Source organism: Triticum urartu, chromosome 4A, assembly GCF_056163025.1.
Source record: "Triticum urartu cultivar PI428250 chromosome 4A, HENAU_Tu73, whole genome shotgun sequence".
Taxonomy (NCBI): domain Eukaryota; kingdom Viridiplantae; phylum Streptophyta; class Magnoliopsida; order Poales; family Poaceae; genus Triticum; species Triticum urartu.
Genome location: NC_141876.1, coordinates 454743428 through 454887606, shown reverse-complemented (window position 1 = coordinate 454887606; position 144179 = coordinate 454743428). Strand labels below are relative to the sequence as shown.

General features: G+C 44.6%; 1 pseudogene across 1 annotated transcript in view; it reads left to right on the top strand.

Moving 5' to 3' along the window:
* The first annotated feature begins 143582 nt into the window (after positions 1 to 143582).
* LOC125552023 (uncharacterized) overlaps positions 143583 to 144179 on the top strand; it is a 6031-nt pseudogene continuing 5434 nt past the window's right edge. Inside the window, exon 1 of the transcript XR_015601337.1 lies at positions 143583 to 143865. The product of XR_015601337.1 is annotated as an uncharacterized LOC125552023 (transcript). The remainder of the gene's footprint in view (positions 143866 to 144179) is intronic.

Here is a 144179-nt window from a genome sequence, read left to right as displayed (position 1 = left end):
AGTCCATCTACCTTGTGTGTGTCACACACGATTCAAATGGAGGTGCCACACGTCCCACTTTACATAAGCCAGGAGGTGCCGTGCGAGTTAACAGGAGGCCTGTGAGCAGGCTGCTGTGCAGGCTCACCGGGAGGAGACCCCTTTGACCTCCCTCCGCCGCCCGACCGCCTTCCTCCTAATTTCCCCCTTAATCTTTCAGTTTCCTAAGGAAGACCCTGAGCCAGAGGAACGAGCTTTAAGACGTGGCAGCGCGAGCACCTCCACTACTGCCCCCCGGACACGTGCTACCACGAGCGCGTGCACTAGCGCCCACGCACGCGCATGTCCCCGCATCAGTGCCAGTGCACACCTTACCTACATGGGATGTCGTCATCGACCACTTCCTTGCATCGCCTGTGCCCGTGCACGCGCCTGTCCCCCCGCCGATGCGAGTGCCAATCCAACGGCATGGGACGTCGCCTTCGTTGCTTCCTTGCAGCACCGTCAGTCGCCACTCCTTTTCCTCACGACATAGGATTGGCTCCCGCATGTGGCATGGGACTGGCTCCCAGAGGCGAAAGTCCAGAACATTCTAGCCTTACTTGAAGCTTGGCCCGACATCCTAGACTACGCCAACACCGATGCAAGACGCCATCGCTGCCACAATTAGTTTGTTCGTTTAAGTATTGTGTAGTTCGATCATATGAATGTAAAATCAAAAACTGACTAAAACCTATTGTTTAATCAATGGAGTGTTGTGCTAGAGTGGAGAAGGGAGTAAACATGTTTTTTTCTTTATTTTTCCATTTACTAGAATGTACAGGTAGGGCCACTGAACATAGTACTCCCTCCGATCCAAAAAAGTGTCTTGGCTTTAGTTCAATTCAAATTTTAACTAAAGCAATGATGTTTCTTTTTGATCGTAGGGAGTACAAATAATTTAGCTGTAAAGTACTGTCACTAATTAAGCACTAGCTCACTGGTAAGGTTTTTAGTCTAACGCATATGGAAGCGAAAACTCATGGTTACAAATCTCACAGACTGAATTATTTTGTATTTATATTTCCTTCACTAATCCATCAAAAAATTCAATGACAATGAAATGTTCAAATGTTATTGTGACAACTCTAAATAATAGATACACCATGCCATGGTGTATCGAGGAGTTTGATGCAAATGACGAAGATAATCTCCCTGCTGTGCAGTGAAGGTTATCACCGAAGATGAAGCTAACAAGAGTGACCCCTAAAAATTGCTGAAGTTCAAGCAATTGGTTCGGTGTCTGTTCAAAGCATATGACTGCGTTCGAGGAAGAATGAAGACGGAGTGAAGACGTAGCATTTGTTTCATTCTTCTTTTCTTTCATTGAGTTATAGGACCGCCATACTATTAAGAGGGATGTAGCGTTCTAAGATTTGATTCTCCGATGCTAAACCCAAGTCCTATGGAAGTTGTGAGAGAAATATATTTGTGCTCCGAGTAAATACTTCCCAACAAGAGACTCTGATCTTCTTCGCTGCGAGAGATTTGCCTCGGACCGAGGAGTTAGCATTACTTATTCCTCAAGTAATGTTACCATTGCTCCAAAATCCGACCGTTGTGAATGTGTCGGTTGGCCATTGGCTGGACCTCGTGCCCAAAATGGTCATTTCTGAAAGTGCTAGTTATCGACTAGAGGGGGGGGAGGTGAATAGGCGTTTTTATGAAAGTCTTGAAAACACGAGGTCTTTGAAGACAAACAATCAAATTGAACCTATATGATATGCAGCGAAAGATAAACTACACTAGACAAGCCATAGTCAAGTAAGCAATATAGTGAAAGCACGAAGACTAATAGCACATAGGTAGAATAGATCGGAATGGAAGACAGAGTGAAGCCAAACAGGTAATAGTTTTCACACAATGAAGTCAAACAGATCAGGCGAGCAAGCAATGACTTCACGAAGACAAACTGAAATGTAAATGGGTTGGAAGATATAAACAGTAGCTTGGTGAAGACAAGGATTTGGTAGACCAGTTCCAGTTGCTGTGACAACTGTACGTCTGGTTAGGGAGGTTGAGATTGAACTCAGAAGACCAAGTCGTCACCTTATTCCCCTTGAGCTAAGGACACCCAGTCCTCGCCCAATCACTCTGGTAAGTCTTCAAGGTAGACTTCCAAACCTTCACAGACTCTGTTCACCGGCGATCCACAATGACTCTTGGATCCTCAGAACATGACGCCTAACCGGGTGGAGGATACACAGTCCTCAAGTGTAACAAGTCTTCATGTCACGCGGATAGAAAGACTTCAGTGATGCTGTCGGTGTCCTGGGAACGGGGGTACCCAGACTTGCCTGCCTGTGGCCCAGGGCGTGGCTCCATCAACGGCTTGATATGGCCCATCTTCATCAGCAACCACTCAAGATCCTCGCGAGGGGCCAAGCCTTGCGAGGCGGACGACACCAAGACCTCCTCTAGGGTGGCCTCGCTAGGCTGGCTCCCGAGGAGCGGAGATATCTATGCAAGGGGCACCTCGCGAGGTCCACGTGACATGACCCATGACGACCAAGGCCAGGCGGGCGCCAGCGGGTGCATGGTGCCAGTTTCCTCTTTGGTGCTAAAGGGGCAGGCATAGGTGAGGAGTCCCGAGTCTCCACGCAAAGGTTTCCATATCGGTGCAACAAGACCAAGACCAGTAGGACGGCATGACGGAGGTCACCTCGGAGCCCACGGCGGCGTCACCACCAGAGCCTTTGGCAGGTGAAGACCACCTTTTGTCAGGATAACACTTGTACTAGTTGTCTCCCTTCGAAATTGGTCGTTGTGGGATCCCTTCCCGCCTAAGCATTTGGGAAGAGGACCAGGGCCTCTATTAATAGGGCTAGCCACCACCATAGCAAGGGACGGATCATTCAGACCATCCTCAAACACACCAACTCATCGAGCTCAAGAACACCTCTCCTCAGAAGGATGTTCATCCACTATATAAGTTCACCCTTAGCCCATGAGGCAATCCACCACACCACACTGGAGTAGTGTATTACACCACAATGGTGGGTCGAACCAGTATAAACTCTCGTGCCACTTGTTCCTTGGGTTCGGCGAGCTAGGCCTTGAGATCGTTGCGTGAGCGAGCTAGGGAGAGGTCTTCGTGCGCACCGCAGTGTCCGAACCTCAAGGGTTTGCCGGAACCCACAATCCGACAGATGCCTAACACTCTTTGCCTCTGGGTGTTTTGGGCTTTGTCCTTGTAAGGATCTCTCTCTCAAAGGCTTCGGAGGTGGGTTGCTCTCAAACAACAAAAGTCGTTCACTAACTCTGAGCAGCCACCAATATATGGTGTAGGGGGTGGGCTATTTATAGCCAGGAGGCAACCCGACATGATATGTTCGAAATGACCCTGGGTCACTAAGGAACCGACATGTGCCCAATGGTCGGATTTCAAACACACGCGACAGCTTGGCTTGGGCTACAAGCAAAGCTGACTCATCCAACTCTCGATAAGATTTGCTCTCATTGTCTTCGCTCGAAGACATAGGATTTGGGTTGAGCATCATGCCAGTCTTCTGACTTTGTTCACTTGGACTCCACTTAACAGTTCAGTGGTTCCTATGACTCAATAAAGAAGAAAAGGAAACTACGAAAGAAACTATGTCTTCGCACTTCATAGTCTTCAAGTGAATGTCTTCACACATCATTATCTTCAACGTGAGTGTCTTCATGAACCACCATTGACTTCAATGTCTTCATACATTTTTAGGGGTCATCTCTGGTAGGAAAACCGAATCAATGAGGGACTTCTACCTGAGTTATCCTGCAATTATCACAAACACATCAGTACCTTAACCACGTTTGTCATCAATACTCCAAAACCAACTAGGGGTGGCACTAGATGCACTTACAATCTCCCCTTTTTGGTGATTGATGACAAACTGGTTGAAGTTTTCAACGGGGATAAAATTATGTGAAAGTTAAAGTATGTGGGCATTGGCTTCATGAGTTGAAAGAGGCTCCCCTTGAAGATGTGCATATAAAAGTTTTGCCTTTGAATGCAAATGCACATGGCATGTTTTGCTTTGTGGAGATCTTCTTCAACACATGAAAACAATTCATCATGCACACACAAAAGTAATGATGATAATGAAATGCACAATGAGAAATGGACGTTTGCAGAATGACTTCATGCAGAATTTATCATCACAGTAAATGGTAGCAACAAAAGTGGCAGACGACCATCAGGTTTTAAGTGTTACAACTCAAAAACCAATAGTTCAAGAACGAGAGTTGTAAAAACTTAGCAAAAATAAGCACCCGACCCATATGGACCCGCTTAAAGACTATGAACTCATATGATTCTCCCCCTTTTGTCACGAATGACCAAAAAGGTTTAAAGACATAGAGTGGCTATGCGTTCCCAGGCGGTGAAGATGTTTGGGGCAGCAGGGTCGACATTGGAGTTGGGCGGTGCAGAGGGGCCTGATGCAGAATCTTGGTGCAGTGAAGCCATCACAGGTGAAGTGGCGTCGTCCTCTTCATCAACGACTTGTGCAACAACAGTTGGAGCTGAAGATGAATACTTAGAATCTTCAATGGATGGAGTTGGACGCCAACCTGCTGACTGTGGAGGCCTGGAGTCAAACTTGAAGCGTTCAGTGAAGCCATCTACTTTAAGATCATATTCAGAGCAGAGCATTGTGAGGCTCTTCTAGGCACGCCGACATGCTTCATGAGCAACAAATGAGTTATTGGTTGCAACGTTGCGAATGTGATTGACATCAACGAGAAGACTTTGCTTTTGGCGCTTCATCCAGTCATGATGCCTATCATGTTTCTGATGAAGTGAAACAAGAAGCTCTCTGTCATTCAGGACACGAGTACGCTTCTTAGGCCTTTGGGCTACTGTGTTGGCTATTGCATCAGTGTTGGCACGTTGCGGCAGCATGAGCTGACCGACAAGAGGACCAGAAATAGTAGTTGTTGGATTCAACACATGAATCCCTTCAAGTGGTTGAGTGAAGCTTTGGAAGGCAACATTGTCTTTGCGAATAGGCTCCTTGGCAGGCTCAGGGTATATGGCTTCATGAGACATATCCACTTCAGGAAAAAATACAACATGGTTGCATGCTTAAGCTTGATAATTGATGGTGGAGGGAAGCTTAATTAGCCGCATGACCCATGGAGCATAGAACTTGAGGCCAAACAGATCAATTCCTGAGGCAGCTAACTGACAGATGAAGAAGTCTTGAGTATTGAATCTGATCCCATTGATGATGTAGAAGACCAATGTCTTCATGGTGCCCTCAATCTTGACGTGAGGAGAATGACCCTTAATTGGCCATAGAGTATGCCTCAAAATGTGATATATAGTGTGGGGCAGGTACTCGAGGTCTTGGACATAGAATTCCTTGGGGTATTCAACATCAACATGCAAAGGATTCATCATGTTGAGCATTTGACTCATGTTGGGCTCAGGATTCTGGAAGATGCTCTGCAATTCTTGCTCATAGCGTTGACAACCTGGCTCATACAGATCACCAGGAGTGGTCAGGGAAGTTAGCTCAATGATATCTTGAGCTTTGGCTTCATGATGAACATCACTCGACATCCACTCAAGGACCCATGTCTACGGATCCCTGTTGTAGCCTAAGATATAAAGTGTGGCATAGAATTGTAGCAGAAGTTCCTCATTCCAGTGCTCCTTGTCAACGACAAATGGGAGCAAACCAACTTCTCAAAAGCAGTCGAGAGCCTCTTCAAGGCATGGCAACCCAGCAGTGGCATCACAATCTAGATGTTTGTGGGGAAAGATCCTGTCCTGATTGTATAGAATGCAGGAGTAGTAGATGCGTTGCTGGTGGCTCCAGAACCTGTCAGAAGAGATCTTTGGCTTCTTGTATGGATTCCTGGCCTTGTCAAAGAATGTGTTGTGCTCTCTGAAGCTGAGCACACTAAATGAGCCTCTAGTGGTTACAGTACTAGGAAGCCTTGGCATCCTGGGCTTTGGCTTCTGCGTCTGAGGCCTTTGCTCCACATGATAGTCATATTGGGGACCTGGAGCAACTGGAGGCATCATGATGGGCCACTTGATGCTGATGAGCTCACCTTCATGATTGAAGGCCCTTTCCATTGTGTGTGGAACAGGTGGAGCAGCAACAACATCCAAGGAGGATGGCTGAAGATCTTCTGTGGCTCCAGGGGCTTAAGACTTAGGGGTGGCTTCAGTAGAAGCATTGACTTCATCCATGACAACGTCATTGGCTTCAGTAGCAGTGGTAGCAGCATCATCAGGTGCAGGGGCTTCAGTGGTTTCAACAATTGGTGGGTTAGGCACAATCACATCTTCATCCTCTCTTGTTTCAACGGTAGGAGGAATAACTTCAGACTCTTCTTCTTTGTCATCGGCTGATGCAGCCGGAATATCTCCAGCCGCTTTGGCTTCAGACTCTTGAGCAGTGACTGAAGGGATGGCTTCAGGGAACACTTGACATGCTAGTGAGCCTATGTTTTGCACATCCTCTTCAGGAATGCTCGACATGGAGACCATGGGCCTAGGGCCTCTACGAAGCCTTCGAAACGATGGTGACGCCTGTGGGGAAGGAGTGGTCTTTTCCATGTCATCAGGAGTGTCTTGCGGGGTCTCAATCACGGGTGTAGTGACTTGAGCTAGCGATGTGCGAGGTATAACTTCATGTAGCGGGGAGTTAGGGTGTTGCTCTTCCCAAAACTCATCATGTGCGATTGTTGTCGTGGGACTGCCAATGCTTATCCGTTCACTGCTTGACGGAGCAGGCGATGATACTACCTTGGGCATGAGTTGGGGGAACCGAGGAAGGACTTCATCATCTTCAACATTGTCTTCATGACCAATGTCTTCAGCTGCGGTGGTGTCAGCGGCTGGAATATCTTTAGATGCATGAGCCTTTGTGGTAGCAGGCTCATGTACAACCAGACGTCGCTCACGGTTTGAGGAGGTAGGAAGGGCAACCGAAATGGGTTCTGCTACCTCTTGAGCACTGTGTTGGTTTTCCCTTGAAGAGGAAAGGGTGATGCAGCAAAGTAGCGTAAGTATTTCCCCCAGTTTCTGAGAACCAAGGTATCAATCCAGTAGGAGGCCACGCACGAGTCCCTCGCACCTACACAAACAAATAAATCCTCGCAACCAACGCGATAAGGGGTTGTCAATCCCTACACGGTCACTTACGAGAGTGAGATCTGATAGATATGATAGGATAATATTTTGGTATTTTTATGATAAAGAGAAATAAAAGATGCAAGTAAAATAAATGGCAAATGAAATAACTAAGTATTGGAAGATTAGTATGATGGAAGATAGACACGGGGGCCATAGGTTTCACTAGTGGCTTCTCTCAAGAGCATAAGTATTTACGGTGGGTGAACAAATTACTGTTGAGCAATTGACAGAATTGAGCATAGTTATGAGAATATCTAGGTATGATCATGTATATAGGCATCACGTCTGAGACAAGTAGACCGACTCCTGCCTGCATCTACTACTATTACTCCACACATCGACCGCTATCCAGCATGCATCTAGAGTATTAAGTTCAAGAGAGCAGAGTAACGCTTTAAGTAAGATGACATGATGTAGAGGGATAAACTCATGCAATATGATATAAACCCCATCTTGTTATCCTCGATGGCAACAACACAATACGTGCCTTGCCGCCCCTACTGTCATTGGGAAAGAACACCACAAGATTGAACCCAAAGCTAAGCACTTCTCCCATTGCAAGAAAGATCAGTCTAGTAGGCCAAACCAAACTGATAATTCGAAGAGACTTGCAAAGATAACCAATCATACATAAAAGAATTCAGAGAAGATTCAAATATTGTTCATAGATAAACTTGATCATAAACCCACAATTCATCGGTCTCAACAAACACACCGCAAAAGAAGATTACATCGAATAGATCTCCACAAGAGAGGGGAGAACTTTGTATTGATATCCAAAAAGAGAGAATAAGCCATCTAGCTAATAACTATGGACCCGAAGGTCTGAAGTAAACTACTCACACTTCATCGGAGGGGCTATGGTGTTGATGTAGAAGCCCTCCGTGACCGATGCCCCCTCCGGTGGAGCTCTGAAAAAGGCCCCAAGATGGGATCTCGTGGATACAGAAAGTTACGGCGGTGGAATTAGGGTTTTGGCTTTGTATATGGTATTTTGGGGGTACGTAGGTATATATAGGAGGAAGGAGTACGTCGGTGGAGCAATAGGGGTCCCACGAGGGTGGAGGGTGTGCCGGGGGGGGGGGGGGGTAGGCGCGCCCCCCTACCTCGTGCCTTCCTTGTTGATTGCTTGACGTAGGGTCCAAGTCCTCTGGATCATGTTCGTTCCGAAAATCACGTTCCCGAAGGTTTCATTCCGTTTGGACTCCGTTTGATATTCTTTTTCTGCGAAACCCTAAAATAGGCAAAAAGCAACAATTCTGGGCTGGGCCTCCGGTTAATAGGTTAGTCCCAAAAATAATATAAAAGTGGATAATAAAGCCCAATAATGTCCAAAACAGTAGATAATATAGCATGGAGCAATCAAAAATTATAGATACGTTGGAGAAGTATCAAGCATCCCCAAGCTTAATTCCTGCTCGTCCTCGAGTGGGTAAATGATAAAAATAGAATTTTTGATGCGGAGTGCTACTTGGCATAATTTTAACATAATTCTTCTTAATTGTGGTATGAATATTCAGATCTGAAAGATTCAAGATAAAAGTTTAATATTGACATAAAAATAATACTTCAAGCATACTAACAAAGCAATCATGTCTTCTCAAAATAACATGGCCAAAGAAAGTTATCCCTACAAAATCATATAGTCTGGCTATGCACCATCTTCACCACACAAAATATTTAAATCATGCACAACCCCGATGACAAGCCAAGCAATTGTTTCATACTTTTGGTGTTCTCAAACCTTTTCAATCTTCACGCAATACATGAGCGTGAGCCATGGATATAGCACTATAAGTGGAATGGAATGGTGGTTGTGGAGAAGACAAAAGGGAGAAGATAGTCTCACATCAACTAGGCGTATCAATGGGCTATGTAGATGCCCATCAATAGATATCAATGTGAGTGAGTAGGGATTTCCATGCAACGGATGCACTAGAGCTATAAGTATATGAAAGCTCAACAAAAGAAACTAAGTGGGTGTGCATCCAACTTGCTTGCTCATGAAGACCTAGGGCATTTTGAGGAAGCCCATCATTGGAATATACAAGCCAAGTTCTATAATGAAAAATTCCCACTAGTATATGAAAGTTATAACATAGGAGACTCTCTATCATGAATATCATGGTGCTACTTTGAAGCACAAGTGTGGTAAAAGGATAGTAGCATTGTCCCTTCTCTCTTTTTCTCTCATTTTTTTATTTGGGCCTTTTCTCTTTTTTATGGCCTCTTTTTTTCGTCCGGAGTCTCATCCCGACTTGTGGGGGAATCATAGTCTCCATCATCCTTTCCTTACTTGGGACAATGCTCTAAAAATGATGATCATCACACTTTTATTTACTTACAACTCAACAATTACAACTCAATACTTAGAACAAAATATGACTCTATGTGAATGCCTCCGGCGGTGTACCGGGATATGCAATGAATCAAGAGTGACATGTATGAAAGAATTATGAACGGTGGCTTTGCCACAGATACAATGTCAACTACATGATCATGCAAAGCAAAATGACAATGATGGAGCGTGTCATAGTAAACGGAACGGTGAAAAGTTGCATGGCAATATATCTCAGAATGGCTATGGAAATTCCATGATAGGTAGGTATGGTGGCTGTTTTGAGGAAGGTATATGATGGGTGTATGATACCGGCGAAAGGTGCGCGGTATTAGAGAGGCTAGCAATGGTGGAAGGAAGAAAAGTGCGTATGATCCATGGACTCAACCTTAGTCATAAAGAACTCATATACTTATTGCAAAAATCTACAAGTTATCAAAGCAAAGTATTACGCGCATGCTCCTAGGGGGATGGATTGGTAGGAAAAGACCATCGCTCGTCCCCGACCGCCACTCATAAGGAAGACAATCAATAAATAAATCATGCTCCGACTTCATCACATAACGGTTCACCATGCGTGCATGCTACGGGAATCACAAACTTTAACACACGTATTTCTCAAATTCACAACTACTCGACTAGCATGACTCTAATATTACCATCTCCATATCTCAAAACAATTATCAAGTATCAAACTTCTCATAGTATTCAACACACTCATAAGATTTTTTTTATTAATCTTGAATGCCTAACATAATTAAAGAAAATTACCATGCTGTTTTGTAGGACTCTCAAAATAATCTAAGCGAAGTATGAGAGAACAATAGTTTCTATAAAACTAATCCACCGACGTGCTCTAAAAGATATAAGTGAAGCACTGGAGCAAAAACTATATAACTCAAAAGATATAAGTGAAGCACATAGAGTATTCTAACAATTTCCGAATCATGTGTGTATCTCTCAAAAGGTGTGTACAGCAAGGATGATTGTGGAAAACTAACAAATAAAGACTCAAATAATACAAGACTCCAAGCAAAAACATATCATGTGGTAAATAAAAATATATCTCCAAGTAAAGTTACCGATGGAAGTAGACGAAAGAGGGGATGCCTTCCGGGGCATCCCCAAGCTTTGGCTTTTAGGTGTCCTTAGATTATCTTGGGGTTCCATGGGCATCCCCAAGCTTAGGCTCTTTCCACTCCTTGTTCCATAATCCATCAAATCTTTTACCCAAAACTTGAAAACTTCACAACACAAAACTTAAAGTAGAAAATCTTGTGAGCTCTGTTACCGAAAGAAAACAAAATACCACTTCAAGGTACTATAATGAACTCATTCTTTATTTATATTGGTGTTAAACCTACTATATTCCAACTTATCTATGGTTTATAAACTTTTTTACTAGCCATAGATTCATCAAAATAAGCAAACAACACACGAAAAACAGAATCTGTCAAAAACAGAATAGTCTGTAGTAATCTGTAGCTAACGCAAGATATGGAACCCCAAAAATTCTAAAATAAATTGCTGGACACGAGTAATTTATCTATTAATCATCTGAAAAATGAATTAACTAAATATCACTTTCCAAATAAAAATGGAAGCAATTCTCGTGAGCGCTAAAGTTTCTGTTTTTCACAGCAAGATTAAAAAGACTTTCCCCAAGTCTTCCCAACGGTTCTACTTGGCACAAACACTAATTAAACACAAAAACACAACCAAAAAATAGGATATATAAATTATTTATTACTAAACAGGAGGAAAAAGCAAGGAATAAAAATAAAATTGGGTTGCCTCCCAACAAGCGCTATCGTTTAACGCCCCTAGCTAGGCATAAAAAGTAAGGATAGATCTAGGTATTGCCATCTTTGGTAGGCAATCCATAAGTGGCTCTCATAATAGATTCATAAGGTAATTTAATTTTCTTTCTAGGGAAGTGTTCCATGCCTTTCCTTAACGGAAATTGGAATCTAATATTTCCTTCCTTCATATCAATAATTGCACCAATCGTTCTAAGGAAAGGTCTACCAATAATAATAGGACATGAAGGATTGCAATCTATGTCAAGAACAATAAAATCTACGGGCACATCGTTCCTATTTGCAACAATAAGAACATCATTAATTCTTCCCATAGGTTTCTTAATGGTGGAATCTGCAAGGTGCAAGTTTAAAGAGCAATCATCAAAATCACGGAAACCTAGCAAATCACACAAAGTCTTTGGAATCGTGGAAACACTAGCACCCAAATCACACAAAGCATAGAATTAATGATATTTAATTTTAATTTTAATAGTAGGTTCCCACTCATCATAAAGTTTTCTAGGGATAGAAACTTCCAACTCAAGTTTTTCTTCATAAGATTGCATCAAAGCATCAACGATATGTTTGGTAAAAGCTTTATTTTGACTATAAGCATGAGGAGAATTTAGCACGGATTGCAACAATGAAATACAATCTATAAAAGAGCAATTATCATAATTAAATTACTTGAAATCCAAAATAGTGGGTTCATTAATATTTAAAGTTTTGACTTCTTCAATCCCACTTTTAACAATTTTAGCATCAAGATCTAAAGACTCCGAATTTTTGGAACACCGTCTAGGTAAAGGTGGATCATATTAAGTCCCATCATTATCAAGATTCATATTGCAAAACAAAAATTTAATAGGGGAAACATCAATAACATTTAGATATTCATCTTTATTATCATGGAAACTAGAAGAACACGCTTTTATAAAGCAATCTTTCTTAGCACGCATCCTAGCGGTTCTTTCTTTGCACTCATCAATGGAAATTCTCATGGCTTTGAGAGACTCGTTGATATCATGCTTAGGTGGAATAGATCTAAGTTTCAAAGAATCAATATCAAGAGAAATTCTATCAATGTTCCTAGCCAACTCATCAATCTTAAGCAAATTTTCTTCAATCAAAGCATTGAAATTCTTTTGCGAAGTAATAAATTCTTTAATATTAGATTCAAAATCAGAGGGCATCGTATTAGAATTTCCATAGGAATTGTTATAGGAATTACCATAATTATTAGAGGAATTACTAGGATACGGCCTAGGATTAAAGTTTCCTCTATACGCGTTGTTACCAAAATTATTCCTACCAACAAAATTCACATCCATAGATTCATTATTATTCTCAATCAAAGTAGACAAAGGCATATCATTAGGATCAGAAGAAACACTTCTATTAGCAAATAATTTCATAAGTTCATCCATGTTTCCACTCAAAACATTAATTTCTTCTATCGCATGCACTTTCTTATTAGTAGATCTTTCACTGTGCCATTGAGAATAATTAACCATAATATTATCTAGGAGTTTAGTAGCTTCTCCTAAAGTGATTTCCATAAAAGTGCCTCCCGCGGCTGAATCTAAAAGACTTCTAGAAGCAAAATTCAATCCGGCATAATTTTTTTGTATAATCATCCACAAATTCAAACCATGTGTAGGGAATTACGTATCATTAATTTAATCCTCTCCCAAGCTTGTGCAACATGTTCATGATCAAGTTGCTTAAAATTCATAATATCATTTCTAAGAGAGATGATCTTAGTAGCAGGAAAATACTTAGAGATAAAAGCATCTTTGCACTTATTCCATGAATCAATACTATTTTTGGGCAAAGACGAAAACCAAGCTTTAGCACAATCTCTAAGCAAAAAAGGAAATAACTTCAATTTAACAATATCATTATCCACATCTTTCTTCTTTTGCATATCACATAAATCAATGAAGCTATTCAGATGGGTAGCGGCATCTTCACTGGGAAGGCCGGCGAATTGATCTTTCATGACAAGATTCAACAAAGCAGCATTGATTTCACAAGATTCAGTATCGGTAAGAGGAGCAATCGAAGTGCTAAGGAAATCATTGTTGTTGGTATTGGTGAAGTCACACAATTTAGTATTATCTTGAGCCATCGTGACAAGCAAGTAACCCAACACACAAGCAAACAAGAAACGGGCAAAAAGAGGCAAATAGAGAAAGAGAGGGAGGACGGAGAGAGAGGGCGAATAAAATGGTAAGGGTGAAGTGGGGGAGAGGAAAACGAGAGGCAAATGACAAATAATGTAATGCGGGAGATAAGGGTTTGTGATGGGTACTTGGTATGTCTTGACTTGCAACGACGCCACAAGTGACTCGTTGTCGGGAGTCAAATCTTGACTTGTCTTGCGTGTACCTCCCCGGCAACGGCGCCAGAAATCCTTCTTGCTACCTCTTGAGCACTGCGTTGGTTTTCCCTTGAAGAGGAAAGGGTGATGCAGCAAAGTAGCGTAAGTATTTCCCTCAGTTTTTTAGAACCAAGGTATCAATCCAGTAGGAGGCCGCGCACGAGTCCCTCGCACCTACACAAACAAATAAATCCTCGCAACCAACGCGATAAGGAGTTGTCAATCCCTACACGGTCACTTACGAGAGTGAGATCTGATAGATATGATAGGATAATATTTTTGGTATTTTTATGATAAAGAGAAATAAAAGATGCAAGTAAAATAAATGGCAAAGGAAATAACTAAGTAGTGGAAGATTAATATGATGGAAGATAGACCCGTGGGCCATAGGTTTCACTAGTGGCTTCTCTCAAGAGCATAAGTATTTACGGTGGGTGAACAAATTACTGTTGCGCAATTGACAGAATTGAGCATAGTTATGAGAATATCTAAGTATGATCATGTATATAGGCATCACGTCCGAGACAAGTAGACCGACTCCTGCCTGCATCTACTACTATTACTCCACACATCGACCGCTATCCAGCATGCATCTAGAGTATTAAGTTCAAGAGAACAGAGTAACGCTTTAAGCAAGATGACATGATGTAGAGGGATAAACTCATGCAATATGATATAAACCCCATCTTGTTATCCTCGATGGCAACAATACAGTACGTGCCTTGCTGCCCCTACTGTCACTGGGAAAGGACACCGCAAGATTGAACCCAAAGCTAAGCACTTCTCCCATTGCAAGAAAGATCAATCTAGTAGGCCAAACCAAACTGATAATTCGAAGAGACTTGCAAAGATAACCAATCATACATAAAAGCATTCAAAGAAGATTCAAATATTGTTCATAGGTAAACTTGATCATAAACCCACAATTCATCGGTCTCAACAAACACACCGCAAAAGAAGATTACATCGAATAGATCTCCACAAGAGAGGGGGAGAACTTTGTATTGAGATCCAAAAATAGAGAAGAAGCCATCTAGCTAATAACTATGGACCCTAAGGTCTGAAGTAAACTACTCATACTTCATCGGATGGGCTATGGTGTTGATGTAGAAGCCCTCCGCGATCGATGCCCCCTCCGGCGGAGCTCCGAAAAAGGCCCCAAGATGGGATCTCATGGATACAAAAAGTTACGGCGATGGAATTAGGGTTTTGGCTCCGTATCTGGTAGTTTGGGGGTACGTACATATATATAGGAGGAAGGAGTACGTCGGTGGAGCAACAGGGGTCCCACGAGGGTGGAGGGTGCGCCTGGGAGGGGAGGGGGGTAGGCGCGCCCCCTACCTCGTGCCTTCCTCGTCGATTGCTTGACGTAGGGTCCAAGTCCTCTGGATCATGTTCGTTCCGAAAATCACGTTCCCAAAGGTTTCATTCCGTTTGGGCTCCGTTTGATATTCTTTTTCTGCGAAACTCTAAAATAGGCAAAAAAACAACAATTCCGGGCTGTGCCTCCGGTTAATAGGTTAGTCCCAAAAATAATATAAAAGTGTATAATAAAGCCCAATAATGTCGAAAACAGAATATAATATAGCATGGAATAATAAAAAATTATAGATATGTTGGAGACGTATCAGGTTCCACAAGCAATGGTTCTTGAGGTGCAGCAAGATCTTTGCGAGAAGCCTTTGAAGAATTTGTCTTCGGCTTCTTCTTGGATGGAGCAGCATCAGAAGCACCCTGATGTTTGCGCTTCTTGGCTTCAGCTTTAGCCCGCTTCGTCTTCTTCTCCTCAGAAGCTGTTGAGGGGACCTTTGGCTTCGAGCCAGTCATGCTGGCAGGGAAAACAATGCTTGGTCTTTCCTGCCTTGGTGCTTCAGTTTCTGCTGCATCATGCTTCTTTGGCTTCTTGGCGGCCATTTGGGGGTCAACGCGAGGACGCCCAAGGGCCTTTCTCTTCACAGCCTCATTGTGAGCATGTACACACTTCTCTGCATAGTATTTCAGGTGCTCACGAGAGCCTTTGGCGTCATCACGACGCTTTCGGAACTCTTCCTTGAGATCAGCCATCATGGTCTTGAAGTTCTGGACATATGTGGCACTGAGCTTGGCCATGTACTTCTTGAAGACAACCTTTTCATGGTAAATCATGTTCTTCTGCTCAATGACCTTTTGACCCACAACAAGCTCTTTGGCAATGCAACTCTGGAATGTGACACTGATGTCAATAGGCAGCTGCAGATCATCAATGGTGAGTGTTGTATCTTCAAACCACTTGTCAATGAAGTTGTTGAGTATGTCAGCATCAAAGAGATGCAAATCCTTGAAGATTTCAGCCTCCTGCTTGCTCTTGATTAGCATCTCCAGAGCATCATCAGCTAGATCTTCATCACTGGACAAATCTATGACATCCTCTTCATTGCGCAGGATGCTCGCTGGAGTGAGGTCTTGCCCTGAAATCTTCTTGGGCTTCTTGGAATTCTTGGAGATCCGAGACAAGTCCTCAAACTATACACTGGATTCAGGTGATGCATATTTCAGAGGCTTCACACGTGAAGCTTTTGGTGTGGCAGAGGATTTTGAAGCCTTTGCTTTCTTCTTTGGCTTTGGGGGTTTAGGAACTTCATCATGTTCCTCTTCATCAGCAGCTACTTCAACGGTGGCCCTTTGAGCGGTAATATGTGAGAGAAGCCCATCAAAGATGTTGAAAGGACCAATGAGATTCTGTTCAGCTTCACGACTGCCATCTTGCTGTGGAGCCACTGGACCAGGGTTGAAGTCAATCCCCAGGTCCTTGTTTTGAGTTGCAGAAGCCTTAGCAAACTGAAGATTGGCTTCAAACAGTTCGTCATCATGACACCATCGAAGACTAGATGGGTCAACATTGTCAGACATTGGGCCACGGACCATGCAAGGAAAGAAGCCTTTTTCAATGGCTTCAGCCTTATTCTTGGGGTGAAGTTTCCTGTATACGATATCCGCCCAGGGTGGCCTCACAACATTTTCTCAGCGTACTCGGGGGTCACAAAGTGATATAGGAACCATTGTTCTGCCCAGTATCTGCGAATCCACTGAACTCGAGACTTGCGCTCACCATAGGTCTCTTCTGGGCCAATCTTGTACAACTCATACAGATCTGGTGGCAAGTACATAGCAGTGTTACCGCCGCGTTGCCTGCCACCTTTCTTTGTAGATTTTCCTCCTGCCATTGGCTTCAAATAGAATGGCTTCACAACTGTGTTGGGCTTCAATCTACTTGCCAGACAAGATCTGGCTTCAGGTGATTCAGTATGATGTTGTAAAAACTCTGCAAATGAATGCAGACTATGAGAACCAAGGGACTCCCCCACAGACATGTACCCGTGACAGCATTTGAGATGCGGGGGAATGGGAAGAGGTCATATGCATTCTTAGAAGATTTTTAAGATAAATCAGTTTGAAGACATTAACCTCATAGCGAAGACATTCACCTATAGATGTGAGTTGGTTCCAGATTTGTACGATTCCATGAATAAGTACAAGTGAGGAATCAAACTAATGTGAAGCATACATAAGTGAAAGTACTTTCTGGATTATGAGATTCAGAGAAGATGAGATCTAGATTTTGAAGTGTAAGAACAACTTCTGTAAGAAGTGAAGATCTCAATGGATCTAATAAACGGTAAAAAGTGAGTTCTTATTTACTGCGTGATGATCTGCTAGACGAGAAGGATGGAGGTTGAGCAGTCCGATCTCCCGCGCCCTAACTTGGCGGCGGAAGACACCTATGGCGGGGGGGGGGGGGAGATGTCCACAGCCGGCGTGAAGACGACGTCGGAGAAGTCGCGACAGCGAAGCGCTTCGTCTCCGACGACGACGGAAGCTAGCAGTGGTGCTAGGGTTTGAGCAGGATGGTGAGGGGATAAGGGATAATGACCACATGGGGTGAAGTATTTATAAGAAGGATGGACGACACAATGTAATTACTCAGGTGCCCCTGGCTGTTCACATCTGAAGGACACGTGGCAAACATGCAACTTATTTAGAGTTGATCCGCGACCCCACGCACGCCTGGTTTGTCGGGTGGTCGTTCCGGCTTCTCCGAGATTCAGGCAAAAAGGATAGAGATAATAAAGGAAGTTTTAAATGCGTGTCTCTGTATCTTCAGATGACAAGGGCACAGTGAAGACAATCGACACGTGTTAATAGAATGCATATGAAGAGACAGAGAGAATTTGAGAGATAAGCACAGAAGGGGTTAGGGTCCGATCACATTCACTTAGTGCAGAAAATGGCAACTTGAAGACATAGCTATAAGTGAATGTTGTAGAGGACAGAACACATACGAATACATATATATCAATGAAGACCAAATCAACATTGCGAAGATAAATCTTGAAGATAAACCAATGTTGAAGACAAACCAACTATGAAGATAATGAAATCATAACGCCAAGTGAAAATCTTCAAGAAAGGTTGGTGGTGGCGTTACCCACCTATAGGAAATATTAGACCCAGACACGGCGCACAATTATCGTGGCGCTCTGAAGTCAAATTCCACATTAATGTATTCACACTCAGAGGGTAAGTCTTCATGAATTGAAGATATAAGTTACTTCGTGTGTTGTGCACCGAAGTCATCAATATGCATAAGCATTAGGATGTGTGTCCATTCACATGACATTCGAGGATTCTAAGATATTTATCTCACACCGCAGCTTGCAAAACCTTTTCTCATCCAAAGGCTTCGTGAAGATATATGCCAATTGCTCTTCAGTGTTGACATGAATGATATCAATGTCTTCCTTCAACACATGATCTCTGAGAAAGTGATGACGGATCTGAATATGCTTGTCTTTGAGTGTTGAACTGGACTGTGAGCAATATTGACGGCACTTTCATTGTCACAGTAGAGGGGCACATGCTTCATGTTGATGCCATAGTCCTTGAGGGTTTCCTTCATTAGAGAATCTAAGCGCAGCAAGATCTAGGAGCAATGTATTTAGATTCAGCACTGGAGAGTGATACACAGTTCTGCTTCTTTGAAGACCAACAGACAAGAGATCATCCAAGAAAGTGACATGTGCCTAATGTGGACTTGCAATCAACCTTGTCCCAGCATAATTAGCATCTGAGAATCCAACTAGATCAAACTCTGAGCCCTTTGGATACCATAATCCTAGCATTGGGGTGTGAGCCAAATATCAAAGTATTTGCTTCACCGCGAGGTGATGCGATTCCTTTGGTGCCGCTTGGAATCGGGCACACATGCAAATGCTAAGCATTATATCTGGCCTAGATGCACATAAGTACAATAAAGAACCAATCATGGAGTGTTATACCTTTTGATCGAACTCTTTACCATTGTTGTCGGGGCCCAATTGGCCTTTGGTTGGCATTGGCGTCGTGTACCCTTTGTAGTATTGCATTCCAAAGTTCTTCAGGCAATCTTTGAGGTATTTTTCTTGTGATATGAAGATGCCATTTCTCTGTTGACAGATTTGAATACCAAGAAAGAACTTCAGCTCTCCCATCATGGACATCTGATATTGTTCTTGCATCATATGCCCAAACTCATCACTGTATCTCTTATTAGTGCAGCCAAAGATAATGTAATCCACATAGATTTGGCATACAAATAGTTCTCCATCATATGTCTTCGTGAAGAGAGTGGGATCAAGAGAACCAGGTTTGAAGCCTTTGCTCTTTAGGAAGTCTTTGAGTGTGTCATACCAAGTGTGAGGTGCTTGTTTGAGGCCATACAGTGCCTTGTTGAGTTTGTAGACCATATCAGGACGCTTTTGATCTTCAAAGCCAAGTGGTTGAGCTACACACCCTTCTTCAATTTTGTTGTTCAAGAAGGCACTCTTCACATCCATTTGATGCAGAAGGATGTTGTTGTGGTTAGCATAGGCTAGAAGTATACGAATGGCTTCAAGCCTAGCTATGGGAGCAAAGGTTTCATCGAAGTCAATTCCTTCCACTTGTGTATAGCCTTGGGCAACGAGATGAGCTTTGTTTCTGACAACTTGACCATGTTCATCTTGCTTGCTGCGATAGATCCATTTGGTGCCAATAATATTGTGCTTACGAGGATTAGGACGTTTGACTAGCTCCCAGACATTGTTCAGCTCAAACTATTGAAGCTCTTCTTGCATAGCTTGAATCCATTCAGGTTCCATGAAGGCTTCATCAACTTTCTTGGGTTCAGATATAGAGACAAATGTGAAGTGTCCACAGAAGTTTGCTAGTTGTGTTGCTCTTGATCGACTGAGAGGACCAGGTGCCTTGATACTATCGATGATCTTCTCAATCTGAACTTCATTGGCAACCCAAGGATGAGTAGGGTGAAGACTTTTCTCTTGCTGATTACTGGCATCATCTTTAGCATTATCTTTAGACTGAGCATTGTCTTCACGTGTAGTGGGAGATGGAATGACAATTTCCTCTTTTGCCTGTTCCTCGGTAGGTATGATTTCTCCAGTACCCATCAGCTTGATAGATTCACTAGGGGAAGCTTCATCTAGCACATTTGGCAGGTGCTCTCTTTGCGAGCCGTTAGTCTCATCGAACCGCACATCTACAGTTTCAACCACTTTATAGTGAAAGAGGTTGAAGACTCTGTAGGTGTACGAATCCTTTAAGCAACCAAGCATAAAACCTTCATGTGCTTTCCGTGCAAATTTTTAAGTGTGATGCAGATCCTTGATCCAGCACCTGGCACCGAAGACTTTGAAATAACTAACGTTTGGATTCTTACCAGTGAGCAGTTCATAGGATGTCTTCTTGAAGAACTTATGAAGATAAACTCTGTTGATGATATGGCAAGCAGTATCGATGGCTTCAGGACAGAACTTTCTTAGGGTCTTGTACTCATCAAGCATCGTACGAGCCATCTCAATGAGGGTCCTGTTCTTGGCACTCCACAACGCCATTCTACTAAGGCGTGTATGGAGCAGAGAGCTCATGAGTGATGCCCAGTGTATCAAGATAAGTGTCGAGGCCAGTGTTCTTGAATTCCATGCCATTGTCATTCCTGATGTGCTTGATCTTGACGCCATAGTTGGTCATGGCGTGATTGGTGAATCGTCTGAAGACATCCTACACTACAGTCTTGTAAAGAATTATGTGCACCCAGGTGTATCTCGAATAATCATCAACAATAAAGAAGCCATAAAGATGTGCAGTGGTAAGGGTAGAGTAGTGAGTAGGGCCAAATAAGTCCATGTGTAGCAGCTCGAAGGGGCGTGATGTAGTCATGATTGTCTTTGAGGGATGCTTGGCCCTAGTCATCTTCCCGGCTTCAAAAGCACCACATAGATGATCTTTCTTTAACTTGACGCCCTCGATGCCAATGATATGCTTCTTCTTCACAAGAGTGTGCAAGTTCCTCATGCCCGCATGTCCTAGCCTTCGATGCCAAAGCCAACACTCTGAAGCTTTTGCTAGAAGACATACGACAAGCTGTGGTCCTGTGGAGAAATCTACCATATACAGATCACCTCTTCGATAAACTTCGAAGACTAGAGATTTGTTAGTTTCCATAAGCACAAGGCAATGATACTTTACAAATATCACAATCATGTTTAGATCACAAAGCATTGAGACTGGCATTAAGTTGTATCCAAGGGATTCAACAAGCATCACTTTATCCATGTGTTGATCCTTTTAGATAGCAACTCTACCTAAGCCCAATATATACCTTGCTTTTACCAGTGTGAGGGAACGTGATGTGGATTTTAGTAGATGGACGTAGGGTTGAATCCATGAGAAGACTTCGATCACCAGTCATGTGGTTAGTGCATCCACTATCCATTATCCATTCAGTAGCTTCGGAGTCGTACCCTACAGTGTAGTTAGCGGGATATACTTCACCAAGAGTATTGTGAAGCACAAACATATAACAAACAAGCATACTATTAAAGTTAAGATTCTTGGATGGTAAGGTAGGATGCTTGTCAAGAAACCCTAGGATGAAATACATGGTAAGACCATTCTGGCACTTTTATCTTGCATCCCACAAGATGTTTTAGGTCCCCAGCATTGTCTTTGGAAGTCCATGATTTCCGGCTGGAGACCTTTCCCCGGAAGAGAAGTTAATTCTTCTTAACCACCCACATCTTAAGGGGTGGCTTAGAAGCAATAAGTCTAAGTGCAGGATCTAAGAACTTTGGCTTTGAAGTCCTAGCAAATAGTTTTGCAGGAGGTGAATAGTACTCAAATGAATATGTAGATAAGTTCTTTGATTTGTGAACATAGCGGTTAGAAGAAATGCGCTCATATTCATGAGTCTGATGATAATTTCCCTGCAAAACATTGGTGTTAGGGTGACCTTGTGAGGTCGTCTACCTGTATGAAGCCTTTGGGCCATATGAAGCCTTTGGTCTGGGCTTTGTCTTCTTCCCTGGTAGTGTCATGATGACATTCACAGGAAGCTTCTCAAGACAACTCTTAGGAACCCAGATCTTCTTCAAATGTGGCCCATTCCTGCAGTTAGGACGAATAAACTTGGCAAACACTTCACCATTCTGATTCTTAAACAGCTTATAATTGGAGTCAAAGGACTCATCAATGATAAAGGGGTTAGCACAAGTGAAGCCAGATAAAGTGGATGGGTCTATTGAGGGACCCTTTGCAGCAACCCATGTAGTTTTGGGGTAATTCTCAGGCTTCCAGTAAGAACCATCAGCATTCATTTTCCTCTTGAAACCAACACCCTCTTTCCTAGGGTTTCGGTTCATAATCTGTTTGTTGAGGACATTACACAGTGTCTGATGCCCTTTGAGGCTTTTGTGCATGCCTGTTTCAACCAATGTCTTCAACCTAGCATCCTCATCAGCAATAGTAGTGGTATCCTCAGAAGAGGGGTTAGTTACCACATCAGTAGTTGAATATATTGCAACATTAGAGGTAGTAGAACATTCAGCAATAGAGACACCATTGTCACGCTCAAGGCGTTTTAAACATGGTGGCACAAAATCTTCCTGAGTGGAACTGATTTGTTGAGCGAGTAGTGAATCATTCTCTTTTTGAAGATCTTCATGAGATGCTCTCAGTTTCTCTAGATCTTGGTTCCTTTGAAGATAATCATAGGAAAGCTTCTCATGAGTGGCTGAGAGGGTTTCATGACGACTTTCAAGTTCTTAGTACTTAACACAAAGGTTTTTTATGTCTTTGATTAAGGACTGAGTTCGATTCATTACCTTGTCCAATAGGTCATCGCTTTTGTCTAGAAATTTTTGAATGTGTTCCATAGCAGTTTGTTGTTCAGTTACAATTTTAGAAAGAGTCTTATAGCTAGGTTTGGATTCAAATTCAGAGTCATCTTCACTGGAGGTTTGAAAGTAAGCATCACGTGAGTTTACCTTGGCACCTCGTGCCATGAAGCAGTAGGTCAAAGCAGAGTCGTCCTCATCATCAGCTTCAGCGTCGGTGGCGTGACCATTGTCTTCGGCGTTGAAGATGTACTTGGTGACGAATGCTGAAGCTAGAGCTAGGCTTGCCACGCCTGAATGAGACTCCTCCTCAGACTCCACCTCCGCCTCCTCAGAAGCAAACTCTTCCTCTAAATACATCTCCTTGCCAATGAACGCACGTGCCTTGCCAGATGAGCTCATCTTGTGAGACGAAGACTTTGATGAAGACTTTGAAGATTTCTTCTTCTTGTTGTTGTCAGAGTCATATTCCTTTCTCTTCTTCTTTTTCTTGGATTCCTTGTACCATTTAGGACATTCAAATATGTAGTGGTCTGGCTTCTTGCATTTTTGGCATGTTCTCTTGTAGTCACACGAGGAAGCCTCATCATTTCTTGAGCTAGATCTTGAAGATTTTCCGAAGCGATTCTTCTTGGAGAACTTTTGGAACTTTCTCACAAGCATTCCTAGCTCTTTGCCAATGTCTTCAAGATCACCAGAACTACAATCATATTATTCTTCTGATGAGGAAACAACTTTTGCCTTCAAAGCACGGGATCGGCCATAGTTGGGGCCACAGATATCTCTCTTCTCAGATAGCTGGAACTCATGTGTGTTGAGCCTCTCAAGTATGTCAGACGGATCGAGATCTCTGAAGTCAGGGTGTTCTTGAATCATCAGGGCCAAAGTGTCAAATGAGATGTCAAGTGACCTTAGTAGCTTATTCACTATTTCATGCTTGGTGATCTTAGTGGTGCCGAGTGCGCGAAGCTCATTTGTGATATCAGTGAGGCGATCGAATGTGAGCTGGACATTCTCATTGTCATTTCTCTTGAAGAGGTTGAAAAGATTGCGAAGTACATAAATCCTTGAGTCTCTCTAAGTTAAGACGCCTTCATTGACCTTGGATAGCCAGTCCCAGACAAGCTTCACAGTTTCCAAAGCACTCACACGACCATACTGTCCTTTGGTCAGATGACCACAAATGATGTTCTTGGTGGTTGAGTCCAGTTGCGCGAACCTCTTGACATCAGAAGTGGTGACACCTTCACCGACCTTGGGGACGCCTGTCTTGATGACATACCAGAGGTCGATGTCAATGGCTTCAAGATGCATGTGCATCTTATTCTTCCAGTAGGGGTAATCAGTGCCATCGAAGATGGGGCACGCAGTGGAGACCTTGATTATCCCTGCAGTCAACATACCTAAAACTCCAGGTGGTTAAACTGAATCACACAGAACAAGGGAGCACCTTTCTCTGATACCAATTGAAAGTGCTAGTTATTGACTAGAGGGGGGATGAATAGGCGATTTTTATGAAAGTCTTCAAAACACGAGGTCTTCGAAGACAAATAATAAAATTGAACCTATATGATATGCAGCGGAAGACAAACTACGCTAGACAAGCCATAGTCAAGTAAGCAATATAGTGAAAGCACGGAGACTAATAGCATCTAGGTAGAACAGATCGGAATGGAAGACATAGTGAAGCCAAACAGGTAATAGTCTTCACACAGTGAAGTCAAACAGATCAGGCGAGCAAGCAATGAATTCGCGAAGACAAACTGAAATGTAAATGGGTTGGAAGATAGAACCAGTAGCTTGGTTGTGACGCTCGGATATTTAAGCTACACTAATTCCATGTTAATGATGCCACGTCACCGCGGTTACTGTTGTTAATCTCGCGTTAGTTCAAAACGATTCAAATTCAAATTTGAGATAAAGGCAAACCACAAAAGTTTTCAAATATTAAAAATAAAATGTTCGAAGTGAGCCAAATAATGCATAGGTAATTATGGTGGAGAAAGCACACTGTTATAAAATGTTTAATTACTATAAGTTGTATAAAACAGTAACGAAAACTACTATTTATATACTTTAAAATAATAAATAATTAGAAAAACTATTTTAGTTTGGGTAGCAAATTAATGTGGCAGTGGCATAATTGGTAACGTCAATTTAGGTGCCACTTTGAGATATTGTTAACACTAGAATAAACAACAACTAAAAGAAATAGAAAAGAAATAAAGAGAAATAACAAAGGAAAAGTAAAACAAAATTAACAAATAGGAGAAAGACAAAAGTACAGTGTGCACTTGAGCCCACTGGCTATAGTACCGGCCCAACCCACCATCCCCATCTTCTTCTTGTTCTATTCATCAGGGGCTGGCTGGACGGGCCTGCGGCGTCCATGCCGCCGATCGCCACGCGTCGGCCATCTGTCCTCCTCCACGATGCCTACTTGACACCCCCGATCCCCCCTCGACGAACCCTAGCTTGCCATTCCCCTCCCCTTGCGCCGTTTTTCTTAGTCCCCGTGACAAGCCGAAGCTCCGTCGCCATGGTCGTCACAAACCTCGCGCCCACCGTCGTCTCCGCCACTTAGGACTGCACCGGGAGCTCCGCCATCGTCGTCCTCATCGAACCAAGGCCACAGATCGGGCTGATGAGCTTTGCCTCGTCTGGATCGACCACGTCAACACCACCGGTCCCCGAAGCTCCCCTTCTCCGATTTGCCTGCTCCCGACCTCCCCCGCGCGTCTGAGCACGCCCACAGCTCATTGGTGAGCTCATGCACCTCCTCCCTCTCCTATTTTTCTCGCGCCCATCCTCTACGTGGGTTCCCCGCATCACCGCCGTAGCCGCTCCGCTGTGTCTCACCGTCGTTACTCCTCCGGTGACCATATGGTCTGGCTGCGAGTGTCGCTAGTCTCGCGGTGGACTCCTGGTTCAAACACACCTCGCTGCTCCCCTCGTTCTCGAGCCATAGCACAAGCCCCGCCGGAGCCGAAGCACCGCCTCTGCCGCCCACGACCTCGCCTCCATGCGCGGCCGCCTGCTCATGGCCTCGCCCTTGTACATCTCTAGCTGCGACGCCCGTCCGCGCCCGCCGGCTGTAGCCCTGGCCGCGCGCTCGCGCCGCATCTGGCCGCGCTCGCCTGCGCGAGGCCGCTCCACGCGCGTGCCCTCCTGCTCGTGGCCGCGACCCCGCCGTCCCGGCGTTGAGGTCTGCCCACTGCTGACGCTCGTCGGTGCCCAGCTCGCCTTCTGCTCGCACGCACCAGCCCCTGTCCTGCGCTCGCCCCGCCACTCTCCTGCACCCCCGCGCGCCTGTACTGCTGCTGCCCTACAGTTGTTGCTGCTCGATCGCGTCGTGGCTGCCGCTGGTGCTCTGCTGCTCTTGCTTGCTGCCTGCTGCTGTTCCTGCCACTGCTTGCTTGCGCTGCTGCTTCTTGACCGCCTGTAGCGCCGCCGCTGCTGGCCGTTGACGCAGTGCTTTGCGTGCGTGCCCGGCCCAGCCAGGATGAGGCACGGCTTGTGCCTTGGCACTGGCCATTGTTTAATTAGAAGTATGTTTAGTTAGGATTATTTTAGTGCTAAATTAGCCTAATAGCAATTAACGCATGGGACAACCCCTATTAAATATTGTTTAATTAAACCACAGACAATGACACGTGGATCCCTTAGAAACTATATTGGTCAACCCAGTCAAAGTTGACTGTTGACTTGATGACTCAGCACACCCAGGCCCCACTTGTCATACACTAGAATAGAAATCCCCTAGCACACTTAGCAATTTTGTTCTATAATTCGAGTTAATAACAAAATCTAGAAAATGTTTAAAATTTTAGAAAATCATAGATAATAAACCGTAGCTTGGATGAAAATACTTTGTACATGGAAATTGTTCAGAACAACGAGACAAATCCGAATACGTAGTCTGTTCGTTCACCACATGGCCCTAGCATAGCGAATATATAACAATCCACCTCCGGTTCGTCTGCCCGAAAATGCGAAACACCAGGAATACTTTCCCGAATGTCCCCCCCCCTTCGCCGGTATCACCTACCGCCGCGTTAGGGCACAACTAGCACCGCTCAACTAGCACCGCTCATTGTCATGTCATACATCGTCATGCTTATATTTGCATTATTCTTATTGTTTCTCCTCCCTCTTCTCTCGTTAGACACCGAGACCGACGCCGCTGCTACCCAGTACGACTACGATATTGACGACCCTTCTTATTGTGCAACAGAGCTTCCAAGCAAGCCCCCCTTGATCACCAGATATCGCCTATTCTTTTTTCAACTGCTTGCATTAGAGTACTGTAGCATGTTACTACTTTTCGTTAATCTTATCCCGATGCATAGCCTGTCTTTGCTACTACTGTTGTTACCTTTACCTGCAATCCTAAATGTTTAGTATAGGATGCTAGTTTATCATCAGTGGCCCTACATTCTTGTCCGTCTGCCATGCTATACTATCGGTCCGTGATCTCTCGGGAGGTGATCACAGGTATATACTAAATAAATAATACATGATACATGTGGTGACTAAAGTCGGGTCAGCTCGTTGAGTACCCGCGGTTGATTCACGGGTTGGGGGCTGAAAGGACATACTTTCCCGACGACCCTCTGTGTGGATTTTTGTGGCGGAGCGACAGGGCAGGTTGAGACCACCTAGGAGAGAGGTGGGACTGGCCTTGGTTGGCGTCTGCGGTTACTTCAAAATAACATGCTTAACGAGATCTTGGTATTTGAAGATTGGACTGGAACGCCTGCTCTTGTATTAAGGAGGCTAAGTCTGTTTCCGCCCGCCCTCGTAACGTGCAGGTGTGCAATAGACGATGGGCCCAGACCCCTGCGCCATAAGATTTAGACTGGCGTGCTGACCTCTCTGTTGTGCCTAGGTAGGGCTATGATACGTCTCCAACGTATCTATAATTTTTGATTGCTCCATGATATATTATCTACTGTTTTGGACATTATTGGGATTTATTATCCACTTTTATATTATTTTTGGGACTAATCTATTAACCGGAGTCCCAGCCCAGAATTGCTGTTTATTGCCTATTTTAGGGTTTTGAAGAAAAGGAATATCAAACGGAGTCCAAAAGGAATGAAACCTTTGGAAACGTGATTTTCTCACCGAACATGATCTAGGAGACTTGGACCCTACGTCAAGACATAGAAGAGGAGGCCACGAGGTAGGGGGGCGCGCCTACCCCCCAGGCACGCCCTCCATCCTCATGGGCCCCCTGTTGCTCCACCGACGTACTCCTTCCTCCTATATATACCTACGTACTCCCAAACGATTAGATACGGAGCCAAAATCCTAATTTCACCGCCGTAACTTTCTGTATCCACGAGATCCCATCTTGGGGCCTGTTCCGGAGCTCCGCCGGAGGGGGCATCGATCACGAAGGGCTTCTACATCAACACCATAGCCCCTCTGATGAAGTGTGAGTAGTTCACCTCAGACCTACGGGTCCATAGTTAGTAGTTAGATGGCTGATGTCTACTACACAACCTTCTTCTTGTAGACGTTGTTGGGCCTCCAAGTGCAGAGGTTTGTAGGACAGTAGCAAATTTCCCTCAAGTGGATGACCTAAGGTTTATCAATCCGTAGGAGGCGTAGGATGAAGATGGTCTCTCTCAAGCAACCCTGCAACCAAATAACAAAGAGTCTCTTGTGTCCCCAACACACCCAATACAATGGTAAATTGTATAGGTGCACTAGTTCGGTGAAGAGATGGTGATACAAGTGCAATATGGATAGTAGATAATAGTTTTTGTAATCTGAAATAATAAAAACAACAAGGTAGCAAGTGATAAAAGTGAGCGTAAATGGTATTGCAATGATGGTAAACAAGGCCTAGGGTTCATACTTTCGCTAGTGTAAGTTCCCTCAACAATACTAACATAATTGGATCATAAAACTATCCCTCAACATGCAACAAAGAGTCACTCCAAAGTCACTAATAGCGGAGAACGAACGAAGAGATTATGGTAGGGTACGAAACCACCTTAAAGTTATTCTTTCCAATCAATCCGGCGGGCTATTCCTATAAGTGTCACAAACAGCCCTAGAGTTCGTACTAGAATAACACCTTAAGATACAAATCAATCAAAACCCTAATGTCACCTAGATACTCCAATGTCACCTCAAGTATCCGTGGGTATGATTATACGATATGCATCACACAATCTCAGATTCATCTATTCAACCAACACATAGAACCTCAAAGAGTGCCCCAAAGTTCTACCGGAGAATCACGACGAAAACGTGTGCCAACCCCTATGCATAGGTTCCCAATGTCATGAAACCCACAAGTTGGTCACCTTAACATACATCAAGTGGCACGTGGTATCCCATTGTCACCACAGATATCGACGGCAAGACATACATCAAGTGTTCTCAAGTCTTTAAAGACTCAATCCGATAAGATTACTTCAAAGGGGAAACTCGATTCATTACAAGAGAGAAGAGAGGGGAAGAAACATCATAGGATCCAAATATAATAGCAAAGCTCGCGATACATCAAGATCGTATCATCTCAAGAACACGAGAGAGAGAGAGAGAGAGATCAAACACATAGCTACTGGTACACACCCTCAGCCCCGAGGGAGAACTATTCCCTCCTCGTCATGGAGAGCACCGGGATGATGAAGATGGCCACCGGGGAAGGATTGCCCCCTCCGGCAGGGTGCCGGAACGGGTCTAGATTGGTTTTCGGTGGCTACGGAGGCTTCTGGCGGCGGAACTCCTGATCTATTTTGCGTTCTGGAAGTTTTAGGTCACATAGGTATATATGGGTGCAGGAGGTACGTCGGTGGAGCTACGGGGGCCCCACGAGGCAGGGGGGCGCGCCCTAGGGGGGTGGCCGCGCCCCCCACCCTCGTGAGCACCTCCCATATCTTCTGACGTGGGGTCCAAGTCCATCAGGTGGGTTTCCTTCCAAAAATAACTTCTCTAGTTGATTTCGTTCCGTTTCGACTCCGTCTGATATTCCTTTTTTTTCTCTCAAAACACTGAAATAGGCATAAAACAACAAATCTGGGCTGGGCCTCTGGTTAATAGGTTAGTCCCAAAAATAATATAAAAGTGGATAATAAAGCCCAATATTGCCTAAAACAGTAGATAATATAGCATGGAGTGTCGGCGTTCTGGGAACGGGGGTCCCCAGACTTGCCTGCCTGCGGCCTGCGGCGTGGCTCAAAGGGGGGCCCAGCACGGCCCATCTTCATCAACACAGACCCAAGACCCTCGCGAGGGGCCAAGCCTCGCGGGGCGGACGACACGGAGCTTCCTTAGGCACGGCCTTATCAGGCTGGCTCGCGAGGAGGCGGGGAGATCAAGGAGGGGTACCTCACGAGGTGCCCATGACGCAAGCCATGACGACCAAAGGCGCCAGGCGGGCGCCAGCCCGCGCAGTGTCCTCCTTTCCTCTTTGGTGCAAAGGGAGCAAGCGCAGCCATGGAGTACCGAGGCATCAGGCAAAGGTTGCCATTTTGGTGCAATAAGACCAAGACCAGGAGGACTGCAAGACGGAGGTCATTGTGGAGCCCAAGACGGCGTCACCACCAGAGCTTTGTGCAGGCGAAGACTACTTTTGTCAGGATAGCTGGTACTAGCTGTCCCCCTTCAAATTAGCCCGCCATTGTTGGCTCCCTTCCCGCTCGATATTTGGGAAGAGAACCAGGGCCTCTATAAATAGGACCAGCCACCCACAGGGTAGGCAGGTAGAGAGAGGAGAGAGAGAGGCTGAGGACGAAGAAGAGAAGATCGAGATCCGAGAGAGAGAAGGGTGACTGAACTCCTCCTAGCAGTTCGCCCCCCCAGCCAAGAACAGACCCTCGCGAGGCTGTTCTTCCTTGTATTGTTCATCATCATCAGCCCAAGAGGCAATCCACCACACCACACATTGGAGTAGGGTATTACACCACAATGATGGCCCGAACCAGTATAAACCCTGTGTCCCTTGTGTCGTTCTTCCCATAGCCTTGATCTTAGCGAGGCGGAGGGGAGCGGGTAGGTAGGAGGCAAAATCTCCGCGCGCACCCCAGTGTTCGAACCTCAAGGGTCAGCCGGAACCCGAAATCCGACATTTGGCGCGCCAGGTAGGGGTGCGCCGGAATTCGTCTTCCACCACCCCGTTCTCCTCCAACCATCGCGCCCATGTCTGACGCTCGTCGGGCCCGCGCTGAGCGCCGGGCCGCTCTCGCTTCCCGCGTCACCCAGATGGCTCCTGTCGGCGGGCATCCTCGCCGTTCCCCGTCACCTGCCGTCAACGCCGCCACCGGCCCGGCGGGGGACGAGCAGCAAGCATCGTCTCAGCATCCGTCCGTGCAGCAAGACGGCCGCACCACAACTCCCTCGCTCACCCCAGCTGGTTCTTCGTCCCGCGCGCTCCACGCACCCATGGAGGCTCGAGCTGCGCTCATCGTTGCAAACGAGCTCCTGCGCTACCGTCCCGTCGACGACGTCTACGAAGAATGGCTCGACCGCGGCGCCGAGCTCGTCGGCGCCGCAGGGGGCTCTCCTGCGCCATCCATTCCGCTGCACCGCACCCCGCCCCGCGTAGGCGACGAAGCTCCGGCGGCGCCCCGGCCGCCTCCTCCTCAAGAAGGCGCCATGGCTCCAAGGCGCGTGGCCCCTGGGCGGAACCCGCTCTGTCAGGTGCCAGCGCGGCAAGAGCAGAGCTGCCAGGAAGTCCCTCGCCCGCAAGAAGCTGCCCGGGCGCTCCCTGCTCTAGCATGTCGCGACCATGCTCCTGCTCCCGCACATCAAGACCCCGCGCTGCTCCCAACTGCAGCGCGTGGGGACATGCAAGACCAAGCTCTCCGTCACCCAAGGCCTCCCGTGGCCACAGCAGGCTGCCGTGCCTTCACCACCGAGCTATGCAGCGTCGCGTGGCCCGGCAAGTTCAAGCCAGACCTGCCTCCTCGTTACGACGGAACGGCTGACCCTGCGGAGTTCCTCCAGCTCTACGAGCTGGGCATCGAAGCTGCCAACGGAGACGAGAAGGTCATGGCGAACTGGTTTCCCATGGCACTCAAGGACGGGCCCCTCACCTGGCTCCTGAACCTGGCTCCAGGCACGATCTCCTCCTGGGACGAGATGCGCACCCGCTTCATCGCCAACTTTCAAGGTACTCGCGACCGGCCACCCGCCGTGAGCGACATGCGCCGCATCAAGCAACAACCCGGGGAGACCCTGCAGAAGTACATCCAGCGCTTCAACAACGCACGCCTCAAGATTCCCAGGGTGACTGAGGAGGCCATCATCTCAGCCTTCTCCGACGGCGTGCGCGATGTCAAGATGAAGGAGGAGCTGGCGATGCATCAAGACCTGTGCACTTCCTTGGAGCTATTCAACTTGGCAACCAAGTGCGCCAGGGCTGAGGAGGGGCGTCTCTCCCTCCTCGAGCTGCCTGCCGCAGACCCAGAAGAGAAGAAGCCAAAGGCCAAGGATGTGAAGCGCAAGGGGGCTGCCGTGCTCGCGGCAGAACCAGACACCAAGCGGGGCAGAGATCAGCCCGAACCTCCCAAGGGCAGTCGGTACTGTGTGTACCACGACCTCCACACCCACAACACCAACGAATGTCAGGAGCTCCGAGCCGTGCGAGAAGGAAGGATCGGCCATCGCCCCGACCGCGGTGACCGAGGCTACGGTCGAGGAGGAGGAAGGAACGCAGGACGCTGGGAAGACCGTGGCCCGCGCCAAGGGTGGCGCGATCAACCTCGTGAGGATCGCTGACAAGACCCGCCTCGTGAGGGAGACTGGAGGGATCAGCCTCACGAGGATCGCCCGCAAGGCAACGTAGGCCTCCCCCCGCTGCCGCCGCAGCCAAGGAGAAACAAGGACCGCCACCAGGACGAGGGGGCCGGGGGCTTCCAGGAGCCGCGCGCGATCGCCTGCATCCTCGGTGGGGCTCAAGCCCCAACCTCTCAACGCATCTTCAAGCAGTTCGCCCGTGAAGTGAATCCAGTCCTCCCCAGGCTCGAAGCCATGCGCCCTCTCAGGTGGTCGGCGTGCGCCATCACTTTCAGCTCAGCAGATCAGCTCAAGTGTGCGGCTACAGCCGGAGTCCTCCCGATGCTTTGCTCCCCAATCATCAGCAACGTGGTGGTCACCAGGACCCTCATCGATGACGGGGCAGGGCTCAACGTCCTGTCTGTGGAAACATTCAACAATCTCCAAGTGCCCTACAGCCAGCTTCAGCCAACCAAGCCTTTCTCCGGAATCACCGACGGCTCCACAGTCCCGATTGGGCAGGTCCGCCTCCCTGTCACCTTCGGGGCACGCGACAACTACCGCACCGAGCTCATCGACTTCGACGTCGCTCACATTCGCCTGCCGTACAATGCCATCCATGGGTACCCAGCGCTGGCCAAGTTCATGGTCGTAACTCACCACGGATACAACGTCCTCAAGATGCCAGGAAGTGGCGGAGTCATCACGGTGCCCTGTGAAGAGAAGGACGCGGTGTGTTCCCTGGAATGAGCCTTTCAGGCCGCGTCACTGGAAGACCCGGATCGCGGAAGCAGGAGGCTTCCCGAGACCGCCCCCAAGAAGAAGAAGACATCGTCCGGCCCGGCCCCTCAGGAGGCAGGCCCCTCTGGGCCCGTGCCTGCCCGGGGGGAACCTCCTTCCATCGCATAGGAAAGCGCGCTCGGCGCCCTCCTCAGGCAGGGCTCGGAGGCTCTCTCCTGGAGGGCCACCGACCTGGCTAGGGTCACGAGGGAGGCGCTTGGGCACCATGTGGAGGCGTGTTTCGAAGCACGTTTCCCTTAAGAAGGAGTAAGGCAAGGAGAGCCAGACCCTCAGGAGTTCGTCAGCAAGGCCATTCAGGAGCTACAGGAGTCAAGAGTCATGAAAGGCGGCGGTCGCCTACCAGCAGTGGCTCCCCATCCACGCGAGGATGGTGGGTTGCGCGTCTGCATCGACATACCAGGGCTCAACTGAGTCGCCTCTCTGGAGCGCCTCTGGCCCTCGCGACTGGGGCGCTGCGGAGGTCCACCCCACAGCTACGTTCGCATGCCTTACGGCTTGCCGAACGCGGCTGCCACGTACCAGCGCCTCATGAGGGGCATCATGGAGGCACAAGAGGCCAGGCGTTCCGTGGCCCTGGCGAAGATGGAGATGGTCCGCGAGGAGCCACCATCGCCTCTGGAGCGTCTCGAGGCCCCTGGGCCTGGGGGCTCGTGAGGATCGGCTTCCGCAGCCCCCCGAGTCTGCTACACCAACACCCCTTCATCCTCAACGTCATCAGGTGACATCTTTCAAGTTTCACTTCCAGCTGGGAGCGCCCCCCAGGGCTGCATTATTCCCAGGCCGCGTGGGTCCGTCCCTGCGGCATGTATCCCTTTTATTTCATGTTGTTAGCTTACCTTGTTGGGGGCGCCCCTCGGGCTGCATGATCCCCAAGTCGCTCGGGCCAGACCCAGCGGCATGTATACCATTTGCGTTTATTTCTGGTTATGTGTTCGAATCACCATGCTTGATTATTTGATGCCGGTCCACGGCACCTCTTCTTCTCCATGCCGACCACTTGCACGTTAAAGGGGGGGGGGTACCTGAGCATCGCGACTCAGGGCTCTTGCTGGCTCTCCAGCCCTCACCCTCTGGCCTTGTCCATGGCATCGCGACCTGGCATACCAGCAACGGCTGAGACCTGCTCGAGGGCCGGGACCCGAGGACGTAGAGTGCCGACATCTAACCGAATTTGCAGGGACACATCACAAGATAAGGCCCAGTGCCAGGCGCAACCCGCCTAGAGGTAGGGCCCCGTGAGTCCTGCGCTGGCTCACGGGTGCCCAGATACACCTCGCCAGGCCCTACCATGCCAGCCACGTGTCAGGGCGGGGCTGTACACGCCCCGGGGGCTCCTCCCGGAGGAGGGGCCCTCCCACGTACCAGTGGAAGCACCATGCTCCGCGCTGGCCGACGACACTGCCGAGGAGCGGCTATGCCCGTACACATACGGAAGCGCTATGCTCCGCGCTGGTGATAAACAACTGAGGGTGGCCCCCGGGCCGCATCAACCTCAGGGAGCCTAGAGCTCAGTGTCTAGCCTCATCGTAACGCCTCCCCTCGGGAGTGCCGCGCGAGGGGGCTGGGCACGGGGGCTGCGCCTGGGTCACGCCCAGACGCACGCCGCCCAGCCAGGCCCCCCCGGGCCTGGTTCATTGCGCGTCTCTCCCCGAGCGGAGCCAAGGTACGAAGGCCGTTTGAGCGTCAAGGGGGACTCCTGAGCATCGCGACTCAGGAGCCTAACTGGTCACGTAGCCCCTCGCTCCTTAGTTCCGAAAGGCTAACGGCGGTTGAGGTATGCGCGTGGCCAGGCTCTGCAGACGTAGAATGGTAGATCCACCCACATCACACCTCCCTACTTGCTGTTCGTGCGCCAAGGGGGACTCCTGAGCATCGCGACTCAGGAGCCTAACTTGTCATGTAGCCCCTCACTCCTTGTCCCCGTCCTGGTTTCTGGTCGGGACTAACGCTGGGTGAGGTATGCGCGGGGCTGGGCTCTGTCGGCGTAGAACATAAGCAAGTAGGAAGGAAAAGCGCAAATTTCAAGGAATTCAAAAGCAAATATTACAGTCCACACTGTTATCTCAATGCCAAACGCAAGTTTAAACGCCTCCCCGAGGCATGATACATGTGCAGGAATTAAAGGCAGGACATGAGCCACAACGGAGTCACTTGTCGGCGGTGGAGCAGCGCGGAGTGGGTTCGCCTTATGGAGCAGCGGGGTCGGCAGCGCCTTGCTTCGGCTTGATGTTGAAGGCCCGGAACTTCCCCAGCAGAGCCTCCGCGCGACCCTTCACGGCCTCGGCAGTGGCAGCGGCACGCTCGCCGCTTACTGGCTCCAGCAGGCTGTCGAGGTCGACGCCGGGATCGCGAAGGTAGATGTGGGTGAGGACCCGCGTCAGTGCTGCAGAAGACAGGACACGCGCCTCGGCCTCGGCCGTGGGGCCAAGGCCAAGGGCGACATCTTCAAGAGCACGAACCAGGAAGGGAAGCAGCTTGGCGGGGCCGTCCTCGGCGCCAGCCAGCGGGCTCTCCAGGCCGCTGTCGTAAAGCGTCCTCAGCGAGGAGCGAGCCTTCGCCTCCATCTCTGTGAAGGCCACGCGGTCCTCAGCAAGAACCAGGGCCTTGTCGTCCGGCTCGGCCTTCCTCGCCCCCAACTCCTGCTCCAGCGCGCCTAGGCGGTCGCGGCGCTTCCTGAGCTTGACCTCCCTCCTTGACGGCCACCTCGCGAGCCTTCACGCCTTCTTCCTGCTCTTGGCGAAGGCGGGCCTCTTTCGCGAGCTGGTCCCGCAGGCCTTGCAGCTCGTCCTCCAGCGCCTTGCAGCGACCACGGACGTCGACCACCTCCCCCAGGGCTGCGTCACGAGCAGCCTTCGCCTCAAGGACAGCCTGCTTCTCCTCATCACAAGCCGTCGAGGCCTGGACCAGCGCCGCCCGGATCGAAGCGTCGGAGCGAACCCATCCTGAAGCCAGCTCCAAGCGCCCGGCCACCAAGCGAGGGTCGGCGCCAAGAAGATCCTGCCGCAGTCGGTCCAGCTCAGCAGCAGCACGATCCAGAACGGCAGAAGGAGTCGGAGAGACAGCAGCCGGTGGAGTAGGAGGAGAAGGCGGCAGGGCAGCCACAACATCCTGAGGCGGAGCCTGCTGCGTCCCAACGGCTGTAGTGGCGGCGGCAGGCAAGGACACCTCGGGAGTCACTTGGGCCGTGGGGGCTGAGCTCGCCCCAGCCGGCTCAGCCAGGCCTCGCGAGGACAACCGGGCAGGAGAAGCCTGTGCGTCGCGGTCACCCTCCTTCGCGGGCAGAGGCGCTGCCACGGATGGAACCTCAGGAGCTCCCTTCGGCTTCTTTGCTGCGGGCGCCAGCCTATCCAAGAGATGCGGACGTCAAGCCTCAGAAGCAGAACAAGAAATAAAGACAAGAATCAAACGCTTATGGGTCGTCGCCAGTGAGCTCGAGCGGCCTCCGGCCAAATTTGAAGCCTGAAAGCCGGCTGGAAGGGTCAACCTCGGGAAGCTTGGAAGCGGAATGTGCGTCCGTGGTCCGCCTCGGGGCCGGGGCAGACCCGCGGGAGATCAGCCCGGTCCTGTCCTTCTTCGGGATTGGGGGCAAGCTCCCGCCGTCCTGCTCGTCATCATCCTCGTCGTCATCGCTCGGAGAGAGGCAGAGAACACAGGACCTGCGCCGGGGGAGGGGAGCCCTCGACTCTCCATCAGTCGCCTCAGAGTCAGGCCCTTTTTCCCGCTCCCCTCCTTCCTCCTCTTCGCTGGAGTCGTCGGAGGACACGTCCACCGATTCCCCGGGAGTTTCCATGGGCACGGGCCCGTCCCCGTTGAAGACGGGCATGGACTCCACTACCTGCTCCCAGTCGTCGTGGAGGAACAAGGGCATAGGAGCGCCCTCCAACCTCGCCACATCGCCCCCGACCAGAGATTGGAGGACCGCAGCCAGATCTCCGTCGGCCAAGGCCGCGGGGCTCGGATGGGGCCTCCACATCGTAAGTGAGTACTGCCGAAGCGGAGCCAGCTGGTGCTCCAGGAATTCCCTCAGCAGCGACGCACCGGTCAGCTTCGCCGCCGCCATGTTGGCCGGCCTCAGATCCGCGTCCATCTTCTCCAACACCAGCCTCGCACGGGGGTCCGCGAGCTCCGCTCGACCCCAATCGCTGGAGCTCGTAAGCTGCTCCATGGGCAAGATCAGCCGAGGGTGGATGCGCCCAACATTCGCCAAGACCCACTTGCTCCTGAAGCCCTCGATCCTTTTCCCGGGGTTCGAGATGGCAATGGCGCCACCGTACGCGATGAAGCTCGCGCACGCGGAAGCAGGACCGCGAGAGGTCCGGAGGTAGAAGTAGTGGCGCAGCAAGGCCACTGAGGGCTGCACCCCTACGTGAGCCTCGCAGTAATAGGCGAAGATTGCCAGGAGAAGGACGGAGTTGGGGTGGAGATGCAGAGCCTGTAGCTTATAATGGCGGAGGACAGAGAAGAAGAACTCAGAGAAGGGAGGCACCAGGCCAGCGGCAATGGCACTTACGAAGAGCGGATAGAAGGTGCTCCCTTGGCCCTCAAGGGTGGCGGAGCCGGCCTTGAACACCTTCGCCCCGTCGATGCCCCGCACCGCCGCCATCCGGCGCAACCGGGCGAGGCTCGCCTCCGACATGTTCGGCGAGTCCAGGGCAGACGAGTACCAAGCTACGGCCGGGGGCTGATGAGGCGCCATGGCTTCCTAGGTCACGCGGTCGGAGTAGATCTGGAAATTTTGGAGGAAGGAAGGAGAGGCGCAAGAAAGGGGATCTGAGCAGCAACCGGAGAAAGCGAAAAGCGAGGCCTGGGCGGATGCCGCTCCTTTATTGACTTGCGCGGTTGCTAAGACGCCCACGTCCAATCAACCGCCACGCGGCACCCAAGGCCACAGGCTGTTAGGCCCCGCGGTGCTTCGCTCTTGCCCTTCCGCCTCCCTGCACGGCCAAGTCCGGGCGCGCCTTGGGCCCGGGGGCTACTATCGGCGTTCTGGGAATGGGGGTCCCCAGACTTGCCTACCTGCAGCCTGCGGCGTGGCTCAAAGGGGGCCCAGCACGGCCCATCTTCATCAACACAGACCCAAGACCCTCACGAGGGGCCAAGCCTCGCGGGGCGGACGACACGGAGCTTCCTCAGGCACGGCCTCATCAGGATGGCTCGCGAGGAGGCGGGGAGATCAAGGCGGGGTACCTCACGAGGTGCCCGTGACGCAAGCCATGACGACCAAAGGCGCCAGGCGGGCGCCAGCCCGCGCAGTGTCCTCCTTTCCTCTTTGGTGCAAAGGGAGCAAGCGCAGCCGCGGAGTACCGAGGCATTAGGCAAAGGTTGCCATTTCGGTGCAACAAGACCAAGACCAGGAGGACTGCAAGACGGAGGTCATTGTGGAGCCCAAGACGGCGTCACCACCAGAGCTTTGTGCAGGCGAAGACTACTTTTGTCAGGATAGCTGGTACTAGCTGTCCCCCTTCAAATTAGCCCGCCATTGTTGGCTCCCTTCCCGCTTGATATTTGGGAAGAGGACCAGGGCCTCTATAAATAGGACCAGCCACCCACAGGGTAGGCAGGTAGAGAGAGGAGAGAGAGAGAGGCCGAGGACGAAGAAGAGAAGATCGAGATCCGAGAGAGAGAGAGAAGGGTGACTGAACTCCTCCTAGCAGTTCGTCCCCCCCCCCCCCCCCAGCCAAGAACAGACCCTCGCGAGGCTGTTCTTCCTTGTATTGTTCATCATCATCAGCCCAAGAGGCAATCCACCACACCACACACTGGAGTAGGGTATTACACCACAATGGTGGCCCGAACCAGTATAAACCATGTGTCCCTTGTGTCGTTCTTCCCATAGCCTAGATCTTAGCGAGGCAGAGGGGAGCAGGTAGGTAGGAGGCGAAATCTCCACGCGCACCCCAGTGTTCGAACCTCAAGGGTCAGCCGGAACCCAAAATCCGACATGGAGCAATCAAAAATTATAGATACGTTGGAGACACATCAAGCATCCCCAAGCTTAATTCCTGCTCGTCCTCGAGTAGGTAAATGATAAAAAAGATAATTTTTGATGTGGAATGCTAGTTGGTATAATTTCAATGTAATTCTTCTTAATTGTGGCATGAATATTCAGATCCATAAGATTCAAGACAAAAGTTCATATTGACATAAAAAAATAATACTTCAAGCATATTAACTAAGCAATCATGTCTTCTCAAAATAACATGGCCAAAGAGAGCTATCCCTAAAAAATCATATAGTCTGGCTATGCTCCTTCTTCACCACACAATGTATTCAAATCATGCACAACCCCGATGACAAGCCAAGCAATTGTTTCATACTTTTGATGTTCTCAAACTTTTTCAATCTTCACGCAATACATGAGCGTGAGCCATGGACATAGCACTATAGGTGGAATAGAATGGTGGTTGTGGAGAAGACAAAAAGGATAAGATAGTCTCACATCAACGGGCTATGGAGATGCCCATTAATAGATATCAATGTGAGTGAGTAGGGATTGCCATGCAACAGATGCACTAGAGCTATAAATGTATGAAAGCTCAACAAAAGAAACTAGTGGGTCTGCATCCAACTCGCTTGCTCATGAAGACCTAGGGCATTTTGAGGAAGCCCATCATTGGAATATACAAGGCAAGTTCTATAATGAAAAATTCCCACTAGTATATGAAAGTGAGAACATGAGAGACTCTCTACTATGAAGATCATGGTGCTACTTTGAAGCACAAGTGTGGTAAAAGGATAGTAGCATTGTCCCTTTTTATTATTTTTTATTTGGCCTTTCCCTTTTTTTATTTGGCCTTTCTTCTTTTTTTATTTGGCCTTTCCTTTTTTTGGCCTTTCTTTTTTTTTTGGGACAATGCTCTATTAAATGATGATCATCACACTTTTATTTATTTACAACTCAATGATTACAACTCGATACTAGAACAAAGTATGACTCTATATGAATGCCTCCGACGGTGTACCGGGATATGCAATGACTCGTGAGTGACATGTATGAAAGAATTATGAATGGTGGCTTTGCCACAAATACGATGTCAACTACATGATCATGCTAAGCAATATGACAATGATGGAGTGTGTCATAAACGGAACGGTGGAAAGTTGCATGGCAATATATCTCGGAATGGCTATGGAAATGCCATAATAGGTAGGTATGGTGTCTGTTTTGAGGAAGGTATATGGTGGGTTTATGGTACCGGCGAAAGTTGCGCGGTACTAGAGAGGCTAGCAATGGTGGAAGGGTGAGAGTGCGTATAATCCATGGACTCAACATTGGTCATAAAGAACTCACATACTTATTGCAAAAATCTATTAGTTATCGAAACAAAGTACTACGCGCATGCTCCTAGGGGGATAGATTGGTAGGAAAAGACCATCGCTCGTCCCCGACCGCCACTCATAAGGAAGACAATCAATAAATAAATCATGCTCCGACTTCGTCACATAACGGTTCACCATACGTGCATGCTACGGGAATCACAAACTTCAACACAAGTATTTCTTAAATTCACAACTACTCAACTAGCATGACTCTAATATTACCATCCTCATATCTCAAAACAATCATCAAGTATCAAACTTCTCTTAGTATTCAACACACTCATAAGAGAATTTTATTATTAATCTTGTATACCTAGCATATTAGGATTTTAAGCAAATTACCATGCTATTTAAGACTCTCAAAATAATCTAAGTGAAGCATGAGAGTTCATCTATTTATTCAAAATAAAACTACCACCATGCTCTAAAATATATAAGTGAAGCACTAGAGCAAATGACAAACTACTCCGAAGGATATAAGTGAAGATCAATGAGTAGTCGAATAATTATGCAACTGTGTGAAGACTCTCTAATAATTAATAATTTCGGTTCTTGGTACTCTATTCAAACAGCAAGCAAAACAAAATAAAATGACATCTAAGAATAGCAAACATCACGTGAAGAAGCAAAAACTTAGGATCAACCGAAACTAACCGATAATTGTTGAAGAAGAAAGGTGGGGTGCCAACCGGGGCATCCCCAAGCTTAGATGCTTGAGACTTCTTGAAATATTATCTTGGGGTGACTTGGGCATCCCCAAGCTTGAGCTTTTGTGTCTCCTTAATTCCTCTCATATCACGGTCTCCCTAAATCTCAAAAGCTTCATCCACACAAAACTCAACAAGGACTCGTGAGATTAGTTAGCATAAACCATTACAAAAACCTTATCATACTCTACTGTAGCATATCACTAAAATTATTATTCAACATTGCATACTAAATGCCTCTGCATATTTAATAGTCCCATCCTCAAATAGAATCATTAAAGAAGCAAACATATCCAAACAATGCAAACATAACAGCAATCTACCTAAACAGGATAATCTGTAAAGAATGCACCAACATCCATACTTCCCTAACTCCAAAATTATGAAATAAAATTCCCACTGTAGTAAATTTATCAGAGCTTAATATGCAAAAGGTTTCAACATTTTATCACATTCTGACTTTTCTAGGGAATTATTGCAATAGCGGTAAACTTTCTGTTTTCAAACAGCAACATGTGGACTTCTAAAATAGGCATAGTAAAGGCTATCAATGCCACTTTTATTGAAATAAAAGATGCAGAACATTGTTCCAAATAACAGCAAGCAAATCCTAACAAAATAAATTGACGCTCCAAGCAAAACACATATCATGTGGTGAATAAAAATATAGCTCCAAGTAAAGTTACCGATGAATGAAGACGAAAGAGGGGATGCCTTCCGGGGCATCCCCAAGCTTAGGCTCTTGGCTATCCTTTAATATTACCTTGGGGTGCCTTGGGCATCCCCAAGCTTAGGCTCTTGCCACTCCTTATTCCATAGTCCATCGAATCCTTACCCAAAACTTGAAAACTTCACAACACAAAACTTAACAGAAAACTCGTAAGCTCCGTTAGTATAAGAGAATAAATCACCACTTCAAGGTACTGTAATGAACTCATTCTTTATTTATATTTGTGTTAAACCTACTGTATTCCAACTTCTATATGGTTTATAAACTATTTTACTAGCCATAGATTCATCAAAATAAGCAAACAACACATCGAAAACAGAATCTGTCAAAAACAGAACAGTCTGTAGTAATCTGGATCAAACATATACTTCTGGAACTATTAAAATTCTCAAATAAATTTCTGGACCTGAGTAATGTATCTATTAATCATATTCAAAAAGAATTAACTAAATAGCATTCTCCAAATAAAAATGGCAGCAATTCCCATGAGCGCTAAAGTTTCTGTTTTTTTACAGCATGATCGCAAAGACTTTCCCCAAGTCTTCCCAACGGTTCTACTTGGCACAAACACTAATTAAACACATAAAACCACATCTAAACAGAGGATAGATGTATTATTTATTATTAAACATGAACAAAAAGCAAGGAGCTAAAATAAAATTGGGTTGCCTCCCAACAAGCGCTATCGTTTAACGCCCCTAGCTAGGCATGATGATTTCAATGATGCTCACATAAAGGATAAGAATTGGAACATAAAGAGAGAATCATGAAGAATATGACTAACACATTTAAGTCTAATCCACTTCCTATGCATAGGGATTTTGTGAGCAAACAATTTATGGGAACAACAATCAACTAGCATAGGAAAGCAAAACAAGCATAACTTTAAAACTTTAAGCGCATAGAGAGGAAACTTGATATTATTGCAATTCCTACAAGCATATGTTCCTCCCTCATAATAATTTTCAGTAGCATCATGAATGAATTCAACAATATAACTAGCACCTAAAGCATTCTTTTCATGATCTACAAGCATAGAAATTTTATTACTCTCCACATAAGCAAAATTCTTTTCATTCGGAATAGTGGGAGTATCATAAGAGACTTGAATACTATAAATTGTTTCCACATTAAAAGAGTAATGTTCAGAGAAAGGGTACTCATAATCATGACAAGTTTTGTAAATATAATCATCACTACTCTTTATAGCATAAGTTTCATCACAATAATCATCATAAGTAGCAACTTTCTTCTCATCATAACAACTTTGCATATCAAAACTTGGAAGACTAAAAATATCATCATTAATAAACATAGCATCCCCAAGCTTGGGACAAACATTAATTTCAGCAAATATATTCTCAAATATGTCATCCTCATCATTAATAGTATAGAGAGCACCAATAGTATAGAAATTATCATATTCTTCCAAGCAAGTGCCAAAAAGATTTTCAAGATCATAAGAAGTATCATTATCTTCCATAATTATATTTTTATGAGGCACAATAGTAGTAGGAGCAGCATTATTTGAGAGAGTATCTTTTTACCTCTCTTCCTTTTTCTTTTCTTCTTCTTCACCACATCATGTGTGGGTTCAATCCTCTTTTTGGAGCTCCTTATTAATGAGATTGGTTGAATAGGAGGCTCCTCCTCGTTACCCGATTCATCATAAGAAATAATAGGAGGATATTGGGAAGTCTCTTCCCTTTCATTAGTATTCTCTTCATCTTCTATTTGTTTTCTTTTCTTTATGTAATTGGCAATATAAGGATTTTCAATGCAATTCACCGCACAATACATATAAATTTCTTGTAGATCAATATCGAGGAATTTCTTAAGGTTATATTCTGGAATATGCCTAGTTTGACGTTTCATTTATTCATAACCCAAAAGCAAACTAAGTTCATTATAATGTGCAAGGGAAATCAAGTCATCACAATTTTTGGACACGATTCGATCATGAAACAATTTGCATTTGATATTTAAATGACCATGTTCATTGCAAAGTTCACAAGTACGGTAAAGATATTTTAAATTTTCAGCACTCACATTTAGACTTCCTTGTAACCATTTAGTTTCTAAGTACTTATGCCTCTTGCAATATCTATCTTCCCTATTTGGTGTGTACTTACAAACCCAATGCACTCCACAAAAATTGTTATGTTTATAGGAGGCATTTTCATCATAACTAGCGCAATCATCATTAGTACTATGGATATTCAAGGAGTTCATACTAACAACATTGCAATCATGCTCATCATTCAAAGATTTAGTGCCAAATTTTTTATAGATTTCTTCTTCTAGCACTTGAGCACAATTATCGGAATCCTTATTTTCATGATAGATATTAAAAAGATCAAGCATATGAGGTAACCTTAATTCCATTTTTTGTAATTTTCTTTTATAAACTAAATTAGTGATAAAACAAGAAACTAAAAGACTCGATTGCAAGATTTAAAGATATACCTTCAAGCGCTAACCTCCCCGGCAACGGTGCCAGAAAAGAGCTTGATGTCTACTACACAACCTTCTTCTTGTAGATGTTGTTCGACCTCCGAGTGCAGAGATTTGTAGGATAGTAGCAAATTTCCCTCAAGTGGATGACCTAAGGTTTATCAATCCGTAGGAGGCATAGGATGAAGATGGTCTCTCTCAAGCAACCCTGCAACCAAATAACAAAGAGTCTCTTGTGTCCCCAACACACCCAATACAATGGTAAATTGTATAGGTGCACTAGTTCGGCGAAGAGATGGTGATACAAGTGCAATATAGATAGTAGATAATAGTTTTTGTAATCTGAAATAATAAAAGCAGCATGGTAGCAAGTGATAAAAGTGAGCGTAAACGGTATTGCAATGATGGTAAACAAGGCCTAGGGTTCATACTTTCGCTCGTGTAAGTTCCCTCAACAATACTAACATAATTGGATCATAAAACTATCCCTCAACATGCAACAAAGAGTCTCTCCAAAGTCACTAATAGCGGAGAACGAATGAAGAGATTATGCTAGGGTACGAAACCACCTCAAAGTTATTCTTTCCAATCAATCCGGTGGGCTATTCCTATAAGTGTCACAAACAGCCCTAGAGTTCGTACTAGAATAACACCTTAAGATACAAATCAATCAAAACCCTAATGTCACCTAGATACTCCAATGTCACCTCAAGTATCCGTGGGTATGATTATACGATATGCATCACACAATCTCAGATTCATCTATTCAACCAACACATAGAACCTCAAAGAGTGCCCCAAAGTTCTACCGGAGAATCACGATGAAAACGTGTGCCAACCGCTATGCATAGGTTCCCAATGTCATGAAACCCGCAAGTTGGTCACCTTAACATACATCAAGTGGCACGTGGTATCCCATTGTCACCACAGATATCCACGGCAAGACATACATCAAGTGTTCTCAAGTCTTTAAAGACTCAATCCGATAAGATTACTTCAAAGGGGAAACTCGATTCATTACAAGAGAGAAGAGGGGGGAAGAAACATCATAGGATCCAAGTATAATAGCAAAGCTCGCGATACATCAAGATCGTATCATCTCAAGAACATGAGAGAGAGAGATCAAACACATAGCTACCGGTACATACCCTCAGCCCTGAGGGAGAACTACTCTGTCCTCGTCATGGAGAGCACCGGGATGATAAAGATGGCCACCGAGGAAGGATTGCCCCCTCCGGCAGGGTGCCGGAACAGGTCTAGATTGGTTTTCGGTGGCTACGGAGGCTTCTGGCGGCGGAACTCCTGATCTATTTTGCGTTCTGGAAGTTTTAGGTCACGTAGGTATATATGGGTGCAGGAGGTACGTCGGTGGAGCTACGGGGGCCCCACGAGGCAGGGGGGCGCGCCCTAGGGGGGTGGGCGCGCCCCCACCCTCGTGAGCACCTCCCGTATCTTTTGACGTGGGGTCCAAGTCCATCAGGTGGGTTTCCTTCCAAAAATAACTTCTCTAGTTGATTTCGTTCTGTTTCAACTTCGTCTGATATTCCTTTTCTTCAAAACACTGAAATAGGCATAAAACAGCAAATTTGGGCTGGGCCTCCGGTTAATAGGTTAGTCCCAAAAATAATATAAAAGTGGATAATAAAGCCCAATATTGCCTAAAACAGTAGATAATATAGCATGGAGAAATCAAAAATTATAGATACGTTGGAGACGTATCAATGGCTTCTTATCTCTTTTTGGATCTCAATACATTGTTCTCCCCCTCTCTTGTGGAGAACTATTCGATGTAATCTTCTTTTTGCGGTGTGTTTGTTGAGATCGATGAATTGTGGATTTATGATCAAGTCTATCTATGAACAATATTTGAATCTTCTCTTAATTCTTTTATGTATGATTGGTTATCTTTGCAAGTCTCTTCGAATTATCAGTTTGGTTTGGCCTATTAGATTGATCTTTCTTGCAATGAGAGAAGTGCTTAGCTTTGGGTTCAATCTTGCGGTGTCCTTTCCCAGTGAAAGTAGGGGCAGCAAGGCACGTATTGTATTGTTGCCATCAAGGATAACAAGATGGGGTTTTCATCATATTGCATGAGTTTATCCCTCTACATCATGTCATCTTGCTTAAGGCGTTACTCTGTTTTCATTAACTTAATACTCTAGATGCATGCTGGATAGCGGTCGATGAGTGGAGTAATAGTAGTAGATGTAGGCAGGAGTCGGTCTACTTGTCTCGGATGTGATTCCTATATACACGATCATACCTAGATATTCTCATAACTATGCTCAATTCTGTCAATTGCTCAATAGTAATTTGTTCACCCACCATAGAATACTTATGCTCTCGAGAGAAGCCACTAGTGAAACCTATGGCCCCTGGGTCTATCTTCATCATATTAATCTCCCAATACTTAGTTATTTCCTTTGCTTTTCCTTTGCTTTTATTTTACTTTGCATCTTTATCTTAAAAATACCAAAAATATTATCTTATCATATCTATCAGTTCTCACTCTCGTAAGTGGCCGTGTAGGGATTGACAACCCCTTATCGCGTTGTTTGCGAGGATTTATTTGTTTTGTGCAGATACGAGGGACTGGCGCATAGCCTCCTACTGGATTGATACCTTGGTTCTCAAAAACTGAGGGAAATACTTACGGTACTTTGCTGCATCATCCCTTCCTCTTTGGAGAAAACCAACGCAGTGCTCAAGAGGTAGCAAGAAGGATTTCTAGCGCCGTTGCCGGGGAGGTCTACGCAAAAGTCAATATACCAAGTACCCATCACATACCCTTATCTCCCGCATTATATTATTTGCCATTTGCCTCTCGTTTTCCTCTCCCCCACTTCACCCTTGCCGTTTTATTCGCCCTCTCTCTCTATCCTCCCTCTCTTTTCACTCGCCTTTCTTCCGCCATGTCCGAATCAAAAAAGGTTGGGGGTTATCTCTAGAGTTTTAGTACTTTGGACAACCCTTCTATTCTCGCTAAGCTCATAAATAAGGATATTATGGAAAAACCTACCGGAGTTATCAATGAGAGTATTAATAATTTTGATGAAGATGATTCTAGAATTTTTTGTTATTTACTTGATGAATCTTCGAAAGATGCTTGTATAGACTATTAAGGATCAGGGCTAGCTATGTTCCTCAATATCAAATTGAAGTTTACTTAAAAAGCTTTTATATTGCCCTTCCTTCTTCTTTCAAGCATGTCTTAGATTCTATATTTGAAGAAGATTTTCTTGAAGGGGATGTCGTAGACACTTATGAAAAAAATGAAAACTATATTTGGGCACCCCATGAATGAGAAAGTTGAATCTACATCTCTTTTGCTCTCTTACCAAAACGAATCTATTAAAGAGATAAAGGCTAGCCTAGATACAAATTTTCATAACATACTTAATCTTTCTTCTACCTTTAATAGCCATGTTCTTTATCAAAATAGAAGGATTAATTCTATACATACCAAGTTTGCTCTTTTCTTTCCTAATACCAAAGATGGCAATACCTAGATCTATCCTTGCTTGTTATGCCTAGCTAGGGGCGTTAAACGATAGCGCTTGTTGGGAGGCAACCCAATTTTATTTTTATTCCTTGCTTTTTGCACATGTTTAGTAATAAATAAATTATCTAGCCTATGTTTTGGTTGTGTTTTTTGTGTTTAATTAGTGTTTGTGCCAAGTAGAACCGTTGGGAAGACTTGGGGAAAGTCTTGTTACACTTGCTGTAAAAAAACAGAAACTTTAGCGCTCACGAGAACTGCTGCCATTTTTATTTGGAAAGTGATATTTAGTTAATTATTTTTTCAGATGATTAATCGATAAATTCCTCACGTACAACAATTTATTTTAGAATTTTTGGGGTTCCAGATCTTGCGCTAGCTACAGATTACTACAGACTATTCTGTTTTTGACAGATTCTGTTTTTCGTGTGTTGTTTGCTTATTTGATGAATCTATGGCTAGTAAAAATAGTTTATAAACCATAGAGAAGTTGGAATACAGTAGGTTTAACACCAATATAAATGAAGAATGAGTTCACTACAGTACCTTGAAGTGGTCTTTTGTTTTCTTTCGCTAACGGAGCTCACGAGATTTTCTACTTTGAGTTTTGTGTTGTGAAGTTTTCAAGTTTTGGGTAAAGATTTGATGGATTATGGAACAAGGAGTGGCAAGAGCCTAAGCTTGGGGATGCCCATGGCACCCCAAGATAATCTAAGGACACCTAAAAACCAAAGCTTGGGGATGCCCCGGAAGGCATCCCCTCTTTCGTCTACTTCTACTAGTCGCCAACCCGTGCATTCGCACGGCCTAGCATGTAATACAACTTTATATTGCGTGAGTACCTACATTAGTTCTTTGTGTCGTTATGGTATGCCTCCTAAAAATAAAAGACCAAAAACACATGAAAAAACTAAAAGTATAGCTATACACATATTTAGCGTTTGTAAAAATTAATGATATGAATAAGTCACATGCACATATGGAATAAATTGTATGACTTTTCAAATAATTATTAATAATAGAATATTATCTCTATCCATATATTTATTTCTCTTCATCTATGAAATTGTGATCATATTATTAATGGTTAATTTCCAAAATGTAAACGGTAAATTAAAATTTTATCATGTATTGAAATTTAATGAAGAAATATTTATGCTGCTTATTTTGCTGGACACAAATTTCTATTCTCATTGGAGAATTATCTTGTTCAATTTTTTGAGAGGTCCTGGTCTGTATTTCTGTTTTAATTTGAAATGCTGAAACTAATTAAGTTCAAATTTGTTCTTTTTAGAGTATTAGAATCGTGAAAGCTAAAATTTCATAGCTTTAAGTCGTATATGATATACTATCAATAAATAAGAATTGGAGTTTTGTATTTGAGAAAAGTCAACCTTAAAAGTGCATACATATGGAAAGACGTAGTGTTCAGTCTTACATAGTTCGAAACAACGGATGGGAGATGGTATCAAATATTTATTGAGGATACCACTGGAAATATATTAGCCATCGGGTACTCTCAGTTTGTAATCCTTCAAACCGGAAAACCCATGTTGAAACATAATATGAACCATTTAAGAACCGAAATTGTAAACAAATTAGTGAATGAAATATCTCTTAGAAGAATGAACCAATAATTCTGTACATGCTCTAAATAGGAGTTCCAAGTTATTATATACACGTAGCATGCATGTCCTATTCCCTACAGTGGTACTACTCTAGCCATGATCTAAATAATTAAGAGGCTGAAATAGATATTTGAATCATCTCAAGAATATGAGTAGGGCATTTTGGTGGCTGAGCTCCATGGAGCCCTTTATTTTTGAAAAATTCAAAATTCAAACTTTTTGACTTCAAATTTTTTTGAAAATAAATATGCAACTATACACGGATGAGATGTATGTGTGTGTAAAAATTCAAGATGAAATACTTCAAAATGCGACCTATAGAAAAAAAGACAAATTTCTGGACTTTGAGGATGAATAGTAACATGTGTTAAAAAGCCTCAGATTTGTCTTTTTTGCATAGCCTTCATTTCAACGTATTTTGTTCTAAAAATTTACACACATGTGTGTTATGCCTCCATATATATCTGTAATTTTTTTTAGATTTTTTTGAATTGTACAAATATGAATTTTCATGAATTTTATGTTTTTCAAAAACCGGCCTCTATGGAGGCCGAGCTCCAAAAGGCATTTTCGCAAGAATATCTCCTATATACTTTTTCATCAATATTCAAGAATTGGCGTCTGATAGGTACTACTATCAAGGGTCTTCACCATAATATCTATTTTCCCATAAGAAGCATCTATTAATATGACTCACTGTATGTACATATGTACCTTGAGGTCTCTTTCTCGCCAATCACCACGTCTGTTTCTCGTGCCCTCATGGTCTCTTCTCGCCCTTTTCTCTCTTTGTTTGCTCGCTCACAGTCTCACCCCGCATCCAAATTTCCTTTCATCACGACCTATCCCTTCTCACCTTTATTTCCTCCTTTGCTTTCACTCCCGGTCTTTCTTCCACCGGAATAATTCCTGATTGTCCTAGGTGTGGATCCTCCACCATCTTCCTCATGCTGCTTGAAACGATCTACACTGTTAGATCTCGATGTCGTCTCCCTTAGCTAGTTGTGCAGGTGTCAAATGAATGGTTGATGGGAAAACAGAAGCACGTCCATGTGCTGGCAAGGGGAGCCTTTACTTTGGTAAAGTTTGGTTAGATGGGAAGCCTCCTATAGCAACTCATTCGTCCAAATCGCATGTGTCTCAAATCAAGTAGAAAGCAGATTGGTTATGTCAAGAACCATACGTCAATAGCGAAAATCCATTCCCTGCAGTGCTTACATATTATTAATTTTGTCATATAAATGTAACTGCCAAAATATATGACCGAATATATGTTATCAAACAACAGCTAAGCGTTCTATAAAAAAAGACTGAAGCTCTTAAAAAATACCGAGCAGACAATGGAAGCAACATTTGAAGAATCATTTCGATTAATGAAGGAAGAAATACGTAATTGTGTTTCAGTACTTTACGGGGTCATCTCAAAGAAAAATAGGAAGCCTGAAGAGGAAATGAACCTATGGCTGGAAAATCACCAATCCTTCGACCCACCTAAACATAATTAGTAAAAAAATCTGACTATAAGCTGATGGCAAGGTTAATTATTAGTGGTCATATTTAGAATATCATATATGGTGTATCATTAGGTGATGGGTCACTTAACTCGCTATTTTCAAAAATTTATCTTCAGTCCGAATATATGCTCATTCACTGCCAGGTTTATGTAAATCTTTTCAAGACATTCTTAGGAAATATTCCAAACATAAATAAATTACCCAGATAGGAGTAACATATACACGTAACATTCATTTTTTTCTGGTTTACCTCAATCACGGGATGAAAGAAACCAATGGATGTGGGTCAAAATATTGAATTCTGGGAGGCAGGAATATAAGATACAAATCAACCTTCTTGTGGGTAAAAATGTTGAATAATGTAAGGATCTCTATCCTCACAACTGAATCACTAAACCTTGATTATTAAAAAGATACGGAGGTTAAAGGTGAAAGAAGCAACATATTTCTCTTGGCAATAAAACGTAGGCTACACTCCAGACTGACCATAAAATAAGCATATCGCACTGGCAAGTAATTTATATAGACTCATATTTAATTCTCTATCAGTACAATATGGTAGGGTTAAATATCAGTAGCCTCAAAAGATATGTATTTGTATTGGAGGCCTAAAATTGTGCAACCTCAAAGATGTTGACCTTGCTGATCATGAACCTCAACTGACACAACACCTTGTTTAATAGCAAAGAGGCTATAAATTGTACAATACCTATCGTCGTTCTCAGTACGAAAAAGGTAATAAGATCCATAATAGGTTCTATCTGTTAGGCGGAGAAATCTTCCTGTGTCATCATAGTTATTTCTTGCTGTATTTTAGAAACATACCATTCTTTAAAATATTAACTTGATTGTGAACTGTAGCAGTTCACCTTATAAAAAAACTTGACAGAGCATGAGGCATTGGTGGTATTATACATACACGATCTGCAAAGATCATTTAATATTTCAAATTATTTGATATCCATGTATTGCGAACAATTCATTTAATATTGCCTAGTGGAACCAATCTGTGACCAATTGCTATCCACCACCAAATGGGAAATTCCTGCTGGAACTGCAATATCCAATCACAATCGAAATCATAATGGGTAATTCAAGATTGGTTCCATCTTTTTCTAGATGGGTACTACAGAAGAAAAGGAGCATACCAGAATTTCTATATGAGAAGTAGGGAGGTGAGGAACTCTTTGGATGGCTCAGCGACTAAGGGGTACAAAGAGCTACCAAATACGTACCAGTTATGCAAAGAATCTCTGCGTGGATATGGATGTTATGTAGTCACACATATATACGTGCCTCTTGTACCTCTTTCGTTGTATGACCTTTCTAAAAATAATCACGCATCCGTCTTGTGTAGGCACATGCATCCACCAGCGTTCATGCTAATGTATCCTTCCATGTAGGTCTACACATGCATCCACCAAATTAACAAAATCAACTTATAATTACCTGCTGACTGCTGACATGCAAGTGGACTTACCTGCTTCTGATTTCTAAACCTGACATGCATGATGGTTTCTGTTCATCACTCGAACGATACTGGCAATACATGGTGTATATTATGAACCCTAGCGCACAAGATAGAGAGATTACACGGATAGATTCTCGATGAGAACATGATTGGTTTCTGTGGTCATGCGAAAACAAACCAAGACGGGAGATTGACACTCAGATTCAATCGTGGAGTGGTGGTGGAATTGGCCTTAGGGAAGCTGTAGTGTACCTTCCTGTTGCCTCTGGCATTCGTAGTTGCGCCGGGGTGCTTGCACCATGACAACGTGATGGGTGTGTCGTGCTGGAGGAGATGGTCGTAGGCCCCTTGTTGACCTAATCTTTAATCGATCTGATAAAAGGGTCATCTTCCAATCGATTCTCTAGCTAGTACTTTTCCGCTTATATCCATGCCATCCTGAACTTCAGATTTCCATCCAACCAAGTAATCAATCTGGGAAAGGGCCATAGAATGACGGTCCAGCCCAGCAACGACCAAATCTCTGTCTTCTCCTGTCTTTGAGCACCTTAGATTTCAGGTTCTAACTATGAAGCACCCCAATATAGTGAAGTACACTACAGCAACAGTGGATACCGGATCAAGAAGGGGCGATGGAGGGGACGCACATGGAAACGGGGTGAACGTGATGAAGGGGATAAAAGGTTTGATAGCTCAAGGAAAGAGATGGCAGCCAGGGTTTACCTTTTTTAGCCGGCCTGGGGTTAACTTGGGAAGATACGTATAGGAAAGGAATAGGTTGACCTTGGGAAGATACATATGTAGTTTTTTTTGAGGGGTACGTCTACATAATCTTGATGAATTTAAGCAGAGAATTACATGGGTCAATCTAGACCGTAATAATTCGGTCCCACCAAATGAACGGCTGGTAAATTCTAATTAACGTGGTAATTTCTCGGAAGTCTAGAATTAGTATAGGTATAGATAGATAGATAGATATAGATAGATAGATCGGTAACTTTACTTGGAGCTATATTTTTATTCGCCACATGATATGTGTTTTGCTTGGAGCGCCTTGTATGGTTTGAGTCTTTACTTTTTAGTTTACCACAATCATCCTTGCTGTACACACCTTTTGAGAGAGCCATACATGATTTGGAATTTGTTAGAATACTCTATGTGCTTCGCTTATATCTTTTGAGTTATATAGTTTTGCTCTAGTAATTCACTTATATCTTTTAGAGCACGGTGGTGGATTTGTTTTATAGAAACTATTGATCTCTCATGCTTCACTTAGATTAGTTTGAGAGTCTTAAATAGCATGGTAATTTGCTTAAATAATCCTAATATGCTTGGAATTCAAGAATAATAAAAGAACTTCCTTATGAGTGTGTTGAATTCTATGAGAAGTTTGATGCTTGATAATTGTTTTGAGATATGAAGATGGTGATATTAAAGTTATGCTAGTTGAGTAGTTGTGAATTTGAGAAATACTTGTGTGAAAGTTTGTGATTCCGATAGCATGCACGTATGCTGAACCGTTATGTGATGAAGTCGGAGCATGATTTATTTTTTGATTGTCTTCCTTATGAGTGGCGGTCGGGGACGAGCGATGGTCTTTTCCTACCAATCTATCCCCCTAGGAGCATGCGCGTAATACTTTGCTTTGATAACTTGTAGATTTTTGCAATATGTATATGAGTTCTTTATGACTAACGTTGCGTCCATGGATTATACACACTTTTCTCACCCTTCCACCTTTGCTAGCCTCTCGAATACCGCGCACCTTTCGCCGGTATCATACACCCATCATATACCTTCCTCAAAACATCCACCATACCTACCTATTATGGCATTTCCATAGCCATTCCGAGATATATTGCCATGCAACTTTCCACCGTTCCGTTTATTATGACACACTCCATCATTGTCATATTGCTTAGCATGATCATGTAGTTGACATCGTATTTGTGGCAAAGCCACCATTCATAATTCTTTCATACGTGTCACTCTTGATTCATTGCACATCCCGGTACACCGCCGGAGGCATTCATATAGAGTCATATTTTTTTCTAAGTATCGAGTTGTAATTGTTGAGTTGTAAGAAAAATAAAAGTGTGATGATCATCATTATTAGAGCATTGTCCTGGTGAGGAAAGGATGATGGAGACTATGATTCTCCCACAAGTTGGGATGAGACTCCGGACGAAAAATAATAAAAAAAGAGAAAGAAAAGAGGCTATAAAAAAGGAGAAAAGGCCCAAATAAAAAAATGATGAGAGAAAAAGGGAGAAGGGACAATGTTACTATCCTTTTACCACACTTGTGCTTTAAAGTAGCACCATGATATTCATGATAGAGAGTCTCCTATGTTATCACTTTCATATACTAGTGGGAATTTTTCATTATAGAACTTGGCTTGTATATTCCAATGATGGGCTTCCTCAAAATGCCCTAGGTCTTCATGAGCAAGCAAGTTGGATGCACACCCACTTAGTTTCTTTTGTTGAGCTTTCATGTACTTATAGCTCTAGTGCATCCGTTGCATGGAAATCCCTACTCACTCACATTGATATCTATTGATGGGCATCTCCATAGCCCATTGATACGCCTAGTTGATGTGAGACTATCTTCTCCCTTTTGTCTTCTCCACAACCACCATTCCATTCCACTTATAGTGCTATATCCATGGCTCACGCTCATGTATTGCGTGAAGATTGAAAAGGTTTGAGAACACCAAAAGTATGAAACAATTGCTTGGCTTGTCATCGGGGTTGTGCATGATTTAAATATTTTGTGTGGTGAAGATGGTGCATAGCCAGACTATATGATTTTGTAGGGATAACTTTCTTTGGCCATGTTATTTTGAGAAGACATGATTGCTTTGTTAGTATGCTTGAAGTATTATTTTTTATGTCAATATTAAACTTTTATCTTGAATCTTTCAGATCTGAATATTCATACCACAATTAAGAAGAATTACGTTAAAATTATGCCAAGTAGCACTCCGCATCAAAAATTCTGTTTTTATCATTTACCTACTCGAGGACGAGCAGGAATTAAGCTTGGGGATGCTTGATACGTCTCCAACGTATCTATAATTTTTGATTGCTCCATGCTATATTATCTACTATTTTGGACATTATTGGGCTTTATTATCCACTTTTATATTATTTTTGGGACTAACCTATTAACCGGAGGCCCATCCCAGAATTGCTGTTTTTTGCCTGTTTTAGGGTTTCGAAGAAAAGGAATATCAAACGGAGTCCAAACGGAATGAAACCTTTGGGAACGTGATTTTCTCACCGAACATGATCGAGGAGACTTGGACCCTACGTCAAGAAACAAAAGAGGAGGCCACGCGGTAGGGGGGCGCTGTAAGTGCATCTAGTACCACCCCTAGTTGGTTTTGGAGTGTTGATGACAAACCTAGTTGAGGGACTAATGTGTTTGTGAGAATTGCAGGATAACACAGGTAGAAGTCCCTCATTGATTCGGTTTTCCTACCAGAGATGATCCCTAAAAATGTATGAAGACATTGATGTCAAAGGTGGTATGTGAAGATATTCACATTGAAGACTATGACAAGAGAAGACATCGCATGAAGCCTATGGAGCTCGAAGACTTAGATCTTTTGTAGTTCTTTTTCTTCTTTGTTGAGTCATAGGAACCACCGTACTGTTAACTAGGGTCCAAGAGAACCAGTCAGAATGACTGAAGTGATGCTTCCAAAACCTATGTCTTCGAGTGAAGACTATGAGAGCGAATCTTGTCCAGAGTCGGACAAGTCTGCTTTGCTTGTAACCCAAGTAAAGTTGCCGTGTGTGTTTGAAATCTGACCGTTGGAACACGTGTCAGTTCCTTAGTGACCCAGGGTCATTTCGGACAAATCAGGTCATGTTGCCTAGTGGCTATAAATAGCCCACCCCCTACAACCATAAACGGTTGGCTGCTCAGAGTTAGAGTACGGCTTTTGTCGTTTGAGAGCAACCCACCTCGAAGCCTTTGAGAGAGAATTCCTTGCGAGGATAAATCCCTAACCACCCAGAGCCAAAGAGTTTTAGGCATCACTTAAGTCTTCCTGTCTGTGTGATCTGAAGACTTATTACACTTGAGGACTGTGAATCCTCCAGCCGGTTAGGCGTCGCGTTCTGAGCATCCAAGAGTCATTATGGATCGCCGGTGAACGAAGTCTGTGAAGGTTTGGGAGTCTACCTTGAAGACTTACCAGAGTAATTGGGCGAGGTCTGTGTGACCTTAGCTCAAGGGGAATACGGTGAGGACTGGGTGTCCTGAGCTGCGTGTTCAGGACTGGGTGTACGGGACTGTGTGTCCTCAGGTTTAAATACCTAGCCGCCCTAACCAGACGTACAGTTGTCACAGCAACTGGAACTGGTCTAACAAATCATTGTCTTCAACGAGTCACTGGTTTCATCCTTCCCTTCCCTTTACTTACTGTTGGTCCTTGTGAAGTCATTGTATGATTGCACTATCTTTTGTCTTCACTGAGTGACTGCGTGTTCTGTTTGGCTTCATAATATCTTCCTACCTGATCCTAACTACCTAGCTGCTATAGCTCATTGTGCTTTCACTTCATTGAATACTTGACTATGGTTTGCCTAGTGTAGTCTACCTTCCGTTGCATGGTAATAGGTCTATTTCTATCATTTGTCTTCGAAACTTCCACGTTTTGAAGACTTCCAGAAAAATCGCCTACTCACCCCCCTCTAGTCGATATAACGCACTTTCAATTGGTATCAGAGCAAGGTACTCCCTTGTTCTGTGTGATTCGGTTTAACCACCTAGAGTTTTAGCTATGTCGACTGCAGGGATAATTAAAGTCTCCGCTGCATGTCCCGTCTTCGATGGAACTGAATATCCCTACTGGAAGAATAAGATGCGCATGCATCTTGAAGCCATTGATGTCGATCTATGGTATGTCGTCAAGAATGGCGTTCCTAAGGCTGGTGAAGGTGTCACCGCTGCTGATGTCAAGAAGTTCGTTCAACTGGACTCCACTGCCAAGAACATCATCTGTGGTCATCTGACCAAAGGACAGTATGGCCGTGTAAGTGCTTTGGAAACATCTAAGCTAGTATGGGACTGGCTCTCCAAGGTCAATGAAGGCGTCTCAACCCAGAGAGATCAGAGAATCAGCGTCCTTCGCAACATCTTCAACTGCTTCAAGAGAAATGACAATGAGAATGTCCAGCTCACATTTTATTGACTCACTGACATCACAAATGAGCTTCAAGCTCTCGGCGCCACTAAGATCACCAAGCATGAAGTCGTCAAGACACTCCTGAGATCACTTGACAGCTCGTTTGACACCCTAGCCCTGATGATTCAAGAACTTCCTGACTTCAAGACACTCGATCCGTCTGACATACTTGAGAGGCTCAACACACACGAGTTTCAGCTTTCTGAGAAAAGAGACATCTACGGTCCCAACTATGGGCGAACTCGTGCCTTGAAGGCAAAAGCTGTCTCCACATCTAAAGAAGAATCTGACAGCAGTTCTGATGATCCTGAAGACATTGGAAAGGAGCTTACTATGCTTGTGAAGAAGTTCCAAAAATTCACCAAGAAGAAAGGCTTCAGAAAGTCTTCACAATCAAGCTCAAGGAATGATGAAGCTTCTGCTTATGACTACAAGAAAAGATCATGCCACAAGTGCAAGAAACCTGGCCACTACATCTCTGAGTGTTCGCAGTGGGACAATGAGAACAACAAGAAGAAGAAGAGCAAGGAGTATGACTCTGACGACAAGAAGAAGAAGAAATACTCAAAGTCTTCTTCCAAGTCTTCCTCCAACTCTTCATCACACAAGAAGAGCTCATCTGGCAAGGCACGTGCGTTTGTTGGCAAGGAAATGGATTCAGAGGAGGAGTCTGCTTCTGAGGAAGCAGAGGTGGAGTCTGAGGAGGAGTCCGATTCTGGCATTGCAAGTCTGGCTACAACATACGTTGCCAAGTCCATCTTCAACACTGAAGACAATGACTTCATCAACGACGCCGATGCAAATGACAAGGACTACTCCTCTCCCACCTACTTTACCATGGCACACGGTGCCAAGGTAAACACACGCACTACTCACTATCAAACATCCAGTGAAGATGACTCTGATTGTGGTTCCAAACCCAGCTACAAAACACTTGCTAAAATTGCAACTAAACAACAGAAAGCTATGGAACATATTCAAAAGCTGTTAGACAAAAGCGATGACCTGTTAGACGCTGAAATGACCCGATCTCAGTCCTTAATTGAAGACATAAAAAATCTTCATGTTAAGTATGAGGAACTTGAAAGTCGTCATGAAACGCTCTCAACAACTCATCAAAAGCTTTCCTATGATTATCTTCAAAGGAAGCAAGATCTTGAGAAATTGAGAGAGGCTCATGAAGATCTTCAAAAGGAAAACGAGTCAGTTCGCGCCAAACAGACCAGTTCCGCTCAGGAAGGATTTGAACCACCTTGTCTTAAACGCATTGAGCGTGACAACGCTACTTCTGTTGCTGGATGTTCTACTGCTGCTACTATTGCAATATCTTCAACTGTTGATGTGGTAACTAACCCCTCTGTTGAGGATACCACTGCTATTGCTGATGAAAATGCTAGGTTGAAGACATTGCTTGAAACAGGGATGTACAAAAGTCTCAAAGGGCATCAGACACTATGTGATGTCCTCAAAAGGCAGATCCTGAACCGAAACCCTAGGAAAGAGGGTCTTGGGTTCAAAAGGAAAATGAATGCTGATGGCTCTTACTGGAAACCTGAGCAGTACCCCAAAACCACATGGGTTGCTGCAAAGGAACCTTCAGTGGATCCATCCACCCTGTCTGGCTTCACTTGTGCTAATCCCATTGTTATTGATGAATCCTTTCATGCAAGCTATAAACTGTTTAAGAATCTGGCTATAGCATACGTTGCCAAGTCCATCTTCAACACTGAAGACAACGACTTCATCACCGACACCGATGCAAATGACAAGGACTACTCCGCTCCTACCTATTGCTTCATGGCACGCGGTGCCAAGGTAAACACACGCACTACTCACTATCAAACATCTAGTGAAGATGACTCTGATTGTGATTCCAAACCCAGCTACAAAACACTTGCTAAAATTGCAACTGAACAACAGAAAGCTATGGAACATATTCAAAAACTGTTAGACAAAAGCGATGATCTGCTAGACGCTGAAATGACTCGATCTCAGTCCTTAATTGAAGACATAAAAAATCTTCATGTTAAGTATGAGGAACTTGAAAGTCGTCATGAAACTCTCTCAATAACTCATGAAAGGCTTTCCTACGATTATCTTCAAAGGAAGCAAGATCTTGAGAAATTGAGAGCGGCTCATGAAGATCTTCAAAAGGAAAATGAGTCACTTCGCGCCAAACAGATCAGTTCCGCTTAGGAAGGATTTGAACCACCATGTCTTAAATGCATTGAGCGTGATAACGCTACCTCTGTTGCTGAATGTTCTACTGCTGCTACTATTGCAATATCTTCAACTGTTGATGTGGTAACTAACCCCTCCTCTGAGGATACCACTGCTATTGCTGATGAGAATGCTAGGTTGAAGACACTGCTTGAAACAGGGATGTACAAAAGTCTCAAAGGGCATCAGACACTATGTGATGTCCTCAAAAGGTAGATCCTGAACCGAAACCCTAGGAAAGAGGGTGTTGGGTTCGAAAGGAAAATGAATGTTGATGGCTCTTACTGGAAACCTGAGCAGTACCCCAAAACCACATGGGTTGCTGCAAAGGAACCCTCAGCGGATCCATCCACCCTATCTGGCTTCACTTGTGCTAATCCCATCGTTATTGATGAATCCTTTGATGCAAACTATAAACTGTTTAAGAATCAGAATGGTGAAGTGTTTGCCAGGTATATTGGTACTAACTGTAGGAATGGACCGCCTATGAAGAAGATCTGGGTGCCGAAAAGGTGTTTGGAGAATCTTCCTGTGAATGTCATCATGACACCACAGGTGAAGAAGACAAACCCCAGACCATAGGCTTCATACGGTCCAAAGGCTTAATACAGACAGAGGACTCACCCGAGTCGCACTAACGCAAATGTTTTGCAGGGAAGCCATACTCAGGCCTATGAATATAAGCGTGGTTCATCAAACCACCATGTTCATAAGACCAAGAACCATTCTGCTTATTCTTATGAGTACTATTGTCCTCCTGCAAGACTTTTTGCTAGGGCTCCAAAGCCAAAGTTCTCAGATGCTGCACTTAGACTTATTGCTTCTAAGCCACCCTTGAATATGTGGGTGGCTAAGAAAGCTTAACTCTCTTTTGCAGGGAAGGGTCTCCAGCAGAAAACCAAAATCGTCTGACGCTATTGCTGGGGACCTTAAACATCTTGTAGGGCGCAAGATCAAATGCCCGAATGGACTTTGTTCCTGAATCGCTTGCTACTCGCCCTATCAGTCCAAATCTCGATCTAAGCTTTCATAACCCACTGGTTCGTCAAATGTTTTTGCTTCACAATTCTCTTCGTGAAGCCTATCCCCCTAACTGCACTGTAGGGTACGACACCAGCAGCTTCAGAATGGATTATTGATAGTGGGTGTACCAATCACATGACTGGCAAGAGAAGCCTTCTTATGGACTCAACCTTACGTCCATCCGACAAGAGTCACATCACATTTGCTGACACTGGTAAAAGTAAGGTATTGGGTCTAGGTAGAGTTGCAATCTCAAAGGATCAACACATGGATAAAGTCATGCTTGTTGAATCCCTTGGTTTCAACTTAATGTCTGTCTCAATGCTTTGCGATTTAAACATGATCGTGATGTTTGGAAAATATCGTTGCCTTGTTCTAATGGAATCTGACAAGTCTCTAGTGTTTGAAGGGTATAGGAAAGATGATTTGTACGTGGTAGATTTCTTAGCAGGACCACAGCTTGCCGTATGTCTTCTGGCAAAAGCTTCAGAATGTTAGCTCTGGCATCGGAGGCTAGGGCATGCTGGGATGAGGAACCTCCACACCCTTGCAAAGAAGAAGCATGTCATAGGCATCGAGGGCATCATGTTCAAGAAAGATCACGTATGCGGTGCCTGTGAAGCAGGAAAGATGACGAGGGCCAAGCATCCCTCGAAGACAATCATGACAACAACTCGACCCTTCGAACTGCTCCACATGGATCTTTTCGGTCCCACTCATTACTCAACTCTTACTACTACTGCTTGTCTCTATGGCTTTGTCATTGTTGATGATTATTCTAGATATACTTGGGTGCACATAATCCTCTACAAGACTGAAGTGCAGGATGTCTTCAGACGCTTCGCCAATCGAGCAATGAACAACTATGGCGCCAAGATAAAGCACATCAGAAGTGACAATGGCACTGAATTCAAGAACACTGGCCTTGATACATATCTTGATACTTTGGGCATCACACATGAATTCTCAGCTCCGTACATGCCACAACAGAATGGCGTCGTCGAACGCAAGAACAGAACACTCATTGAGATGGCCCGAACGATGCTTGATGAATGCAAGACTCCAAGAAAATTCTGGCCTGAAGCCATTGATACTGCATGCCATAAAATCAACCGTGTTTATCTTCACAAGCTTCTGAACAAGACATCTTATGAGCTCCTTACTGGCAAGAAGCCAAATGTCAGTTACTTCAGAGTATTTGGCGCCAGGTGCTGGATCAAGGATCCACATCACACTTCAAAATTTGCACCAAAAGAACATGAGGGTTTTATGCTTGGATATGGAAAGGATTCGCACTCCTACAGAGTCTTCAATCTCTTTCATTATAAAGTGGTTGAAACAGTGGATGTGCGGTTCGATGAGACTAACGGTTCACAAAGAGAGCACCTGCCGAATGTGCTAGATGAAGTTCCATCCAGTGAATCAATCAAACTTATGGGAACTGGAGAATCATACCCTCTAAAGCTCAACCTGAAGAGGAACTTATCATCTCTGCACCTGATCAACCTGAAGACAATGCTCAGCCTGGAGACAATCCCTCTAACAATGACAATGATCAGCAAGAGCAAAATCTTCGCCCTGTACATCCTCGTGTTGCCAATGAAGTGCAGATTGAGAGAATAATTGATAGCATCAATGCACCTGGTCCGCTCACTCATTCAAGGGCAACACAGCTAGCAAATTTCTGTGGGCACTTCGCATTCGTCTCAATAACAGAACCCAAGAAAGTTGAAGAAGCCTTCATGGAACCTGAATGGATTCAAGCTATGCAAGAAGAGCTTCAACAGTTTGAGCTGAATAATGTATGGGAACTGGTTAAGCGTCCTGATCCTCGGAAGCACAATATAATAGGCACCAAATGGATATACCGCAACAAGCAAGATGAGCATGGTCAAGTTGTCAGAAACAAAGCTCGTCTCGTTGCTCAAGGATATACTCAAGTTGAAGGGATTGACTTCGATGAAACATTTGCTCCTGTGGCTTGACTTGAAGCCATACGCATACTGCTGGCCTATGCAAATCATCATAACATACTTCTATATCAAATGGATGTGAAGAGCGCATTTCTCAATGGTAAGATTGAAGAAGAAGTGTATGTTCCACAACCGCCTGGCTTTGAAGATCCAAAGCATCCTGACATGGTATACAAGCTCAACAAGGCACTGTATGGCCTCAAACAAGCCCCTCGAGCTTGGTATGACACACTCAAATACTCCCTGAAGAGCAAAGGCTTCACACCTGGTTCCCTCGACCCCACTCTCTTCACGAAGACATATGATGGTGAACTGTTTGTGTGCCAAATATATGTGGATGACATTATCTTCGGCTGCACCAATCAGAAATACATTGAAGAGTTTGGATATATGATGCAAGAGCAATACGAGATGTCCATGATGGGAGAGCTGAAGTTCTTCCTTGGTCTTCAAATACGACAGCAACGCAACGGCATCTTTATATCTCAAGAGAAGTATCTCAAAGATTGCCTGAAGAAGTTCGGTATGCAAGACTGCAAAGGCTTCACGATGCCAATGCCATCCAAACATCATCTGGGTCCCGCCGACAATGGTAAAGAGTTCGATCAAAAGGTATACCGCTCCATGATTGGTTCTTTACTTTATCTATGTGCATCTAGGCCAGATATTATGCTTAGTGTTTGCATGTGTGCTCGATTCCAAGCGGCACCAAAGGAATCGCATCACTTAGCTGTGAAGCGAATTCTTCGATATTTGGCTTACACCCCAACTCTAGGATTATGACATCCAAAGGGCTCAGAGTTTGATCTAGTTGGATTCTCAGATGCTGATTATGCTGGTGACAAGGTGGATCGCAAGTCTACATCAGGCACATGTCATTTTTTGGGACAATCACTTGTATGTTGGTCTTCAAAGAATAAGAACTGTGTATCTCTCTCCACTGCTGAATCTGAATACATTGCTGCTGGATCTTGCTGCGCTCAGCTTCTGTGGATGAAGCAAACACTCAAAGACTATGGCATTCATCTGAAGCAAGTGCCACTCTACTGCGACAACGAAAGCGCCATCAAGATTGCCAACAACCCAGTTCAGCACTCGAAGACAAAGCACATTGAGATTCGTCATCACTTTCTCAGAGATCATGTTGTGAAGGAAGATATTGATATCATACATGTCAACACTGAAGAGCAATTGGCAGATATCTTTACCAAGCCCTTGGATGAGAAGAGATTTTGCAAGTTACGGTGTGAGCTAAATATCTTGGAATCCTCAAATGTCCTGTGATCATGCACACATCCTAACACTTATGCATATTGATGACTTAGATGTGCAACACACGAAGCAAAGTATATCTTCAATCAATGAAGACATGCATTCTAAGTGTGAATACATTAATGAGGAATTTGACCTCGGAGCGCCACGATAATTGTGCACCGTGTCTAGGTCTAACACTTCCTATATGGTGGGTAACGCCACCGCCAAATGTTCTGTTTGAAGTGTTTCACTCATGGCGTTACATTTGCTATGTCTTCACATTTGGTTTGGCTTCAATCTCAACATGTCTTCATGATTATCTTCACTATGTTGATTATATATATATACTAGTGTTCTGTCCTCTACAGCATTCACTTATAGCTATGTCTTCTTGTTGAATCTTTTGAACTAAGTGAATGTGATCGGACCCTAACCTCTCTATGCTTTCTATCTCAAACTCTAACTCTCCAAATCATATGCATTCTCTTGAAACTGTCAAATGTCTTCTCTGCGTCCTTGTTAGCAGAAGATACAGAGACAAACATTAAGTCCACTTTCAATGCTAATTCCTTCACCTGAAACCCGGAGAAGTGGGAATGACCACCCGACAATCCAGGCATGCGTGGGACGTGGAACAACCTCCGATATGCTGCATGATGGCCACGTGTTCCTCAGATGTAAATCGCCAGGGGCACCTGTGTAATAACACTGAGCCGCCCCTGTCCCTATAAATACATGCCTCACCACAATCATTATCTCTTCTTCCACTCTCGCACGAACCCTAGCGCCACCGCTAGCCCTCGACGACGCCGGCGACGAAGCGCTTAGCTGCCGCAACCTCACTGACGCTGTCTTCACGCCGACCGCGGACATCGTCTTCTCCGCCGTCGCCGCAGGTGTCCTCCGTTGCCAAGTTAGGGCATGGACGATCGAACTGCTCGGCCTCCTCTTCCACTCCGTCTAGCAGTTCCTTGTGTGGTAAATAAAACTTCCTTTTTACGGCCCCTTTTGATTCTACAGATTCGTCACTTTCTACCACAAGTAGTTTCTGTTCACACATGTTGGATCCACTTCATACTGCATCTCATATTATGCCTAGTATGTTCACTTATGCTTCACAAAGTAGTTAGATTCCTCACTTGTACTGATCTCTGGATTCGTACAAATCTGGAACCAACTCCTTATCTATGAGTGAATGTCTTCGCACGATGAGGTCAATGTCTTCTAAACTGATTTATCTTCAAAATCTTCCAAGAATGCATATGACCTCTTCCCCTTCCCTCGCACCTTAATGCTGTCACAGGTACATGTCCGTGGGAGAATCCCTTGGTTCTCATAGTCTGCATTCATTTGCAGAATTCTTACAACATCATATAAATTCTCCCGAAGCCAGTTCCTGTTTGTCCAGCAAGCGAAAGCCTCTGAAGCCTTTGAACGTGTTGAAGCCATTCAGTTTAAAGTTCATGGCTACAGAGATATCTGCAAGGAAGGGAGGCAGACAGCATCGTGGGGGAACATCAAGAGATTTGCCTGATGACCTCTCAGAGCTTTACAAGACAGATCCTGAAGAGGATTACAATCAGCGCAAGACCCGAATCCAATGGATTCGAAGATATTGGGCAGAACAATGGTTCAAATACCGGTTTGTGACCCAGGAATATGCTGAGAAAAATGCCATCAAGCGACCTTGGGGAGACATCCTATACAAAAATCTTCAACCCAGGTCCAGAGCTGAAGCCATTGAACAAGGCTTCTATCCCTGCATGGTCCGTGGACCACAGCCTGCAGATGCACAACCATCGTCACTACTATGGTGTCGTGACGACAATCTGTTCAAGCGCAACTTCCAGTTTGCCAAGAACTCAGCGAAGCAGAACAAGAAGTCTTTGGGACTAGACTTCAACCCTGGTCCCTCTGCTCCCCGTACTGACGGCACACATGATGCAGAACCCAATGTCATCGGTCCGTTCTACAACCTGGATGGCCTCATTACTCACATTTCTGTTCTAGGTGCCAAAGTGGATCATTCTGATAATGATGCTGACACTGATGAAGCCCCAGCCCCTACTCCAAAGCTGCAGAAGCCAAAGAAGGCTAAGGCTTCAAGATCAGCTGCTCCACCGAAAATTTCACGAGCGAAGCCACTGGCTACTGCACCTCCTGAAGACAGTGTGCAGTCTGAAGATCTGTCACGCATCTCCAAGCCCCAGAGAGTCAAGATGCCTCTGCCACACACCAGCCAAGAACTGACTGCTGCTGCCATTTTGCGCAATGATGCCATTGATCTGTCCAGTGATGAAGATCTGGCAGATGATGCTCTTGAGCAACTGATCAAGAGCAAAGAAGAAGCAGAAATCTTCAATGGTCTGCCTCTCTTTGTCGTGGCAATCATCCACAACTTCATTGATGAGTGGTTTGACACGCCCAACCTCAGCTTCGAAGATCCGCAACTTCCAATTGGCCTCAGTATCGCCTTCCATGGCGCCATTGATTTAGAGCTAGCTCTAGCTCAGCGCATCGTCGAACTGAAGCAAAGGATTGACTTTGAGAAAGCTCAGTTCAAGAAGCATATGGCCAAGCTCAGCGTGCAAGAGGTGAAAAACTTCAAGATTATGCTGCACGAGCTCAAAGAAGCCTTTCTCAAGAAACATGCAGAAGCTCAAGGTTCTCGTGAGCGCATGAAGAGCCTGGCTGACAAGTGTGTGCAAGGCTACAACGAGGCTGAGAAGCGCAAGGCCCTTGGGCGTCCGAGCATCGACCCCAGGATGGCTGCAAAGCAGAAGAAGAAGAAGAAGCCCGCTATGGCCGAACCCGACGCACCAAGGCAGGAAGCACATCCCATTGTCTTCCCAACCAGCATGACTGGCTCGAAGCCAAAAGCCAGGTCTACCGCTTCAGAACTAAAGAAGACAAGGACTGCTGAGGCTGAAGCCAGAAAGAGGAAACATTCTGAAACCTCTGATGCTGCTTCCTCCAAGAAGAAGCGGAAGACCAAGAAGGAACGGGCTGCTCCCACAGAGCCCTTACTTGTTGAACCCATCTCCATGGTTCGCCCTGCCGCTGAACATCAAGAGCGCCAACTGACTGTCCATGATCCTGCTTTCACAGAGGCTCATGAAGCTGAAGACTTTCCAGCAGCTGATCCCACTGCTGCTGAAGACATTGGTCACCATGACCATGTTGAAGATGATGCAGTTCTTCCTCAGATCAAGCACCAACAGGTATCATCGCCTGTGCTTACGCACAGCGAACTCATCAGCATAGGTCGTCCTCTGACACCAATTGCTCAGGATGCAGCATGGGCTGATCACCCACAAGAACAAGAAGAAGATGACCTTGAGGCCCAGCCAACTCCTTCTCCAAAAGCGTCGCCAGCATTACGCAGGCTTCGCAAAGGACCAAGGCCTCCAGTCTCTGAATCTGAAGCTAAAGCTGCTGAAGACATTCCGGCTGCATCAGCCGATGACACCCAAGAAGAAGAATGTGTCCCCACTCCCCCAACTACCGACGAAGCTGTTCTCGCGGAGAACGTGTCTGTGCCCGACCCTCCAGCTCATCAAGTGGAGGTAGAAAATCTTAAGGCTGCCACCACCAACACCAATGAAGCCGCTGACGCTGTCATGGCTGAAGCAAATGTGGAGCCTACACCAACCCAAGAACCAGAAGTCAGCGAAGCCAATGATGCTACTGCTTCTGTTCCTGCGCCTGCTGCTGGTCCTCAGTTTGACTATCATATAGAGCACAGGCCTCAGGTACAGAAGCCAATTCTAAGGTTGCCTAGGTTTCCAGGTCCTGCATCAGCACCTGGATCCTTCAATGTCAACAGCTTCAAAGCAGACAACACTTTCTTCAACAGCTCCAAGAACCCCTACTCAAGGGAACAAATATCTTCTGATCGCTTCTGGAGCTATCCACAGCGAAGCTATTACTCCTGCATTCTGTACAATCAAGGTCACATCTTCCCACATAAGCGTCTTGACACTGAAGCAATAGCTGGTCTGCCTTGTTTGGAAGAAGCTCTGGATTGCTTCAAAGAGGTTGGACTGTTGCCTTTTGTCACCGACCAAGAGCACTGGAACGAAGAGTTGCTGCTCCAATTTTATGCCACAATTCACATACGTGGCTACAACAGAGATCCGAAGACTTGGGTCCGGGAGTGGATGACAGGAAATGTTCATCACGAAGCCAAAGCCTTTGATATCATTGAGCTCACTGGTCTGCCCACTCCTGGAGATCTCTATGAACCTGGCTGTCAGCTTCACAGTGAAGCTATGGAGAACATCTTTCAGAAGCCTGAACCGAACATGAGTCAGATGCTCAGTATGATGAAGCCCTTGCCACAAGATGCTGCATATCCTAAGGAGTTCTTTGTTGAAGACCTTGAGTATCTGCCAAGGACTATCTATCACATCATAAGGCGAACTCTCTGGCCCATCAAAGGGCATTCTCCACATGCCAAGATGGAAGGTGCAATGAAGACTTTGGTCTTCTATATTCTTCATGGAAAATGCTTCAATGCACAAGACTTATTCATCCGCCAACTTGCTGCATCAGGCTCTGATCTTTTTGGCTTGAAGTTCTACGCTCCATGGATAATGCGGCTGATTAAACTCCACTCCGCTATCTCATATCAGCCATCTGCTCGCAATCATCGGATCTTTCTGCCTGATGTGGATATGTCCGTTGAAGCCATTTATCCTAAGCCTGCCAAGGAGCCTCTTAGTCTTCAGAATGCGGAGCATCAAAGTTTCTCTCAGAACATTGAAGGAGTTGAAGCAGTCACTCGTGTTTATCCTCTGGCTGGAACTACACGTGCACCTCATCGTGCCCTTACTGAAGCCATGGAAAGCACTATTGCCCAACGACCCAAGAAGCGATCTCGTGTTCTCAATGACCGAGAGCTTCTGGTGGATCTTCATCAGAAACAGGATAGGCATCATGACTGGCTGAAGCGCCAAATGCAAAGCCTCTTGGTGGATGTCAACTGCATTCGCAATCTTGGCACCAAGAATGCCTTTGTTTCCCATGAAACCTCTCGACGCACATGGAAAGGGCTGACTCTTATGTGCTCTGAAGATGATCTTCAAGAGGATGGCTTCTCTGAACGCTTCAAGTTTGACTCCACACCTCCCCGAAGGGCAATGCTGCGACGAACTCCATCTCTTGAAGACTCTGAGTTCTCTTCCTCTGCGGCAACTGTGAATGCCCGAGTGATCGAGGACGAAGACGATGCTACTTCACCACCCCCTCCTTCTGCACGCTTCGACACTGCTCCAAGTTCTTCTGCACCGCCGAACACCACCGACGACCCTGCTGCTTCACCTACTCTTCATGGGAACGAGTAGATGCTCTATGTCTTCAAACCTTTTTGGTCCTTACTGACAAAAGGGGGAGAAGCATATGAGTTCGATAGTCTTCAAGCGGGTCCATATGGGCGGTTGCTTTATATTTTGCCTAGTGTTTACAACTCTCGTTTTGATACATTTGGTTCTTTGAGTTGTAACACTTAAACTCGATGGTCGTCTGCTACTTATTTGCTACTTTGTGATGCGATGATAAATTCCGCATGTGCAACGATAAATTCCGCACTTAGATCATTTTGCAGACGTCCATTTTCCATTATGCATGTCATTATCTTCACATACCTTCACATGCATAATGAATTGTCATCATAAGTTGAAGAGGATCTCCACAAGTACAACATGCCATGTGCATTTGCATTCCAAAAGCAAATTACTCATATGCACATCTTCAGGGGGAGCCCTTGCAACTTATGAAGACAATTTCTTATCCTTTACAATTTCACATTATATTCCCCGTTGAAAACTTCAACTAGTTTGTCATCAATCACCAAAAAGGGGGAGATTGTAAGTGCATCTAGTCCCACCCCTAGTTGGTTTTGGAGTATTGATGACAAACCTAGTTGAGGGACTAATGTGTTTGTGAGAATTGCAGGATAACACAGGTAGAAGTCCCTCATTGATTCGGTTTTCCTACCAGAGATGACCCCTAAAAATGTATGAAGACATTGATGTCAAAGGTGGTATGTGAAGATATTCACATTGAAGACTATGACAAGAGAAGACATCGCATGAAGCCTATGGAGCTCGAAGACTTAGATCTTTCGTAGTTCTTTTTCTTCTTTGTTGAGTCATAGGAACCACCGTACTGTTAAGTGGGGTCCAAGAGAACCAGTCAGAATGACTAAAGTGATGCTTAACCAAAACCTATGTCTTCGAGTGAAGACTATGAGAGAGAATCTTGTCCAGAGTCAGACAAGTCAGCTTTGCTTGTAGCCCAAGTAAAGTTGCCGTGTGTGTTTGAAATCTGACCATTGGAACACGTGTCAGTTCCTTAGTAACCTAGGGTCATTTCGGACAAATCAGGTCGGGTTGCCTAGTGGCTATAAATAGCCCACCCCCTACAACCATAAACGGCTGGCTGCTCAAAGTTAGAGTACGGATTTTGTCGTTTGAGAGCAACCCACCTCGAAGCCTTTGAGAGAGAATTCCTTGCGAGGATAAAGCCCTAACCACCCAGAGCCAAAGAGTGTTAGGCATCACTTAAGTCTTCCTGTCTGTGTGATTTGAAGACTTATTACACTTGAGGACTGTGAATCCTCCAGCCGGTTAGGCGTCGCGTTCTGAGCATCCAAGAGTCATTGTGGATCGCCGGTGAACGAAGTCTGTGAAGGTTTGGGAGTCTACCTTGAAGACTTACCAGAGTGATTGGGCGAGGTCTGTGTGACCTTAGTTCAAGGGGAATACGATGAGGACTGGGTGTCCTGAGCTGCGTGTTCAGGACTGGGTGTCCGGGACTGTGTGTCCTCAGGTTTAAATACCTAGCCGCCCTAACCAGACGTACAGTTGTCACAGCAACTAGAACTGGTCTAACAAATCATTGTCTTCAACGAGTCACTGGTTTCATCCTTCCGTTCCCTTTACTTACTGTTGGTCCTTGTGAAGTCATTGTATTATTGCACTATCTTTTGTCTTCACTGAGTGACTGCGTGTTCTGTTTGGCTTCATAATATCTTCCTACCTGATCCTAACTACCTAGCTGCTATAGGTCATTGTGCTTTCACTTCATTGAATACTTGACTATGGTTTGCCTAGTGTAGTCTACCTTCCGCTGCATGGTAATAGGTCTATTTCTACCGTTTGTCTTCGAAACTTCCACGTTTTGAAGACTTTCATAAAAATCGCCTATTCACCCCCCTCTAGTCGATATAACGCACTTTCAGGCGCGCCTACCCCCCAGGCACGCCCTCCACCCTCGTGGGCCCCCTGTTGCTCCACTGACGTACTCCTTCCTCCTATATATACCTACGTACCCCTAAACGATCAGGTACGGAGCCAAAACCCTAATTCCACCGCCGTAACTTTCTGTATCCATGAGATCCCATCTTGGGGCCTGTTCCGGAGCTCCGCCGGAGGGGGCATCGATCACGGAGGGCTTCTACTTCAACACCATAGCCCCTCCGATGAAGTGTGAGTAGTTCACCTCAGACCTACATGTCCATAGTTAGTAGCTAGATGGCTTCTTCTCTCTTTTTTGGATCTCAATACAATGTTTTCCCCCTCTCTTCTGGAGAACTATTCGATGTAATCTTCTTTTTCCGGTGTGTTTGTTGAGACCGATGAATTGTGGGTTTATGATCAAGTCTATCTATGAACAATATTTGAATCTTCTCTGAATTCTTTTATGTATGATTGGTTATATTTGCAAGTCTCTTCGAATTATCAGTTTGGTTTGGCCTACTAGATTGATCTTTCTTGCAATGGGAGAAGTGCTTAGCTTGGGTTCAATCTTCCGGTGTCCTTTCCCAGTGACAGTAGGGGCAGCAAGGCACGTATTGTATTGTTGCCATCGAGGATAACAAGATGGGGTTTTCATCATATTGCATGAGTTTATCCCTCTACACTACAAAAAAGACACATCCGTGACATTTTGGGCCGAACAAAATTTTTTTCTGTCATACATATGACACTTCTATGACGATAATTGTGACAATACCCGGTATCATCATAGATGTGGTGGGCTCCTACTTCTATGACAAAAAATCATGACAGAAAATGGGCTTTTCGTCCTGGGCGGGCCGGAGACGCAGCTGCATGACATTCTTTGGGCCGTCCATGACGGAAAAAACCATGGTAGAAGCGAGGGGGAGGAAAATTTCGGGGAGTTCCTGGTTACGATGGGAGGTCGGGGCCGAGCGATGCGCGTTTCTCTCGTACACGTATGCGCGTGTGTGCGAGGCGTTGTCTCTAACTGAACCCGAGCGAGGCGTTGGGCTCTAACTGAACCCGAGCGATTGCACTACAGGCTACGCGTTATTGAACCCGAGCGGTCGATCGATGGCTGTTAACTGAACCCGATCGAGCGATTCCTTCGCTACTACTGCTAACTGAAGCCGATCGATTGGATGAATAGTGACTGTTGCGGGGGGGGGGGGGGGTTGGATGAACAGTGAGCGGTGGCGTTGCCTCTGGATGAACAGGACCCCGTGGTGTGGAGGGCTGGATGAACAGTAGACGGTGGAGGGGTGCCCGTGGAGGGGTGGTTGAACAGGACCCCGTGGTGTGGAGGGCTGCTATATAGGTCTCGAGTGAGAACACCCTTCCATAGCTGTTGAAGTTCCTCCACAAGAGGCTCCATGAACAAATCAAAATCCTTTCCAGGACTTTTTGGACCTGGGATGAGCAAGACCATCATGTAGTTTGATTCTTTGGTGCAGACATTTGGAGGCATGTTGTAAGGGATAACAAGCACTGGCCACATGTTATATGTGGCGCTCTGGTGGCCAAATGGGTTAAATCCATCTGAAGCTAAGCCAAGTCTAATATTTCTTGGGTCAGCAGCAAACTCTTTATGTTTATCATTGAAGCTTTTCCACTCACTACCATGAGATGGATGGCTCATTACATTCTGATCTCTGTACTCCTGGTTCCTAGAATGCCACAGTACATCCTCTCTTGTTTCAGCATCATGAAACAACCTCTGCAATCTTGGTGTAATTGGAAAATGTCTCAGAACATTATGAGGAATCCTCTTCACAGCATCACCATATTTCCATCTTGATGATTTGCATTTCGGGCATTCACTTAAGTTGGCATAATCCTTCCAGAACAGAACACAATTATTCTTACAAACATGGATCATATCATATCCAATTCCAACTGCACGAAGGAAATTCTTCATTTTACTGTAGGTGTGTGGTAGCTCAGATGCATCTGGGAAAGATTTGCGGAAAGCAGCCAACATCGCATCGAATGATTTGTTGGTCATCCGCTCAGATGTCTTCACCTGAAGAAAGGTGACCATAGCTGAGAATACTGACAGCTTATTTCCTGGGGTGACAGCAACGTTGCATTGTTCCAACATGCGGGCCCATCATTTTTCTTCTGCAGGTGAAAGTTCACGGAATGCACGAGCATTTCGTAGCATTGTTTCAATGTTGGTCAAACTCACTGGCTCCGCCACCACCACCTCCTCATCCTCTTCCACCTGAGCATCAGGCAGATCAAGATGGTGATCTGCTGCTTCCACGTAGTCAATAACATTGACGTTCACAGCTTCGCCATGATGAACCCACCTAGTATATATGACCGACATCCCATACAAGTGTAGATGATTTTGCACAGTTGACTGGGGTCTTGTAACTGAATTCATACAACTGCTACATGGGCAGAGCACATCTGATTTCGGACCACCGTACTCAGCTCTGATAAAGTTCACGAAGTTTTCAGCCCCCTCGACATATGCAGCAGAGAATCTTCGAGCAGGAGTTATCCAAGTCCTGTCCATCTATTAGACATACAAATTAGTTCTTCTACTAGATATTACAGGAAAAACATATATGCTTTTTTATGAAGTCCAGAAAAAAAATACCTAGGTCGATGTCTAAAACTATGGCAAGATATTTGGACGAGCAGATCTAAGTAACGAAATATATGTAAAGCTAATTCAGCAAACAGATTTGAGTGCCAAATTATGGCAGGCTGTTTCAGCAGTCAATGAGACCGAGCACACAACCATCGAACTATCAAAGGACATCTTAGCAACAAAGATTGAGTATAAAATGGTGTAGATCTATTTCACCTAACAGATTGGCTACTAGACCATGGCAATCTACGTCACAATAAATATATGGCAGGATATTTGAGCAACTAAACGGCCTTGGCATGCCATCTCACCTAAGCAGATTGAGTGCAGAACAGGGCAAGGAAGCTTCTTAAGCAGAGCATATTGATAGTAAACTACTTCGGCAAACAGTGAGATTAACATCGTCTATCAGCTAATATTCAGAGCTACACCGACATGAATGGGGCCTCAATCTAGAATGCGCGTACCATGGGAGAAGTTGACCGCCGTGTGTCTCCACACGAACGTCGCCAGCGGTGGCGGCGCTGACCGCCGTGCACCTCCACAAGAACGTAGCTAGAGGTGGCGACGCGGCTAGAGGACGACAGTCTACGAGATCGTACTGTGGGAGCGAGAGGATCGCCGAACCGCGGCACCGACGTATCAGCGCGGCAGGGAGGGCGGCTTTGGCGGAGCGAATGGAGTGGAGGGGGACAGGGGGAGGGGGGTTTGGGGAATATTATTGGCTAGTTGGCCGAAGGGCAGTTGAATCGGATTTGGGGGGAATTTTTGGGTGTGGGAGGGGAGGATTTTCGCGGGGTGGGCGGGGGGAGTTTGGCGCATGGTCGGTTTCTCCAAGTGCAGTCCCACGTGTCAGTGAAGAGGCAAGCCGAAGCGCGTTCCGTTTGCGTGAGTCGTGTGCAGGACCGAACGTGTGTGGGGTGCAAGGCGACCGCGACAGGAGTGCTATGAGTGTACCGCCTTTTTTTCCTTTTAAACTAGGTGCTTCGCCCCCTCAAATTTTTGTTGTTGCTTCGCGCGATCCATCGATACTACTACTAGTAATCCGGTAATCCCGACTAAAACGGCGCGGCCGGGTCTTTTCCTGCGCGATATGCTGGGAGGTTGGCTTAGTTGGGTTTTTTAGGATGAGTAATTCTACACCTATGTAATCCCAGTTACGTAATTAACGTAATGTGAAATGTGCGAGCTGTTGATTGTAGATTGGGGGGAGGGAGGGGCCCACCACCATGAAAATCAGGGGAGGAGAAAGAGAGGCAATTTACGTTAACCCTTTCGTAGGTTCCCGTAGATGTAGAAAGATGTGAAATGCGTGAATGTGTAGTGGACGTACTATTGGAGTGCCTAAGATAATTTGTGTATGTATAGACCCTATGTGTTTATTTTACTTCGCATGTTAGATTTGTCTCGGTTCAATAAAAAGCAGAGTTGGTGATGATGGTGTGCCTGTCATCCTGTAATATAGGCCGCCCGATCTATATCTAACGGATAGGAAGGAAACTATGACAATTTACCCCCACTCCTCTCCAGATTTGTAGATAAGGCTTTCCCTAGTTCATCCTTTTCTCCCACAAGATCTTGATCTTCCGTGCAACGCACGGGCATCTTGCTAGTACTCCTACAATATGTATATTATTGTGAAAGTTCATATACACCGGCCGAGATTAATGCAAACACGACAGATTTTCATTACATTTTGAATTTTTATAGGACAGAAAAATAAAAGAAACCCGACCCTAAACCTATTCTATGGTGGCGACCGACGTCCTCCATCTGCGATCTCTATGTACGGGGGCGGGGTTCAAGACCCGTGAAGTGAAGGTGCGGTCTCCGGCGAGGAAGAGTAGAACACGGGATACGGACCGGCTAGTTGGCACACCATGCCCTGCCGCCTCCCATGCCCTACTCATCCTCGGAGGAGTCCGCGATCTCGGCGGTGCCAGACGTTGGACGGCAGCAAGTAGGACGCGTGGCTGACGGTGCTCCCGTCGTCGGCCGCCAGCGTGGCCACCGCTTGTGCAGTCGCGTCCGCGTCCGGCTACGCCGCTATTGCGTTGCGAGAGGCGACTTGAGCGAGGGCGGCGACCTCGAGCTTCATCCCCGAAGACAAGCTCCCCCTCAGAGTGTTCGCACTTGCGGTCATGGTGGATGTGGTGCCAGGTAGGAGGATGATGCTATATGGTGTGGAGGTTAGCTGGGCATTGCCGCTTTAAGTAGCGCATTCCGGTGAGGCCAAGCGTCTGGGTGCATCATTAAGTCGCCGGAGTTGGTTCCTCAGGCACTGAGCCTCTTAACGATGACATACGAACGGACGGCATGAATGCGGGCAGCTGGCACCGGTTGGGAACGCACCGTGTGACAGCGCGAGGGACGAGGGTTTTGGTGTGCCAGGGTAGTCAGCTGCTGTCGTGGCAACGTTGGAGATGCCCTTTGCTCACATGCGATCCCCGCATGTCATTGAAAAAGCAAGACGACCCGGCATGGTCTCAGGTCCAGAGGATGCAGTTGGCCGCGCTACACCACTCCGCGGATGCGTCGTGGCTCCCCGTGCATCCTCGACGAGCCGGGTGTTGGGGTGTGTTTGGATTGTGGCCAAAGTGCACCTTACCAAAATTTTGGTCATGACCCAAAGATTGGTCTTTGTTTGGATGGTTGTCATTTTTTTGGCATGCCAATGAACTCTAGCCAACTCTAATTCATTTTTCTTGCCAATGTCGGCCAAATCATGGGCAACCAATACCTCAACCAAAATTTTGGTCATGACCCAAAGATTTGTCTTTGTTTGGATGGTTGCCATTTCTTTGGCATGCCAATGAACTCTAGCCAACTCTAGTTCATTTTTCTTGACAATGTCGGCCAAATCATGGGCAACCAATACCTCAACCAAAATTTTGGCTACCCAATGCTTTGATGGGGCAACCTTGGGCACAAACCAAACATACCGTTGGTCGTGCCACAGCACTAACGCCACCCTCGGCACACTGAAACCGACCGTGTCTAGCGACGATATGAGCGTGTCGCTCACCGCGGTCGCCGTGTCCAGAGGCGGTGCTGGAGCTGCGCCCCATTGTTGGCCCCAACGACCCACATGAACGGTTGTCGGTGGCGAGGAGGCTGTGGGCCAGCTCCTCCATTGGACTAGTCTGCGCTCCGTCGTCCCGACGGGTGTGCCCCACATGTCGGTTTCCCTGTTTTCCCGGCCGTATTCGAGTGTCAGTGCTCCGCGTTGCGCATTAGGCCTTTCACTATGTAGGCCAAGCGAGACAACTTATTGTTTATTTGAGCCGTTCAAGTATAATCATGTGGCGTTTGCTTATTTCTCATTCCTCTCCAACCCTCTTCTCCATCGATCATGTCGCCCTCCAATCGAGTCCATCCTCCCGCATGCCTCATTTGAACATTCCGCCGAGTATCATTCGCATGTACCCACCCTAGTCCTCTTTCAATAGATCTCCGGACCCCGAGATGAAATCGAGAGGGAACGAGTGGGGGCACGTGATACCTAAGGCGGATTCAAAATTTTGAACCGGTGATCATAGCATCCGCAAATCACATATAAAGAGTATTTAATGTTCGTTTCATTTTTGAACGTACAATATACTCCCTCCTATCCTTTCTAGTTTACATATAAGTTTTATGTGTAGTCAAAGTATCTCTACTTTGATCAAAAAGGTATCAACATTCAACAACGCCCAATCAATATTGTTAGATTCGTACGTACTCCTAGATTTGTACTCGAGATGGTTTCCAATTTGACTATTGACAAGATTAATAGTACATGAGATGTATAATGTGAAAATTATATCATTGGAAACTCCTTTCACATATGAATTTGACCGTATGCTTTGTGTAAGTTGCATGTCATATATTATTACTCTAACATTTGTGTAAGTTGCATGTCATATATTATTACTCTAATATTTGGTCAAAGTAGTATAGTGGAAGTGGATCCTCTGACGTAGGTATCCCTGCCTTACCCTCCCTTTCAGTCACTTACTAGCGGACCCCATGCTTGCTAGGCCACGCATGTCAGTTACTCAATGGGTTCGGCCACGTCAGGGGATCCTCATCCATAGTATACTCCCTCTGTTTTTATTTACTCCGCATAAAACGGAGGGAGTGGTGGTATAATAAATGACGCGGGCGGGGGAGGGGAGGGACGTCGGTTTGCTCTCAACTGCGGTCCCACAAGCGAGCGAAAACGCAAGACAAAGCGCGTTCCATTCAGTGAGCGACGTGGAGGGTCCAGCGTGCCGGGCTGCAACACGAACGCGACAAGAGCGATGTACAGTCAAAACCGATTGACCGGTCGTCACCGGAACCACTATTCACACCAGAACCTTTGCTGCTCGGCCTACGCCAGCCACTGCCCTAAAACCACACCAAATCTCCAGCCCATTCCCCCACCTTTCGATCCCCTAGCCCGCATCTAGCGTCCCCTAGTTCGCCGGAAAGACATGGTGCGCCGCAAGATCACTTACTACAAGATGCTGACACCGGAGCGCCGCGCAGAAATCGCGGCGGTGCTCGGCGCCACAGACCTCCGTTCCCAAGCTCGCTTTGCGGTGGGCCAATCCCTGAGTTCTCTGGAGCCAAGCTACGAGGAGGAGGAAGCCGATCCAATGTTCATGGCGGAGGTCGCGGCGCAAAAGGCCCCCGATGGGTATGAGACGATGGACGTCAACTTCGTGCCAGCGTTCGAGTCCCCCATGATGCAGGCGGACCAGCGGTTCAACATGGCGATACTAAAGGAGGACCGGGAGGCAGAGGCTTAACTCGATGCGGAGCGCGCGCATGCCGCTGCCATCGAGGCTCTCCTGCAGGCGAAACCGGATGTCGTGGATGTGAACTGGGCGGCGGAGGCTCAACTTGAGGCGGAGCGCGCGGATGCCGCTGCCATCGAGGCCCTCCTGCAGGCGGAACCGGACGTCCTGGACTTGAACCGGGCGGCAGAGGCTTGACTCGATGCAGAGCGCGCGGATGCCGCTCTCATCGACGTTCTCCTGTAGGCGGAACCGGACGTCCTGGATTTGAACCGGACGGCGGAGGCTCGACTCGACGCGGAGTGCGCGAATGCCGCTGCCATCGAGGCCCTCCTGCACGCGGAACCGGACGTCCTCGACTTGAACTGGGCTGTGCTCTCGTCCGTGCAGAGCGCCCGCACGCTCCGCTTGAACGAGTAGCTGGAGGCCGAGGACAACCATGGTGCGGAGACATACGTCGGCAGCAACGGCTGGTTCGCGCCGGCAGCCAAAGACGATGAAGCCGTCTCTTTCCACGAGCAGTGATAGTTTTTCTTTATGTTGTTGTTTTTATGGATCTTTTGCTATGTAAAAACATATATTTGTTATGCAAGTCGCCTGACTTGGGTCAGTCTACCATTTCAGGCGGTTGAATGAATATCCTACGTCTCCTAACCCTTCTTTCCTTCTTCCTCACCTCTTCTTCTTCCCCAACAGACCACCGTACGGGTCATACGGATACTCCCCAACATGCGGTTGGATAAACATACTCTATGAACGAAAATTATGTGTCAGCGATAGGATGGCTGAGTTTGGTTTGTTCACATGTGACAGCACGTGTCAGTGAGGGCGCGTTCCCTTGGTTGGGTTTGCGGCGTGCAGGAGCGACTGTGTGAGGGTGCGGTGCGACCGCGGCGTGCAGGAGCGACCGTGTGAGGGTGCGGTGCCACCGCGACAGCCGTGCGCAAGTGTACATCCTTCTCATTTTGAAAACTTTAGGCAAGCTTGGCAAAAATGTGTGGCGAAGTTTGACAATGCAAGGCCTAGGCCCAAACAGGATAAGTACGTACGTACTAAGAGTACTAGTGTTAAAAAAGAAAGGCGGGGTTTTCCTTCGCAGGATTTAATCGATACAAATCCTCGATTCATGTGTCAATTAATGCGTATTTTTTTCTCCAAAGACCAAAGAGCTAACCATCTCACTCCTCATTGCTTGATTAATGCAGCGCCATGCAAACCAACCTTCTCACTTCCGCATGCATGCAAGGGATATTAATGTCCTTGGTTGCTAACCCCATCAATTTTGCCTCGATTAGTGTTAGTGTCCCTTTGCAAATTGTAACTTTGATATACTGGCCTTGTGTAAAAAAATGGAGGTAGTAACTATATTTGACTTCCTTCCCCATTGCGGTGACATCGACGATATCTTTTTTTGGTGGTTTGGCGAAGTGCGTTCGACGGAGAACACCATTGAGGGAGACCACGGTAAGTCGTTCGCAAGTGCCGCCTACAAGATGAGACAACCACCTTATTTGCATCCAGGAAGTCCTTTACTAGTACTACTAGGAGTACTAGTGCGGTGAGATGGTTTCTTGAAGAAGACGATGGAGAAGCGGAGTCAGCGAAGAGTGAAATGATGGTTGCTTCTCCGTGCTTTTGTGATTTGACGCCTCACTGCTTTGTGATTTGTGATAGAAGGGACAGGGGAGTAGACTCTGTGCTCTATATTGTACTACATACGTCCACGCATGGGAGAAAGAGGAGAGACGTTGCATTTTTCTATTCCTTCAATCAATCAATCAGGGAGCTTCGGTTCCATCTTTTTGGCTTTGGTAACACCATCCACAATGGTTCCCACGATGCCAAAAGCTATTTTCACATTTGGCTACATATTGCTCAACAGGAAAGGGCGGGATTTTTCCCGCGCGGTAGATGATACTGGCCATACATTTCAAAGGCAATTTTAATGTATGCAAACTGAATAATTATAAGTAACAATATGATATCTGGTAAAACTAAAAACACATATGATTTATTGTGTTAGAGTGTAGTAGTAGTGATGTATTGCATAGTTGTTAGATGTAACATGCGAGAACGTGTAGAAATGTAGTTTTGGAGGGCCTACAGAGAGAAAAGAGTAATACGGTCACCGAACTTCAGAATAAGCTGATTATGGTGATTATACGATCACTTGCTCACAGTTCAGCATCGGATTGCACTCTGTTGACCGGACAAATAGTCTGCGTGGCGCCACGTTGACTAGTTAAATTGACCACGTTCCTTGTGGGTCCCACCTGTCAGTTCGCATAGGCAAAAGGTCAGATAAATACAAATTTACGCAGGCGCGACAAGGCTCCAACCCGTGCACGGGAATCATCTGGTTGTGTATGTGTCTGTCAGGGCCTAATGTGTGCGCATGCACGTGTAGGTTGAGCACTTGAGCGTGAGAGTGTGTGTTGGTCGTGTGGTGTACTAGTGTGTGCATGCATGCATGCATGCATGTGTGTGTGCATGTGAGTGTTGCGTGCGTGCGTGTGAGTGTTGCGTGCATGCGTGGCTGCGTGTGTACAAGTGAGTGTTGCGTGCGTGTGTGGGTGCATGTATTTGTGTGAGTGTTGTGTGGATGGAGTTCGTGTGCATGCGTGCGTGTGTGTATAATCACCACACCAGCTCTTGTGTGTTAAAACAGACGGCTCAGCATACCAATACAAGGCCAACTTGTCCGTTGTGCCCGCGGTCATGACTTCGAACCACCGTCCAAATATTTTTTTCTCGTTTGTTTCCATTCTTACTAGCAAGATGCCCGTGCGTTGCACGTAACATCAAGTTGCATTTGTATGACTTGTTTATCTTGTGAGAGAAAAGGATGAACGAGGGAAGGCCTTATTTGCAAATGTGGAGAGGTGTGTGGGTACCTTTTTGGAAAATTGCCATAGTTTCTTTCCTATCTGTCAGATATAAATCGGACGACCTATATTGCAGGATGGCAGGCACACCATCATCACCAACTCTGTTTTTTATAAGAGTGTATTTTATAAGAGTGTAGATGTAGAGTAGATACAAGTCGACAGGTGGGCACGATGGTAGTGAGATAATGTGATGCAACACTAGATGTGCCACATGGACAGTTTAACTAGTCAACTAGTCATGTCATGAGCAAATACAGAGTTGTACGATGATCCCTTGACTGTATAATAACCACTAAACGTAAATGGTGACCGTAATGAGTGGATTCTGAAGTCCTATGTACGTATCGTGCTTTCTCTTCAAATACAATGATCATCATTGCATATATCGCGAGAGAAAGATGAAACATGCGTGAATTTTCTGGGGGCTTACTTTTAGAGGACCTGGAGATAGTTTTGTGTGCATACGTGAAAGGGGCGTACAAGGGGGGTATGCGATGGAGAGAGAGATGCTCTTTGTTTCTCTTTATTATGACTAACTTTGTATATAGTATAAAAATATACAAATTCACAGTGCGGAATAAATATCATTGTGGGCACGATGCAATGCAAATTAGCGTTCGTACTCCTCCATATAACTTTGTAATGTTGTATATATGTAGAAACTCTAAAATAATTTTTTGGCCACACTTTATTCAAAAGGAATGTTGTATGTGAAATAAATGTGAAGAGAGGGCTTTTTAGATCAATGGGGTATGTGATGTAACATGTGTGAATGTGTAGTTGATGCATTTGGCGGGGCCTAGAGAGGTATGTGTGTGTATTACGTATTTGAGAGAGGCATGGATAGAGGGGCTGACGGAGGGGCGTGGGAGAGATAGCACGAGAAATGAGAGTGGTCTAGAGAGAGAGAGACGAATATGACGTCACGGCAAGAGATTCCATTCCCTTGCGTGTGTATATGCAAGGGGGGAGGGAATAGAGGCACTACGAGAAATTTTCTGTGTGTGTGGTGTTTGTGTTGGTATGTGTGGGTGTGAGAAGATAATGAGACGTGGGGGCAGAGGGTGTGTCACCGCGTGAGGTCCGGTGGGTCGAGGTGAGGCCCTTCGTTCGGTTCCGTCCTGCGCCACATTGATCGGCCCGTGACGCATTTAGGAAGACCCATGGATGACTAGTCGTACAAGACAAAGATAGCAGAATTGTGAAGGTCTCTGTGTCCACTGACAAAGCCGGCTAGGATTTGTAACCCTAGGTTCTCGGACTAAGGTAACCCCTTTATCTCTGATATTACTATTCATCCAACTTAACTTTAAGGGGCATCCTACAGAATGCTCTGCTAGAATCATACTCGTCGATTAGGAAGAGTGGTGTGAGACAATGCGTGAGAGACAGGCGTAAAGTTAATGTGCGTACATGAGACACGTAGGCAGGTCCATGTATATAGAAAGGGTCGATGAGGATTGTGCATGTGTATGTTTGCTAGAGGAAGAGTGCTTGTGATAAAGGTTAGTGAAAACAGTTGTAAATGGTTACGAGAGGGAGGGAGGGTTATATCTAGAGCATGTGTGCGAGAAAGACACCTCGGGAGAGAGTGTGTGAGCATGTGTGAGAGACCACCGATGGAGAGTGAAACTACACGTAGAAGACTGCTCTACACATTGATTAAAGATACAAATTGTATCCAAATATTAGGATGGGATCATGATATTTGCAATTCGCGTAAGGAGCGGTCATTGATCCATCAGACATCTAGATTCTATCGAATTTGAGCATGTCTATGTTATTATTCGACACAATTGATCCACATAGTTAGTATTTTGAACTCCAGACAATGCATCACTTTTGCAATCGAATATAAACGTGAGTACAGTTCATGTTGTATGTGTAAAGCACATTATACATACGAAAGTTACACAATGGACATTATAAATAGCAACCTATGAACTAGCATACATTTGAATTCAACTTAAGGTGGTTTAAAAAAATCGAATTCAACATGAAGTCCATTCAATTATTTGAATTTGATATCATGGCATTTGTAAACCATACCTAAATTATGGGGGCACCAATCTTTGCTCTGATTTTGTACATAATAGCATATGTAGTCGTGTACAAAATAGATTCAAATTTATCTCCTCCATTCCAAAATAATCGTAGTTATAGGATTTTCAAGTGTCAAAATTTCAAAAAGAAGCGGATAATTTAATGAGATTTTCAAACATACAAGGTCAAATATAACGTTGTCTATTTAGGTCAATCCTCATAGTTCAAGAGTACTCTAAACGTGAATGCTTGTGTTTCAAAATTTCGAACGAAGCGCCAAAAGAGCCTCTACTCGCCCGAAACCGCGTGAGACCAATGTTTGATAGTACAAGGAAATTACTTTTCTAATAACTCCGACCCATGAAACCTACCGGCCCGACGTCCAAAGGTCTAAACCGGGGTAGGTTTGTAGCTTCATCTAGACGCACGCAACCGCATCCGAAAAACATTCATACACAATGGCCGCCTAAGCACACATGCGCGCGGCCGAAATCGCTCCCGCCCACTATTTGGGACACCTGGGATTACCATCCTACCCCCGACCCGCAGTAGGTCCGAAATTTAAGAGAGGGGGTAAAGTTTGTACTTTCCCCAAATTTCAAACAAGCGCGTCCCATCTTCTGTTCAAAAAAGCCAAAAACAAGCGCGTCCCAGACCGAAACATGGTTCCCCCCACCCGTCCGATTCCCCATTCGTACTCCATGGGCGCCAAAACTAACTCTCCACCAGTAGCAAAACCCTGGCGTCCTCCGTCCGCTACCCCATCCCACCCATCAACCGCTGCCCTCCTCCATCATGCCGGAGCCGATACCCCGACATCGTCGTCCACCGCAACCTCAACCGCAACGCCCTCCACGGCTAGTAGTTAAAGCCGAGGCCGAGCCATCCGTACCCGAGCCAGTTCAACCACGCCGTCCTGCGCCTCACTGCTGCCGCTCCAACTTCGCCACCCTCCACCGTACCGGAGCTGTTCCTGCTACGCCGTCCTTCGCCGCCTCGGATCTGCTTTCCCTCCGCCGACATACGGCCACGACAACACAGTCAACAATTTGGCCATGGGTTCGTCCAAGCCTGCACCCTCCAGAACATCGGTTTCCCCGGTAAAAAGAAGAAGATCTGCGCGACATGTGGAGGTGACCACACCGGCAACCGAAAAAGGTACTCCTCTTCCCTTATTCGTGCAAATCTTACGTCTCTGCTTGCACGGTATTCATCCCACAGAAGACACTAGTTGACCGCTTCTTCTTGATACTAGATGTTCCTAGTAACTCACGATGCACAAGGTTTCTCCTCATATACTATTTCACCTTAGCTAGATGTCCGTCGCCCCCCTGAATTTCAATTTCTGGCCAGTTGATTCCCAATTAACGGAATCATTCCCCGGCGTAACAGGCGCTAGTACGCCTATTACGCCGGGAAGCAGCGCCTTGGTGTTTATCTTAGGGGCATGTGCGGCCTAGAGCTACTGGCGCCCGATCTGGAGGTCGGCCGGGATTAAAGGGATGGCCTGGGGGCGCTGCCAAGCACGGCAGTGGTGTGAGGTCGATGGGAGGGCGGGGCGGCGGAGGCAGGGGTCTGGGCCGATTGTCGCTGGTGGTTCGAGAAAGATCGTCAATAGTGACTGGCGGGAGGTAGATGAAGGCCATCTGCCCATTCCTTACAGATCGGACGGTTCATTAAAAAATCGACTAACCTATTTATTTTCAGTCGACTGTTATCTTAGATATGACCACATGTGGTGGTGTGCTGGAGGAGTACCTGCATTTCCTGTGCTCATATATTACAAAATCATACGGAGTAGAATCTAATTTTGTTTGCCATGCAATGTTGTAGAGCTCGCATATATCTCCTGTCATTTATTTTTCAGCCACCTGCTATCTGCTACTTTTACAGTGCACTAATTCTGCACACACTTCACCCTTACTCTCACTATTGTGTTTTTATGCAAGGGTATTTCAGACTCTGCTGCCATGAGAGAAGCCAAAAAAGAAAAGAGAGAAGTCGCTCCAGCTTCGTATGCGGGTAGGCAAGACACGTTACAGCGCTATAAAGGGTGCAGTGTCAGCAGATGGAGACGGTAAACGTAGCTCTGGAGTTGATGACCTCGCTCGCAATGAACCACCATCCCAGGTGCTTGCTTTAACTTCGCGGTGTCATATGTGGTTGCATGTTCCATATGGTGTCTAGCTTGTATTAGAAAGGCCGAAATCCGTAAGATAAGGAAAGATATTTTTTTACATGAACCACCATCCCATGAGCACCAGAAGACAAATAGCAAGTCAGGGCACTAGCCGAGCCAGTGACAAGCCCAGCAAAGATAGGCATCACCTGGAAGCCAACTAAAAAGCTGCGATGGTGGCGAAGCAGCCCGCCTCCCACCAGGCTCTCAAGTCCTAGATGATCATGCTCACCACTCCAGCCGGATGTCTAGCTTGTATTGCTTCCAATTTGGTTAAATTGCATCTACTTAGCTTACACATTATACCTTTGAATATGACATGCCTTTCTGTTTTTGGTACATACTAGTACATCTCTGTATTAACCATGTTCTTACATCAAACTAATGTTCTTGTGTATCCCTCATCAATCACTTATGACGAGGCAGGCAGGCAAGGGGACTACTCCTCATTTAAAGAATGCAGCGTCAGCCTCCCGACATGATTATCAAGAAACAAAAATGCTAGATGAATGTAGTGAACGTAGCTGTGTAGTTGATTACAACATTTCCCCTACACTAGCATCGCAGGTGCTTGCTCTAACTTGGCAGCGTGATATGTGGTTGCATGTTGCATATGGTGTCTAGATTGTAATTCTTCCAATCTGGTTAAACTACATGTGCTAGTCTGCTTAGCTTATACATTATACCTGTTAATGTGACATGCCTTCCTGTATTTAGTACATAGTACATTTGTCTATTAAGCATGTCCTTACATAAAACTATTGTTTTTTTGTATCCCGCATCAATCAACATGACGAGACACCTTTAGTATATGCAGTGCGATATTAGTTGCATCTTTCATATGATTTATAGCATGCGCTGCTTCTTATTTGTTGAAATTCCATTTATGATGGGACGCTTTTAAATTGGCAGAGTCATATTGGTTGCATCTTTCATGTGGTGTCTAGCTTCCATTGCTTCTTATTTGCTGGAATGGTTTCTGCTTAGTTTACACAAACAGTTGTGAACATGCCATGCCGTCCTGTTTTTCGTACATATTCCATCCTGGTATCATGTGTTTGCCTTACATCAAAGTAGTGATTGTCAGTATCATGCATGAATGAGTTCTGAAGAGAGAATTTTATTGCTTTTTCTTGTCGGTTTTACTTGACAATTCAAAATCAATAAAGCGGAAGGAAGTTAGCAAGGAGCGGATAAAGGTGCTCCTTCTGAACGGAGGGCCTCTATAGTTTCTACTCCTCCACACCCCCAAGATGATTTCCAAGACAACACATGCATAGACACTCAACAAAGTTGTGTTTATGATGAGCACGTCTCCCCTAGTGCAGCATCACCGGTGCTCCCTCTAACTTGGCACTGTTATATGTGGTTGCATGTTATGTGTGATGTCTAGCTTGTATTGCTTCTAATTTTGTTGAATTCCATCTGCTTACTTTACACATTATACTTGAATAAGACACGTGTTCCTGTTTCTAGAACATAGAATATCTGTCTATCACACCATGTTCTTCCATCAGATTACTATTGTTGTGTAACCTGCAACAATCACTTATCATAAGACACGTTTGACTTTGGAGTGTGATATAGGTTACATCTCACATTCTTTTCTAGCTTGTACTACTAATTTGTTGAAATGACACTTATGACGAGACAGTTTTAACTTGGTAGAGTTATATTCATTGCATCTTTCATATGGTGTCTAGCTTTCATTGCTTCTAATTTGTTGAAATGCCTTCTCCTTAGTTTACACATCATAAGCTGTGAATATGAAATGTTGTGAATATGCAATGGCACTAATGACGAGAGACCTCTAACATGGTAGTGTGATGTTGTTTGCATCTTGCATATGATTTATTTCTTGTACTGCTTCACATTTGTTTAAATGCCATTTATGATGAGACACTGTTAACTTGGCAGAGCGATATTTGTAGCATCTTTCATATGATGTCTACCTTCCATTGCATTGCTTCTAATTTGGTGAAATGTCTTCTTCTTAGTTTACACATCATGGTTCTGGTTATCTCTTCCGTCCTGTTTTTCATACATATTACATCCTCCTATCATGTGGTTGTCTAACATCAAAGTTCAGTTCGTCTGCATCACGCATCAATTTGTTCTGAAGAACTAAATTGTTATTCGTTTTTCTTGTCGGCTTGACTTAACATGGCACAGAGAAAGATGAAGAAACACAGAATGGCAGGGAATGAGAAGCGGATAATCCTGCAGATTCTGCTAGTACTGATGGTGCAATAGAAGGTCAAAGTCCAGCAGAAAATTCTACAAACACGGCATCCCATGCTACACGAGTTGAAAAAAAGCCAAACAGAAACAAATAGCTACCACCAAACAAGCAGAGACAACCCTAGTTCTTGCAACACCTACCACAGTACTACCAGCTGCACGACTTACTCGTGCGTCAACTGAGCTAGCAGCACGTTCCCAAGCTCCCTTGCCACCTGACACTACTTCCCAAGCACTCTTAACACAAGACGAGTTGGCAATATCAGATGAACCTTGTGAGCTTCAACAGCAAGAAGGTAGTTGCTGGAGTCAAGTTACAGTTGCATGCTTCTTTATATGTAGTCTCACAGTTTGATATACACTAACACTTCCTATGTTCGTTGTTGGACTAGCACCTAGGTGCAAGAGGAAACAAACATCAGGGATAATGCTCAATAGGTTAACTAAATCTAGAGGAGGAAGAATGGAGATCCGTTTTGAGGCAGGTTTAAAAAGGCCACGTGATGCTACAGAGTCAGCCAAGTTAGTATCAGAGGCAGCGGTTGCCGTTAGGTGTCATGTACATATCCTCCCAACATGGATTCAGTACAGGAATGACAAAGACGAAACCCAGTTCAACACCTTCCTCAACCATTTATCTGTAAGTATGGTTATGTATGGAAACTAGTAATATCGTCTTGCTCTGTCCCATACTTTCTAGGTTGCTGATAATGAGACTCCCATAATTTTCAACAGATGAGGTTCAAGTTGGATAGCCAAGATGATGCAACCAGACAAGCTTGCACCCATGTTTTCAAGCCTGCTCTGCGACAGTATCGGTATAACTTGAGGAAAACTCACTTTGAAGGCAAGGCTAATAGTGAACTTTCCCAAACATCTCCAGTGGAAAATATATCGGATGAAGACTGGAGGGGCCTTGTTAAACACTGGTCTGATCCGAAGTATCAGGTACATTATATATATGTGATCAGATCACATGTTGAAGTCCTATTTACGCATGTGCCACACAAATCTATCTTCTTGTAGGTGAACTGTTCAAAGAACAAGGCCAACCGTACGAAAGTGAAATTCCAACAGATGATAGGATCTCGTAGCTATATTACACACTGTGAGGCTCTTGTAATTAGCTGCTATTTCACTCTTTTCGTTGTACCATATTATCAGATCTATATTGAGTTGTAGGAAAGCCCGCAAGGACCAAAAAGTACCTGAACCAAATGTTGTGGAAATATTCAAGGACTGTCACACCAGCAAGAAGAAGGGCATGACTACACCAGTCAAAGCCGCTATTGTAAGTCCTTAATCCTCATGCCTTTTAACTACTACTTACTCTGACTTGTGCCTTGAACTGCATGGTTTGCAGCCAATGTCTATTACTCTTTTCAATTTTATACACAATTGTCTTAGCGTATCATTGCACCTTACAAGGTTTAAAAGAGAGGAGTGATGTTCCTTTGATCTTGACCCGCAATCTAATTCCGTGCTGGACTTGCCCACACAACGTTATAATTGCTTGTTTGTCTGTTCTCAGTTGTTTTGTGATATGAATGATGTCATACTACGATTACGTATTATAAACTTCATCTCTTTATCCTTAGCCCTCAATACAATGTGAAGACATAGACAATACATTAGCGATGGTACATGGTCATATGTTTGGAACCTGGTTTTATTATGTACTTTGCAATAAAATACAACTAATATTTTACATGGGTTCACCAGAATAAGTTCTGTATATAAACCAAAGCTATTTTGTTTGGTTTTGCTGCCTCCTTAATATCTTCTGTTCTGGTACTACTAATGTAAAACCTCAACTTTTTAGCAAGCTATGGAAAAAATGGTGGAACCGCCACCTTCTGAAGGTGGCGAGGCAACTATAACCGCAATGTCAGCTCTTGCTGCAGTGGGTCAGTACCTGTCCACTAACAGCGCCAAAAGCATGTTCCTACGTAATACTGGGTTGGTTGTTAAGGCAATATCGTCCAAACCACCTCACAATCAAGATATGCAAGCTCAAAGCAATGTTGTATCTGCGCTCCAGACACAAGTCCATTCCCTAACAGAGACCCTTTCTGAAACAAGGAGAAACATTGCTCAATGTCATCAAGATATGCATGGTTTTGAAACCAGACTATCAGACATTTGCTATGTTGTTCAGGAGCCTAGGGGAAATGAAGGCGAGGGTTATGGTGCTCCATCAGACAATACAGCATGAAAACGTAACAGTCAGGTCAAATGAACTGAGCTTCTGAACTTCTGGTGGTGCATTTATCTGCTAGACTGTTAAGTTTTATGCCAACCTTCCTTTTGTTATATAGTTGTAATTTGTTTTGGTGCGATACAAAATTTATTCTTAACGTACAGCCACCGGCTGAAGAAAACAGCAAGCCATTTTTGTATAGTGTAGGGTGTTCCCTATATTTGCACTAGTGGCGATCTTTGATGTCGAGTGGATGTAATGTGTGCAATCGCCTTAATAGCCTAGCGTTAGTTTCGGTCTTATTTATTTCCTAGTCTGCTTTTTCCCTGGTTTGCTAGTGGCCGCAACTACCATGGGCCATATACGGGTCATAGGATCCATGGGTCTCCTACGGGCCGTCGATAAATAGGCCTATAATCGGTGGGCCTTGGGCCGTCGGATGAATGGGTCTACATGGGCCGTAATCGGGCGTAATTGGTATCGGCCCAGCACGGTAATAGGTCATTAACAGGCCGTAGGACAGCAAAGGCTTAATTCTATCACAGGCATAATGGGTCGTTAATGGGCCAGAATATAGGACGGACTGGAAACGGCGCAACGGGTTAACAGGTCAGAAACGGGCCGACTCTTGCCATGGGCCGAATTTGGCCCATTAGGGTAACAAACCAGTAACGGGCCGACTCTTGCCATGGGCCGAATTTGGCCCATTAGGGGAACAGGCCAGTAACGGGCCGACTCTTGCCATGGGCCGAATTTGGCCCATTAGGGGAACAGGCCAGTAACGGGTCGGAAGTAATCGAGGGCCGAAAAGGAGCCCAAGAACGTATGGGCCGTCAATAGGCCGAAAGCTAACACAGGCTGGAAACGGCCCATGTAAATCACGGGCCGTTAACGGGTATAAAGAAAATTACTGTTCATTATGGGCTAGAGTCACCATGGGCCTGTAAAGGGCCGAAAGATACGAAGGCCTCATATGGGCCGAAAGACGCCGTGGGCCATACATGGGACGAAAGTGAAATGGGCTGGTGTTATATTCGATGGCCCACATGACGTTGTTGGTCCGATTTCCTTTAGGGCCTAACGAGCCGTGAGTTAACGGGCCGTAAAATGGGCTATTTGTGAAGAGACTGTTAACAAGCTTTTCATGGGCCAGCCCGTTAACTTTTGACCAAGTCAAACGTGCCGGCTTCGTAAGCTAAATGGGCCAATGGTGGGCCGTGGCACGTGTCGACATATCATAGGCGCCTATCTGACCCACTGACGAGCTGACACGTGTTTCGTCTGGCCAATAAGAATTTTACACGTGGAAATTTCCCGTTGGTCGGGGCTGTTAATGGGTTATCGGATCCAAAACCCGACCCGATAGCTTAACGGCGTTCCGTTACGGTGGATGCCACGTGTCGGTCACCCTTGACGAAAGCACTTCTGTGACGCGCGATTTATCGTCATGGAAGTGGACACTTCTATGATGATAATTTTGGTAATGTCATGGAACACTTCTACGACAGCACAGGTATGACTATCTTGATTCTGTCGTAAAATTGTCATGGATGTACATGCATGACAAAAAATGCGACCTACTGTGACAAACACGTATCATCACGGAAGTGTATTTTTTTTGTTGTGCTACATCATGTCATCTTGCTTAAGGCGTTACTCTGTTTTCATTAACTTAATACTCTAGATGCATGCTGGATAGCGGTCGATGAATGGAGTAATAGTAGTAGATGCAGGCAGAAGTCGTTCTACTTGTCTCGGACGTGATGCCTATATACATGATCATACCTAGATATTCTCATAACTATGCTCAATTCTGTCAATTGCTCAACAGTAATTTGTTCACCCACCGTAGAATACTTATGCTCTCGAGAGAAGCCACTGTTGAAACCTATGGCCCCCGGGTCTATCTTCATCATATTAATCTCCCAATAGTTAGTTATTTCCTTTGCTTTTAATTTGCTTTTATTTTACTTTACATCTTTATCATAGAAATACCAAAAATATTATCTTATCATATCTATCAGATCTCACTCTCGTAAGTGGCCGTGTAGGGATTGACAACCCCTTATTGCGTTGGTTGCAAGGATTTATTTGTTTTGTGCAGGTACGTGGGACTGGCGCGTAGCCTCCTACTGGATTGATACCTTGGTTCTCAAAAACTGAGGGAAATACTTACGCTACTTTGCTGCATCATCCCTTCCTCTTTGGGGAAAACCAACGCATTGCTCAAGAGATAGCAGGCTACGACGTGTTGATCTTCCGAGGCCGAGCATGACCCAGGAAAGTGTGTCCGGCCAAAGGGGATCAAGCATGATGGGAAATGTGGTGCACCCCTATAGGGAAGTTGATCTATTCGAATAGCTGTGTCCCTCGGTAAAAGGACGACCCGGAGTTGTACCTTGACCTTATGACAACTAGAACCGGATACTTAATAAAACACACCCTTCAAAGTGCCAGATATACCTGGTGATTGCTCTCTAACAGGGCGACGAGGAGAGGATCGTCGGGTAGGATTATGCTATGCGATGATACTTGGTTAACTTACCATTTACTCTCTTCTACAGCTTCAAGATGGAGGCTGCCAGAAGCGTGGTCTTCGATAGGACTAGCTATCCCCCTCTTATTCTGGCATTCTGCAGTTCAGTCCACATATACTACCCATTTCATTGATACCAATGCATATGTAGTGTAGATCCTTGCTTGCGAGTACTTTGGATGAGTACTCATGGTTACTTTCCTACTTATTTTTCCCCTTTTCCTAGTTACTACGATCATATGATGGATTCCAGGAGACAGAGGATCCCGAGGATGATTCTACCTGGAGTTCGACTTCGAGGAGTAGTTAGGATGTCCTAGGCAGGAGGCCTTGCCTTTTTGATCGTTGCTACTTTTGTGCTAGCCTTCTTAAGGCAAACTTGTTTAACTTATGTCTGTACTTAGATATTATTGCTTCCGCTGACTCTTGTGTATTTGAGCTTATGTATTCGATCCCTCCAGGCCCCTGGCTTGTAATATAAAGCTTGTATTATTTTAATTTGTGTCTAGAGTTGTGTTGTGACATCTTCCTGTGAGTCCTTGATCTTGGTCGTACACATTTGCGTGCATGATTAGTGTACGGTCAAATCAGGGGCATCACAAGTTGGTATCAGAGTCGACTACCTGTAGGAATCCCCCTTCCACACTCCTTGGCCGAAGTTGAGTCTAGTCGATGAAATCTATTTTACTAACATGGTTGTGCGGCCCATGGGCCCATGTCACCATTGGGTGGTATTAGGATCTTTTATTCCTCATCTATACTCTGGGATTCTGATTTCTCTTCTATTCGGGTGAAATGATTTTTACTAACTCTAACATTAGGATCTCGTGATCACATCCACCCAGAGAGCACATTGTTACAGATGATCGCCTGCTATACCGAAGGATTCCGAAGATACTCTTCATTGTTCTCTCGAGACTTTGCGCCCATTGCTTTTGCCATCCCCTACCACCAAAATATCACTATTGGATAAACACCTACACATGTCATCCTTACTTTTATTCCCAGTTAATCTTGTTATTACAAGATACCCCGAAATTCTCTTTATTATTCCGAAAATACTTTGTGCCCACTGCCCTTGCAGTTCTTTGCAACCTGAATACCCCTACGAATAATTTCTCGCACTTATCAACTGTCCGCTCATCCCTAGTGGATAAATGTATTTCACAAAGTCTTCGAAATACCATTCGATCTCTGAAAATCCCCAACAGCCTATTGCTCTTGAAATTCTTGCTTGCTTCCATTGTGATTAACCTCATAAGTCCGGTAGTCTTATTGGCATCCTTAGTCATTATCAGTTTGAGTCTGTTGAATCAATATGTTGTGAATGCTCGCAATCCTTATTCAGGCCCTTCATTTCGTCCTTCTGGCTCAAACATCATTTTAAACATGAGCTGGATCTCGACCAATCAAATTGCCATCGATTGTACCCCTAAGGCTATACAACTTATCCATCCCTAATCAGAGCATTGCTTCTGATCCCTTGTCTTGGAATTCATAATTCCTTTGCATTTGAGCTTTGAGTTAGTCAGTTGTTTCTATAATCTGATATCCTTGCATTCTTTCTTCCTCTGGTTGAGTACCGATGCTCACATCAGCTTCGTTGTGGACCGTCAGATCCTTTGTTGAATTATCAATCTGACAGTGTCCTTTGTATACAAAAATCTCGAGAAGTTCTTTCCCTGATACATAATGCCATTGGTAAATCCTATTCTCTGATATGACCAACGATGCTCTGCTTTCGAGCTTGAGTTATTTACTTTTGAACTTTGTAATATATGTTCCTAAGAAACCCGATGGGTTGAACCTAGGCCTTCTCTAGACCGTGCAAACCTGAGAGTTTTCACGAGTCATATTCTCCTGGTGATTTACCAGATATAATTTCAACACTACAACTCCATCAAAAATGAGAAATAAATGAAAGGTTATGCATTGGAGAAGTGGGAGTCGACCTCGAACCTTTGTGTTCATGCCCATGGACACGATGTAGATCCTATCATGGAAGCTTCTTGTAATAATAACTATTTCCTTGGTATAATATCCTTTGGTATCGGTGAATTGATCATTTGCAATCATGGTTCTGACCATGATTGTTCTTCTTTGACCCCATTTCTAGGACAAGTTAAAGCACTTGTCTTTTGCAAGTCAATACACCAGCCCAACCTCTACTTTGATCTACTGTCGAGTATTACCCTATGGTATCTCGAGAATATCTAAGAATTGTGTTGCATCTTAAGAGTTCTTCATCAGCTATTATTTCTCACCGATTCCAATTTTTCATGGGTTCTAAGTTGTTAGTCGCTCAAGAACACCGATATGTGAACCGATTCCGCATTCTGGTACGATAACTTTTAAGTAATTTTCATTGCTTATGAGTTTAATCCTTCAAGTCATTCCTAGCCTGATTGGTCATATCATTATCATGCTAAATGTTAACTATGCTCCCTAGTCCTTCTTCCTGGAGCACAAATTTCAACGATGATTTAAGCTTACGTCGATCTTCCTTGTCTTGTCGTTTCACCTCGAACAACAAGCTTGATTCCGAGTTGGTGTCGTATTCATGGTTCCAATAATCTTTCTCTGCATTAGTCATGTTGCTTGATGTAGTTGTTGTCCAATTGCTTCTTCGTGGAGCCTCTTGACAAAATTTGTCATGATCATCATCAGCATTCTGAGCTCTTCCAGGATATCAATTGAATTCATGATGAGAAATACCATCCGTGCCCTCGATGATTTGTGTTATCATCGACCACTTTATTGCCTTCCGTTCAACACAAACTTGTTCGTGTTTCGTGTTATACCTTGAGATCCTTCTATCCAGCATTTGTTCTTTACCTTGGAGTATTACCATCTTTTATATTAAGGATGCCATGAGAATTTCACCATCTCTGAAGAATTCTTGACATAATAATACTTCTCTCCATCTTCGTTCATATCTTGGTCCCCGTGTTGTTTCTAACCGGGATACCAGCCATTTAACTATGATGTGTGAAGTCAAAACTTCTAGCAACCCTATTGCTTGTAAGTTAATGAACGATAGTGTAGGATCAAAAGTATGTCTAGAGGGGGGGTGATTAGACTACTTGACCAAATAAAAACTTAACCTTTTCCCAATTTTAGTTCTTGGCAGATTTTAGCTATTGTAGGACAAGTCAAGCAATCATCACATAATTCAAGCAAGCATGCAAAGAGTATATTGGCAGCGGAAAGTAAAGCATGCAACTTGCAAGAATGTAAAGGGAAGGGTTTGGAGAATTCAAACGCAATTGGAGACACGGATGTTTTTCCCGTGGTTCGGATAGGTGGTGCTATCCTACATCCACGTTGATGGAGACTTCAACCCACGAAGGGTAACGGTTGCGAGAGTCCACGGAGGGCTCCACCCACAAAGGGTAACGGTTGCGCGAGTCCACGAAGGGCTCCACCCACGAAGGGTCCACGAAGAAGCAACCACCCACAAAGGGTCCACGAAGAAGCAACCTTGTCTATCCCACCATGGCCATCGCCCACACAGGACTTGCCTCACTAGCGGTAGATCTTCACGAAGTAGGCGATCTCCTTGCCCTTACAAACTCCTTGGTTCAACTCCACAATCTTGTCGGAGGCTCCCAAGTGACACCTAGCCAATCTAGGAGACACCACTCTCCAAGAAGTAACAAATGGTGTGTAGGTAATGAACTCCTTGCTCTTGTGCTTCAAATGATAGTCTCCCCAACACTCAACTCTCTCTCATAGGATTTGGATTTGGTGGAAAGAAGATTTGAGTGGAAAGCAACTTGGGAAGGCTAGAGATCAAGATTCATATGGTAGGAATGGAATGTCTTGATCTCAACACATGAGTAGGTGGTTCTATCTCAGAACATATGAGTTGGAATTGTGTATGTGTTCTGATGGCTCTCTCCACGAATGAAGAGGAGGTGGAGGGGTATATATAGCCTCCACACAAAATCCAACCATTACACACAGTTTTCCAATCTCAGTGGGACCGAATCAACAAACTCGGTCGGACCGAAAATGTAAACCTAGTGACCGTTAGAGATTTTCGGTGGGACTGACATGCAACTCGGTAGGACCGATATGGTTAGGGTTTGGGCATAACGTAATCTCGGTGAGACCGATTACACAAACTCGGTGGGACCGAATTTGGTAATTAGCTAACCAGAGAGTTGGTCAGGCAAACTCGGTGGGACCGATTTGCTCTTTTGGTGAGACCGAAAAGTTACAAAAAGGAAACACTGAATTTACATTGCAATCTCGGTGGGACCGATTCGCTCTTTCGGTGAGACCAAAAAGTTACGAAAGGGAAACAGAGAGTTTGCAATCCCATCTCGGTGAGACCGAGATCCCTATCGGTAGAACCGATTTGCTAGGGTTTGGCAGTGGCTTATGACAAATGAAACTCGGTGGCGCCGGATAGAAAGAGTCGGTATGACCGAGTTTGGCTTAGGGTTTAGGTCATATGTGGATATGGGAAAGTAGTTGAGGGTTTTGGATCATATCACTAAGCACATGAAGCAAGAGGCTCATTAAGCAACACCTCATCCCTTCTTGATAGTATTGGCTTTTCCTATGGACTCAATGTGATCTTGGATCACTAAAATGTAAAATGAAGAGTCTTGAGCTTGAGAGCTTGAGCCAATCTTTTGTCCTTAGCATTTTGAGGGTTCCACTTTCACATCCATGCCATGCCAATCATTGAGCTTTCCTGAAATAATCATCTTGGAATAGCATTAGCTCAATGAGCTATATGTTGTTATGAATTACCAAAACCACCTAGGGATAGTTGCACTTTCAATCTCCCCCTTTTTGGTAATTGATGACAACATATAGATCAAAGCTTCGACAAATGATAATAAGCATGAAATATATCGTCGCTTTGAGAAGTATGTGACAAGTAAGAGCTCCCCCTAAATTTGTGCATATTTAAAATTTGCTTTGGACTGCAAATGCACAAAGAGTTAGAGTCATGGGTTACTCTTCCATGTCACATACATCTTGGTGGAGCGCTTAAAATGATAAGAATGAAATACATGCACTCATCACCAAGAATAGTGAATGATCACCTAAGATAGATAAGATAATAGCATTAAGCAAGCATTAAGTGTAGCTTATGATCAAACACATGATCATCAATGTCTCACAAGCAATGACATAGTATCTCAAGCACTCAAAAGCAAACAAAGTTCGAAAAACCACCAAATAAAGCAAGAGAGAAAAAAGCAACACTCTCTCTCTCTCGAAGCCTATGATCTATACATTTTTCTCCCCCTTTGGCAACAAGTTACCAAAAAGTTCCTAGAAAATGCATAGTGCTAGATCGACACTCAGGCTTGATCTTCTGGTGGTGGTGGAGTCCGGATCACTCCAAGGATGAAGGCTTCTGTAGACGCTGAAGTAGACGCTGGAGTTGGAGCTGAAGTAGATGCTGGAGCTGGTTGGGCTGGTGCTACGGCTGGAGCTGAGGCAGTTGCTCTTGTGTCAGGAACTGGTACTGCAGACGACCTCGGACCTCGTGGCACTCTGGCAAAGGCATCAGTGGTTGTCTTCCCTTTCCTCTCCTGCATATCATCTTGGAGCTGCTCCACTGCAGTCTGAATCTCTGTCACCTTGACATCCAAGTCATAGAACTTTTGTTCCATGATTCTCTCTAGGCTTGCCTGGTTCTGAGTTAGGGTGGCTAGTCCTTTCTCAATCCGCAGGGTGGATGCAATTAGGTAACCAAGCTGCTCTTTTTTGGTTTTCAAGAAATACTCAGATGCCTCCTCTTGAGTTGGCATCTTGGCAGCTTTCTCCTTCTTTGCCTTCTCCTTCTTTGCTTGTGCTTGGGCAGACGATGGTTCATTTTCAGTCATCACAACTTGATTGTCCTCAAAATCTGGACGGATGGGCATGTGTTCCTTGTCCAATAAGTATATGCCTGTGCCCATCTTGGAGGTGATGAGCTCCTGAATTTGTGGGGCATAACCACAGCTCCTCTTCTGATCAGCTGCTGTCCTCTTGATAGTCTCTACTATGAGGCTCATCACCTTGAACTTCTGTGGCACATCAAATACATGAAGCAAATTGATTGCATGGCCTCTGATCATCTTGTGATCACCTGACTTGGGCAAGAGAGCGTGCCTCAAAATCCAATTGATGGTTGGCAGCCCTGACAGAAGGTAATGTACTGAGCCAAACTTGAAAGTTTCAAGAGCTTCATTTGGAATTTCCTTGTACATGTTTGACATTGAGTTATGATCCATCTTCTTCTTGGCATATATGTCCAAGTCATCATCATGCTCCTCTGGGGCATTAATGAGCTGTGCCCACTCAGCAACTGTAGATTGGTACCTTGTACCCTCAGACATCCATGTGATCCTCCCATCCGAGTAGAAGTGTGTTGTGGAGTAGAATTGCATGATAAGCTCCTCGTTCCACTTTGTGAGCTTCTGCCCAACAAAGTCTGCAACTCCACAAGCACTAAAGCTGTCATACACTCCAGGGTAGTGTTCCTCATTTTCCTTCATGTAGGTCCAGTCGACCCATCTCATGTCACAAACAATTGGCTTCTTATCAAGCAGCACTGTCTCATAGAAATCTTGCTGTTCCTTGGTATGAAATCTGTAGTCCACAGCAGTCCTTCTCCTTGAAGAATACGAATCTGCTTCTCTCCACTTCCTGAGCCCTGAGTCTCTCCTGAGCTTCATATCCTCAGCCACAGGATGAGCATCATTGTGGTCTAGGATCTTGGGCTTGAGTTTTCTGAGAACTTGCTCTACATCCTCTTTGTCAGAAGCTTCAGGCACTGGGGCCTTGTTCTTCTCAGCAGCAGGTATGCTCCTTGTATTTCTCTTTGGTGCTGTCTTGACCTTTGATGCAGCCTTGGGCTTAGATGCAGTAGCCCCTGATTTGATAGCATCACCCATTAGCTTGGGTGCCTTAGGTGCTGGTGCAGCAACCTCTTCTTCCTCTTCCTCTTCCATAATGGAAGCCTTTCCAAGCACTTTGGCTACGGTCTTCTTGACCCTTTCCTTCCTCTTCTTGCCTTCAGCAGCAACTGGCTCTTTGGGTGCAGGCTTTTCAGTTGAAGCTCTAGCCTTTGACATAGGCTGCCTGCCTGCTGGCCTTTTGATCTTTAAGCCTGGCTTTGTGCCCTGTGCTGGCTCAACTCTCTTTGATGTGGCCTCTTCCTCTGCCACATAATCTTCATCTTCAGAATTTGAAGTTCTCTTCTTCCTCTGTCTGGTGGCAGCTTTTGGCAGATTGCTTGGGGTACTCCTGCTGCCATCATCTGAAGAACTTGAGGGACTAGTTCCCTCACTCATCTGCACTTGCTCTTCTGACATGTTTTGGCTATCACTTTGGTCTGACATGATGAACAAGCTGACTGCTGACCCTGTGAATAGTTTATTGATGAGGTGGAATAGATGAGCATCACAAAATGCAGAGATTTTTGCAAAAGAATGATCCAAAAACTTAGTTTTAGTTTCCCACTGAAATCATCTCGGATCTACCGATTTTTAAACTCGGTGATACCGAAGCAGTTTTGGAACCTAAACTAGTGAACTCGGTCAGACCGAGTCACAGTTCGGTGGCACCGAGACTGCTAGGGTTTCACAGAGTTCCAAAATCGGTCACACTGATAAGTAGTTCTCGGTCAGACCGAGTCTCACTTGTGCAATGGCATAAGCCAAATTGGTGGGACCGAGTTTTTCAACTCGGTGGGTCCGAGATGGTTTCGCCGGAAACCTAAACCTAGAATTTTCGAATCAAACCTAATCTACGAGTTCATTGACTGGATAGAAGTTTATCAAACGTGGCTAGAATCAATATGATCACAATGTGCTAGGAAGCGGATTGGGGAATAGCACAAAGATCGAGTCCATACCCTAGTTCGGCGGAGATTCGCTACAGCGGCAATGGCGGGGTAGAATTCCTGTTGACGGCGACGGAGACCAGCGACTGGAGGCGGCTGGCGGCGAGGAGACGATCCGGAGACCACGTTGGCAGAGCAGGCTATCGCGCGGGCGAAGGGGTTCGGAGAAATTTCCAAATTTTGCCCGTGACTATATATATAGCCCGACCCTGTCGGTGTGACCGAGTGGAACAACTCGGTGGCACCGAGATTCATAACTGCAAGCAGTTACTGAAACTCGGTGTGACCAAAATGTTCAAATCGGTTGCACCGAGATCGAAAACCTAGATCAACTTAGTGATCTCGGTAGGACCAAAAGTGGGGTATCGGTCAGACCGAGAATCATAAAGAGGTTTTGGAAGTTTAAGTCTATGACGAATCGGGGACTCCGAGCGCTCCTCACACAGAGTGGTTCGAATCTGACTTGATCAAATTTTGTAATGCAGCATGAATAGAGTTTGAGACGAGAAAAGCATAGATAGCTAGAGGAGGTTCTTAGGCACTCTTGTCCATCCACTTGGCAAAAGGAAACAAAACCAAACAATCAAAGCAACAAGTGGATGTCCTCGAATGAGTAAAATATGCAACCAGCATGCTCACACAATAAGATGGCAAATGAAACATGTGACAAGGCATGCACAACCAATTCTAGCATCTATCAAGCAATTTGCGATGACAAGGTCATCTATATATGAGCATATTGACTTAGGAGTCAAGTGAGAACACTTGATCATAGGTCATACTCATCGTTTAAGCTCAAGTGGGGTTACCACTTTTACATAAAGCATTGTTGTGTTCACATCTTTAGAGTTGCTTTAGCTCAAGTCTTAGAGTAAAGCTCCCCCTAGATGTGATATCCCCCCTTAGAGGGATGAACTAACCTCGGGTTTTGTCGATGATGACTTCATGTAGATGTTGAAGATGTGGATGCTCAATGTTGATGTAGATCACTTGGAGCTGTCCATTTGAGTGAATTGCACTTTCAATACCTACATGGGTTAGTCCCACAAGGAACAAACAAGGATATCCATAGACATAGAGTGATGCACACACAAGATGATGTCCATGAAAACTTTTAGGTTACCTTGTCCCTTGTCTTACCAACAAGAGGGTTTGTGACTCCTTGAACTAGTGCAAGATGTGGAAGTTGATTGCACTTGTTCTTGCCAAAATAATAAGAGTGAAGTATGTTGGCGGAGTCACCCTCAAGAACTCTCTAGTTCTTCTTATTTTGGATCCACACCATCTTGATGGGAATCCTTGGAGTTGTAGTCGTACTTGATGAAGTGGAACTTGAAGTAGTCTTGGGAATCCACTTGACTAAGGTCTTAGGAGCTTCTTCAAATCCATCAATTTCCTCTTGAAGCTTGTCCTTGCCTTTTTGCTTGTAGTCTTGTGGTGGAAGATCATCTTGAGCTTGTGTCCCCTTGAAATAAGTATCATACTTCTCTTGTTGAGGAACAAACTTTGTCTTGGGGTATTGATCTTCTTCCCACTCAACTCCATTGGCATTGAACTTTCGTTCAAAACCAACACCTTGATTCTTCTGGTGCATTCCTTGCTTGCGCACAATTTCCTCGAATTGCTTACTCCCGGCAAGGCTTTTGTACACTCCTTTCTCTATAATACCCTTCAATAAGCTATTTTCTTGCTCAAGTGTAACTTGGCTAAGAGAATCATTAGTGGAATCAAGAGAACTACTAGAAGCAACAATATTGGATTTAGCATGATCATTGTTACTGCTAGAGGAAGAATCTTTCTTGTTCTTGTTACTAGACTTGACTTGAGGCATGTAAGTGGATAAGAGTAAACGCTTGGCAATGTAAGAAGAACTTTTCTTGCGAAGATCATCATTGATTGCTTTTAAGAACTCATGCTCTTGCTCAAGATTGAGCTTTTCAAAGCGTAATTTCTCATGAGCTCTTAAAAGTTCTCGATGATCTTCGAAGATAGTTTCATGAGCTAACTTAAGAGTGTTTAGTTCTTTAGTTAGAGCCTCAATATTATCCTTATCATTGTCATTCGTTTTATCTTGATTAGCATGATTAATTGACGTTTCATCATAGTATTCATCGCTAGAGTTGTCAACAAGAAAATCATCACCTAACAAGTCATCTTCATCACTATTGAAATCAACATACTCGGGGTGTGTTACCTTAGAACCTTGGGCCATGAAGCATCTTCCAATTCCTTCATTTGGTGAGTCAAATATGTCGTAGGAGTTGGTTTACACAAGTGCTAGACCGGCAACACCTTCATCTTGAGTATCTTCGGAGTCGGAGTGATAACTTCTCTCGGAGTGGCTGTCGAAGTCGGAGCCGGATACCCATTCACCAACATGAGCTTGATGTCTTCGTTTTGTGTAGCTCCTTGATGATTTTTCCTTCCTTTCCGAATCCTTGCTTCTCTGTGAGTATCTTCGTTCATAACGATCATCTCTACTCCTTCTCTCTCTTGGTGGTGATTCTTTGCTTCTTCTTTTTGGAGAATCTTCTCTTCTCTTGTAGGGAGCCGTACACTCATTGGAATAGTGTCCGGGTCTTCCACAACTGTAGCAGTTTCGCTCTCGACTAGAAGATCTTTTGTCATTGTAGGACCTTGACTTGAAGCTTCTATCTTTGCTTCTACTCTTGTAGAACTTGTTGAAGTTCTTCACCATTAAGCTCAATTCTTCATTGAAGTCTTGTTTCTCACTTGATGATGTAGGGGCTTCACATGAGGCTTTGTAGGCACCACTTGATTTGTTGTGAAGTTCCTCTTTATCCTTAAGTGACATCTCATGAGCAACAATTCTTCCAATCACCTCCGTTGGCTTGAGATCTTTGTAATTGGGCATCATTTGGATCAATGTGCACACGGTATCATATTTTCCATCCAAGGCTCTTAGAATCTTCTTGATGATGAATCTATCGGTCATCTCTTCACTTCCTAAGCCGGCAATCTCATTTGTGATGAGAGCAAGCCTAGAGTACATTTCAGCGACACCTTCACCATCCTTCATTTTGAACTTGTCAAGTTGACTTTGAAGCACATCCAACTTGGATTCCTTGACGGAGTCGGTACCTTCGTGCATATCAATCAAAGTGTCCCAAATTTCCTTTGCATTCTCAAGACGGCTGATTTTGTTGAATTCTTCGGGGCACAATCCGTTGAAGAGAATATCACAAGCTTGAGCATTGTATTGCAACATCTTCAACTCATCCGCGGTAGCTTCACGGTTTGGTTCTTTCCCATCAAAGAAGTCACCTTGCAAACCAACACACACAATAGCCCAAACGGCGGGGTTATGTCCAAGAATATGCATTTTCATTTTATGCTTCCAACTAGCAAAATTAGTACCATCAAAGTAAGGACCTCTACGGTGATAATTTCCCTCGCTAGACGCCATACTCTCCTAGGTTGTGAAACCAAGGCTATGACCACCAAAAGCTATGGAGATCAAAGCAAATGGAGACCAAAGCTCTGATACCACTTGTAGGATCGAAAGTATGTCTAGAGGGGGGTGATTAGACTACTTGACCAAATAAAAACTTAACCTTTTCCCAATTTTAGTTCTTGGCAGATTTTAGCTATTGTAGGACAAGTCAAGCAATCATCACATAATTCAAGCAAGCATGCAAAGAGTATATTGGCAGCGGAAAGTAAAGCATGCAACTTGCAAGAATGTAAAGGGAAGGGTTTGGAGAATTCAAACGCAATTGGAGACACGGATGTTTTTCCCGTGGTTCGGATAGGTGGTGCTATCCTACATCCACGTTGATGGAGACTTCAACCCACGAAGGGTAACGGTTGCGAGAGTCCACGGAGGGCTCCACCCACAAAGGGTAACGGTTGCGCGAGTCCACGAAGGGCTCCACCCACGAAGGGTCCACGAAGAAGCAACCACCCACAAAGGGTCCACGAAGAAGCAACCTTGTCTATCCCACCATGGCCATCGCCCACACAGGACTTGCCTCACTAGCGGTAGATCTTCACGAAGTAGGCGATCTCCTTGCCCTTACAAACTCCTTGGTTCAACTCCACAATCTTGTCGGAGGCTCCCAAGTGACACCTAGCCAATCTAGGAGACACCACTCTCCAAGAAGTAACAAATGGTGTGTAGGTAATGAACTCCTTGCTCTTGTGCTTCAAATGATAGTCTCCCCAACACTCAACTCTCTCATAGGATTTGGATTTGGTGGAAAGAAGATTTGAGTGGAAAGCAACTTGGGAAGGCTAGAGATCAAGATTCATATGGTAGGAATGGAATGTCTTGATCTCAACACATGAGTAGGTGGTTCTATCTCAGAACATATGAGTTGGAATTGTGTATGTGTTCTGATGGCTCTCTCCACGAATGAAGAGGAGGTGGAGGGGTATATATAGCCTCCACACAAAATCCAACCATTACACACAGTTTTCCAATCTCAGTGGGACCGAATCAACAAACTCGGTCGGACCGAAAATGTAAACCTAGTGACCGTTAGAGATTTTCGGTGGGACTGACATGCAACTCGGTAGGACCGATATGGTTAGGGTTTGGGCATAACGTAATCTCGGTGAGACCGATTACACAAACTCGGTGGGACCGAATTTGGTAATTAGCTAACCAGAGAGTTGGTCAGGCAAACTCGGTGGGACCGATTTGCTCTTTTGGTGAGACCGAAAAGTTACAAAAAGGAAACACTGAATTTACATTGCAATCTCGGTGGGACCGATTCGCTCTTTCGGTGAGACCAAAAAGTTACGAAAGGGAAACAGAGAGTTTGCAATCCCATCTCGGTGAGACCGAGATCCCTATCGGTAGAACCGATTTGCTAGGGTTTGGCAGTGGCTTATGACAAATGAAACTCGGTGGCGCCGGATAGAAAGAGTCGGTATGACCGAGTTTGGCTTAGGGTTTAGGTCATATGTGGATATGGGAAAGTAGTTGAGGGTTTTGGATCATATCACTAAGCACATGAAGCAAGAGGCTCATTAAGCAACACCTCATCTCTTCTTGATAGTATTGGCTTTTCCTATGGACTCAATGTGATCTTGGATCACTAAAATGTAAAATGAAGAGTCTTGAGCTTGAGAGCTTGAGCCAATCTTTTGTCCTTAGCATTTTGAGGGTTCCACTTTCACATCCATGCCATGCCAATCATTGAGCTTTCCTGAAATAATCATCTTGGAATAGCATTAGCTCAATGAGCTATATGTTGTTATGAATTACCAAAACCACCTAGGGATAGTTGCACTTTCAATCTCCCCCTTTTTGGTAATTGATGACAACATATAGATCAAAGCTTCGACAAATGATAATAAGCATGAAATATATCGTCGCTTTGAGAAGTATGTGACAAGTAAGAGCTCCCCCTAAATTTGTGCATATTTAAAATTTGCTTTGGACTGCAGATGCACAAAGAGTTAGAGTCATGGGTTACTCTTCCATGTCACATACATCTTGGTGGAGCGCTTAAAATGATAAGAATGAAATACATGCACTCATCACCAAGAATAGTGAATGATCACCTAAGATAGATAAGATAATAGCATTAAGCAAGCATTAAGTGTAGCTTATGATCAAACACATGATCATCAATGTCTCACAAGCAATGACATAGTATCTCAAGCACTCAAAAGCAAACAAAGTTCGAAAAACCACCAAATAAAGCAAGAGAGAAAAAAGCAACACTCTCTCTCTCTCGAAGCCTATGATCTATACATTTTTCTCCCCCTTTGGCAACAAGTTACCAAAAAGTTCCTAGAAAATGCATAGTGCTAGATCGACACTCAGGCTTGATCTTCTGGTGGTGGTGGAGTCCGGATCACTCCAAGGATGAAGGCTTCTGTAGACGCTGAAGTAGACGCTGGAGTTGGAGCTGAAGTAGATGCTGGAGCTGGTTGGGCTGGTGCTACGGCTGGAGCTGAGGCAGTTGCTCTTGTGTCAGGAACTGGTACTGCAGACGACCTCGGACCTCGTGGCACTCTGGCAAAGGCATCAGTGGTTGTCTTCCCTTTCCTCTCCTGCATATCATCTTGGAGCTGCTCCACTGCAGTCTGAATCTCTGTCACCTTGACATCCAAGTCATAGAACTTTTGTTCCATGATTCTCTCTAGGCTTGCCTGGTTCTGAGTTAGGGTGGCTAGTCCTTTCTCAATCCGCAGGGTGGATGCAATTAGGTAACCAAGCTGCTCTTTTTTGGTTTTCAAGAAATACTCAGATGCCTCCTCTTGAGTTGGCATCTTGGCAGCTTTCTCCTTCTTTGCCTTCTCCTTCTTTGCTTGTGCTTGGGCAGACGATGGTTCATTTTCAGTCATCACAACTTGATTGTCCTCAAAATCTGGACGGATGGGCATGTGTTCCTTGTCCAATAAGTATATGCCTGTGCCCATCTTGGAGGTGATGAGCTTCTGAATTTGTGGGGCATAACCACAGCTCCTCTTCTGATCAGCTGCTGTCCTCTTGATAGTCTCTACTATGAGGCTCATCACCTTGAACTTCTGTGGCACATCAAATACATGAAGCAAATTGATTGCATGGCCTCTGATCATCTTGTGATCACCTGACTTGGGCAAGAGAGCGTGCCTCAAAATCCAATTGATGGTTGGCAGCCCTGACAGAAGGTAATGTACTGAGCCAAACTTGAAAGTTTCAAGAGCTTCATTTGGAATTTCCTTGTACATGTTTGACATTGAGTTATGATCCATCTTCTTCTTGGCATATATGTCCAAGTCATCATCATGCTCCTCTGGGGCATTAATGAGCTGTGCCCACTCAGCAACTGTAGATTGGTACCTTGTACCCTCAGACATCCATGTGATCCTCCCATCCGAGTAGAAGTGTGCTGTGGAGTAGAATTGCATGATAAGCTCCTCGTTCCACTTTGTGAGCTTCTGCCCAACAAAGTCTGCAACTCCACAAGCACTAAAGCTGTCATACACTCCAGGGTAGTGTTCCTCATTTTCCTTCATGTAGGTCCAGTCGACCCATCTCATGTCACAAACAATTGGCTTCTTATCAAGCAGCACTGTCTCATAGAAATCTTGCTGTTCCTTGGTATGAAATCTGTAGTCCACAGCAGTCCTTCTCCTTGAAGCATACGAATCTGCTTCTCTCCACTTCCTGAGCCCTGAGTCTCTCCTGAGCTTCATATCCTCAGCCACAGGATGAGCATCATTGTGGTCTGGGATCTTGGGCTTGAGTTTTCTGAGAACTTGCTCTACATCCTCTTTGTCAGCAGCTTCAGGCACTGGGGCCTTGTTCTTCTCAGCAGCAGGTATGCTCCTTGTATTTCTCTTTGGTGCTGTCTTGACCTTTGATGCAGCCTTGGGCTTAGATGCAGTAGCCCCTGATTTGATAGCATCACCCATTAGCTTGGGTGCCTTAGGTGTTGGTGCAGCAACCTCTTCTTCCTCTTCCTATTCCATAATGGAAGCCTTTCCAAGCACTTTGGCTACGGTCTTCTTGACCCTTTCCTTCCTCTTCTTGCCTTCAGCAGCAACTGGCTCTTTGGGTGCAGGCTTTTCAGTTGAAGCTCTAGCCTTTGACATAGGATGCCTGCCTGCTGGCCTTTTGATCTTTAAGCCTGGCTTTGTGCCCTGTGCTGGCTCAACTCTCTTTGATGTGGCCTCTTCCTCTGCCACATAATCTTCATCTTCAGAATTTGAAGTTCTCTTCTTCCTCTGTCTGGTGGCAGCTTTTGGCAGATTGCTTGGGGTACTCCTGCTGCCATCATCTGAAGAACTTGAGGGACTAGTTCCCTCACTCATCTGCACTTGCTCTTCTGACATGTTCTGGCTATCACTTTGGTCTGACATGATGAACAAGCTGACTGCTGACCCTGTGAATAGTTTATTGATGAGGTGGAATAGATGAGCATCACAAAATGCAGAGATTTTTGCAAAAGAATGATCCAAAAACTTAGTTTTAGTTTCCCACTGAAATCATCTTGGATCTACCGATTTTTAAACTCGGTGATACCGAAGCAGTTTTGGAACCTAAACTAGTGAACTCGGTCAGACCGAGTCACAGTTCGGTGGCACCGAGACTGCTAGGGTTTCATAGAGTTCCAAAATCGGTCACACTGATAAGTAGTTCTCGGTCAGACCGAGTCTCACTTGTGCAATGGCATAAGCCAAATCGGTGGGACCGAGTTTTTCAACTCGGTGGGTCCGAGATGGTTTCGCCGGAAACCTAAACCTAGAATTTTCGAATCAAACCTAATCTACGAGTTCATTGACTGGATAGAAGTTTATCAAACGTGGCTAGAATCAATATGATCACAATGTGCTAGGAAGCGGATTGGGGAATAGCACAAAGATCGAGTCCATACCCTAGTTCGGCGGAGACTCACTACGGCGGCAACGGCGGGGTAGAATTCCTGTTGACGGCGACGGAGACCAGCGACTGGAGGCGGCTGGCGGCGAGGAGACGATCCGGAGACCACATTGGCAGAGCAGGCTATCGCGCGGGGGAAGGGGTTCGGAGAAATTTCCAAATTTTGCCCGTGACTATATATATAGCCCGACCCTGTCGGTGTGACCGAGTGGAACAACTCGGTGGCACGGAGATTCATAACTGCAAGCAGTTACTGAAACTCGGTGTGACCAAAATGTTCAAATCGGTTGCACCAAGATCGAAAACCTAGATCAACTTAGTGATCTCGGTAGGACCAAAAGTGGGGTATCGGTCAGACCGAGAATCATAAAGAGGTTTTGGAAGTTTAAGTCTATGACGAATCGGGGACTCCGAGCGCTCCTCACACAGAGTGGTTCGAATCTGACTTGATCAAATTTTGTGATGCAGCATGAATAGAGTTTGAGACGAGAAAAGCATAGATAGCTAGAGGAGGTTCTTAGGCACTCTTGTCCATCCACTTGGCAAAAGGAAACAAAACCAAACAATCAAAGCAACAAGTGGATGTCCTCGAATGAGTAAAACCAAACAATCAAACAATCAAAGCAACCATTCCTCCATGAGGAAATTGTAAGACTTATTCAATAAGTTGTTCACGATGAATCCTTTGTGTATCCAAAGTTTGATCTTTGCTTGAAGACCATGCCAATGCTATCTCTAAGCATAACTGTGGTACTCAAACATCAACAAGAGCATTGGAAGCGCAATGCTAAGTTTTCTTTATCCATTATCCAATCACTATTGTATGGGTAATGCCATGAAATTCCTCTCCCATTACCTAAATGGTTTTCTACTTTCTATCTTGTCCTGGATATCGTGCTCTGCTTGTCCTTAGGAAGGATATACCCCTGAAATATGTGTTTAAACACATTTTCCTTTCCATTGTTCTGTTTAACCTAATAATCACATTTCCTTTCCATTGTCTTGTTTAATCTTTCTGGTGATCTATATGATCTAAGAAGTAATATTCTTCTACTTATGTAAACACCTAGGTGTACAATCGTGTTGGTAAGACACTGTTATTATTGTTGATGACATTCCGGTAACCACCGATGGACGAGAACTTTGCCTATTGGTCCACCTCGTTCAACGAGCAGGAGAATGGTTCTCTTCGTCCCTCGCCCTTGATACCAATGTTGTTGCCGACATAACTGACGGGTTATCTTCTGACATGCCTTGCTTACATGATCATGCAAGACGTCACCGCCTTCCTACTTCTAACCTACATGGTGGGCCCACAACCCACAGGATCAAAACCTGACTCTCCTATACACCCCCTATTCCCAAGGTTGTTCCTCGCACATGGCCTCGTATGTAATTCATGAGCCACCTTTCGAGAGATCATCAATTCTGGTATCAGACACGATACCTATTCCCGTTGCTCGGAACCCCTTTCACGCCCTGTTTCAGGCACCGAACGATTGCCTGCCCGCTCGAAACTTCTCATGATATCTTCTTACTTTGCTCTTGATATTTTCTAAGGTTTCAATTCGAGAGTTACTTTCCTCCACCTTCCCCGATGTTATCTTCCAAATAGTCAACCTTGCAAGGGTCCGTTCTCCTGGAATACCCCTCTTATTTTCCCCATAAGTACGATGAAGATCCTAAAGTAAGAATGACAACTTTGTCACGATGCCCTGAAACAGAGAACTAAAGATATCAATGAAAAGGATCGAATACTTCAAGAAGAGCAACCAAGATCAAGAACGCTCATTAGAATTTCATAACCAAATCCCTTCCCCGGTACATCCCCTCTTAAATCTCGGGACGAGATTTCTTGTTGTGGAGGAGAATTGTGACGCCCGGATATTTAAGCTACAATAATTCCATGTTAATGATGCCACATCACCGCGGTTACTATTGTTAATCTCGCGTTAGTTCAAAATGATTCAAATTCAAATTTGAGATAAAGGCAAACCACAAAAGTTTTCAAATATTAAAAATAAAATGTTCGAAGTGAGCCAAATAATGCATAGGTAATTATGGTGGAGAAAGCACACTTTTATAAAATGTTTAATTACTATAAGATGAATAAAACAGTAACGAAAACTACTATTTATATACTTTAAAATAATAAATAATAATAAAACTATTTTAGTTTGGGTAGCAAATTAATGTGGCAGTGGCATAATTGGTAACATCAATTTAGGTGCCACTTTGAGATATTGTTAACACTAGAATAAACAACAACTAAAAGAAACAGAAAAGAAATAAAGAGAAATAATAAAAGTAAAGTAAAACAAAATTAACAAATAGGAGAAAGACAAAAGTACAGTGTGCACTTGAGCCCACTGGCTATAGTACCGGCCCAACCCACCATCCCCATCTTCTTCTTGTTCTGTTCATCAGGGGCTGGCTGGACGCGCCTGCGGCATCCATGCCGCCGATCGCCACGCGTCGGCCATCTGTCCTCCTCCACGGCGCCTACTTGACACCCCCGAGCCCCCCTCGTCGAACCCAAGCTTGCCATTCCCCTCCCCTTGCGTCGTTTTTCTTCCTCCCCGTGACAAGCCGAAGCTTCGTCGCCATGGTCGTCGCAAACCTCGCGCCCACCGTCATCTTCGCCACCTAGGACTGCACCGGGAGCTCCGCCATTGTCGTCCTCATCGAACCAAGGCCGGAGATCGGGCTGATGAGCTTTGCCTCGTCTAGATCGACCATGTCAATACCACCGGTCCCCCAAGCTCCCCTTCTCCCATTCGCCTGCTCCCGACCTCCCCCGCGCGTCTGAGCACGCCCACAACTCATTAATGAGCTCATGCACCTCCTCCCTTTCCTATTTTTCTCACACGCATCCTCTATGTGGGTTCCCCGCATCACCGCCGTAGCCGCTCCGCTGTGCCTCACTGCCGCTACTCCTCCAGTGACCATATGGTCTAGCCGCGAGTGTCCCTAGTCTCGCGGTGGACTCCTGGTTCAAACACGCCTCGCTGCTCCCCTCGTTCTCGAGCCATAGCACAAGCCCCGCCGGAGCCGAAGCACCGCCTCTGCCGCCCGTGACCTCGCCTCCATGCTGATAACCCACAAGTATATGGGATCGCAATAGTTTTCGAGGGTAGAGTATTCAACCCAAATTTATTGATTCGACACAAGGGGAGCCAAAGAATATTCTTAAGTATTAGCAGCTGAGTTGTCAATTCAACCACACCTGGAAACTTAATATCTGCAGCAAAGTATTTAGTAGCAAAGTAATATGATAGTAGTGGTAATGATAGCAGAAGTAATAGTAGTAAAATTAATATTTTTGGTGTTTTATAGTGATGATAACAATAGCAACGGAAAAGTAAATAAGCGAAGAACAATATATGGAAAGCTCGTAGGCAATGGATCGGTGATGGAGAATTATGCCGGGCGCGATCGATCATGTAACAGTCATAACCTAGGGTGACACAGAAGTAGCTCCAGTTCATCGATGTAATGTAGGCATGTATTCCGAATATAGTCATACATGCTTATGGAAACGAACTTGCATGACATGTTTTGTCCTACCCTCCCGTGGCAGTGGGGTCCTATTGGAAACTAAGGGATATTAAGGCCTCCTTTTAACAGAGTACCAGACCAAAGCATTAACACATAGTGAATACATGAACTCCTCAAACTACGGTCATCACCGGTAAGTATCCCGATTATTGTCACTTCGGGGTCAACGAATCATAACACATAATAGGTGACTATAGACTTGCAAGATAGGATCAAGAACTCTCATATATTGATGAAAACATAATAGGTTCAGATCTGAAACCATGGCACTTGGGCCCTAGTGACAAGCATTAAGCATAGCAAAGTCATAGCAACATCAATCTCAGAACATAGTGGATACTAGGGATCAAACCCTAACAAAACTAACTCGATTACATGATAAATCTCATCCAACCCATCACCGTCCAGCAAGTCTACGATGGAATTACTCACGCACGGCGGTGAGCATCATGAAATTGGTGATGGAGGATGGTTGATGATGACGATGGCGATGGATTCCCCTCTCCGGAGCCCCAAACGGACTCTAGATCAGCCCTCCCGAGAGAGTTTAGGGCTTGGCGGCGGCTCCGCATCGTAAAACGCGATGAATCCTTCTCTCTGGTTTTTCTCTCCCCAAAAGTGAATATATGGAGTCCAGGCTGAGGTCGGTGGAGCGTCAGGGGGCCCACTAGGCAGGGGGCGCGCCCAGGGGGTAGGGCGCGCCCCCACCCTCGTGGACAGGTGGAGGCCCCCCTGACATGGATCTTCCTTCCAGTATTTATTATATATTCCAAAATAATTCTCCGTTGATTTTTAGGTCATTCCGAGAACTTTTATTTCTACACAAAAATAACACCATGGCAATTCTGCTGAAAACAACGTCAGTCCGGGTTAGTTCCATTCAAATCATGCAAGTTAGAGTCCAGAACAAGGGCAAAAGTGTTCGGAAAAGTAGATACGACGGAGACGTATCAACTCCCCCAAGCTTAAACCTTTGCTTGTCCTCAAGCAATTCAGTTGATAAACTGAAAGTGATAAAGAAAAACGTTTACAAACTTTGTTTGCTCTTGTTGTTGTAATATGTAAAGCCAGCATTCAAGTTTTCAGCAAAGATTATGAACTAACCATATTCACAATAACATTTAGGTCTCATGTTTACTCATATCAATGACATAATCAACTAGCGAGCAATAATAATAAATCTCGGATGACAACACTTTCTCAAAACAATCATGATATGATATAACAAAATGGTATCTCGCTAGCCCTTTCTGAGACCGCAAAACATAAATGCAGAGCACCTTTAAAGATCAAGGACTGACTAGACATTGTAATTCATGGTAAAAGAGATCCAGTCAAGTCAATACTCAATGTAAACTAATAGTAATGAATGCAAGTGACAGTGGTGCTCTCCAACTGGTGCCTTTTAATAAGAGGATGATGACTCAACATAAAAGTAAATAGATAGGCCCTTCGCAGAGGGGAGCAGGGATTTGTAGAGGTGCCAGAGCTCGATTTTGAAATAGATATGAATAAAATTTTGAGCGGTATACTTTCATTGTCAACATAACAACCGAGAGATGGTGATATCTTCCATGCTACACACATTATAGGCGGTTGCCAAACAGAATGGTAAATTTTATACTCCGCCTCCACCAACAAGCATCAATCCATGGCTTGCTCGAAACAACGAGTGCCTCCAACTAACAACAGTCCCGAGGAGTTTTCTTTGCAGTTATTTTGATTTGATTTGCATAAAGCATGGGACTGGGCATCCCGGTGACCAGCCACTTTCTCGTGAGTGAGGGGCGGAGTCCACTCCTCTTGAGAATAGCCCACCTAACATGGAAGATACGAACAGCCCCAGTTGATACACGAACTATTCGAGCATACAAAACAGAATGTTTATTTGAAGGTTTAGAGTTTGGCACATACAAATTTACTTGGAACGACAAGTAGATACCGTATATAGGTAGGTATGGTGGACTCATATGGAATAACTTTGGGGTTTACGGAATTGGATGCACAAGCACTATTCCCGCTTAGTACAAGTGAAGGCTAGCAAAAGACTGGGAAGCGACCAGCTAGAGAGCGACAACAGTCATGAACATGCATTAAAATTAATCAACACCGAATGCAAGCATGAGTAGGATATAATGCACCATGAACATAAATATCGTAGAGGCTATGTTGATTTTGTTTCAACTACATGCGTGAACATGTGCCAAGTCAAGCCACTCGAATCGTTCAAAAGAGGATACCACCCTATCATACCACATCACAACCATTTTAATAGCATGTTGGCACGCAAGATAAACCATTATAAGCTCCTAGCTAATTAAGCATGGCATAAGCAACTATGATCTCTAATTTTCATTGCAAACATTTTTATTCATAATAGGCTGAATAAGGAACGATGAACTAATCATATTTACAAAAACAAGAGAGGTCGAGTTCATACCAGCTTTTCTCATCTAAATAAGTTCATCATATAATCATCATTATTGCCTTTCACTTGCACAACCGAATAGTGTGGACAATAATAATAATGCACGTGCATTGGACTAAGCTGGAATCTGCAAGCATTCAATTCAAGAGGGAAGACAAGGTAATATGGGCTCTTTGTTAGATCAACAATAAAGCATATAAGAGCCACTTTAACATTTTAATTATGGTCTTCTCCTCTCGACTCCCAAGGGAAAGAAAAGAAATAAAACTATTTGCATGGGAAAGCTCCCAACAAGCAAAAGAAGAACGAGAAATCTTTTTGGGTTTTCTTTTTAGTTACTACTACAAGCATAAAGTAAACTAGCTAAAGGCTACAACTAATTTTTTTTTGTTTTTTACTAAGGTTTATTAAACACACAAGAAGAAATCATAAAAAGGAAAATAAACTAGATGGATGATACAATGAAAAAGTATGAGCACCGATAACTAGCAATGAGTGTGTGAACATGAATGTAATGTGGGTGAGAAATATGTACTCCCCCAAGCTTAGGCTTTTGGCCTAAGTTGGTCTATGGCCATGGCTGGCCTGGCGGATATCCATAGTAATAGTTGGGGTCGTACCGAGAAGAAGCCTCGGATTGCCACTGGTTGGCAATCACCTCCGGATCCCACTGGTAATCAGACTGTCATGGAGGATCAAATTGTGGTTCCGGCTCTGGCTCTGTAGCTGATGTAGGGTTCCGGTAGGCGTGAATGGCCTCCAACGGAACAAGGTACTTGTCTGTAGATAAATCAAACAAGGAAGGAGCAGGCAAGGTAATAGTCTCAGGATGATTTTTATCAAATATTAATTTGTACGTAAGCCCCTTTTCCCTATTCTTAACAATAAAGTCATGTGCTACCATACTCTTATAATCTAGATAAATAGGAGGTAGCAACTTCTCTTCCTTCTCATAATGCCTAATAGGTATGTTAAAGTGTGCAGCAAGGCACGAGGCGAAGATGCCTCCAAGGACGGGGCCCTTAGTACGGTTAAGATTTAACCATTTTGCAACAATAACGCCCATACTGAATGTGTCATCACGAAATAAGGCATGGCACAAAATAACAATATCAGGGGCACTCAGGTTTCCACAGTTTCTGCGCCCAATTAAGCATCTACTAGCAAATATAGAAAAGTAACGTAGAACGGGAAAGTGTATGCTAGTAATTCGTGCGTCGGAAACCTTCCTCGTTTCCCCTACAACAATGGTATCAATAAACCCATCCACATCGTCACGATGTGGCTCCTCTACACTGCCCTCAAAAGGGATCAAACAAACCCGACAAAAATCATAAAGTGACATCTCCTTATGCTCATCATATAAATAAAATTCCACCGTATGTGGTGAGCTCCTAGCATGGAAATGAAAGTTTTGCACAAAGATATTGGCGAGCAAGAGATACTGTTCGCGTTGGTCATGGAGGAAGGCGGTGAGGCCTGCATTCTCAGCCAATTCATAGAAATCATCATAAATCCCGGCTGCTCTCAAGAAATTATCACAAGGCCATTCACACGGCTGAACTTCCGCGGTGCGAGGGAGATTATATTTGGGCCTCTTATCCTCCTCACTTTGCTTATCCTTCGAGCTTCGCCTCGATGAGACCCTAAAAAATCTCTTCATCTTTTTCTGAAAATTTCTGAAATTTTTAGTAACTTCGAAATAAAAGTAAACCAAACTCAACAAAATTGATAGCAACTATTCCCACAAGTGCCTAGAGACTATATCATGCATCAAAACTACTTTTAACCATATAAATTTGACATGCAAGCTCAAGAACAGGGTCACTTAAGCAGAAAAAATATGCAATGAATAAAGCACTAGAACAAAAACTAATTGGACCATTGGAGGACATACCAAGGAACACTCCCCCAAAGCAGTTTTGTGAGAGGTGCTTTGAGCAAGGAGATCGAAAATGGCAGCAAGATGAGCTTGGACTCGGGTTTGAGCTGGTTGGTGGTGTCTGTGGGAGGAAGAAAGAATGTGTGGTAGCTGGAATAAGTGGAGGGGAGTCGCCGTGGGCCCATGAGGCAGGGGGCACGCCCAGGGGGTAGGGCGCGCCCTCCACCCTCGTGGCCAGGTGCTTGCTCCCCCTGCTGTGTTTTCAGTGCCAGATATTCTCAAATATTCTAGAAAAATCATATTTAAATTTCAGGGCATTTGGAGAACTTTTATTTTCAGGGTATTTTTTATTGCATAGATAATTCAGAAAACAGATAGAAAAAAATACTGTTTTGCTTTATTTAATATAAATAACGGAAAGTAAAAAGAGGGTACAGAGAGTTGTGTTTTCTAAATTCATCCATTTCATGCTCATCAAAAGGAATCCACTAACAAGGTTGATCAGGTTTTGTTAACAAACTCATTCCGAATAACATGGAACCGGAGAATTTTCGAATAACACTGGGTTACCTCAACGGGGATATGCATGTCCCCAACAATTAGAATATCATATTTCTTCTTGATAGTAGGAAGAGGAAATTCAAAACCTCCAATAGTAATAGTTGAAAATTTTCCAATAGAATTGATAATGTGGACTTGAGGTTGTTTCCTCGGAAAGTGTACCATATGCTCATTACCATTAACATGAAAAGTGACATTGCCTTTGGTGCAATCAATAACAGCCCCTGCAGTATTCAAAAAGGGTCTTCCAAGAATAATATACATACCATCGTCCTCGGGAATATCAAGAATAACAAAGTCCGTTAAAATATTAATGTTTGAAACCACAACGGGCACATCCTCGCAAATACCGACAGGTATAGCAGTTGATTTATCAGTCATTTGCAAAGATATTTCAGTAGGTGCTAACTTATTCAAATCAAGTCTACGATATAAAGAGAGAGGCATAACACTAACACCGACTCCAAGATCACATAAAACAGTTTTAACATAGTTTCTTTTAATGGAGCATGGTATGGTTGGTACTTCGGGATCTCCTAGTTTCTTAGGTATTCCACCCTTGAAAGTATAATTAGCAAGCATGGTGAAAATTTCAGCTTCTGGTATCTTTCTTTTATAAGTAACAATATCTTTCATATACTTAGCATAAGGATTCATTTTGAGCATATCAGTTAATCGCATACGCAAAAAGATATGTCTAATCATTTCAGCAAAGCGCTCAAAATCCTCATCATCCTTTTTCTTGGATGGTTTAGGAGGAAAAGGCATGGGTTTCTGAACCCATGGTTCTCTTTCCTTACTGTGCTTCCTAGCAACAAAGTCTCTCTTATCATTTCGTTGATTCTTTGATTGTGGGTTATCAAGATCAACAACAGGTTCAATCTCTATTTCATTGTCATTACTAGGTTGAGCATCAACATGAACATCATTATTAACATTATCACTAGGTTCATGTTCGTTACCAGATTGTGTTTCAGCATCAGAAATAGAAATAACATTAGGATTCTCAGGTGTGTCAAAAACAGGTTCACTAGAAGCATGCAAAGTCCTATCATTTTTCTTTTTCTTCCTTTTAGAAGGACTAGGTACATCAATATTATTTCTCTGAGAATCCTGCTCAATTCTCTTAGGATGGCCTTCGGGATACAAAGGTTCCCGAGTCATTTTACCACCTCTAGTCATAACTCTAACAATATTATCATTTTTCTTACTATTTAATTCATTGAGCAAATCATTCTGAGCTTTAAGTACTTGTTCTACTTGAGTTGTAACCATAGAAGCATGTTTACTAATAAGTTTTAGTTCACCTTTAACATTGGCCATATAATTACTCAAGTGTTCAATCATGTCATTTTAGTTCTCTACCAAAATAGGCATTGAAGTTTTCTTGCTTAACCATAAAGTCATCAAACTCATCCAAGCATGGGCTAGCAAACTTAGTAAGAGGGATTTCAGCTTTATCATATCTATAGAGAGAGTTTACCTTTACTACCTGTGTCAGGTTATCAAGACCATGAGTTTCCTCAATAGGAGATGGACTAAAACCATGTATTTCTTCAACAGGCAGTAAATTAAGACCATGTATTTCTTCAATAGGAGGTAAATTCTTAACATCTTCAGCTTTAATACCTTTTTCTTTCATAGATTTCTTTGCCTCTTGCATATCTTTAGGACTGAGAAATAGAATACCCCTTTTCTTCGGAGTTGGCTTAGGAGTTGGTTCAGGAATTAGATCATGAATTGGATCAGGAAGTGTCCAATTATTTTCATTAGTCAACATATTATTCAATAGAATTTCAGCTTCATCTGGTGTTCTTTACCTGAAAACACAACCAGCAAAATTATCCAGGTGGTCTCTGGAAGCATCGATTAGTCCATTATAAAAGATATCAAGTATTTCATTTTTCTTGAGAGGATGATCGGGCAAAGCATTAAGTAATTGGAGAAGCCTCCCCCAAGCTTGTGGGAGACTCTCTTCTTCAATTTGCACAAAATTATATATTTCCCTTAAAGCAACTTGTTTCTTATGAGCAGGAAAATATTTAGCAGAGAAGTAATAAATCATATCCCGGGGACTACGCACACAACCAGGATCAAGAGAATTAAACCATATCTTAGCATCACCCTTTAATGAGAATGGAAATAATTTAAGGATATAATAGTAGTGAGTTTTCTCATCATTAGTGAACAGGGTAGCTATATCATTTAATTTAGTAAGATGTGCCACAACAGTTTCAGATTCATAGCCATAGAAAGGATCAGATTCAACTAAAGTAATTATCTCAGGGTCGACAGAGAATTCATAATCCTTATCAGTAACAAAGATAGGTGAAGTAGCATAAGCAGGATCATATTTCATTCTAGCATTCAGAGTTTTTTGTTTCAGCTTAGCTAATAATTTCTTAAGATCACTCCTATCATTGCAAGCAAGAAAATCTCTAACAGTTTCTTCATCCATAACATAACCCTCAGGAACAACATGCAATTCATATCTAGGGGAGAATCTTCATCATCACTTTCATCAATATTATCAGTCTCAATAATTTCATTCTCTCTAGCCCTAGCAAGTTGTTCATCAAGAAATTCACCAAGTGGCACAGTAGTATCAAGCATAGAAGTTGTTTCATCATAAGTATCATGCATAGCAGAAGTGGCATCATCAATAACATGCGACATATCAAAATTAATAGCAGAAGCAGGTTTAGGTGTCGCAAGCTTACTCAAAACAGAAGGTGAATCAAGTGCAGAGCTAGATGGCAGTTCCTTACCTCCCCTCATAGTTGAGGGATAAATCTTGGTTCTTGGATCTTTCAAGTTCTTCATAATGATAAGCAGATAAAAATCCCAAGTGACTCAAAGAATAGAGCTATGCTCCCCGACAACGGTGCCGGAAAATTGTCTTGATAAAACACAAGTATAGGGGATCGCAACAGTTTTCGAGGGTAGAGTATTCAACACAAATTTATTGATTCGACACAAGGGGAGCCAAAGAATATTCTCAAGTATTAGCAGCTGAGTTGTCAATTCAACCACACCTGGAAACTTAATATCTGCAGCAAAGTATTTAGTAGCAAAGTAATATGATAGTAGTGGTAACGATAGCAGAAGTAACAACAGTAAAAGTAATTTTTTTGGTGTTTTATAGTGATGATAACAATAGCAACGGAAAAGTAAATAAGCAAAGAATAATATATGGAAAGCTCGTAGGCAATGGATCGGTGATGGAGAATTATGCCGGATGCGATCGATCATGTAATAGTCATAACCTAGGGTGACACAGAACTAGCTCCACTTCATCAATGTAATGCAGGCATGTATTCCGAATATAGTCATACGTGCTTATGCAAAAGAACTTGCATGACATGTTTTGTCCTACCCTCCCGTGGCAGCGGGGTCCTATTGGAAACTAAGGGATATTAAGGCCTCCTTTTAATAGAGTACCGGACCAAAGCATTAACACATAGTGAATACATGAACTCCTCAAACTACAGTCTTCACCAGTATGTATCCCGATTATTGTCACTTCGGGGTTAATGGATCATAACACATAATAGGTGACTATAGACTTGCAAGATAGGATCAAGAACTCTCATATATTGATGAAAACATAATAGGTTCAGATCTGAAACCATGGCACTCGGGCCCTAGTGACAAGCATTAAGCATAGCAAAGTCATAGCAACATCAATCTCAGAACATAGTGGATACTAGGAATCAAACCCTAACAAAACTAACTCGATTACATGATAAATCACATCCAACCCATCACCGTCCAGCAAGCCTACGATGGAATTACTCACGCACGGCGGTGAGCATCATGAAATTGGTGATGGAGGATGGTTGATGATGACGATGGCGACGGATTCCCCTCTCCGGAGCCCCAAACAGACTCTAGATCAGCCCTCCCGAGAGAGTTTAGGGCTTGGCAGCGGCTCCGCATCGTAAAACGCGATGAATCCTTCTCTCTGGTTTTTCTCTCCCCGAAAGTGAATATATGGAGTCTAGGCTGAGGTCGGTGGAGCGTCAGGTGGCCCACGAGGCAGGGGGCGTGCCCAGGGAGTAGGGCGCGCCCCCACCCTCGTGGACAGGTGGAGGCCCCCCTGACACGGATCTTCCTTCCAGTATTTATTATATATTCCAAAATAATTCTCCGTTGATTTTTAGGTCATTCCGAGAACTTTTATTTCTGCACAAAAATAACACCATGGCAATTCTGCTGAAAACAACGTCAGTCCGGGTTAGTTCCATTCAAATCATGCAAGTTAGAGTCCAGAACAAGGGCAAAAGTGTTTGGAAAGTAGATACGATGGAGACGTATCACATGCGCGGCCGCCTGCTCGTGGCCTCGCCCCTGTACATCTCTAGCTGTGATGCCCGTCCGCGCCCGCCGGCTGCAGCCCTGGCCGCGCACTCGTGTCGTATCTGGCCACGCCCGCCTGCGCGAGGCCGCTCCCCGCGCGCGCCCTCCTGCTCGTGGTCGCGACCCCGCCGTCCCGGTGTTGAGCTCTGCCCACTGCTGACGCTCGTCGGTGCCCAGCCCGCCTTCTGCTCGCGCGCGCCAGCCCCTATCCTACGCTCGCCCCGCCACACTCTCCTGCACCCCCGTGTGCCTGTACTGCTCCTGCCCTGCAGTTGCTTCTGCTCGACCGCGCCATGGCTGCCGCTAGTGCTCTACTGCTCTTGCTTGCTGCCTGCTGCTGTTCCTGCCACTGCTTGCTTGCGCTGCTGCTTCTTGACCGCCTCTAGCGCCGCCGCCGCTGGCCGTTGACACAGTGTTTTGCGTGCGTGCCCAGCCCAGCCAGGATGAGGCACGGCTTGTGCCTTGGAACTGGCCATTGTTTAATTAGATGTATGTTTACTTAGGATTATTTTAGTGCTAAATTAGCCTAATAGCAATTGACGCATGGGACAACCCCTATTAAATATTGTTTAATTAAACCATAGACAATGACATGTGGATCCCTTAGAAACTATATTGGTCAACCCAGTCAAAGTTGACTATTGACTTGATGACTCAGCACACCCAGGCGCCACTTGTCATACACTAGAATAGAAATCCCCTAGCACACTTAGCAATTTTGTTCTATAATTCGAGTTAATAACAAAATCTAGAAAATGTTTAAAACTTTAGAAAATCATAGATAATAAACCGTAGCTCAGATGAAAATACTTTGTACATGGAAATTGCTCAGAACGACGAGATGAATCCGAATATGTAGTCCGTTCGTTCACCACATGGCCCTAGCATAGCGAACGTGAAACAATCCACCTCCGGTCCGCCTGCCCGAAAATGCGAAACACCGGGAATACTTTCCCGAATGCCCTCCCCTTCGCCGGTATCACCTACCACCGCGTTAGGGCACAACTAGCACCGCTCATTGTCATGTCATACATTGTCATGCTTATATTTGCATCATTCTTATTGTTTCTCCTCCCTCTTCTCTCGTTAGACACCGAGACCGACGTCGCTACTACCCAGTACGACTACGGTGTTGACGACCCTTCTTCTTGTGCAACAGAGCTTCCAGGCAAGCCCCCCTTGATCACCAGATATCGCCTATTCTTCTCTCTATTGCTTGCATTAGAGTAGTGTAGCATGTTACTACTTTTCGTTAATCCTATCCCGATGCATAGCCTGTCTTTGCTCCTACAGTTGTTACCTTTACCTGCAATCCTAAATGTTTAGTATAGGATGCTAGTTTATCATCAGAGGCCCTACATTCTTGTCCGTTTGCCATGCTATACTATCGAGTCGTGATCTCTCAGGAGGTGATCACGGGTATATACTATATAAATAATACATGATACATGTGGTGACTAAAGTCGGGTCAGCTCGTTGAGTACCCGCAGTTGATTCACGGATCGGGGGCTGAAAGGACATACTTTCCCGACGGTCCTCCGTGTGGATCTTTGTGGCAGAGTGACAGGGCAGGTTGAGACCACCTAGGAGAGAGGTGGGCATGGCCCTGGTCGGCGTCTGCGGTTACTTCAAAATAACACGCTTAACGAGATCTTGGTATTTGATCTGAGTCTGGCCACCGGCCTATACGCACTAAGCAACTACGCGGGAACAATTATGGGCACTCGACGTCGTGGTATCAGCCGAAGCCTTCGTGACGTCAGTGACTGAGCGGCGCGTGCCGGATTGGACTGGAACGCCTACTCTTGTATAAGGGAGGCTAGGTCTATTTCCGGCCACCCTCGCAACGTGTAGGTGTGCAATGGGCCCAGACCCCTGCGCCATTGGATTTAGACCGGCGTGCTGACCTCTCTATTGTGCCTAGGTAGGGCTGCGACGTGTTGATCTTCCGAGGCCGGGCATGACCCAGGAAAGTGTGTCCGGCCAAAGGGGATCGAGCGTGTTGGGAAATGTGGTGCACCCCTGCAGGGAAGTTGATCTATTCGAATAGCTGTGTCCCTCGGTAAAAGGACGACCCAGAGTTGTACCTTGACCTTATGACAACTAGAACCGGATACTTAATAAAACACACCCTTCAAAGTGCCAAATACACCCGGTGATCGCTCTCTAACAAGGCGACGAGGAGAGGATCACCGGGTAGGATTATGCTATGCGATGATACTTGGTTAACTTACCATTTACTCTCTTCTACAGCTTCAAGATGGAGGCTGCCAGAAGCGTAGTCTTCGATAGGACTAGCTATCCCCCTTCTTATTCTGTCATTCTGTAGTTCAGTCCACATATACTACCCATTTCATTGATACCAATGCATATGTAGTGTAGATCCTTGCTTGCGAGTACTTTGGATGAGTACTCACGGTTGCTTTCCTACTTCTTTTTCCCCTTTTCCCGGTTACTGCGATCATATGATGGATTCCAGGAGCCAGAGGATCCCGAGGATGATTCTACCTGGAGTTCGACTTCGAGGAGTAGTTAGGAGGTCCCAGGCAGGAGGCCTTGCCTTTTTGATCGTTGCTACTTTTGTGCTAGCCTTCTTAAGGCAAACTTGTTTAACTTATGTCTGTACTCAGATATTATTGCTTCTGCTGACTCTTGTGTATTTGAGCTTATGTATTCGAGCCCTCGTGGCCCCTGGCTTGTAATATAAAGCTTGTATTATTTTAATTTGTGTCTAGAGTTGTGTTGTGATATCTTCCCGTGAGTCCTTGATCTTGGTCATACACATTTGCGTGCATGATTAGTGTACGGTCAAATTGGGGGCGTCACATTGGTGAAGATATGGATTTGGTAGACCAGTTCCAGTTGCTATGACAACTATATGTCTGGTTAGGGAGGCTGAGATTGAACTAAGAAGACCAAGTCTTCACCTTATTCCCCTTAAGCTAATGACACCCAGTCCTCGCCCAATCACTCTGGTAAGTCTTCAAGGTAGACTTCCAAACCTTCACAAAATCCGTTCATCGGCGATCCACAATGACTCTTGGATCCTCAGAATATGACGCCTAACCGGCTGGAGGATACACAGTCCTCAAGTGTAACAAGTCTTCAGGTCACGCAGACAGGAAGACTTCAGTGATGCCTAACACTCTTTGGCTCTAGGTGTTTTGGGCTTTGTCCTTGCAAGGATCTCTCTCTCTCAAAGCCTTCAGAGGTGGGTTGCTCTCAAACGACAAAGCCGTGCACTAACTCTGAGCAGCCACCAATTTATGGTGTAGGGGGTGGGCTATTTATAGCCAGGAGGAAACCCGACATGATATGTCCAAAATGACCCTAGGTCATTAAGGAACCGACATGTGTCCAACGGTCAGATTTCAAACACACGCGGCAACTTGGCTTGGGCTACAAGCAAAGCTGACCCATCCAACTCTAGATAGATTTTCTCTCATTGTCTTCGCTCGAAGACATAGGATTTGGGTGGAGTATCTCGTCAATCTTCTGACTTTGTTCACTTGGACCCCACTTAATAGTTTGGTGGTTCCTATGACTCAATAAAGAAGAAAAGGAAACTATGAAAAAAACTATGTCTTCGCACTCCATAGTCTTCAAGTGAATGTCTTCACACGTCATTATCTTCAACATGAATGTCTTCACGAACCACCATTGACTTCAATGTCTTCATACATTTTTAGAGGTCATCTCTGATAGGAAAACAGAATCAATGAGGGACTTCTACCTGTGTTATCCTACAATTCTCACAAACACATTAGTCCCTCGACCACATTTGTCATCAATACTCCAAAACCAACTAGGGGTGGCACTAGATGCACTTACAATTTCCCATCCGGGAAGGCCACGGCTATAAATAGCTACCCCGTGTCAGTTTTGTTCGGCAGTTGCTTCATTTGATTCTGAGAAGATTGTTGAGCAACCCACTCTCCGAGCGATCTGAGCTTAAAATCCATAGAGAGAGAAACCCTAGAGCCGAAGAATTTGTTGGGTAACGTTGCATGGAAAACAAATTTTTTTCTATGCACACGCAAGATCTATCAAGGAGATGCATAGCAACGAGAGGGGGAGAGTGTGTCTACGTACCCTCGTAGACCGTAAGCGGAAGCGTTTAACAACACGGTTGATGTAGTCAAACTTATTTGGAGTGCGGGGAAAGGCAGAGGAGGTGCCCCCCCCCCCTTTCCTTTCTCCCATGAGAGGGAAAGGCAGGAGGGGCTAGGCCTCCCCCTTTTACTTCCCTAGGGCTGGCCAAACAAGGGAGGGGGCGCACCAGGGCTTATCTGTCCCCTCCTTTGGCCCATAGCTTGCCGCGGGTGCCCGGAACCCCTTCCGGTGACCCGATTCCTTCCCGGTACGTCCCGAAACACTTCCGGTGTCCAAATACCATTTTCCTATATATCAATCGTTACCTCTCGACCATTTTGAGACTCCTCACTGTGTCCCTGATCTCATCCGGGACTCCGAACAACATTCGGTCACCAAAACATATAACTCATATAACACTATATCGTCAATGAACATTAAGCGTGCGGACCCTACAGGTTCGAGAACTATGTAGACATGACCGAGACACCTCTCCGGTCAATAACCAATAGCGGAAAATGGATGCCCATATTGGATCCTACTTATTCTACAAAGATCTTTATCGGTCAGACCTTATGACAACATACGTAATTCCCTTTGTCCATCGGTATGTTACTTGCCCGAGATTCGATCGTCGGTATCTTCATACCTAGTTCAATCTCATTACCGGCAAGTCTCTTTACTCGTTCCATAATACATCATCCTACAACTAACTCATTAGTCACTTTTCTTGCAAGGCTTCTTATGATGTGTATTACCGAGAGGGCCCAGAGATACCTCTCTGATACTCGGAGTGACAAATCCTAATATGGAATTATGCCAACTCAACAAACACCTTCGGAGATAACTATAGAGAATCTTTATGATCACCCAGTTACGTTGTGATGTTTGATAGCACACAAGGTATTTTTCGGTATCTGGGAGTTGCATAATCTCATAGGCGAAGGAATATGTATTTGACATGAAGAAAGCAATAGCAATAAACTGAACGATCAACATGCAAAGCTAACGGATGGGTCTTGTCCGTCACATCATTCTCCTAATGATGTGATCCCGTTATAAAATAACAACTCATGTCTGTGGTTAGGAAACCTTAGCCATCATTGATCAACGAGCTAGTCTAGTACAGACTTACTAGGGACACGGTATTTGTTTATCTACCCACACATGTATTTAAGTTTCCGGTCAATACAATTCTAGCATGAATAATAAACCTTTATCATGATTAAGGAAATATAATAATAAACATTTTATTATTTCCTCTAGGGCATATTTCCATCAGAATTAGATAGTGGTTCCGCATTACTGGAATCTAAGTTTAGTACGCTCCACCTATTACTCTTGAGAGCTGCAAACTCTCTAGACGGTTAGGTGTCAATTTCTTTAGAGACCAAGAGTGATTGTGGTTTTCGAAGAAGTTTGTAAAGGTTCGGAGATCACCTTCAAGTATCTACCATGAGTGATCGGCATCGGTTGACGAATCGATTGTCGAGGAGAATAGGGTGACGAGAGTTGATCTTCCGTGTTAAGTCACAACCCCTACAACCGGACGTAGTCCTTGTGTAGAAGGACGAACTGGTCGAACAAATTCCTTGTCCCTATCAAGCATCTTTGGTTATCTCTGTCACTCATGCTTATCTTCAATGCATTCTCATTCGTATGATTTACATCAATGCTTGCTCTAGTTTCTATCCGGTGCTCAGTGTTAGTTCACAATAGTCTGTTTTTCATTCGTTCCGCTACTGGGTTCTGAGAGATTTCAGTTTTCCGAAGAAAATTTAAAACTCACATTCACCCCCCCCTCTGGTAGACATACTTCGTTCCTACAGTACAGGTACATGCAGTCGGTGAAAAACCCTCATATACATTAGGAAATGTTTGTTTAGACTTACTTTGGTTTGAAAACCGACATGTCGATCAATGTATATATTTGTGCGACATGCACAAGACAACCAACAAAACATGTGACATTTCGCATTTTAGTTTGAACAGTGGTGTTGATCATGCATTATGCCACTGATTTTTCACGTTACAAAATTCATATTAATCAAAAGAAAAATTACATAAAATTGATAAAAAAAATATAAAAGTTAAAAAATGAAAAAAATGAGGCCCTGTGATTTTGAACCTAGGATCATTTTGGTTGTAGCACTAGTGTCATTGCCATCCATGCTATACAACTGAGTGTTGATTTTCTGGGATTGTAATGTAAACTAAAGTAGCTAATTCACTACCCTTTCGATCGTCAGAAGGATGATGGACGCCTCGCCTATGTATGCCTCATCGTATCCCTTGTCAATCACCTCCACTGTGTTCACACTAGTTTAAGTTCGCACAGGTTCACACTAGGCAACCGCTTAATATAAGCGGTTCCATCTACCAACGAACCCTAGAGAAAACCCCAAAATCCCCTTTCCATAGACGATGGTGCGCACACCCCCTCCCGCCCCTACATCTCCATGGCCAGTGACAGACCACATAGGTCACCTCAACCACTCAATGGCAAGCCCGGCCAAACCAACCCCCTCCTGCCTGTGACCCGACACCAGCTAGTGTTGTGTTCGATCCTCCCCCTCAACAGTGGTGCCGGGTCAGGCACTCGGCTCGCCCTCGAGGAAGAGAAACCCATGTCCGAGAAGCTGAGCGTTGTGAATGGGCGCCACAACATTGGCGCCTCATCGACACCAATGAGGACCATACCGACGAGGTCCTCTGTGAAGCAGATGAGGCAGGCCACGAATGCGACCGCCTCTTGGATCGATTCGACGAGCTCCGGGAGGTAGCCCGCCACCAGGGGAAAGCATCGCACCAAGATTAGAGGAGCTCCACCACGAAGTCGCCCAAGTGGAGATCAACATGGCCTACAAGATCTCCAATGCAACAGCGTGCACCGAGCAAACCACATGTGACACAGAACACGCTGCCGAAGAGGCTGTCATTGCGACTGGCATCAAGATTTCTGCTGCCACGTCGTTTGCGGAAGACAATGTCCGCCAGACACTCGTCGAATATAGGGAAACAAACGAAGCGTTGATGGCCGGTTGTAACATCCCAAAATTCTAAATTTTGGAATGTTATATTAAATAGATAGATTTGATTGACTGTTTGATTGTTATGTGATTGATTAACTGAACGTGAGTGAATTCGAAACTTTTGAAAGTTAAATGAGAGGGAATAAAATGACTTTCCCAAACTTTCATTTTACATTTATGATCTCCATGAATTCAAATTCTTTTCAGGTACAAAACCCTAGAGAGAAGATGACATGACTTCTTCCATTTAAATAAATGAAAATGGTTTTTAAAAATATTTGAATTTCATTTGGAAATATTTTTTCCAACTCAGAAACTTTATGCAACTCAATGTTTTCATGAGAGAAGATAAAATGACTTCTTCAAATTATATGAAATATGAGTTGGAAGTTTCAAAGAAACCAAATTTAATGCCCTTTTTAAATCATCTTCAATTAGGAGTTATTTGGGTTTTTATTTAAATTATTTTTCTCCAAAAATAAATATATGGAAAATAGGGTAAAATGATTCCCTACATCAGAAAATTGGAGAGAAATAAATTTGAAATTATTTTGGTATTTTTAAAATGATTTTTAGTGCATTTATTAGAGCAGTAGCATTGTTTGATTTATTTGAATTTTTGTGGATTTTATTTGCTGCTAGAAAAATGTTCACTTTGTAGACAATCTTTTTGTGAAATTTTTTATATATTATATGCCTATATAATATATTTTTTTAGTTTTATAATTTTTGATTGTCTGTGTTTAAAAAAATGTTTATTTAAAAAAAACTTCCCGGGCCGCCGAACTGGGCCCAAGCCCAGCCCAGCGCCCGAGCTTCGTCTTCCCCACGGAAGCGGAGACCCGCACGCGCACGCCGGTGACGCCGAGTCCGCCCCGGCCTCCTCCTGCCCCCTCCTCCACGCAAACCCCGCCGCCCCTCCTCCTATAAATCCGTCCCGGGCCCCGTCTCTCCTCTCCTCCTCTCGCATCCCGCTGCCGCATCTTGCCGCCAACGCCGTCGCCGCCGCCGCTGCCCCGCGCCGCAGCCGCTGCCCCACGCCGACGCCCCGCTCCGTCGCCACTCGCCGCCGCCGTCGCCCCGCAAGTCGCCGCCGCCGCCGGGGTCACCACCGCCGTCCGCCTTGCCGCCGTCGAAGTCCACTGCCGTCGGTAGCCCCCGTCCCCTCTCGACCGTCGGATCTCGATCCGATGGGTTAGATCATGATCTGTTTTTTTCTCTCTGAACCATTTTTTAGCGAACGGTTCATCCGTTAGCTTAGGCAGCGAACGATTCCATTCGTTAGTCTCCCGTAGCGAACGTTCGTTCGGTACACTTTTTCTTTTTCTGTTTTAATTTCGGCCAAGGACCTAGATGTAATTATCTTTCCTACAGATTAGTCCTTCTGTTTCAAACAAGCACAACTTTTTGCTCGTTTGTCCAAATTCAACGAAACCAATGACCACTTCTTTGTTATGATCCCCTCTATCTAGTTAACCAACTTGAACATGTTTTTGAAAGTTTTAAAATATGAATTCAAACAGATTTGTATTAGAACTTCTTTTGAACATAACTTGAGTTTCGTAACTCCGATTTAGTTGATTCTTTTTGCAAATCGAAGATCTTGACCTAAACTTTATGATAAGGCCTAAGTCACATAATTTTGGTACTGTTAGAAATTGTTTTATGTTGCAAGAGTTATTCGCTTGGTTTTGATGTTTTCCGAACTGTCTTCTTAGTTTTTCCCGATCTTTTGAGTGATTGCTTATGTGTGGTTACTATTGCTTGCTTACAATAGATTGCCCGGAGTGTGACGAGTAGAACTATCAGGAGTTGAGTGCGAATCATCTTTATCAACAGTATAGGCAAGTTCACACTTTGATCATATTCCTTTCATACTCAGTTTTTATGCATTACCTTCACCCTCAAACATTGCATGGTCAGGATTTGATAACATGTGGGTATTGGGAAGTAGTTGATGAGGTCGGAACCTATTGCCCTACATTCAAACCTTGGGAGTTACTTCTACGTTACTTATATTGCTATGCTATGCTTGTAGACGTGGTTTGGGTTTGAGTGTATTCATGACATATGTGAGTTGTTAATTAATGGTTAACTTAAGGTGGCAACTTTAATACACATCTGGGTGGATTGAGGCACCTGGGGAACCCAGTGATTGCCTGTAATTTTGGAAATCCTGGGTACCGTGTGATTTTCCTATGGACTGCCACCTAGGCTCAAAGGGATCATAAGATTATTCATGCTAGAAACTTCCGTGTGCAGCCACATGCCATTATGGGCTCTGGCATAGTTGAGTAAGTTGTGGAAAACCTTTCCATGATGGGCTAGCAGATGTAGGGGATTGTAGGTGTACCGGCCTATCTATCGGTTAAGGGGACCTCTTCGGAAAGACTGTGTCTCGGTCATCCGTTTCTCAAACATTATGTAGTGTGAGAAATCCAACAGAGGAGATCGAGTCTTGTGGGGAAAAGTGCACAAACCTCTGTAGAGTGTACAAACTAATCATGATTAGCCGTGTCCCCGGTTATGGACATCTTGAGTATCTGGTTCTTGGATTATCATGTTGATCTCATCACTCTAAATTAATTTTGTTGGGTCATTAATTACCTTTTAATTGGGATTGAGATGGGGTTTACCATTCTCAATGTTTTCAACCAACTTTGTAGTTAAATAAAATGTATTCCTTTGTAGTAGGGAAAAATTGGCTTTTCGCAAAAATATTATAACCATAGAGCTTTTCCACCAGCCATATATGCATGTAGTGATAGCTATTATTCATCATTTCTCTATGGTGTGAATTTTCCAGTACATTCAATGTACTGACCCTTTGTGGCTGCAACGTCTCATGTTGCAGGACTATTACGACGAGTAAGTGATACGTTAGGGTTACGATTTCTACACTCAACTTTGCCGTTGGTGTTGATGGGAATCCACAACCTTGTTGTTGCTTCCGCTATTTGGATTGAGGTAATAGTATTTACGTTACTTTATACATGTGATTTACCTCTGTTATAAATCCACGAGTACTGTGTGTATCAGCATACCGATCCAGGGATGACACTTAAGCACAGAGACTTGACCGTCTGAGGTCGGGTCGCTACACCGGTGAGGAGGGCAGTGACAATGGCTGAGATGACGATGGTAAAAAGGAAGGACGGCGGCGGCAAGTGATGTCTACTATGCAACTTTATTCTTGTAGACTCGTGTTGGGCCTCCAAGCGCAGAGTTTTGTAGGATAATAGCAATTTTCCCTCAAGTGGATGACCTAAGGTTTATCAATCCGTGGGAGGTGTAGGATGAAGATGGTCTCTCTCAAACAACCCTGCAACCAAATACAAGAAATCTCTTGTGTCCCCAACACACCTAATACAATGGCAAATTGTATAGGCGCACTATTTCGGTGAAGAGATGGTGATAGAAGTGTAATACAGATGGTAGAAATATATTTTTATAATCTGAATAAATAAAAACAACAAGGTAGCTGATACGTCTCCAATGTATCTATAATTTTTGCTTGCTCCATGCTATATTATCTACTGTTTTGGACTATATTGGGCTTTATTTTCCACTTTTATATTATTTTGGGGACTAACCTATTAACCGGAGGCCCAGCCCAGAATTGTTGTTTTTTGCCTATTTCAGTGTTTCGAAGAAACGGAATATCAAACGGAGTCCAAACGGAATCAAACCTTCGGGAACGTGATTTTCTCACCGAATATGACCCAGGAGACTTGGACCCTACGCCAAGGAAGCTTCAAGGTGGGCACGAGGTAGGGGGCGCGCCCTATACCCCCAGGCGCGCCCCCACCCTCGTGGGCCCACCGAAGCTCCACCGACGTACTTCTTCCTCCTATATATACCTACGTACCCCCAAACAAACAGAGACAGAGCCAAAAACCTAATTCCACCGCCGCAACTTTCTGTATCCACGAGATCCCATCTTGGGGCCTGTTCCGGAGCTCCGCCGGAGAGGGCCGTCATCACGGAGGGCTTCTACATCATCATAGCCTCTCCGATGAAGTGTGAGTAGTTTACCTCAGACCTTCGGGTCCATAGTTAGTAGCTAGATGGCTTCTTCTCTCTTTTTGGATCTCAATACAAAGTTCTCCCCCTCTCTCGTGGAGATCTATTCGATGTAATCTTTTTCTTTTTGCGGTGTGTTTGTTGAGACCGATGAATTGTGGGTTTATGATCATATCTATCTATGAATAATATTTGAATCTTCTCTGAATTCTTTTATGTATGATTGGTTATCTTTGCAAGTCTCTTCGAATTATCAGTTTGGTTTGGCCTACTAGATTGGTTTTTCTTGCCATGGGAGAAGTGCTTAGCTTTGGGTTCGATCTTGCGGTGTCCTTTCCCAGTGACAGAAGGGGCAGCAAGGCACGTATTGTATCATTGCCATCGAGGATAACAAGATGGGGTTTATTTCATATTGCATGAATTTATCTCTCTACATCATGTCATCTTGCTTAAAGTGTTACTCTGTTTTTAACTTAATACTCTAGATGCATGCTGGATAGCGGTCGATGAGTGGAGTAATAGTAGTAGATGCAGAATCGTTTCGGTCCTTGTCACAGACGTGATGCCTATATACATGATCATGCCTAGATATTCTCATAACTATGCTCAATTCTGTCAATTGCTCAACAGTAATTTGTTCACCCACCATAGAATACTTATGCTCTTGAGAGAAGCCACTAGTGAAACCTATGGCCCCCGGGTCTATTCTCATCATATCAATCTCCATCACTTTAATCTGGCTTTGCTTTTTTACTTTGCCTTTTACTTTTCACTTTGCATCACTATACCAAAAATACCAAAAATACTATCTATCAGATCTCACTCTCGTAAGTGACCGTGAAGGGATTGACAACCCCTAATAGCATTGGTTGCGAGTAGCTATCGTTTTGTGCAGGTACGAGGGACTTGAGCGTGGCCTCCTACTAGATTGATACCTTGGTTCTCAAAAACTGAGGGAAGTACTTACGCTACTCTGCTGCATCATCCTCTCCTCTTCAGGGAAAACCAACGCAGGCTCAAGAGGTAGCAAGAAGAATTTCTTGCGCCGTTGACGGGAGTCTACGCAAAAAGTCAACATACCAAGTACCCATCACAATCCCTACCTCTCGCATTACATTAGTTGCCATTTGCCTCTCGTTTTCCTCTCCCCCACTTCACCCTTGCCATTTTATTCGCCCTCTCTTTCTCCTTCTCCTTCTCCTCCTCCTTTCTTCGTTTGCCTTTTTCTCGCTTGCCTTGTCATCATGTCTAATATTACCTCTTCTCCGTTATTTCCCGAGAATGAAGTCCTAAATTTTAAACAAAGGGAGGGAGAAAATCTGAAAGACGCTTGGTATAGAATTTGCAATGCTCAAAATAGATCTACCAGGAAGCAAGCTACTTCAGTTCTTCTTCGCAATTTTTATGTAGGTGCTAGTCCTTGGTATAGATATATCCTTGATACCATTACCGGGGGGAATTTATTGGGTAGCCACACTTTTGATTCTTATAATGCTATGATATATTTATTTGGCTCACCACCTCTTTTGGTTAATGGAACTATGTTAACTTTGGAGCATGTTATGCAAAGGCTTGAAATTATTGAAAAAAAGTTGCTATCATTGAATCAATTGAAAATCTAGATAAAAAGATCCATAATCAAATTACCCAATATGGATCCAAGGTAGTAATGACTTTGAAAAATATTAAGGAAAAGGAACCCATGGTTAATGAGAAAATAAATCTAGATTCCACTAGAATCGATAAACTTGAGGGTATCATTACCAACTTAGGAACCACTTTTTCTTCCGTAAAGAATACTCCTAGTCCTCCCACTAAAATTACCAAGCTTATGTATGTTCCTAAGAATAAGGGTGAATCATCTAGTAAGGAAACTGTGGATCTTAAATCTATAAGCATTCATCCCGATATTTTTGCTTTCATTAAGGAACCTTATGCTACGAATGAATTTTTTGATCTTGTGCCTAAAAGTTTGATAATTACTAGAAAGGAAGAAATTTCTAAGAAAGATAGATGCCTCATTGAAGAATTGCCTACCAAAGATGGTAATACCTAGATATATCCTCGCTTTTATGCCTAGCTAGGGGCGTTAAACGATAGCGCTTGTTGGGAGGCAACCCAATTTTAGTTTTAGTTTTTTTGTTTTTCTTCTGTTAGGGAATAAATAACCCATCTACCTTCTGTTTGGATGTAGTTTTGTGTTTTAGTTAGTGTTTGTGCCAAGTTAGACCTATTGGATCTTCTTGGATGATAGTTATTTGATCTTGCTGTAATTTCCAGAAACTTTGCGTCCAGTGCCCGAATTATTAAAAATCATCCGAATGTGATAAAATACTGCTTCCAATTGCTGCTGATCAATAAAAAAAATTGTCTAGGTCGTCCAATTTTGGTAGATTTTGTGGAGTTACAGAAGTTTGCGTTAGTTACAGATTACTACAGACTGTTCTGTTTTTGACAGATTCTGTTCTTCGTGTGTTGTTTGCTTATTTTGATGAATCTATGGCTAGTAAAATAGTTTATAATCCATAGAGAAGTTGGAATACAGTAGGTTTAACACCAATATAAATAAAGAATGAGTTCATTACATTACCTTGAAGTGGTCTTTTGTTTTCTTTCTCTAACGGAGCTCACGAGATTTCTATTGAGTTTTGTGTTGTGAAGTTTTCAAGTTTTGGGTGAATTCTTTTGATGGATTATGGAAAAAGGAGTGGCAAGAGCCTAAGCTTGGGTATGCCCATGGCACCCTCAAGATAATCTAAGGACACCAAAAAGTCAAAGCTTGGGGATGCCCCGGAAGGCATCCCCTCTTTCGTCTACTTCCATCGGTAATTTACTTGGAGCTATATTTTTATTCATCAACATGATATGTGTTTTGCTTGGAGCGTCTTGTATTTTTTGTGTCTTTGTTTGCTAGTGTGCCACAATCATCCTTGCTGTACACACCTTTTGAGAGAGCCATACATGAATTGGAATTTGATATAATACTCTATGTGCTTCACTTATATCTTTTGAGCTATGTAGTTTTGCTCTATGTCCTTCACTTATATCTTTTGAGCGTTATATTTTTGCTCTATGTGCTTCACTTAGATCTTTAGAGCACGGTGGCGGATTTGTTTTAAAGAAACTATTGATCTCTCATGCTTCACTTAAATTGTTTTGAGAGTCTTAATAGCATGGTAATTTGCTTAATAATAACATGCTTGGTATTCAAGATTTGTGAAACTTTCTTTTGAGTGCGTTGAATACTAAAAAAAGTTGGATGCTTGATAATTGTTTTGAGATATGGAGGTAGTAATATTAGAGTCATGCTAGTAGAGTAATTGTGAATTTGAGAAGTGCTTGAGTTAAAGTTTGCAAGTCCCGTAGCATGCACGTATGGTAAACGTTATGCAACAAATTTGAAACATGAGGTGTTATTTGATTGTCCTCCTTATGAGTGGCGGTCGGGGACGAGCGATGGTATTTTCCTACCAATCTATCCCCCTAGGAGCATGCGTGTAATGCTTTGGTTTTTGATGGCTTGTAGATTTTTGCAATAAGTATATGAGTTCTTTATGACTAATGTTGAGTCCATGGATTATACGCACTCTCACCCTTCCATCATTGCTAGCCTCTACGGTACCGTGCATTGCCCTTTCTCACATCGATAGTTGGTGCAAACTTTGCCGGTGCATCCAAACCCCGTGATATGATACGCTCTTTCACACATAAACCTCCTTATATCTTCCTCAAAACAGCCACCATACCTACCTATTATGGCATTTCCATAGCCATTCCGAGATATATTGCCATGCAACTTTCCACCATCCAGTTTATCATGACACATTCATCATTGCCATATTGCTAGCATGATCATGTAGTTGACATAGTATTTGTGGCAAAGCCACCGTTCATAATTCTTTCATACTTGTCACTCTTGATTCATTGCATATCCCGGTACACCCCCGGAGGCATCCATATAGAGTCATACTTTGTTCTAGTATCGAGTTGTAAATAAATAGAAGTGTGATGATCATCATTCAATAGATCATTGTCCCAAAAAAAGAGAAAGGCCAAAGAAAAAAAAGAAGGCCCCAAAAAAGAAAATAAATAAAAAGGGGCAATGCTACTATCCTTTTTCCACACTTGTGCTTCAAAATCTTCATGATAGAGAGTCTCGTGTTTTGTCACTTTCATATACTAGTGGGAATTTTTCATTATAGAACTTGGCTTGTATATTCCAACAATGGGCCTCCTCAAGTGCCCTAGGTCTTCGTGAGCAAGCAAGTTGGATGCACACCTACTTAGTTTCTTTTGTTGAGCTTTCATACATTTATAGCTCTAGTGCATCCGTTGCATGGCAATCCCTACTCCTTGCATTAACATCAATCGATGGGCATCTCCATAGCCCATTGATTAGCCTCGTTGATGTGAGACTTTCTCCTTTTTGTCTTCTCCACATAACCCCCATCATTATATTCTATTCCACCCATAGTGCTATATCCATGGCTCATGCTCATGTATTGCGTGAAAGTTTATGAGTTTGAAATTATTAAGGTATGAAACAATTGCTTGGCTTGTCATCGGCGTTGTGCATGATGAGAGCATTCTTGTGTGATAAAAATGGAGCATGACTAAACTATATGATTTTGTAGGGATGAACTTTCTTTGGCCATGTTACTTTGAGAAAACACAATTGCTTTGTTGGTTTGCTTGAAGTATTATTATTCTTTGTCAATATGAACTTTTGTCTTGAATCTTTCTAATCTGAATATTCATACCACAATTAAGAAAATTTGCATTGAAATTATGCCAGGTAGCACTCTGCATCAAAAATTCTCTTTTTATCATTTACCTACTCGAGGACGAGCGGGAATTAAGCTTGGGGATGCCTGATACGTCTCCAACGTATCTATAATTTTTGATTGCTCCATGCTATATTATCTACTGTTTTGGACTATATTGGGCTTTATTTTCCACTTTTATATTATTTTGGGGACTAACCTATTAACCGGAGGCCCAGCCCAGAATTGCTGTTCTTTGCCTATTTCAGTGTTTCGAAGAAACGGAATATCAAACGGAGTCCAAACGGAATGAAACCTTCGGGAACGTGATTTTCTCACCGAATATGACCCAGGAGACTTGGACCCTACGCCAAGGAAGCTTCGAGGTGGGCACGAGGTAGGGGGGCGCGCCCTATACCCCTAGGCGCGCCCCCACCCTCGTGGGCCCACCGAAGCTCCACCGACGTACTTCTTCCTCCTATATATACCTACGTACCCCCAAACGAACAGAGACGGAGCCAAAAACCTAATTCCACCACCGCAACTTTCTGTATCCACGAGATCCCATCTTGGGGCCTGTTCCGGAGCTCCGCCGGAGAGGGCCGTCATCACGGAGGGCTTCTACATCATCATAGCCTCTCCGATGAAGTGTGAGTAGTTTACCTCAGACCTTCGGGTCCATAGTTAGTATCTAGATGGCTTCTTCTCTCTTTTTGGATCTCAATACAAAGTTCTCCCCCTCTCTCATGGAGATCTATTCGATGTAATCTTTTTCTTTTTGCGGTGTGTTTGTTGAGACCGATGAATTGTGGGTTTATGATCAAGTCTATCTATGAATAATATTTGAATCTTCTCTGAATTCTTTTATGTATGATTGGTTATCTTTGCAAGTCTCTTCGAATTATCAGTTTGGTTTGGCCTACTAGATTGGTTTTCTTGCCATGGGAGAAGTGCTTAGCTTTGGGTTCGATCTTGCGGTGTCCTTTCCCAGTGACAGAAGGGGCAGCAAGGCACGTATTGTATCGTTGCCATCGAGGATAACAAGATGGGGTTTATTTCATATTGCATGAATTTATCTCTCTACATCATGTCATCTTACTTAAAGCGTTACTCTGTTTTTAACTTAATACTCTAGATGCATGCTGGATAGCGGTCAATGAGTGGAGTAATAGTAGTAGATGCAGAATCGTTTCGGTCTACTTGTCACGGACGTGATGCCTATATACATGATCATGCCTAGATATTCTCATAACTATGCTCAATTCTGTCAATTGCTCAACAGTAATTTGTTCACCCACCGTAGAATACTTATGCTCTTGAGAGAAGCCACTAGTGAAACCTATGGCCTCCGGGTCTATTCTCATCATATCAATCTCCATCACTTTAGTCTTGCTTTGCTTTTTTACTTTGCCTTTTACTTTCACTTTGCATCTCTATAGAAAAAATACCAAAAATACTATCTATCAGATCTCACTCTCGTAAGTGACCGTGAAGGGATTGACAACCCCTAATAGCGTTGGTTGCCAGTAGCTATCGTTTTGTGCAGGTACGAGGGACTTGAGCGTGGCCTCCTACTGGATTGATACCTTGGTTCTCAAAAACTGAGGGAAATACTTATGCTACTCTGCTGCATCATCCTCTCCTCTTCGAGGAAAACCAACGCAGGCTCAAGAGGTAGCAGTAGCAAATAGTAAACGACCACAAAAACGGTATTGCAATGCTCTAGGGTCCGTACTTTCGCTAGTGAAATCTCTCAATAATGCTAATATAATTGGATCTTATAACCGCCCCTCAAAGTGCGACGAAGAATCACTCCAAAGTTCCTATCTAGCGGAGACATACGAAGAAATCGTTTGTAGGGTACGAAACCACCTCGAAGCTATTATTTCAGATCGATCTTTCCAAGAGTTCGTACTAAAATAACACCAAATAATTTCAGATTCATAATACTCAATCCAACATAAAGAACTTCAAAGAGTGCCCCAAGATTTCTACTGGAGAAACAAAGAAAAGAACGTGCATCAACCCCTATGCGTAGATTACCCCAATGTCACCTCGGGAATCCGCGAGTTGAGTGCCAAAACATATATCAAGTGAATCAATATGATACCCCATTATCACCACGAGTATTCATGTGCAAGACATATATCAAGTGCTCTCAAATCCATAAAAGTATTCAATCCGATAACAACAAAATCTCAAAGGGAAAAACTCAATTCATTGCAACAAGATAGAGAGGGAAAAACTCCATATGATCCGACTATATTAACAAAGCCCACGATACATCAAGATTGTGACATCTCAAGAACACGAGAGAGAGAGATTAAACACATAGCTATTGGTACAAACCCTCAGCCCCGAGGGTGGACTACTCCCTCCTCATCATGGTGGGCGCCGGGATGATGAAGATGGCCACCGGTGATGATTCCCCCTCTGGCAGGGTGCTGGAACAGGTTCGAGATGGTGGCTACAGAGCCTTGTGATGGCGGAACTTCTGATCTAGGGTTACCCCGGGGTTTTTGGAATATTTGGGATTTTATAGGGCAAAGAGGGGGTGCGGGAGGCCACCGAGGTGGGCACAACCCACCTGGGCGCGCCTGGGCCCCCAGGCGCGCCTTGGTGGCTTGTGCCCCCCTCAGGGCACCCCAGTTGCTGCTCTGGCCCATTGGTAGTATTCTGGTCCATAAAAAATCCACAAAAAGTTTCGCGGTGTTTGGACTCCGTTTGATATTGATTTCGTGTGATGTAAAAAACAAGCAAAAAACAACAACTGACACTGGGCACTGGGTCAATAGGTTAGTCGCAAAAAATGATATAAAGTTTCTATAAAATGATTGTAAAACATCCAAGAATGATAATATAACATCATGGAACAATAAAAAATTATAGATATGTTGGAGACGTATCAGCAAAGAGGACGACAACGATGACGATGAATAAATTCAAGTAGTTCTGTTAGGTTCTAGAATTACGCATGTTAATTATGTATGAACTTCTGCATATCTTGTGATGGTAGTAAGTATTATATTTATATTTTATGAAGTTGTCTATTGAATTGTCACTACAAATCATCATAGAATATGCACATCTGTAGGATGGAAAGTATGTCTAGAGGGGGGCGATTAGACTACTTGACCAAATAAAAATTTACCATTTTCCTAATTTTAGTTGCAGGCAAGTTTTAGCAATTCTACCAAGTCAAGCAACACCCTACACATGCAAGTCTAAGAGTTATGCAACGGAAAGTAAAGACTTTGCATATGAACGTAAATGAGGCATCGAAGAAATCAAACGCAATGAAGACACAGTGATTTTTGGCATGGTTCTGATAGGTGGTGCTATCGTACGTCCACATTGATGGATACTTCAGCTCACGAAGGGTAACGACCGCACGAGTCCATGGAGGGCTCCACCCACGAAGGGTCCACGAAGAAGCAACTTGTCTATTCCACCACGGCTTACGTCCACGAAGTACTAGCCTCACTCGGGGTAGATCTTCATGAAGTAGGCGATCTCCTTGCCCTTACAAACTCCTTGGTTCAACTCCACAAGATCTTGGAGGCTCCCAAGTGACACCTGACGAATGTAGGAGAAACCACTCTCCAAAAGGAATAGATGTTGTTGTTGATGATGAACTCCTTGCCCTTGCGCGTCAAAAGATAGTCTCTTCAACACTCAGTTACTCTCTCACAGATTTGGCATGGGTAGAAGAATGATTGGAGTGGAAAGCAACTTGATGAGGCTAGAAATCAAGGTTCAAATGATTGGATTGGAATCTCTTGATCTCAACACATGAGTAGGTGGTTATGATGGCTCTCTCATAGAGTTAGTGGGGGTGGAGGGGTATATATAGTCTTCATCCAAAATCCAACCGTTACAACCTTTTGACTCAACTTAGTGACATTGAACCAAAAACTCGGTGAGACCGACCTATGTAAAAGATTCAAGCGTTGGGCATGTCGGTGGGACCGATCAAAGAATCTTGAACGGACCTATATGCGATGACCTAGGCAAGACCACATTTCGGTAATTTCAATTGGTTCAACTCGGTGATTCCAAAATGAACTAATTGGGTTACGGAAACTTGGTCAGTGGAAATTGGTGGGACCGATCATCATCTCGGTACAACCAAAATTCTAGGGTTTGGCTCTGGCACTGTCTAGGATCAACTCGGTGGGTACGGGTCTATGGAATTTGGTGGGACCGAGTTTGATTTTTAGGGTTTGAACAAATAGGATTTAGAGAAGGTGGTTGAGGGTTTTTGGAGCAATATCTTCAAGCACTTGAGCAATTGAGTCATGATCAAAACATTATCGTCTTTTAATGGTATTGGCTTTCCTACGTGCTCAATGTGGTCTTGGATCACTTAACAGAAAATGTAGTCTTGAAGCTTGTGCCAATCCATGTCCTTAGCATTTTGAGGGGTCCACATTCTCATATCCTTGCAACGCCAACCTCAGATTATGAGTGTGATGGCGAAAATAGGGCGGGGATGATGGACAAAAAAATTAGACGGAGGACATCAGATATAAAGAGCATCTCGTGCGTTGTTTCGGGCACTTTCGGTGCAAAAGGGAAGATGCCTTCCTACCAATCGACATGAGTGCTATCGCGTCAGGCGCAACACGTCAAGTGGCTGCTGCCACGCCCCATGGTGGCATGTGTCACGTCGGCCACGCCATTCCGTTTTTGTTTGTTCCAACGCATGAAACCTGTTATGCTCGGGCTGCCACCGTGGGCTGTCGCGGCAGGCCCTGCTACCTCCGGTTGTGGCGGCAGGTGCCACGTGTTGGCTGCTGGGCCTGCTGCCACGTACTTTTGTCAATAATGTTTGAAGGTGGTGTTTTTGTTCATTATGTTCAGGTAGGTGGTCTAAAGTAATAAAAATTCTGCACCTCGATGGCTCAAAACATCTTCAAGGGGCCGACGCCGAATTTATTTTTCATATCCCAGGGAAAAGATCATCCAATACGAAGCATATCTTGGCTTTAATGCAACCAATAACATGGGCAGATACGCTGTCCTGCTCGAACTTCATCCCTCCAAATCAATGGTCATTTGTCATCTCCACGGGTAAGGGGGCTTCCATCCGTCCCTATAAGTCAATGGTCGTTTGTCGTCTACACGGATAAAAGGGGTTCCATCCATCCCCGCAAGTCAATGGTCGTTATGGGTAACGGGCCTTCCAACCGTAAATCGACCAAAGGGAGAAATTATATCAGTGCTTCGATGACCGGGTAGAGGAGTACTCGGTAGAAGCATTCTACTTACTATATTAACCAATTTTAGGAATGACACATTTTGCACGCATTATTCAATCTTAAAAAGGAAAAATATGGGCGGGGACCAATGCATATTGTCCGTGAAACATGTTTAACACTATTTGTTTGAGTAACATGGCAGCAATTATTGGGCTTCTGTCCAGCAAAATTGTGAAATCGCTAACGATCCTGCCGTCGGTCAGTTCTCCTTCCAACTACTACTAGCTTTCTTTCCTTCTATACATGGGCAAATATATTTACGAGAGAAAACAAAAGTCCAGAGCAGGCGGAAGAAACGCGAAACGGAAACCACGTGGTTCGAGGGTCCAACTCCTAGAAACATCACTCGAGCAGCCTCGAGGTGCGAGCACGCGGAAGGCCTGTACTGTACCCGTTTAAACCCCGGCAAATCCCCTCCCATCTCTCGCGCTGCCTCTCTTTTCTCCCATCCCACCGCTCACCATGGCCGCTATCGACGAGGCCTCTGGCCGCCGGGCGGCCAGCTGCTTCTTCGAGGTCGGCCAGCGCGAGATCGGCTTATCCAGCTCCCGCGCTTCGTCCTGCCGAATCAGCGGCTCCGAGGTGCTCCTTTCTCAATTATTTCCATTTCAGTGTGATCTCCTGTACTTTTCTGATTTCGGTTGGTTTCTCGAGCGGATCGAGCATCGCTGACCGCGTATATCGTTAGGGAATAGGGAACCTTCTGCATTTTTCTGTCGGCAGGGGTGAAATACTGGAATAGGATAAGCATGTTCGTAGGCGGCAGCTTGGTCTTGCTGTTGGGCTATTGAGGTTATTTGGTTGCATATGCCTTAGAGCATCTCTAGCAAATCCGGCAAACCGCGGTCCTGCAAATTTCGTTTACAGTCGGTGGTACTCCATCAGCGAGTTGGAGA